Raw genomic sequence first — 132,307 nt, forward strand, 5'->3', positions numbered from 1 at the left:
TGTGTGGAAGTTTGGAGAAATACCTACAAAAGCACCTTACAAAATATTTGTACATTGCAAAAAAGAGCAATAGGGATAATAAATCACACCGGGTATTATGAGCACACTAATCATCTGCTTTTGAATTCACATTTTGCTGAAATGTATGGACATTGTTACATTCAAAACTGCACAATTTACGTTCAAAGTTAAGAAAATAAAAATTAAATTAAAGAAAATAATTGACCATGTAACATACACGCAATGTTAAATGAAAGAGATGGGGGATATCATCTAAGAGAACAACGTATGTTCACACAACCTCTTGTGCGAACTGTGGTTAAAAGCATGTGCGTTTCAGTTTGTGGGGCAACCTTATGGAATGGACTGAACAAATACATCAAACAGAGCCATAATATCATTCAGTTCAAAAATAGAATCAATACTTGATTGTTTGAGATAAATAATAAAAATAAAAAAATAAATAAAAAATGACAGGAGTGACTGTCTGCTGTTGTCAATGCATCAGCATTACTAATGTGCAGTAACTTATCACCTTTATGTTGAAAAGTCTGAACTGTCCTTTTCAGGGCTGGCAGAAGCAGTGAATAGTTTGGGGCTTCTCAGTTTCCTCAGTGTAGCAGAGTGAGGAGTCCTAGTGGGAGTAAAAGGCAAAGAGGCCAGGTCCCTAAGACAGAGGAGGCTCTATTCTGCCCTTTTTCTTTCTGAGCACAGGCCTCACCCCTGTACCCACTGTAGCATTGGCACTGGAAGTGTGTGCGGAAAAGAGCCAGCTCTGCTTGGCCAGGCACGCCTGTAACCTTCAGTCGGCCACCCTGACTGGTGATGCTGTGCGTTACAGGGCTGAGATGCAGGTACACATCATTGTCTGGTATTTTGCGCAGACAGCGGCCGTGTGATTTACACATCACCTGACTGCACTGTTCTGCTGCTGTAGACACGTTGAGAAGGTACCGGCCCAGTTGTCCCTGAAGATACTCATTCAGGGTGGAGCAGCTGGCCTGTAGGCAAAAAAAAGAAAATTATTTTAACCCCAAATCAATAAGCACAAGGCTATTCAGCATCAAATGAGCAGAGAGGGTATGACACTTACACTGCTGCTTGCATAGGAGGTGTCCCCCCAGAAAATTACACCTGCAGCTCCAAGTGCAACACTCTCACCAATGGTGGAGACCAGATCTGTCTACAAAATATTTACACAAAACAGTTTAGTGGTGTACCATACAATGAGGGGAATATTATCACATATTAAACATTCAACATTACAGTCAATATTTTAAATGGTCACTAAACTAATACACTTTTAACTAGGGGTGGGACAAAATGTTGATACAGCAATATATCATTGTCCTTTTTGGTGCGATACGAGAATCGATACACCTGCACCAAATATTGCTATTTTAATTAATAAAATAAGGCGCTCTAAATAGACTTTCCTCCTCGCTACTTCATGGCTCCTCGAGGTGGCGCTCAACACATAAATGAGGGAAACGTGAACAAAAGTTAACTAGCCGAAGAGGAAGAGGTTTTCAACGGAATGGAGGAATGGATTAAGGGGAAAATAAGAGAACCCCCTGCTACGTAATTTGAATTTACAGGCTGAAAAACTGTGCTACAGTTTTCTAACAGTTTGGACTTGCAGTGAATAAAGATAGAAAACCTGCACTTAAAAACTTTTCACAGGCATTTTGTATTCATAGTTAAACCAATATTATAATGTATCATTACAGGATTGTCCAGTGCTATACTGATTATCGCAGAATTTCTGTTTAGTGATACTATCGGTATTGTGAGCGGTGTATCGTATCATTCATTTCATTTTATTGTTTATTTTTACAGGGACAAGGCACAATTAAAAGTAATTGCACCAGAGTTAGCTAATAGGTAGTTTACATCTGCTGTCCCGTATCGTGAGGTACTCTGTGATTCCCACCCCTACTTTTAACAAAGTATAATGTTAACCTGTATTTTATCTAACCATCTCAAGGCAGTGATGTTATCTCAAGCACAGCCCAAGCAATAATGATGTTGTGTAGCATTACGGAATGTTGATTTCATTGAGTGCTACCCATAGCAATGTGTGATCTCCTGGCGACTGCATCCTCCCATCCAATGGTTAAATAATAACAGAACTTATAGATAACGTAATGAATGTATAAGCCTCCTGTACAACATAAAATGTTGCTCTAGCCAACTAACCTGAGTGAGGAGGGTCATCTTATTGATGTAAGTAGGGCGGGTATAAACAAAAACAGGCCGTGCTAATCCATCCCCAACAGATGCCAGGCGCATCGCCTCCTTTACCCTGTTTCGGACAAAGAGGCGTCCATCATTTGTAGAGCCTAGTACAGAACCTATGTATATAGATGGGAAGAACGCTGTACATTCCATCCATAACCAGTTCAGGTGATCATTGCGGTCCATCTCCACAGGAGGACAGCGGCCTGTGTAGTTCTTCAGACCACTCATGTAGTCATGGTTGTAACAATCTGGAAACAGGTAGAAGCCCCACAGTTGATTGGGCCTCAAATTCTTGGCAAGTTTCAGAGTCCCCAGCATGAATTTGCGAGCGGATAGCTCAAATTCCTGCTGTGCAACTGTTCCCACTTGTTCTGGGGTCCACTTAGGGTTCTTTTTGGCCACCATTTCACGAGATTTATTTCGATATATATCTTTAACATCCCAATTTCGGATCCACAATGGTCGCCATTCCTCCCAGTCAATTACAGCCAAACCTTTTGCCTCTGGCTCACGTATATATTTTTGCAAACCTTCAGGCATCTTTTCATAGTGCTGAGTAAGGCTGGCAAGCTGTGGAAGACCTCCATTCACTGCAGTGCCACCACGCTCATAATAGGGATACAACCCAAGGCGCTCCTTATAGAAAATTGTGAGGTTCTGCCGGACAAAGCCCTCATTGGGGGATGCCACAATGTCAAACTGGTCCAAAGATAAAGTTACGCGATGTCGCGGGGCACACTCCTGTGTTGGGGCATTCCAGGCAAGAAGAACTGGCTTCTGGGAATATAATGGCCATCTTGTCTGCTTTATATCTGCTGAACACAAGACTGTCCATGATGTCAGAGTCAGAAGCAACCAAGGCAGCTGGCCAGCTGTGGTGAAGAGAGAGTGAAATCCAGTCTCCATGGTCACTGCTAGCCTTCTCTCCTCTTTCTCTTGAGAACAAAAATAAAGAAGTTCTGTTAAATTCGGGAAAAAAAAACAATTAAACCAAAACAATTCTAAATATTCTAATGATGTCACCCATATTAAATCTGTGAAAATAGGAAATCTTTAGGTCGACTTCTGTGTAATATTTTATAGTTCTGGGTAAGTTAGTAAAAGCAACATGATGTCAAAGGTCGACTGAGTTTCAGTGAATAAACACAGTGACGTTAAAGCGTAAACAGTACCTATATCATGTATGACGTTACGTTCAACTCTAAGAAACTGCTTATTACCAAATATGGTTAATAGCAGTCACCTCCTGTTTGATTGACGATACCGTTAACATGAGTACTTTTCTTCAGGATCAGTTGGTGGCAAATAAGTTTCACGTTGGTCAGAGCGAATGTAAAGAAAAAAAAAAAACTATCGAAAACATCTACTTGTAACATTTAACTGCACAGTTAGGTTCTCTCTGACTACTTCTTCCGTACTCGAACTCAGTAAACGTAGACGGCCAAATTAGCTCAAAGTTTCATTGAAACTGACGAACGTGCTATGTTAGCAGCTAACATCTAGTTTGTTCTCCCTATCCAGTCTGACCTGATGTGATGAAGCTGAGGACTGGAGCTTATTCCACGCATGTAACCGTCAGATAAGTTACTTTTCCACCGCCCTGCCATGTGAAAGATAAAAGTCAGAGTCCGTTCAATCCATGTTGATGACTGGCTAGTCTCGCATTGCAGACCTATCTCCACAGCGATGTAATGATTGACACATCTGCCAGCTAAGCTAAAGGAAGGAGCGATGATGACGGGTAAAACATTGAGCAACAACAGTTCAGTGCATTTAGTTCCTGAGTAGGGGGTTATACATTTATGAAAGACATACTTATTCTTGTTTTGCAGTTTCTATTAAAATAGCTCGAGGTTCTACTTATAAAAGAGTATTATATAACAAGTGATTAATTATCAAAAACCTGTCTGGTATTAATTTGACTGTAAAATTACATTCCAGTGCCGCTTACACCCCTTGAATAACGATCAAAGTAGTCTGTTCTCCAAGTTGTGCTCTGAATGGCTCTTAATTGACTGCATGCATACATCCATGCTGCAGAGGCAAATTTAATTGATAAGGCAAAATATGAAACAGATTCCTCACACGTTATGTTTGATGGTTGTTGTATTTTGTTCCTGAAGCCTATTTTAGCTAAGTTCAAGTTTATTCAGTGTAAACGTTACAATCGAAATTGAATGAATGAATGAATGAATGCATGAATGGGGCATAGACACAAAGGCACTTTTCTTTTCTTTTTTATATATGGCATTTAGCAAAAGCAGGTGGAAAGATTTACAACATTTATTTAACATTTATTTGTATTTTCTGTGACCATCCATAAGTATTTCATAGAATGAATTGAACAAGCTTGACAATCATTTACAAAATATCCAGGCTACTTCCATCTTGCTCAGAATAGGCATACTTTAGTGTTACAAAATTGGTTGTCTGGATCAACGGAAGTACATTTCCAGGATACGTACTTGCCTGGGGCACGTTCAATCTTCAAACGTTGAAACAAAAAATTTAATCGTGCAAAAAAGCAGGTCTGGTTGGTTCTTTTTTGGTGAATGAATGTAAGGATTTACTAAGAATATGTTTACGGCATAATTACTAAATGGGACGTTTTGGTATGAAGTAGCCTACACACGGCGATACACAGGTAAGAGCAAATTACGTTTATGTATCCAGCAAATAAGTTCACATTACCGTGTTACTGGTTTAAAGAAATGCAAACAACCCAGAGCGTTTTTTTTCTCCTATCCTAGAAAGTATGTGTGATATAGCCAGACCTTATTTCACAGCGCTGTGGTAATAGGTCTGGAAATGCAAGACTACAACATTAGTAGGCTAATGGCAGTGCTTTGGAATTGAATCAGATTTATATTTTGCATCTGCTCTGAGAAAAGTCACTTAAAAGCTCTCAGGTTATTTTTCTATACATTTTTAGCTTGAATATGAGCTAGCTCGGAATAGCAACAAATGCAGTCCAACTGTGAAAAAAAAAATTGTTTTTATGTTGATGCAGCATAATTATCATTAATACGTTTTAAAATATGTAATTTGTGGCTGTGTCCAAACAATGTCTCTTACCAGCAACCTTTTCCTCTCTAATCTTCGGATGAAAGTAGTTCAGTCAAGCTGTTCCAGTTGTTTGGATCGGGGTGCATATAGCTCAAGCTTCTTATTGTGCTTCATCATCAAAGTCTGTGAGTTCCCCTCAACAGAGCAGACAAACACAGTTGTTGATTCTGGGTTGAAATCCACCACCAGCTGGTATTTAAACCTCCAGCAGGCTCCACCTCTGTTGAGGAGTTTCTTTTTTGCCTGCTTCTCTGACATCTTCCATTTGAGATAGATTCAAATCTATAGGCCTACTGTTTAAAGCACATTGTTCGGATGTCATTGACAGGGCACACACAGATTTTCTATTAAACTTCATAACTTTTTTTACCAGTTTGAACACCAAAGCAGCAGATAGCACAGTAAATAATGTTTACCGTGACTCCGCTGAAAGCATTTGAAACCAATTCACAGCTGAAACAGGATTTATTGCAATTATGGCTTACTCATGATCCTCGTGAAGTTTGGGCTATAGCAATAAAGGCTTTAGAATCCATTATAAAGATTTTAGCACACATTTCTGAGTTGATGTGTTAAAACATGTAACAATTTGTTCATCATTACATGCAGCTAAAAAGGGATTTCAAATCTATGTTATGTTGAGGTTTTTTTTTTAAACACAAGGTTGTTTGTCTGTTATGTTAAGTGTGTAAATAAATCATCAAATTCCTCTAAAAGTTATTACCACAGGCTAGTTCCTCAAAAGGTTCCGAATACTGGGGGAAAGTTCATGCGGTCGAAAAGTGGTTAAAATGCAAAGGTCAGCAAAAGCAAAAAGTGACTTCACCATATAGGGACTTGATGTAGATGCCAAGACTCATGCATCATGAAAACAGCAATTGAATTTTTTGTTGAACTAAATGGGGTCATTGTACCTTTGACAGTTGAATTACTTCAGAAAGATATTTTGTAAGATCTTGGTTTGCACCTAACTAATTAAGGTGCTTATATTGACAGTTTGTATTTTCACACAATTTACCTCATTGTCCCATTATTAACTTTTTCTAATACTCATTAAGACCTCATGACTAATAGACAGGTCCTCCAGAGTACATAGGGAAATCAATCACCTAAGCTATTCTTGATTTCTCTGTTTCCAAAATAAAATAAAAACGAACATACAGCTTTGTAAGGAAGTAGAATTACTCACATTTTTTTTAATGACAAGGTAAACAATAATATGGAGATACATTATATATAAAAGATAATGGTTTATGTGATTAATAGCCTAATTTCATTTCCTGTCCTAAAATGTGCTCAGACGTTTGTCAGCAAAGCCAGAGTATGGGTGATTTGCTGAGTCAAATCGGTTCTTTGAACCTCAATAATGCAATTCACCTCATGGCCTTGCATGTTATTACAGCTTTATTAAGTAAACAACAAAAATAATTGTGCAGCCATGTCTCCCCTAGACTCTGCTGGAAAAGATACTCATCCAGAGGTTAAAAAAATACAAAAAGACTTGTGTAGAGTAAAATCATTTCATGGAGGCAATAAAGTGGAGTGGGTTTTGGCACAGCCCTCTTTATCCTCTGAATAGAACAACATCACAGACAGCTTTGTAGAAAACCCTTTCCCATGGAGATTGCATTGGTTCACTTGACTCCTCTCTTACCTTCACCCAGGCTTCATTAGCAGAAACACACGCACACACTTCACCTCCCAACGGTTTGCAATTTCCTATCTAATTTCATCACAAGTGGAGGTCAGGAGCATTAAATCCACTACATGGGTGAACAGATCCTGTCAGTTCATTTTAGTATTTACCTGTGCCAAAAAGCTGAATTCTCGGTCTGTAAGTTATTTGATTACTAGCTCTTATAAGCTTGCCAAATAATTGTGAGAAAAGGACTTGGCGTAGCAAGACATATTTGACGATAATTAAGAGATTTTTTTCCTCCGGTAACTTCCTTCATCTTTTTCAACATTTCAGTGTTACTCAGCAGTGTGTGTCAAGAGTTTAATCCATTTAAAGCCATTGATTCTGTAAATATTTCCCACCATGCAGGTCTAACTTCCCAGAACTAAGTTTAGTTCTTAGGTCATGTCATTACAGGCAGTCATACAGTACATGGTGGGGGAGAATGTAACCATTGAAAAAACTCCTACGTAGTAAAGGCTTCTTGAGAAATATTTTCTGATTATTTTTTAAACTAGAATCAGCAAATTAAACACCCACCATGTAACTTTTCAGTTGTAGAATGTAAGCCTGCAGGAGTTAAGGCCATGATTATAAAATGTGTCTTTCCCCTTTTGTCTTGACAGTTTGTGAGAAAGTAAAGGCTTTTTAATAAGATGTTCAGCTATAATGCATTAAAATAAAAAACCAGACCATGACACAGTTGAGTATTTGATATTGTAATTAAAAAAAACAGTTATAATAAATTAAAAGTGAAACATAGTATGCCAAAGCAGCAAACGAAACAACAGGATCTCTTACTAGACTCACTGCTGCTGTGTACAGGTTTGGCTCTGAGGTCATTGAAGCCAGTCAATCCAACATTATAATATGACATTAATCCACTTCAGATTTTGTGGGCCACTGATTGTCAACTCCCTAGGCTATTATCGATAAGCAAATCCTGTTCTTTGCATAATAAAGCAAGTCATGTTGGTGTCAAAAAACAAGTGTGCACTCAAAACGTTCCCACTCTAGATATGATCGTGACAGAGGGAAGAACTGGTTACATTCTCCTCTAACTCCTAAAGTTCTATGAATCATACCAGAAAACAATCTGCTGCAGTAAAGTCAGGACTCTGTCTGCACACACATTCACACTTACATGCACACAAACCATGATCTGTAAACTGAGCAGGTTTTGCCAAATAGGCACCCTTCTAGATCTCCATTGGTGACCTATTCTGTGTCTAACCGCACACAAGCCAAAACAGATCACATGCAGAGGCTCAGCACACATTGCATCAGCCTGTCCACATAAGGGCATCACATATATCAAGAGATCATGTTATTTTAAAAGGTGGTTCAGGCTTCCAGCTGTAGGGGAAACCACAGGACGGAGTTGACACAGTGGCTAGTCTGAGACACTGCTCAGACATCATCAGGCTTCACAGAGGACAACTGGGAAATCTACATGGATGCAAGGGATGTCCAGCTTTATAATTCCCTGGAAGGACACAAGAGAGATTGCAATTATTTGGACTGATAATACAGAGAACTACTGATGGTAAGTAAGGGATAATTCATTTAGGGATTATAATTTCCTCACCTGAGGTGTTAGGTTTTTTTGAATCCTCTTCAGCTTGGCTTTTTTACGTCCATTTTTTGTCACAATTGCCTCTTCATAGAACTCATGGGCCAGGTCGCCATCTTCATCAAAGTACATAGAGCTGCAGCAGAGAGACCAAATTAATTATCCGTACATACATAATATGTCTGTGTGTATCCAAACCTTCAGAAGATACTAAAACTACAGGTTGTTGACAATATTACAAGAGTCATTTTATCAGTAATTCTTAATCACACAATGCATGATGACGTGAATATCAAACATTATTTTGGACCATTGTGATGCTCACCACCTTAATGTGAATGTAAAGAAAACTGGGGGGATGATAATCGATCCAAAGTCAATTGGTGACCATAGTCCAGCAATCATTCAAATATCACATCATTCATGTCCCCATAAATCGAGTTTATAATATAAATACCTTGGTGTCCACATTCAGCTTGCTCACATGTACATGTAGAAAAAGTTTTGTTCTAGGTTACAACAGAGGATGTTTTGTTGTTGTTGTTGTTGAGAAGGCTTAGATCTATGATGTAAATAGTAAACTCATGATTTGATTTTATCAAACTATTTTGGAGTGTAAATCACTATGGCAAGTATGTTATGGTAACCTGTCAGCACAGCTAAAGCCTAAGCTTGCACGTCTTACTCAAACGGCCATGAAGATCATAATGGAAAAAGAACATCACTATCTTTGGCCTTGAAAAATCTGTGCTCAGGGAGGCACAAAACATTCTGACTGACCCAACATACATTTTAAACCCAGAATTCAAGGTGTTGCCTTCAGGCCGACAGTTGCCAAAGTGCAGGCTTAACTGATACAAAAATGTATTAATCCCTCAAAATATTAAATCGCGCCAAGCTGTAGTATTATATGATATGATTTTATTGGATGACTAAGATATTGCAACTTGATTATTTGTTGAGTTTGTCGTGTGTTGCAGTGGCTTAGAGCCAAAGACAAATTTACCTGCGGGACAATAAAGTATATCTTATCTAGTTTTGCATACAGGCTACTATGTGATGCTACACAAAGAGAGTTAGTCAATTACAAAAAAGCCACTAAAGATACGCAACCAAAACAACAGCAAAAAAAATTGGTTTTAGGGGGTCAAGCCCACAAATGTGCGAGCATTTAAAAACCTATAACAAGCTGCTTAGTTCGCTTATGCCTTGGCTTCATCAGTAAACTTCTTTGGAATTTTTTACATTACAATATGTAGTTTACCTAAAAAGTGTAAAAAAAATCTTAACATTCAATCAGCTGTCTTCCTGTGGGTAAAATGCCTGGTTTTGAAAACTCAGAAGAATACGCTCAGTACAACAGCAGTGTTCAGCAGCTGAACACTATGCTTGTGTCCACTCCTGTCAAATAAAAACGAGAGGAATGAAGATAGAGTGGGCACATTATCCATCCATATTTTCCAGATTATTAGGAAATTGGCTGAAGGAATAGACATCAACTGATCTGACAAATCCTGGTTTACGGTATAATGCAACAGAGGATGGGTCAGAATTGTTGTGCAAACAACGTGAATTTATGGCTCCATTTTGCTCAGTGTCAACAACACAGGCTGAATGTGAATGTGTGGGAACGTTTTCTGTGCAAACACAGGTACGTCTCTCGATGGTCTTGACATCATGTCATAAAATATTCTCGAGTTTTGTCCAAGAACTTTAACCACATTGGCTAACTCCAACAGCCTTCTTCATACCCACGTTTCAGCTCAATAGTACACCTTTTTAGGCGAGGTTGGGCATGATGTTTGAAGCATGTAGTGGAGTGGTGGAGTTGGCACAGCCTTGTACCGTCACTGTTCCGTTGGCCCCATGTTAACCTACATACTGTATGACTAATAAAGTAAAAATAAAACTATATGCATTGCCACATCGGCAGGAACTGAGAGATGCCATCATATCAATGTGGAGCTATTTTTCTTTGAAATATTCTGGGCGCAAAGGGACCAGCACCCCAAAAAATAAACTAATAAAACTAGAGACTCCAAATTAATACAGTAAACAAAACAAAAATCTGCTTTTACTGGGAACTACGACGATTATCAATATGGCTATTTGTGTTGTAAGCCAGCAATGTGATTATTGGAACAGATCTCTGTATACGAGTCTATGAATGTTCTGAAGAAAGCACGATGAAGGCTACGTGCTGCTGAGGCTATATTTACCTTCGTCTAGTTAACACAAAAGGTGTTGCACTTGGGAAACTTCGAACTCTTGCCATTGACTGCTCGTTTCCATCTTTGGTTGGATCGTCCGTACTACCTGAGCCAGAAAAAGGCCAAAATCCTTTGGATTTGGAGCCGCTACCACCCATCTTCAGCTGCAGCACATTATTTTCTTGGGTCACAGGACTGCCAGTAGTGTTACAGTGTTACTGTACCAGATGAAATGTGACCTTCAGAATATGAAACCTTTGAAAAGTGACACATGAAAGGGAGGAGTTAAGTCATTTGAGGCCATATATCATAACACAAGCAAAACAATATAACATCCTTTTTTTTCAGCTTACGCTGGGAACCAGGTTTCTGTGGACAAGAAAAGTGATACCAGAGAAATATCATAACTCTACCTTAAATATGAAAAAGACAACAAATAGGCTACACTGCAACACCTGTGCATTTGCCCTTCTAGCCATTATTCTATAGCCAGTAATTATATATTGCTTATAGTTAACATAAGACACAAAATAGAGGACAAACAGAAGACAAAGACCAGACTGATGTCGAGTTAGGTTATAATTCGAGTCATTTGACCATATATGCCAGAATATAGCAGGCCATCTAAATGACATGTAATATATAACACACTGTATATTATAATGCAAAGCCTGTCAAGGTCGCAAACCTGACCACCCTTCTATGTCCTATCATTATCAAGTTAAAATTGTAACGTTATTTGAAAACAAGACAATCCTGAATAACGTTAGTCAGCTTTGCTTAGAGGGCTCGGGCATTAGCATAGGTTATCTGGACAGGACGGTGAACACGGCTAGCTAGCTAGCTTTGACCGACAAGACCATTAAGAAATTGGTCCTGCTTGCGTTAGTTACAGTGGATGTTATGTCTCTTTATGTCCTGGCTGCTAGCATTACCACTAGCTAAAGACAGGTTGGTTAGCACTCTGTTAACGTTACTATCATTAGCCAGGTCAACATGTTTCTATCTGGTTTAACGTTACAAAATAAGGTTTACAGCCGCTGCCAATAGCTAACGTTAGCTGTTTTGATAATTGGCGTTTGTCGCTTCCGCTTAGCTGGTTAAAAACATACCTAAAGTGGGGTTTGGTGTGTTCGCAGGTATGAAATGTTCTTTGATGAATTTGTCTTGGTGGGTTGCTAAATCTATACAAGATAACGCTAGCTGTTTGGTTTATGCCAACTAACGTTGCACGTTCTTCTTCTCCGTGTTTTTCTCTCTCTGGGTAAAGAGATTGTGGTGAGCTACTGCCACCACATGGACAGAATGTGCTAAACACAGGAGGCAAAATATACTGTAAACTCGCTGCCTGTCCTATTAACTATTATCCATAGACTTATACAGTCTCTGCTATTAATATACATTAAAAGAGAACGGTGTGGTACACTACAGCCAAAAGTATATGTATGACACCTCATACACTAGCACAAACAAGAAGTCTCCCCATTACAGTACATGCCCACTTTATGTTAACCTCATGCAGTTTGGGGCAAATGTGTTATTTTCGCCCATTCTAAAATGATGTGTATGAATATTTCTGCATACTGGGGTCTTTGAATTGCATAAATTAGGTATGACTGAGACTTGTGGATTTAGTGAGCCCAACTGTATTTAGGGCTGGGCGATATGGAGAAAATCAGATATCACGATATTCTTGACAAATACCTCGATATCAATATTGCGGCGATATTGTAGGGTTGACAATTGGTGCTATAACAAAATATCTTTACACTTAGATTTTAGATAAATAATCTTCAGTAATTTAGATATAATGACCTAGAGATTGGCATGGTTTTATTTCAGTTAGCCTAATAGCTGGTTTGATTTGCATTGAGAGATGATCTTATGGAAAGTACCCCATGCCAATCTCTAGGTATGGTGAAGGGTATGTGATGATGTGGGGCTATTTTAATTCCAAAGGCCAAGGGAACTTTATCAAGATGCATAGTATCCTGGATCCATGAATTAACTGGCCTTTAAAAATAAAAATCTGCCTGCCTCTATGGGAATTTAACATAGGGGTGTACTCACTTTTGTTGCCAGCGGTTTAGACACTAATGGCTGCGTGTTGAGTTATTTTGATGGAACTGCACATTTACACTGTTATACAAGCTGTACACTTAATACTTTACATTGTAGCAAAGTGTCATTTCTTCAGTGTTGTCCCATTAAAAGATATAATGAAATATTTACTAAAATGTGAGTGGTGTACTCACTTTTGTGAGATAGTGTACATGAGCATGGGAATGGCCATCATATACTTCCATTATAATGTTCTAAGCCCTTATAAACTTTCACAGTTTATTTTAATTAATTCATACATTTTTATTTCAGATTTATGACTAGAACAACTTGACACACACTGCTGAGCTGCATCTGAAATTATTTTTCAGGTTCCTAGTTTTCAGATGATGTACACCACTTTTATGTGGCATGTACTATTATCCTTTTATCTACCCCTGAACACCCCCTCCCTGGCTGTTACAACAACATATAAATTACTATGGTTTTGAATGACATGTTCAGCTGTAACATATGGATGAAATGTATTAGGTGTCAACATACTTTTATCCATATAGTGTAGCCTACTTCAGCTTTGGCACATTAGAATGTGGACTTCTGGTCTAACACACAGTCTATCAAACGTAGTACTTCATATAGGCTATAATTTAAACAATAACACCAAAATGACCACTATCATCACTTTATTAAATAGTTAGAATGTAAACACATTGTTTCACATTTAACTTGCTGAAAATCCAATTTACAGGTTTATTAAAGTGCCAACATTTTTCAAACAGCTTCACAGAATATAAATGAAACTAAATATGATAAATGCCCAGAAAGATTAAAAGTTATTACCACTATAAATAATCGAGTCAAGCAGCATCGTTTTTAAAAGAAAGAACTGCATCCAATTAAGTCCAAGATAATATATTCTCCCAACAATGGCTCTGCTTGCACAAAATGAACAGGGCCTACAGTAAGCCTTGTCAATGTCATTGTCTGAGCTCTTTCCTTCCCTTTTACATTGCTAATCAACAATAGTATTCAAAGTGGCAGAAGTTTCTTCATCATATTAAAATACTAAGATCAGTTGAATCGCTCAAAGACTACCAGGAGTAGTAATCCTTGCCATGGCCTGCTTCATCGTGTCTCTAGCAAGAGCGTAGCGCTTCACAATCTGCCGCACATGCTCTTCTTCCTCACGCTTCAGGATTCGCAAAAAGTTGCACAACTCAGGAAAACTAAAAGCGTCCCACTGTGGAGGAGAGCAATTTTTCACTTTAGAATCTGTATATACAGTACATTTATTTGCTTTTCAGCATATATTGACATGTTTATCATATGTATTAATTCTCAGATGGAAACTTACATTCACTTCCCCTGTCTCATTCTCTTTCAAAACCAGACTCAAGACTTTTTCACTGGGGCCAGCACACAAGCGCAGGTAGAGAGGGCACTCATCATCAGGCAGTTTACGCATGTACACTAAACAAAATAAAATTCAGCACTTTCAATTCAATACATGGTTCTGTATTGTTTTACAGTAACTGCACATTATTGAGGATTCTACCTTGACTTTGTCTCTCAGCGCGTTCAAACAGGGCAAACTTGGCCGGGTTGTCCACCACGGTGAACTTGTTAAGCAATGCCTCGATGACTTCTCGCACACGTGTTTGGGAACTAATATGCAGGTGCTTGGCAGCATCTTTGGGGAGGTAGAAAGATGTCCGCCGTTTCATCCCTCTGCCCTGCTGATCTTCCTCCTGTGTTGAGCACAGGCTCTGAGAGGGGGGGAGGGAGATTGGACGGACTAACTGAAAGTGAACCTTGATGAAACCAGTGTAGGACCCGTCTTTATTCTGCAAGGTAGACAAATACATATTGTAAGAATGGGATTGAAGTGGTCTGCAAACTATTAAATACTAACAGTGTTGTGACCAAGTCATCTTTGTTCAAGTCCCAAGTAAGTCTCGAGTCATTTGGTCCAGGTCTCAAGGAATTCTCAAGTTATTTTTTTTTTGGGGGGGGCAAGTCTAGTCACAGGTTATGTCAAATCAAGGCGAGTCCTTAGTTAAGGCAAGTCAAGTCCCAAATCAAGTCACTTTTTTATCGTCTTTATAAAGAGAAAAGACAAGGTATTAGTAGCTCATCTAATAAAATGATTGGCTAGTTTGTATAACTACTAAAATAAGTATGACAATGAATTTCAAATGTATTATATTTAAAATTCAGTGAAATTAATGTAATCAAAGCAAAACTAATTATTACTTATTTATTTCATATTCCCTCCCCATCACTTTTGAAACAGTGAAATACTGACACATCAACATTGTATCATTCTACAACTTGGTGCATCTATATTTATTTGACAGATCGAGCTCTTAAGCCGCGTAGGTATTTGGATTTCTTATTCCCACCTACTATTTAAAAAGGTGCTGTAAGTGATATAACTTTTGTTAAACTAAGTGTGTAATAGCTACATTAATCACAGTCATCACCGATAGAGTGTTTGGTAGAGATTATCAACATTTTGTTTTTTTTAAAGTTAATTTTTTTAGCTATCGCACCTAACAGCACCTTCAAATAACCATCCATAGAAATCCAACATACACAGACACACTCCACCCTTGATTTCTCGTGGCACAGACACAGCCATTAACGAGGCTGCATCAGGGTTTTTTGAGGTTAAGTGTTGCCATAGTAAGGAGTTTGACTGACAACCAGTTATCCAATCATGACAATCACATGCTTGATGGTGCTAGACAGAAACATGACAACATTAAATTATATAATTTTATATATATAACAGCTAACATTCAAACGTATGAATACACGCAAGGCATCCGAGTCATCCCGCCTCAAGTCAAGTCTTGAGTCATTTACTTACAAGTCCAAGTTGAGTCTCAAGTCATTTATTTTTTGTCAAGTCAAGTTGCAAGTCATCAAAACAGTAGTCTTGCTTTGCCAGACCCTCCTTCACAGCGCTGCGGAGGAGGGTCTGGCTAGTCCACACAGCATTCCGGGATTGGTGTACGTTCAAAAGTTGTTTTAGTCGAGCAACAGAAAACTCAGATTGGACAGACAGTCTAGCTAGCTGTCTGGATTTACCCTGCAGAGACCTGAGGAGCAGTTAACCATAGTCCTCACAAATTGACTGGAGTTTAAAATTCCAACACAAACAAAATGCAAGCTAACGGACATCTGGCTGAAAAGAGTTAAAGGAGAATTCCGGCCAATTTTAAATCCGGCGGGATTTCCAAAGTGGAACATCATGGATGTAGACTATCAAAACAGTGACTACAGTCGACTAGAGTCCAAGTCGCCAAGTCTCAAGTACACATCTCTTTTTTATTTATTTTTTTAAGATTATTTTTTTTGGGGGGTTTTCCTTTTATTTCATAGTGACAGTAGATAGACAGGAAAGGTGGGAGAGAGATGGGGGATGACACACAGCAAAGGGCCGCAGGTCGGACTCAAACCCGAGACTCTGCATAGGACTCAGCCTACATGGGGCGCACGCTCTTACTGGGTGAACTAGAGGTCACCTTTATTACAATTTAAATACAGTTCATGTACACATTTGTGCATGGATGAATGTTCAAAGAAAACAATTTTATTAGTCACTCACAACCATCATGTAGAGATTGCTGTTGATCTGTGCATTATACTCCTTAACCTTCTGTTGAATCTCACTAACAGTCAATGCCCGGTTACCCCAATCGATCTGTTCGTCCTAAAAAGAAAAGAGCAGCAAATAGGCCACATAACGTCAGCAGAAAGCTTGTCCTCACAAGTGAGCGTTGAGGATGGAGAGAAAGTGACAGAGAACAGGTGCATGGAAATAAAAGTAAAACCAAATCAAGCTTTTTGTCTGTGGTTAGAAAATAAATACGTGATTTTATATAGTTAACCAGAAAGTGAAAACAGCTTTGTGCCTTTGAATCATGCCATAGCCTCACCGCTGATCTTCTTACCTTGTGAAAGAAAGACGTATATGCAGTAAAATATGGTTCCAGCTCTGAGCTACTGTCCTCCTGACTGCAGAATGTGTCAGTACTTGCTGTGCTTCCCCAGGTCATCTCCGAGGTTCCAGTGAACTTTATTAGATTTTTGTCATTGCCAAAAGTTATATGTCAGAATTTATTTAGCTCTCCTCTGTCCTTTCTTCTGCCTCGAGAGATCTGATGCTGCTAACAGCTCTTTTGACCTCAGCATTTCCATTTGCTCCTCCCTGACAATAAAACCTCATAAAGATGTCTAAACGGCCAGCCCACCCCTACAGGAGAGCTGCTCAAATGATCCTAAATGAAAAAGTTTCACCCAACATTATTGCTGATGTGTGTGTACATATTCACATTAAAATGTAGTTTCCATATATAACTAACCATATCACAACTCCACCAATAGCTTTATTTCTTGAGAAATTCACCATTCTGCCACATATCCATGCTGTGTTTTAAAGGGGATATAATATGCAAATTTTCATGTGCATACTTGTATGTTGGGTTTCTACAAGAACATGTTTACATACTTTAATGTTTTAAAAAAACACATTATTTTTCTTCTATTGTCTGTTTGAATATAGCGTACCTGTGTTCACCCTCTGTCTGAAACGCTCCGTTTTAGTGTCTTTAAGCCATCCTCCTGAAAAAGTCTGCTCTGATTGGCTTGTGAGAAAAATATGGAGCACCTTTGCAAAGGTAGTTCTAAGCCATGGGTGGAGATACTCAGATGGGGGCCATTATATCCTAATGAGTCTGTATGAGGGCTTTAAAAATCATGATAAATCAACTTTTCTGATTTTTGCTGAATGCCCCATTTGACATGATGGTAGACTTCATATTAATATTGTCTGAGCGAGCTGAAAAACGGTGAACCAATCCTTTCTGATAACTATCTGATAACTTGTCTTGGTCCTAGATTTGTTTTGTGTGGTTCTGAAATAAAGGCAGCTGTTTTATTGTAAAGTTGTTAAGTTATTCCCTCCCCTTAGCTCTCTCCTAAATTACGTTCTCTATGGATGCATTGACAATGAGGAGGTAATAAAACCAGCGTCTTTGAGGACATATGGCACAGTGACACTCAGTGGACAGCAGCGGACAATCTGGTGGCCTCCATCTGCTTTGACCTACTCGCCTAAAACAATCCAATAAAGACAGCTTGCTATACAAATGTACTATTGATAAAATATGTGATTGTAGCTTGGTTTCTCACCACATTTGTGTCTGTCTCGAGGGAGTCGATAGAGAAATCTTCCTTGTTTGTTAACAAATTATCTGTGCTGCAGTCCAGCTGGATGAATGGTCGGCAGCGGTAGTGACAAGTGTAACTGCAGTCTGAGAAAAGAGAGAGAGAGAGAGAGAGAGAGAGAGAGAGAGAGAGAGAGAGAGAGAGAGAGAGAGAGAGAGAGAGAAAATTCTTAATTATATTTTGGCTAGCGGTCAACGTGTGTTGTGTAGAGCCCTCTTTGAATTTTGTTCAGTAATCTGTCACTGTGCTGAAAAACATTACCCCAAACACATTAACCTAGATGCATTATCTATGTTATGTAAGCAACATGCCAAAATGTTTGTATCTACAAAATAAAAATTGCCCATGTTTGAGATTTAATGGGATGTTAATTATAAGCTGTTTTCACTCTGTCAAGTTTGTTTCTAAGTGCGACAGCAGTTCATTTCTTGGTTGAACTGGGACAGAAATGTTCCAACATGAAGCTTGCCAGAGCTTCCTACAGATTAGTACAAACTCTGTGATAAAGTTTCTCATGAATAGAAAAATAACACGAGCATCCTGCATTCTGGTGATACTGGAAAGTGAAGACTACGTCACAGCTCTTTGAGCTTTGGATGGACATTACTTAGTTATTATGAGGCTACAGAGCTGATTTAGGCTTTTATCTGAGGGCATTTTAAGCCATTTCTAATAAGGCTAAAGGATTTATTTTAATACCAGTGTTCTTTACGACCTTAAGTGAGCAACCACAATGGTTCACTATGTCTATTAATCACATATGCAGGTACATGACGATTCAAGGCATCCTTGTACTGTACGTCATTGTGTCACATGCAATAACGATGAAGTGGCTGGTACTCTTTGCTTTTTAGGTCAAGGGTTGCAGAAAAATCTTCTCATCATTTAACCGTCAAACATAAAGGACAAGGCTAGTGTTATTCTACATTTTTCTTATACCCAAAATCAAATATTCGTCCCACCTTGTCTCCATACTTCCCAACCTGTCTGTGGCTCTCAGCACCAAGCCCATTTGTTCCTACTAAAGACTTAAATCTATAAAAAGAAAACCAATTTTCTAATATTTACTTTCATTTTTAAATATTACTAAATAATGTAATTGCAATGTATAGTTTTAACAAATGTTACAAACAGGAGTAAATAATGAGTTTGTTGGGGACTATTTTTAGCTGTGGATTAATACACATTTGGTGCTCTAGTGAGCATATCTGGCAGCAGGACGGTGAATGTGGGCCTGACTCAAAATAAACTACAGAGCACATGTTAATGGTATTAAAGGAACATGTCGCTCAGCACAACATTTTGGCTCATTGATGTGCTTTTAATAACAACAAAGGTCTATGGCACAAGGGGAAAATATTACCAGACTTACACTCTGAACAAATTTGCATGGACAAGTTACTTACTGGCGCAGCGTAAACTTTGCTTATAAAGACCCCAGATGAATTCTCCACACAGGTCACACCAGGTGAGATGGGTGTGACTGTACGGCTGGAAGTCATGACCCACTCCAGCCTCTTCTATCTGGCCCTGGGGTGCCTCGATGCTGACGCTGTCTCCGACCAGACGGACGACATGGAAGAGGCTTGGCTGACCCGGGTTTACAGGTGGTGGGGCTGTGCGGGCCGCAGGAGCAGCCAGCTCAATGGGATCATTTACACTGAGGTCCTTCAGCTCAATCAGCTCACATTTAGACATCCTGTCGCTGATACAGACTCTGACATGTCAATTGAGCACTTGCTGCCCATGAGCTAGTAGGCTATGGGTATACATCCAGCCCAAAGAGGAAACAGCATTATGTGCACCCTTGCATCCTTAATAAGGATGTTGTGAATGTCGGGCTTTGATCAAATGTACAGTATTTGGAGCGAGGAAAGCACTAGGTCAGGTCAGGGGAGGCCACTAAGTCCTTAGGAGCTGCAAGACAGTTTAAAAGCATACACAAGTACAATACAATTAATACATGTATGGATCAGTTTCACATAAATAATCTTAAACATCTGAATCAGTTTCAATTCAGGCAATAACATTCATAAAATCAACATCCATGCTTACAGACGTGCTTTACAAATGGAAAAACAAGAGATTAACCTTTGTTATCTGATGCCAGGATTGCTATGATTATTATAAAATGTGGGACAAGATGACATGGTATAATCCTCTGCAATCCTGGACTCATACTGTTTTTCTGTGCGTGACACTGAAACAAAACTGCATAAAAGTGGGCCAGTACCATTTCAATTATTAATTCCAGAAAGAACAAAACAACCTTAAATCCATTGTTTCATAAATAACTGGCAACACAATGGAACACAGTGGTTTTAAGTTTTCAAACAAATATAATGTCACGTACGCATGTACGACAGCAACAGGTGCTGAGTGCGTGACAAACAGTGGTGGAATGTTTACTCATATACTGTACAAATTTAAGGTACTTGTACTTTACTTGAGTATTTCTATTTTACGCTACTTTATACTTCTTCTTCACTGTGTTTCTAGGAAAAAAATGTCCTACATTTCCTCCACTGTTTATTATACAGCTATGGTGATTATTTTATAGAATATGCAGCATTGTTTGTACATTAAACTTAGGGGATGTCCTGTGTTGTGCTGTATTGAATGGAAAATTATAAATACAATTGTATACAAACAAGGGACTTTTTTTAAAAGAAAGAAAACAAGCATTTGATTAATATACAGAGATTTTATATCCAACCTTGCTATTATCATTGGATCGTTAACTTAACAACAGGTTTATTCCCTGTGTTGCAAGGTAAAACTTTCACAACAGAGTCCAGGTATACTATAGCCTCCCTTGCATTTGCATTGCAACAACGGATACCAGCTACCCGACAGGGACACCCATTCTTGTGTGCATACTTGCCACACGAGCAGGGATCTGGCAAACCTTCAGGTTATTGAGATTACAATCCAGGTACTGATAAACTGCTCTTTCTTACAAAACCATAAGCATCTGCATTTAAGATCGAGGTGGCGTCTGTAAATGGTGCTTGGACCCAAAGCTCCTGTTGATAATAGGCTCTTTGTATATGTTTTCTTGCATTAGTTGAGGTGCAAGCGGTCCTCTCAAAGTCCATCTTAAGGGCATTACTATCGAACGCAGCAATGCGCAGGTCGTCAAATGTCTCCATGTCCGTTGATGTTTGAGACATTTGACCAAGAATGTTTCCTCCATTTGTATTGCACTCTCTGTTAGCTGTGGACAGTTAAAATTGAGAATCAGAGAAGAGTTGTCTGGTTTGCTGACAGTGTTCAGAGCTGCAAGTATGGTTGATATTTTGCTGGTTGTATTGCACCCAGTCAGCACATGTAGTGCTGGGAGACACTGTGTGAGCTCGTCTCACAGCGCTATGCAGATATCAGCCAGAGCTCTTGGAGGATGGATAAGTTGTTCTCTCACTCTCTCCAGATCTTTTGGAATTTTGTAAAATAAGGTTTCAAATATGAGTAATTGGTATGTACTAACTTATCTGTTCTTTGTGAGGAATAACTTCATGACATGAAGACACTGTAATTTCATCAACTTGTCTGAGACTATGTGATCACAAGTTGTGATGTACTGGTGATAACATTTTCCCCATTTTGCAAAAAAAAAAACACTAGCAGCTAGCAGTTAGCTAGCTACAATACATACCAAATTAAATATAAAACTGATACAAATTAATTATAATTATTTAAATACACAAAATTACAACTCATATGATAATGACACGTAATAGTGTACTGTACATTCCAACACAAAGAATAAAGAGTAGATTTCCTTACTTTTCTTGATCTCACATGTCATCTTGCTTGACAGCCATGTGCTCTACTATGGCTGCCAAGAAAACTTTTGTTGAAAAAAAAAAGTTGGAGGTAATGACAGCAATATTTAGAACAGGTAGGAAATGTAAGCTTTTAAAGTTTAGGTTAATAAATAACTGGCAATTCCTGTATGTTGCTAGTTGTATGGCTGTTTTTTAGCCATTTTCTTTACATCAATGCTTACACTCTTTTGTAACCTTATAATCATGGTCATTGTGAACATTGTTATCACCTCAGAAAATCTGTAACTTCAAGGGTTTATATGTACGCATATTTAATGAGATATTGCCTCATTTGCATATTTTATTTTATTTTTTAGACAAAGTGTAATACAAAAAGTATTTATCTTAATATGAAGATAATCTGGTAGAAATGTCTATAAAGGGAAGGAAAAAGTCCCATTCACCTGTAACCGGTGTGATAATAGTGTCACCTGTTGTGGTAATTTTCAGGACTTTCGTCCCGGGTAGAGATTTTTGGCACACATCCCACGTTGTTCAATGGGGTCACATTAGTCTATAACAGTTGAGATATTCTCCGCTAAATGAAGTGCATACATATCTTACCCAGGACCTCTACTAATTGTGGTATTGCTACTTTTACTTAAGTAAAGCATCTGATTACTTATTCCACCCCTTGTGACAGATATAGCACATAGCAAACACTACTTTTCTGAGCTGTACAACTGAGTACACATTCTTCTGGCGTATCACCAGGAAGAATAATAAAATGTTCACAGATGCATTAGAAACTTTAAACGTTTCATTCGTTTCCCTGTGGAGCTGCATTGTGACTTGAATATGAACAACCCGGCGCTCAATCTGCCAAGTGGGTCACCACACGGCACAATTATCCACACAGGGCAACACATTGTACCAGGGATCATTCATGCATATTCTGCTGGTTTTCTCTTAAATTACGTACGTGTGAAACTGAGCAAACGTGGCTTAAACTATAAAGTTTAGACTCTACTTTATTTGTCATTTGTTGCAAAGTGCAGCTCAGCCTGTAACGGGACAACCCGGTTAAATCCTGTCTGAAACGGGGCGACAAACTCAGTTGACACACCAGAATAAATGTCCGGATTTGCTGACAGAAAAACCGTTAAAGAAAAGACCTTACCTCGTGTAATTCATCATCACCAATTCTCGTACAGGGGATTTGGAGAGTGAACGCAGTTAGTTGTTTGTATTAACACCGAACCGTCCGTCGTCCGTCGCACGCACTTTAGTTTGCGCATGCACATTGTGAGTGTGGGATTACCGTCTAATCTGGTATGTGTATTAAACCATCCTGAGGGAGGCACCACAGGAGGAACATCCTCTGTGGTCTCACAGTAGGAAGTAGCCTATAGCTTTGTACTATGTACGTACAACGATGGACGGGTCAATAAAAAGTAGGCTATAGCCCAGCCTACGCTATAATAAACATGGAGTCCATTGTAGTTTTCTAATAAATCACACTTTATGAAGTATTTTTTAATGGTTAATAAATTATGTTCTAATGCTTTGAAGATCACTAATAAACCATTAATTAATGTATAACTTCAGACTTTAGGGTCTATTACACTGTATTTGTTTATGCATTACCAATATTATTGTGTTTTTACCATAGACTGTATGGTTTTTACCAAATACAAAAGGATAAGCACCATGAAATGGGGGATTTTTCCCAACCTGGCAACCATTGCTCTTATAACTAATTTATAAAGTAGGCTATTAGTAAATGATTTATGAACCATTGATAAAGACATTAGTTACAATTTATAAGCCCTTTATAAAGGATATTTTAGTATTAAAGAGTGAGTTGAATGTTTGGATAAATTGCGCTTCAAAGCTCTTTAGGATTTAAATAAACAAATTCACAATTTAATTAACAAAATCACAGTCTGCAAAAATATTTGAATTTTCTTTAAAAAAAAAAAGGGATTTAAATTAGTCACTATAATGTGCTTTAATTTCCAAATGAATGACACTAATGATCAATCTGAAAAAGAGGGAGTCACTTTTCTCAAATGATGGATATTTCCATTTGGAATGAATGGACTGTTTAATGTTTAAGGGCCATTTGGAATTCACTCAATGCAGGAAAAAGCCCCCAGGCTTAAACATGGGGGCAGATAAAGAAGGGCCTATGTTGGAAAGCCATGGTTGAGAGTGCCACTCTCTTATTTTCTTCATTCAGTCTTTGTAGAGAGAGGAAAGCAAGATCCCATTGTGACACAGAGGGAACATTAAGAGGTGTGAGTAAATCTGAACAGTGCACTTTCTCTACTACTACTGCTACTAATACTGGTAATTCTAATACAATGCACTTGTACTTTATTTTATAAAATGAAGTCAATGTGCCCTGCACCAGTTTTGGTGTTAGCCAAAACACCGTTAAAGCCTTTTTGAAAACAAAAACATATTTAAACGTGTTGGAAAGTAACTAAGCACATCAACTGAGTACTCAAGTACATTTTGTTGCTAATAATTATGTACTTTTACTTCAGTGAAATTTAGAATGCAAGATACTTGTAATGGAGCATTTTTATACTGTGGTATTGTTGCTGTACATAAACACAGTAAACTTTGTCAATCTATAATTAGACTTCATTTTTATATGTTTAAGCATGAAGAGACCATTTGGCACTGTGTTTGGTGGGCATAATGTGTCTATAAAATGTGTGTGTGAAAGACAGACAGAGGAAAAACAAAGAGGGGGGATGTCCTGAATGAGCATGTTGTTGTTTTCTTGCTCTGTATGCCCAGTGTGTGGAGGCCCTGCGGAGTCACAAGCAAATGAGAGAGTAATTGGAGCACAATAACCTATGAAAAGCTGACTAGTGTCCACTATACTCCTGGATGTGGAATGGGTGATATAAATCCGAGACATCCCATCCTTAGCCATACGGATCAACTAACAACACCAAACTGAAATAATTTACCCTCACTAATAGGCTAGGCTTACTTGGCTATCCGTTGACTGCACGGTTTTGTGATTTTTCGAGTAGCAAAACTATTTAAATGATATTCTAAAGAATGGGTAAGCAACAACTGTAAATGCAACTTTGCTCCGGGGCTGATGCATACAGAACAAAAAGTGTGTTTTCCTTAAATACATAATCATTCAAGGAGACATCCACGTCAGCCAGGAGCAGGTTCGTTAAATTAACCAGAATAAACAAAGATAATTTCCGGGAATTCAAATTTCAGAATAAAAGCGTGACCTAGTTCGGAAAGAGCTAACTATTTGTATTCAAAGAGATATGGACTCACTGCTACAACTCTTTTCCACCTACAACAAATCTGAATAATATTAGTTGGGCTGATTGAGGGATGGTAAAATCACTATCTAGATGGTTTGGGTTCACATTTGGAATCTGAAAGTGCCACCTCATTGTTGGGCCATTAATCTATTTCTGTTTCACATTCAAATATGAGAGCCAGTCACAACTCTGAGCAGATGCTGCTCAGTGCAGTGAGACTTCCAAAGCTCCTTGTTAAAAGTCTGTTTGGTTATGATTTATTTCTTATTAAGTGGCAATGAAAGGTCTGTGTGGAGTCTGCACACCCCTGCACCCCTGCAAACCCATACGTGTTTTCATTTATTCTGGCTACTTAGACTTCTGTTCAGGTTGAAGATTGATGGAGTTATGATAGAATAACTTGAGGTACTAAATTTCGTAATACGAATGATAAAGGTGTTACCTGCCCAACAAGTGCAAAACTATTTGAGGGTCAGACTGATGTAAATCAAGCACAGCTAGAATGCGGCCACACAGTCCTCAGATGAGGTTTAATCACACAAAATATATCACAAAACACTATGTGGGTGGGCAATGGGTGTGTGAGGTCTTTAATCTGTAGAGTACACAAGGACGAATAAACCTGCTATTGGGCAACAAGGCCAGTTTACCCCTATTTGTGTAATTTAGTCAAACACAAAAGATTTAGGAATGTGCTGTGTGTAAATGCTGACACAGAAAGACAAAGGTAATAATGAAAAATTGGCTTTAAGGCTCTTATCATGCCTTTTAATAATTACTTAAATGGGGGCATATTCCCAGACAAATTTGCCGTTACTGTTATCAAATGAAGACAAATGAACTGACATACAATGGGGCAGTTGCCAGCTTTGCCTGATTGTTAATCCAGTTTTGACCGTGCATACATTTACACGTAAAAGGGGGGTTCAATGAAAAAACTGGGGATAATATGACCATAAAAACACACATGCAGTGTGGTGGTGTTTTGAGGTTTTTGTAGTTTATTGAGATGATGGATTGGCAAGACAACGCTTTATTCTGAGAATAACTCACCGGAAGTTGTATTTATTTCTGGCTGGCGAAGATCATGGATGAGAGGAGAAACGTAAAGTTACCGCTATTTGACAGTTTCTAACCTGACTATTCTGTTATTAAAAGTCCCGTATTCTCTATGCTTTTAATCCACAAGACTTCAGCACGAGGAGGTAACGATTACTTTGTTACTTTCACCATCACTTCCGCTTCTCTTTGGCGGAAACTGCCAGTTCACTTTAGGTGACAAGTTGTGGTGTGGGTCGGTAGCAAGTGAGCTGCCGAAGGCCACTTAAATTGTCTTTAACATGGTTCACAACAAAGAGACTGAAAGTGAGCCTCGTCTCTACGGTTTTACCAGAACAGCTTCCGCAGTGCTGACCCACTTTATCTGCATCGTCTTCACTGTGTTCATCGCAGTTCTGTCTCGACCGGGTACCAGTGAGTGCTGTTATTCAATCATCTTCATGATGGTAGTAGCTAAGTTACTTGATAGCATACCATTTGTTAATTTGATTTTATCTGTTTGTTTTATTTTAGGTTGGTTTTCCTGGCATCCCTTCTTTATGACACTAGCTGTAAGTTAAAAGCTTTCATAATGAATATTTTCAGGTGTAAACACATTCATTACACAGAAATAAGTTCATTCAAACATTTAAATTCTCATTTTTAGAGCTGAAACATTCAGTTAATCAGTTGGTATATCAATAGAAACATATAGCAACCGTTTTGTTACCTGTGAATAGTTTAAGGCATTTATAAGAAAAATGCTAACAATTCACTAGTCCTTCTCAAACGTGCAATTTGGATTTGTCAACTTGGGTTTTGGGAAATTGTATATTTTACAGACCAAAAGATGAATTAACAATGAAAGTACTCGTGTGTAGCAGACCCATTTAACTGTTTTTCCTTTCCCACTAGTTCTCCTTCTTCATGACAGAAGCCATACTCCTCTTCTCCCCGTATGGCTCACCCATCAAAAGGTTTCCACACAAGACAAAAGGTCGTGTTCACTGGATCCTGCAGTGCCTCAGTGTGTCCTGTGCAGTCCTGGGTTTGACAGCCATCTCTTACAACAAACACCTGAATGGTAAACCCCACTTCACCTCGTGGCACGGTCTGCTGGGCCTGCTCACAGTGTGTGTGGTGGGGCTGCAGTCTTTGGCAGCTGTGCCTCTCATCTACCACTCTCTGGCCAAAGGCTGGTCCCTGGCCAAACTCAAACGGTACCATGCAGCGTCTGGACTCGTCACATACCTGCTGGGCAGTGCCAGCCTACTCCTCGGCCTGAGCTCTGCTTGGTTCACTGCAGCAGTCGGGGAATACACCTGGTACCTGTTGGCACTCTGTTCTGCTCTCAATGCCCTCGTCATAATGAACCAAGTCAGCAGTGCGTATATGGCTAAAAAACGGTTGCAGTACTGACGGGAGACACAGTATTGACACTTTAACACCACTCACTGAGTACTTATGCCATGTTTGATTTGCCTCTAAAGGTCTTGTCATATCATTAAGCACATGTGCCAAATGTGAATAATGTCACACTTTTTTCTTGCCTTTTTACATGGTATACACAGTACCATTGAGTACACTGAGGTCATGTCTTCTGTATTTCTTTTCCAGGAATTTGGGTTGGCTTGACAATTCCACACATATTCCACACATTGGGCTTTAAAGGAATACGCCACCGTTTGTTGAAATAGGGCTGATCACAATCTACCCTGGCTGTAGATAGGTGGGCCAACGCATTTTTTTGTCTCAGTGCAAGTAATTAGGTTGTTTTTTTTGTCTGCTCACATGCTTGCACCGGACTAAAACAATGCATACACAAAAAATGCGTTGGCCCACCTATCTATAGCTAGGGGAGACCGTGATAAGCCTTATTTCAACAAACGGTGGCATATCCCTTTAAGTTGTGATCAAATACTTCCAAAACCAATAACATTCTTATCAGCCTCTGCTCTTCTTTGTGTTTACTGCTAATTAACAAATGCTGGCATGCTTAACTAAACTTGTGACCATGGTGAACATTATACCTGCTAAAATTCAGTATGTAAGCATGCTAGCATTAGCATTTTACAAAGCATCTCTGTGCAGCCTCACAGAGCTGCTAGCATGGCTGTAGACTCTTATGTTTTTGACCAAATGGCTTGAAATATGATTTTAGTCACAGAAATTCAATTACCGGTAATAATAAGAATAAGAAATAAAGTGGTTGAATATTGTCTACTGGCATTGCAAACCATGCAGTGTGAAGGTTTTGACAGATTTCAGACCATCATATTGGAAGATCAGATACAATTTGCAGAATATTAGTTAAATATAAAAAATAGTTTTCTAGATGGTTTGAAAGTTTTTTATTCATGACCTCGGTATTTCTAGAATCCTGCCATTGGTCCTGAATATACGATATGTTGAATTATTGTATCTCAGGTCTCTTATCCTGCCTTTGATTACTTTTGTAGCAACATGTTTGAATACAACACAAAAAATCATACTAAAGATATGTTGTGAATTAAAAGCGTTTGTAAATGATTCACACTGCAATAGAAGAGTGTTTTATTGTTAAAATAACTGATAACACGGTCATATTTTGCTTCGATCTAGGCTGCATGTACGAAATTCTTACTGGATCAGCCGTCAATGGGTCAAAGTGAACAAAAGGTTAAAAAAATGTAACTGCAAAAAAAGAATGTATTTCCATCAAATACATTTCAGACACTTACATTAAAAGAAGGGAAACAACTGCCAGGCCAGTGAACACCAATAAGAAGTTATAAAAAAAACATTTAAAATAAATGACATATTTGCATGAAACACAAAAATGCACATAACTGACAAGAAATGGCAGACAGGTTTTGTTTTACAAACTGATGATTCACAAGATTCAAATGCAAAATGTTTCCAACGGACTGAGAATAAAGACAATTCAGTTCACAAGCAGATAGGATCCTTTTTCAAAGAGCCAGCTCCACCTTCAAATCTGAAACCAACCAGCCCAAGTTCCCCGGACATGCTGAAGAAAACTGGAGACATCCTTGATGATAGAAACATAGCATCCAGAACAACAACAAGGGAAGGAGCCAGTAAGTAGCAAAAAGTGCACAGTACTCTTGACTGTGGGAGCAAAAGATCTTCAGAAGAAAACAAACCTACCCATAAAAATTGTCTCAGGTTATCCAGTGTTACAGTCTACATACCTTGAGGTGTCCTCACAACACAGAAACACAAGGCTACAGAGAACAGCAAAGGCCTAAACTCCCTAAAGCACTGCAGACCTACACCGACTGACGCTACTGACAGAAGCTACTTACACTGCACAGCTTTTAAAGACGCACCTCTGTGAAAAGCTACCACATGTTGGCACTGTCAGTTTGGTAAGGCCACCACCGGTCCACAGTCATGTTCAATATCCGTTTTGATGGTTGGTGGCTTCATTGACTTCAGGTTTGAAACACTCAGGCCGCGTGAATGCAATGTTTTCTACAGTTTAGGTAATATTTGTTCTCAGTGAGTAATTAGAGTCAAAACTACATGTAGGGTGTAGCCTGACTGATGGTGGGGGACACTTCAGTAAAAACTGCAACAAAAGAGGTGGATGATTTAGCAACATTAAACCTTAAAAGCTTTGTGCTCCTTTTAGCTTTCAGACTTGGTGCTTTTCACAATGCTGAATCAGCCCAATGCTTGTGTTAATGAGTTTGACACTGACTGTCTAAATGCTCAGTAGTTCCAACAGATTTGTAAAAAGGGATGTACTAAGATAAATGCTAAGACTCAAGACCCCTTTGTGTTATTTAAGGCTAAAAATGAAAGAACACAGTCCGAATCCATGTCCCAGCCCCTGTTTTACCAAAGGCTAACAATAAAGTACATTCATTTTAGTTTTATGGGGGAGGGGGGGAGGTAAATTATAAAGTTGAACGTACATTTGTTTCCCCAGCATCAATGCAAAAGCGTGTTTATCATGATAGTCACTGTAATAATAAACCATCTTTCTACAACCAAAATCTACACACTGCACAGTATTGACTTGCAATATAAACAATGATAATGACTGCTATTTACAAAGTATCAACATGTTCAGTTATAGTATCACACATAATATCCATTCAACAGGGGATGCTACAATGCCTATCAAATTGCTAAAGACTAAAATATGCTCTGAAAGCCTAAGATTCTGTTATTAAAGGTAAGCCTCGAAGGATTTTCTCTAAATATATTGTCAGGTGGATTTTAACAACGTTCTGTAGTCGCTGTGAGTTATTTATTGTACTATGTAGCTTACCAGTATTGTTTACTATAAACAGTGCTGAAATAAAATTAGTATATTTGTGTTCAGCAGGTGAGTATTGCGGAAATGTCAAATTTTGGTTTGCACCAGACTGTTTCACAGCAATATATCATGAGACAATCCAACATGAAGCAGTTTTTCCTCACATTATGCCATCTGCGTTCAGGGAGAGAAAAAAAACAACAACTAACAGCACGGTGAGGCCTTGTTTTAAAGTGTAGCAGGAGATGCTGTGGTTAAAAAGTCTCCAAAAATGTCAGCTGGTCCCCGAACAACAATGGTCTGTTCCCACTACTCAGATGCTCCAGCTGAACAAGTAGAAGATATTCAGCATAACGATTTGTTACTCTGACTGTGTACAGTCATTAAGGTAATAGTTGATTCTCTCAGTTGCAGGTGAGAGTCTGAGTCTGTGTGTGTGTGTGTGTGTGTGTGTGTGTGTGTGTGTGTGTGTGTGTGTGTGTGTGTGTGTGTGTGTGTGTGTGTGTGTGTGTGTGTGTGTAGTTTAATGAGAACATTAGGAATGGGAATGCAGTTAATTTGCAATTTCACTGGTAAATATGTGAATGATATAAACGGTTTTAATGGCTAGTCTAACAGCAAGGCCGAAACACATTTAATTTATCACAATTTTTTCCAACTTCACAGTATGTGTTCAGGATTAAAATTGATTTAAAACAAAAAAGACCAGTCACTTCATCATTGTAGAATTTCCCTTTTTTCTCTTTAACTCCCATGCATTCTGATGCGCTCACACAATCAGAATATAAAAATGCATCTGGCCTTCAATTATCCATTCATAGGTTAGGATAGATACTGTAACAGAATCAATTTTGTTGATTTAGTAAAGGTGTAATCATTCCCGTCCCTAATGCAAATTATGTGTGAAACTGCCTCTCCAGGACTTCTTGAGTCTCTACTGTCCCGTCACCTCTATTACATCATCATCAGAACTACTGCCGCCGTTCTCCGTACTCGGATGTAGGTCCGGCTGGGTCAGAGCTGCCCCCAACAGACTGGAAGTGGGATTGTTGAAATGGGAGAGGAAACTGGATGCAGTAGAGCTGGAGTTAGGCGTGGGGAATCCCCCTGAGCCAGAGAGGAGAGAGGTGGGGAACATCCTCGGCTCAGAGAGCAGCGACGGACTGTAGTTGAGAGGGAAGCCTGACGAAAGCAGGCCAGCCATGTTGGGATTCATCAAGTACGAAGGCAGGGAACCCGACGCCAGGGAGGAAGAAGTTGCTGCCGAGGGTGTAGATGACATGGGGATGGTGGTAGAAGCAGAGGAGAAAACAGTGGACAGAGAGGACGAGGAGGGGGTGGGAAGGTGTCCTGTGGCAGACTGTCTCAGTAGGTCCGAGCCTGCAGAGGGGAACATGGTCTGTAGGTCAGCCAGTGTTTGTCCTGGTGTCTGAAGGAATGACGATCCACCACCACCATCCATCAGAAGTGGATGACTTATGTGACCTAGGTTCCCCAGTAGGGAGGTCGTGTTCAGACCCACAGGGGGAAAACTGAGCCCACTGGAGCCCATTGACAGTCCAGGGAAACGTGTTGCAGCAGAAGTGCGTTTTCCTCCTATTTGTGTGTTGCCATGGCTTTCAGTACTCCTGCGCTTGCTGCCTCGCATCTCTAAAGCTGAGCTCAAGAGGTCTTCACCGTGTGGCCTACTGAGGTCAGCAGTCTGATTGTTTCGCGAACTGCCTTCATCCCCTGCTGGTACAGCCAACATTTCTGACGGTGACGGCAATTCATTCCCCATGCCCGCGGTGACATCACTTGTGGATGCAGCGTAGCGGCTGAACTCTCTGAGAATCTCAGAGTTTAAGGGAGAGGAGGGCCGCTGCTCCCCGTTGGGGGAGCCCTGCTGTTGATCCACAGGCGATGAACAGCCATTACTGAGTGGGTGGATCAGGGAACCCTGGGTGTCTGTGGAGGAGAGAGCAAGATGAGTAGAAAGACACACAGACACACAGACACAAAGACAGAGACAGACACACACACACACACACACACACACACACACACACACACTCTTCCGGAACTAAATCCCCCGAAAAATCAATTTTCAATCTTTTTGGAGAGAGAAATGCAGTCATAAAATGTCAGGAGACATGTAAAGTGTCTCTGCCTCTGAATAATCTATTCTTGAAAGATCAATCCTGGAAATAAGATGGTGTAGCCAAATATGTACAAATAACATTAAAAAACAAATAATCAAATCCCTGCACAAATGATTAACAGTGATTCCTCATTGTTTCCTCCTTTAAGTCCAGAGTAAGGGTCAAGCCCCCAAATACCTCCAACTTGATCATGTCTTTCATCAGACCCCCACACCTCCTAAAAGGCCCACATCTTTAAAACGCCACATCTCCAGTTTGTAAGGCAGGCTTTCCGTTATAGTCTCAACCAAAACTGAGATGACCCTTATGACATCATCCGCATTATTTTCTCAGACTTCTGAAAGTTTCCTGCAGAGCCACAGAAGACAGTATAAACTGTTGTCACGGGTTGTATAGTACTCATGAAAAACATGATTCATGTGTAAAAGAACACCGGCCAACGTTGTACGAGTTGTTTGGATGGCTGGAATGCAAAAACTATGCAGCAGGAACCAAGAACAATAAAGATGATGTTTGTACCTCTTGCAGCAGCAGAGCCCCCGACTGCCGGCCTACTGATCTTTCCAGAACGAATAGCAAAAATCCTTCCATCATTTGTCCTAATGTAGGTACCTGTGGTGGAGAAAACATCAAGTGATTGAGGCAGTGACTTAAAATGCTTTGTAGGCAGACAGCAATTATTGCATTGTTGCAACTACCTTTTGATCCTCTGATAACATGGATGCTCTCCCCTGCACTAATTCGAGCTTGAACATCTGTTGTGCTGTTGGCTCCTGGGATTACAATATCTGCAGAACCGGACAAAATGGCGGATGTTATGGTCTGCTCATTACATTTCAAAGACATCGTTCATTTTTCTTCTCTTTGAAAGATTAAATGGTCAATTCAAAATGTAACATTTCAGGGCCGGTGTGGTACTTTCAATGATTTAAGCATTCACAAATATTACACATTACCGGTTGTGGTGACGATCCTCTGTACATAAACTCCAGCTTTCTGCAGGAAGTTGACAGGCAGGCTGCCGGCAGAGCTGGAGCCAGCCATGCCCATGCCGACCTGGCGAGGCATCATGGGGATTGGGGTTGACTGGATGGGCCTGACACTTGCCACAGGCTTGTCATCTGGTCGTGCCATGGGACGCCTGAAAATTTGAGGGCTGAACTCATGAGATGATCACACACATATACACACCTAACAGGTGTGTCTAGTATGATGGGAAATGTATTTAAAAAAGAAGAGAAATCCATGGAGAGCTACAACGTCAAACAAACCAACATTTTTATTTTTGGACCTGTGCTTTTGCCAGTAGGTAGACGGTCATTTCCAGATTTTAAGGGGATTTTGTCCAAAGTGGATGAAATTGCACATTTTGGTGGAGAACAGTGTAAATTGTAGCGCATTGCATAACAGAATATCAGGAAAACACTGCTGGTTAGTTTGTGGTTCTAGCTGTTGAGTTGCTCAGGAAAAGGGCTAAGTGTTTACAGTCAAACGAACCATTAGCATCTGTTCGCCACCACGCAAACAATTACATGAGATAGCTAAAGGGAATGCGAGCCCAAACATGCAGTCTGAAACCCACCAGCCACGTTGGTTAAATGCTGGTATGTTTGTGAGCATCTGATCACTTGTTGGGTAGTAGGGGGCATATGATGGGCGAGAGTAGGGCACCGAGGCTCGTTTCTCATCCTCATAGCTCTTCTTGGCGGCTCTCTTCTCTGCTTTGGTCAGCTTCGACTCCTTCCGGTCCACCAGCAGAGACTCGTGATGAAAAGGTTGCTAAGGAGCCAAATGGAAAGAGGGACATTTAATTACAGATCAACCGTCAGATCGGACATGCAAGAGGCGGGTCGATCTTATTTATTTCCCCACAGACAGACTTCAGCCCTTTTCAGATAGGATTTTAGTTCTAGTAGGTAAGCTGGTGAAATGTAATGCTTACTAGAATTTCTGTGTGTACTCATTCTTGTGTTTCTTTCGGTAAGTACTGAGGCATTCAGAAGTTTGCCTTTCTGCAGCCCAAGACCACTGGCCAACCTGGCCATAAAGTGAACAAATACTAAAAACACACCAGAGCATCAAAACAGTCTCAGTAATACTCACCAGAAAGCAAATACTTGTGCCACTGTTAGAGTTAAGTTTTCAAGTAGCTAAATTCAAAAATTCAAAACCACAAAAACTGCCTTATTTGCATCTAGTCTAGGCTTGTTTCAAGTAACGCCTATCATGCAACTATACCTTGGTGATGAGGTGTGGATAAAGCTGACAAGCTGTATACATCACTATTTCAAATTCCCCCTGGGATTCCAGAGAGATTTTATCAGGTTCCTCTTCCACAAAATGCAGCAGCGACTCCACTTCCTTACGAGTGAAGTTCAACACTGGGTTCAGGTCATCAACCACACGGTCTTTAAACAAACACACAGGCACAACATTGTAAGACTGGTATTATTCAGATAGATGTTAATTACTGCCCACATTAGATCTGGTTAAGTATGTGCTAACATTACTAGGATAAGGGATTAATAACAGTCCCCTGACACAATATCAATATTTATTCAAGAATTACTAGTGAAACCAAGAACTAAAGTAAAGTACCAACTTTAACGGATATTGACTGCACTTTGACACGTAACTACCGATAGCTGGAACTTTATGAGACAGACCCCCTAGTACTGATTGGATAATAAAAAAGGGATTGTACAAATGCAATAAAAATGCAATGTCTAACAAACATTTGGTTCAAATGTACCAATCTCTTACCAGACATGCCCTGTTTGGAGACTTGTCTGTCATAGATCTTCTTCTCCAAGGTGAAATCACAGACAAGGCGGTAAATGTAGCAGGGTTTCCTCTGACCATAGCGGTACACCCTACACACCGCCTGAGCATCGTGACATGGGTTCCAGGAGGCATCAAACACAACGACACGGTTGGCCCCTATCAGATTTACCCCCAAGCAGCCCGCTCTAAAAAGGAACACAGCAAATTATTCTGCCAGTGTTCCCAGGAAGTGTGACAATTATTAGAAAATAGAGAGCAGAGCCACCTACCTTGTTGAAAGGAGAAAGACCCACGTTTTGCTGTTTTCTGGGTCATTAAACTGATTTATAAGTCGCTCTCTTTCTGAGGCAGAAGTACTCCCATCCAGTCCTGTAGAGAGACATACATCATCTGTCAACACTGAAGCACTGAAGCACCTGAACGCAATTTACCTCACAGTGTATCATGGTAATATTTTTCATTGAATACTTAAGACAAGATAAAGCTGGGATATTTTTAATCATGGATATTTCTATTAGTTATTCTTGAAAAAGTATTTTTTCATCTTGGCAGAGCAGTATAAAGACTGGAGGAATCTTTAACTATCCATGGGGGATATATGTACATTATATATAAAAAACAATTTCAAACATCTTTGTCAAATTGCAAATAGATTGCTCTTCAACTTGTTTCAAGAGCACAGTGTAAAGACAAATTATTAAATTGAGGAACTTGAGAAATTGCAGCCAGTGATACGGAAACAATAATCACAACTTTGAGGCTTCAGTGGCGGTGACCACACTTTCTGCAGAGTTGCTGGGTTGGAAGAGAGAGAAGAGCGAGAACAGATTAGATGACTCACTGTAGTAATTGAGGTTGCGAACCCAGTTTTGGCTCTGGGCGTCAGAGGAGGCGATGCCTTTCGGCATGGCTCTCTTCGATAAGAAGTCCTCAATGACCGTCAGGGTGGACAAACTTTGACTAGTGGGTACAGAGCAGAAACAGATAATAAGGGGTAAGAAAAGTAAGTGCACTATGGTATGAAATAATTCAATGTTATCATAAAATAAAACTGAGTTTAAGTGACTGCAGTTTTGTGGGGACTGGTATACTCAAAGTTAAGAGTTACAATTAATCTGTCAAAATGTTGTTGTTTTTTAATAGTCACAGACAGTACTGCTATACGCACATGAATGGCTACAAGCAACAATGAATTTTGTTTCATTAAAAGGTCATCATTTTTGTTAAATGTGAAATTCCTGCTTACAAGAGAAACTTGAAAGAGAAGCAGAAAACCCTCATAAGATGTAGCAGGATTATAATATTAATTTCCTACAGTTTGTAAAAAGCTCTGAAAGCTCCAAATAAGTCTGAGTAATTAGCAGAAATGCAAAGTCTGTCTACCTCTTTTCTAATCCGCTTACCGGTGGTTTTGTGTTTAACGCAATGTGCGTTGGACTTACCTAAAGACCAAAATCTTGTCTCTTCTTCCTACACTGTCATCAATCAAATGAAAGAGCAGAATCATCTTGGCAGAGTTCTCCAGAACTCCTGTGCTGTAGTTTGACATTATGCCTTTTGCCTGAAAGATAGAATGTGGAATAAAAAAAAAAAACTGTTGATTTAAAAGGCAGCGAGACTACAGGCCTGGAGGAACGAATCAACAAACCCCTATACAGACATGACAACAAAGATCCTATTTTAACGATCTAAGCGCACGGCATGAAACGGCTGGCACAGGTGGGTTTAGGGCGTGTACAAATCCACTTTTGCTAGTTTAACGGTCTGTGCACCAGATGCATGTTTCAAAAGGGTTGTACTTAGTGTCTAAAGGCTGAGTTATACTTCTGCGTAAAATCTACGTCGTCGTTACGCACGTAGGTACGTGAAGACACAAACCTATGCCGGACCCTACGCCGTAGCCTGACGTGCACTTCTCGAAAAATGTAACTACACATCAAAGCAACGCACGAAGTGAAAGCACGCGAGCAGAGCATATCATTATACAATTTCACATTGTAATATTTGTATTTTTAATTGTTTGCACGTTTGTGTGCTGCTGCATCCCTGTGTGTGTGTAAAAAGCCTAGTGTGCGCGCGCTGTGCACAAGCTTAGGGCACATTTTACTAATGTGCTGTTAAAATAATGAAATGCTGCACTATTGACTTTAGACCAGGTTTTTGTTGGTCAATGACGCGATCACTTTCCGCTGCCTCAAGATAGCAATACGCCAAGAATGCACCTGAACCCCACTCCCTGTAAGACCAGCACACCCATGGGCGTCAGGCTTTGCTTTGCGCTGTGCTGGGTGCAAGATAGGGCCCTACATGTTGGTTAGTGGACATATTAGCACTAAACAAAGAAGTATATTTCAATATTTTAAACTTTACTCATTTGGTGCTTGAGGTCTGAAACAAAACAAGTAGACTATTTTAGCTGTATTTGTTATGTACAGTATATAAACAGCTTTACAATATATGGACTGTCATGACATACCCATTCATATGTGATAACTTGATTGGCTCTTTCCTGAGAGTGATTGAGTGGTGGCAGGGTGTTGTTGCCTTTGCTGTTGCTCGAGTCGGCCACTTTGGCTTTGAGGCCAGAACCTGGTGCAGGGCAGCGAGGGTTACTAGTTGAAGTGATGTCATCGAGGTCCAGGTCCTGCTCGTTTGCCTGATTCTCCTTCTGCAGGGCTTCATAGAGGACATCTGGGTGATTCCAGATCTGGAGGGATCCAGGAAAAAAAGAAAAAAGGGGGCTTACCTGATCAAGAATTAACCTGATTCCTCAGTAATGCGTCTCTGGAAAACAGGTTGGGCTGGCCCTGCAGTGCAAGAGGTTTCTACCAAACAGCAAGAAAAACAGTCTCACCTTGCAGCAGACACAGAAGGCTTTGAGTGGGTTTAGACCCAGCCAGCCACTGTTCCCCGCTTCTCGAAAGCGTTTCATGAACTCGGTATACAGCGCCCTCTGAATGGGAGAGAGTCGCACCAAGATCACATGCTCCTCCTTGGAGGGGAGCTGGTCTCGCAGCACATCATGACCTCGTCTGTAACCCCGAAAAGCACCACAAAGAACACTGACAGGTAAGCATCATCCAGGCTACTAGGCTTTTGCTTCATGATGTCAAATTTCTAAACCCAGCACGGACAGAAAGTTTACCTCTGGACGAACCCCTCCAGCAGGCTGTGCAGTACATGGCTGCGGTAGCGCATCAAGCGGACATCTTGAGGTGTGCTGTCCACGCACTGCCCGTTCAGAATGGGCCGCTCAAACATGTTGCTGAACTCCTGACGTGTGCCTAAAAAGTCAGGCCTAACAAAGTCCACCATGCACCAGTATTCAATTAGGTTGTTCTGCAACGGGTAACCAGTCAGGACTACTCTGCGCCGGGAGCGGATGTTCTTCAGAGCCTGTGATGTGCTGGCATGGTAGTTTTTAATACGATGACCCTCGTCACATATCACCACATCTGGGCCAGGCCGCGCTATGGCCCTTTCAATACCTGAAAAGAGAAAGTAATGAAAGTAATTTACATTTCATGTAAATTAAATTAGTAATAATTGTTTTTGTGGCCTTTATTTAGGACATGAAAGGGGAGAGAGAGGGGGAATGACATGCAGCAATTCCAACCTACGTCGAGGACTGAGCCTTTGTATACAGGCGCGCGCTCTACCAGGCGAGCTACCCAGGGCGCCTCATTTGAGTTTTTAATGGCACACAGACAACTTTGTTTAGGCCACTGCTCCCTTAAACTGATGACTTTTGCTGACCTTTCATGAGTTCCTGCTGTCTATCTTCTTCGTCCAGGTCAATGATGATTGGTCCGGCGGGCTTCTTTGATTTCCTCTTCTTGCCCATCACAAAGCTTTTCTTCATGGACAGCAGGCGGTACATCTCATAGCCCATCAGCAACACCCCCCCATCTCTGGACCAGTGCTCCACAACTTTGGCCCTGGCCAGCGTCGTCCTGCAGGTCACACAGTCAACGTGATTTAACGGCTCAAATGTTTGACAATGAAGGCTTAAACCTGGCACACAACATGACATGTCACATACTTGTGCTCATCGTTGAGAATGTGAACTTTGAATGTGCGGCCGGTGACGACTGCAGGGTCAGTGTCAGGGGAAAGGGATTCTTGTGGTGGGAGCCAGAGGTTAAACTCTGTCAGCCAGTTCTGAAGTGTGTTCACCTTTTCGCAAAGGAAACAAAGATTTCGGAGGTTAATTGAATCAAAATAAGATATAGTAACTTCAGGGAACGTGAATGTGTACTCTACATCATTTCTTTTAACATAATATACACTTTGATTACTCACAGGAACAATGGCCAGCACAGTGTGAGCCTCAGTATTCTTCAGTAGGATGTCAGTGAAGGAAATGACCTGCAGCGTCTTGCCCAACCCCATGCTGTGAGCGAGGATGCAGCCAAAGCCACTGCTGGTCTTATACCGCTCCAGAGACTCAATGAGGTTATCATAGAGGAACCGGATTCCCCCGATCTTCGACATGATGAGACAAATGTTTGAGAGAAAATAAGCTGGACTGTGGGTTTCTGCTACTGAGCATTTCATGTTTTGAAAGTTCGAGAGAGAGGGGAGATGGCGGGCATACCTGGTGAGGTTTGACTGCCTTGGCCAGCTGTGGAGCGAGGTAAATGTCTTTCTCCTCTGCAGGGTGACCGATATTAACCAGCACTCGACCCTGGGCATCAGGCAGATTCATGGCGTCGTTGATGTGTGCCCCGCTGCTCTCCTCTGAGGCGGCGGTGCCATCAGCATCCTCATCGGCAGACTCGCTGCTTATCTGCAGGGCGTCCTCGTCCCCAGAACTAAGCTCAATTATATCTGCGTCATCATAGGAGAAGTGAACACTGTGTGAGAGCTTGCCAATTTATACATAGTCTGGAATATCTCGTTGGGAGAGCATCATAGTTAGAAGTATCATATATCTTACCATCTCTAATGGCAAGTGAAGGCAGCGTGGGGTCCACCTTTTCATCTTCATCCCCACTGCTGTCCAGACAGATCACATCCTGCTTGCTCAGGAGAGCAGGGACCAAGTGAGATACTTCTAAAATTGAAGCAGTGTCGACTTTTGGAGAGATGGGAAGGTATTGGAAAATAAGATGGAAAGTACACAAAAGAAATGTCAAACTTTAAGTATGACTGGAAGGTGCGGCTTCACTGATAGAGGCGGACAGTCACCTAGCTGAGAGTCTGGGACAGTCGAGGCTGGTGTAGGGAAGTCCTTCCTCTGCTGCTCCAGACGCTTCCGCCTGTCCATCTCCTCCTGTTGAGCAGCTTTGGTCCCCGCCTCCAGTTGATCCTCTTTCAGCAGCTTTCTGTTAGCATAAGGAAAAAGTTCAGTTTACACAAGACCGGAAAAATATTATGTAATATACCAGAGGAGTGATATCAAGATAAATGTACCTGATATTCTTCCTCATGTGTGCAGGCTTAGATGGCTTGGAGCCTTTTGAAGACTTAGAAGATTTGGTTAATTTAGAGGTTTTATGTTTCTTTGTTTTGCTGGAAGGTGGCTTGCTCTGGCTTGAGTTTTCCGGGCTGATTGGAGGCTGAGAGCGAGAAGGAGGTCTGGAGGACGGGCGGGACGCGGGCTCAGACGGAGGCTCTGAGGACGGCTCTCCAGAGGTAGCTGAAGTGGAGTCCCTGCCATCCTGAGCTGTTTCTGTCCTGCCCTGGGCACTAACAGGCCGTTCTTGAGAGAGAGAATAGACTATTTCAGCTGATGTCTTCAAAGACTAGTTAACAAGCACACATTTATTGTCTGTCTTTAGCATCGTCTGTGAATGCATTCAAGTAATTCATGCACAAGAGAAGTTCATTTGTCACTCACCAACACTATCATCTTCTTCATCGTCTCCATCATTTTCATCCTCATCTTCCTCCACGTCCTCATTGTCCTCCTCTTCCTCGTTTTCCGAATACTCCTCTTCACTGTTAAGGCTGGGCTCCAGGTCACTTTCTGAAATTGCCTCTTCAGACATGGCGTCTTGCAAGGCTCTCAAACTATTACCTATAGACCTTCATCAGGAGCTCTAAAATAATAAAAGACATCACATTTTAACATTACAAAAGATAAACATAGTTATCTGACAATGACATTTTACGACCAAAATATTTGGTACTTTTAATTGATGAAATAGTTGCACTGTTAATCACCTATGCCTGTCCATCTATTCATGGATTAACAATAATTATTTAGCCACTAGACTATGTTTGATTTAGGAAAAAAAAAGTTACAAAACACACACACACCTGACTGGGACCGGAAACACTGAATCCTTTAAAATATTCATGAGATGATGGAAGGCTACCTGATTGATGCTGCTAATATATAAACAAAAATAATGGTCAACATCAACAACAACTTAGTGTTTTGTAACTCAATTTATGCCCCTGAGGGATTGGGACTCCAAATATGCCCATGAGTCCTTGTTAATTTTGTCCAGAATAAACAGAAAAGCAAATACTGGTAATACTGCAAACATCATAGAAAATCCATCTATGGGTTTAAAATAATTTGGTGAGATGACAGCTGCAAACCTTATGTCTGACAGCAAAAATACTTTAAAAAGTCGGGTGTACATATTATATGGAAGTTAGTCCTCTAGGCTATTATCATAAGGTTCCTACAGTCCTCACACAGTATGTTTACATTAGTATATCAAACACTTAATGTCTGGCATCTGAGTCAATGTGCTTCTTATTTTTATTTATTTATTTATCTGGGAGGTCATACATAGTTCAAGATTCAAAAGACTGAAAATGTTTAAATTAGATGTGACGTGACACATGATTTCACCCAAAGGCTTTTGAATCGAGGGTGGAGGCAGCTAGCAAAGTAACGTTAGCACGAAGCTACCTATGCATCTTATCTATTATGTTGTTATTGTTGTTAATTAACGTTAACATCAAACAGCTGTGGTTAGTTGGCTTAATGGGCTACCTAACTGAAAGCATATAAATACTATTGTTTCTCAGACTGAGACAGCAGACCAATATTCTAATTACACAACAATAAACGCAAATTCAAACGCTAAAACCACGTAATTGTTGAACTGTTCATTGTCCATTAGTGGCAGAAAAACAGGGTAGCTGGATGAAACTTGGGCTGGAAGAAAAATAGCTTTATTTGCCGAATCGACTGTTTTGTCGGCTGTCGCAGCAAGATAACAATCGTATATTGTTCAGGTGTAACGTTGACGTAGCTAATGCTAACCTGAATTACAAACAGGCTAACACTGTCGGTAAGGTAAGACGCGCCAGTTGAACTCAAACATCGGGTCGTTGTTGGATCTTACCGTGCATGCGGCTTCGCTGTAATCTTCAAGAAACCTCGCTGTGCATACAACGACCAATAAATGAATTCGCACAGTACTGTGTAAATGAACGGATAAACGTTGCTAATTTCTAATTTTTCCAGTGTTACCATAAACACCGTCCCCGTAGAGGTAGCTCCAACTAAAGTTCCGGTGTTGTGAAAAGCCAAGCTAAAACAAACAAACAGGTTAACTCTTAATGTTCGCAACACTTCATGCCCGAATTACTAGGCCTTTAAACGTAACAACTGGAGCATTTTAAATATTATATACACATTACATGACTAGTACTGTACATACATTGTACATTAGTACCCCATACTAGCAGCCTAAAATCTCGTATTTTATCTGCTTTTGTATTTTTAACTATTTTAACTGCTATTTAATGTTTAATTTCTTATACTGCACTGTAACTTTTATTCTCGTATTTAATCGTTTTTATGTAAAGCACTTTGAATTGCCCTGTTGCTGAAATGACTACAGGAAGTTGCAGAGAGGACTGTGTTTTTTGCGGCCACCCGTCGTTTCTTGATGACGTAGTTCGTAGGCGGTTAATTCTGTCTATTGTGTTTATCTTGAGCTCTCCACAGTTTTCTCGTGAATGGATACACCATTATCGTTTAAGATTATTACCCCTCTTTCGGACATGGACTGGAACACATCTTAAATTTTAGTCAGCTGTGCACACATTTGAAAATGAATAAAGGATGGCTGGAGCTCGAGAGTGATCCAGGTGAGAAACTCAGCTAACAAATGTTAGCTTCCACATGAAACCAAATGGACAGTTAGCCTCCTAAGCAGATTGACTTATTAGGCTTTGAAACTTAAATCAATGCGAGATTAAAACACTGTTGAATAGAATATTTATTTGTATTGTGTTATGCAAGTTGATGGAAATCAAATGCGAAATATGAGGAGCAGTAATGTTATTAGCAAAAATAATACACTGGTCTTTCATTTCTTTTCTGGTGTATTCTATGTAATTGAACCCTAAATAAAATGTTTAATAATTTCAGGACTCTTCACTTTGCTGGTTGAAGATTTTGGTGAGTAGCTCATATACAGTAGCTAAATCTCTTAGAGTGTACAATGTAAATAACCAACATATACAACTCCGAGTTGGAGTCCTGGGGCTAATATAGCTAATTAAAATGTTTCTTTGTGTATGTTCTGTAGGTATCAAAGGTGTCCAAGTAGAGGAAATTTATGATCTTCAAAGCAAGTGTCAAAGGTATGTAACCTTTAACCAATCAGATTTATTCAAGTCTTTTTGGTGTACAATAATTGCAAGTATATCCAGAATGAAACTACCTGGCAGATAAGTCAGGTAGTGACGTCCAAGCTCATGTCTGAATACAAACAATGTTCCTTTGCTTACATGGACCGTAGCAACAACATGTAAAAAGCGTTTGGCATCATTTTATTTTTTAGTCCTGTCTATGGCTTCATCTTCCTGTTCAAGTGGATTGAGGAACGTCGATCCAGGAGGAAAGTTAACACTTTGGTGGATGAGACCTCTGTCATTGACGAGGAAATTGTAAATGATATGTTCTTTGCTCATCAGGTAAGTGTTTATGCGATGATAGATGTTGGCAGTGATTGTAGTTATTGGTGGGATGTTAAGTATATTGACTAGTGAGCAACTGATCTGTGTTTGAAGTCATAACACCCATAGCAGATTTCTTAATATGTTGTCAGTATTCGTGCTTTCCGTAATTTAAATACAATGCTCCTGAGCAAATTTCATTCATAGTCAAAATGTTAATCTGGAGTAAAAATCCATTTTGCCTCACATTAGATAGCAATTGCTTTCGTTTTAAGTTGTTACGTATTCATTCAAGTGGCAAACACAGTGACAAATGGCATTCATAACTTGACCTGAAAAATTGGCCTGAACGTCATTTTGACTATTAGCCAAAATTATTCATTTTACAAATTGTATGAAATTGTGAATAGCCAGTAAATTGTGGTACTTCTAAACAGCAAATGTTTAGTGTTTTCACATTATATAATATATATTGTAAAATGTATACATGTATGCAATTATACCTCAAATTAAATGAAATATAACAACTGAAAATGCTCTGTTGATGAACTGCTATTACTATTTATGTTGATATTATTAAACTATTACTACTTTAAAATGAAATGTCCTTATCTCAACAGACTGTCCTGTTAAAAGTAAGCTCAAATAAAACATATATGAAAGCACAGATTATGATATTCCATAATAATGCAAGGACATATAGTCCTGTAATATACTAACATTTATGAAACTTAAAAAATTCCAAGCTGGATCCAACCAACCAAAGTAGAGTGCATAAGACATTTAGCTTATTCTAGCACTTCAAAATTATAGCCTGTGTATTCACATCTTGCAATAATGCCCAAAGAAACATAGTTAATAAAATGCATATTCTATCTTTGACTTGACTGGTGTTTATGCTGTCATTTTGAATCTAGCTGATACCAAATTCATGTGCCACCCACGCTTTGTTGAGTGTGCTTCTGAACTGCAGTGGCGTTGAGCTTGGCACAACCCTTAGTCGCATGAAGGCTTTCACCAAAGGCTTTAGTCCAGAGGTAAGATGTTTCTCACACTCACTCATTTATCTCTGTTATTTTAGTGTACCGTATTTTCCGCACTATAAGGCGCACTTAAAAGCCTTTAATTTTCTCGAAAAACGACAGTGCGCCTTATAATCCTATATATCCTATCAAATATATAAGAGCAGACAATGGTCAAGTTAACAACAAAAATGGCTCCAAGACCTTGTCAAGCACATTCAACTAGTTTTTGTTTTTGTAGTTTAAGGTGCACTATGAGTTCCTGCATGGTCACTTCTGTTGACGTTTCAAGTAAATTTCAAACAAAACAGAGCAAGCTCGCCCCTCCCCCCATGTTTCCATAACTGTCATGACTGACTGACTGACTGTCACTAACCCCCAACCCCCTCCCCCAACCATCTCTTGGTGATTGGCTGGAGTGGTTCGTTGTGTTTTGGTGCACAGCCTGTGCCTCTAGTGTTTGTTTGACGTTTACGACCCCTGTGTTGTCTTCCGAGACCGGGCTTTTCCACAGTGTATTCAGGGGACAGTGTGCTAGCGGATCAAGGAGAGATGCCTACGATTTTAGACTAAAATGAAATCACGCTAAAAAAATGCAGGAACTCATAGTGCACCTTTTTAAATATAATTTCAAATCACACTCTTGCTCTCTCCTTCCTCCTCTCCCACTTTCATGTTTAACTTTTGAGTTTTTATATATTTTTCAGAGTAAAGGTTACGCAATAGGAAATGCCCCAGAGCTTGCCAGAGCACATAATAGCCATGCCAGGTAGGTTACAGTCTGTGATTCCTTTTTAATTGATCAGGTTTCTCTGATTTTGTGAAGGAAATCCTCTTTGATTGGTCTACCATACTTTTAGAGATGTCAGGCTTTGAGCAATCATCAGTTTGTTAAGCTCTCTTTCCGTGTTTCTATGGAGACCGGAGCCAAGGCATCTGCCGGAGAAACAGAATGGGATCAGTGCAGTGCGGACCATGGAGGCCTTCCACTTTGTTAGCTATGTGCCCATCAAAGACCGCCTGTTTGAGCTCGATGGACTCAAGGCTTACCCCATTGACCACGGTATGAGTACACACTGACAGAGCAATAGATCAAATAAAGGAGTCCTGTTCTTGTCACACTGTCGCATTTTGGCTGCCATGGAACCACTGAAAGTTGTCTTAAAGGGTATGCATATGTTGAGAATAGGTTTGTCTGCATCAGTGATGCTGACAGAATTTTCTAGAATAATTATTATTCTGATTTCTTCTCCTTTTTAGAGTTTACTTTTGTTTGTTTCATTATTATTTTCAGCTGCTTTTATTCCAGTGTATAGTCTGAAATCAGGCCTCATTCATCATGGGATGAAACCTTGTTATTGCACATTTGCTATTATTGCATTTAGTGTTGTTTTATTACCCACTTCTATTTTGGAAATTGCTGCCTAAATAAATCATAATATTGCACTCTATTTCAGGGCCCTGGGGAGAGGAGGAGGAATGGACCGATAAAGCTCGGCGGGTTATCATGGAGAGGATTGGACTGGCCACTGCTGGGTGAGTCTTGAGCCAGTTAGCTTAAGCTGTGGTGGTTCACCTTCTACACACACCCTCACAGCTTCATTCTCATGCTGCTGCTCTGCTCTTTTTCAGTGAACCATACCATGACATTCGCTTCAACTTGATGGCAGTGGTGCCTGACCGCAGGATGAAATACGAGTCCAAACTGGAAATTCTAAAGAGGAATCGACAGACTGTTCTGGAGGGTCTACAGAAGGTTAGGAACTGCTAAAAGTTTCATCACAGGCCGAAACAGAATAAAAATAGATTACTTGTTATAACCTCTGCTGCAGCATGTCCGAGGTGACACTTGTTTTAGTGACCTAATTAGAGATGGCCCGATAACATTTTTTGCTTCCCGATACCGATTCCGATACCTGAACTTGTGTATCGGCTGATACCGAGTACCAATCCGATACCAGTGTGTATTTTATGTTTTAACAATTGTATACTACTATGGATGTGATATTATTTCTATCTTTGTTGTCGGTCTGGCTCAGGTTAAACTCTTTGTGAAACATGAACAAACACAAACAATGAATGCCACAGAACTTTCTTTTATTATCCAGTTATATATATATATATATATATATATATATATATATATATATATATATATATATATATATATATATATATATACCAGCGTTTTATGCTGTATTGGAGGAACATCTCTAGTCCTAATGTGGCATTCCCAAGAAGTGTGTATTATGTATACATTTCCTATGGGAAGGAAATGCGATGGAGACGAAATTTAGCAGAGCAGGATCTCCTTAGTCATGTCCACTGACATTGGTGAGTATGTTGTAGAATACCTTTTTGTGTGTTTGTCCTGTCTTCAGATGATCCGGCTCAGTCAGCCCGAGCATGTCCATGACAAGAAGCAGCAGGAGTCTTCCTCCCCTGATGATAGCACCACTGCGATCAAGAAAGAGGCAGATGTGGAGCCAGTTACAACCCAGGGCGCTAATCCAGGTACTTAGGTTGAGTTTATTTCCCCGGTCCATGTTAAAATACATCTTGTGAATTGTATATGGGCTCACCATAAACATTCAACTGAAATGCACTCTCATTTTGGATTCAGCAGATGAGTCAGGAGTTCAGTCTAAGGATGCCCCTAGCCCCTCAGGAAACTCTAAGGTCATGGGCAAACCCCCAGTCTCCACAGGAGGAGGACCACAGGAAGTCACCAGTCCCAACCACATTGTTCAACGGCTGCCTGCTTTCCTGGACAACCACAACTATGCCAAGTCTCCAATGCAGGTAGAAGGAGAAGTAAAGTGTATAGGTCCTGTTTCAGAAAGGTCTTTTGGTTATATCCAGTTTGTGTGTCCTGTGCTTTCTTCTCGCATTTTGGCCTCTAAAGATCTTAGTTAGAAGCGTTGGTTGTATTGTGTGATTAGGGTTGTTCTGGCTGCAAGTAATGATTATTTTTATTATCAGTTATTGCTGCTCCATAAGATGTCAGATAGGGGAAATAGGGGGAAATACTCATCACAACTTCCCATAGCTTTTGTTCTTAAAGTACATAGTTTATCATCCTATACAGCAAAGAAAGTCAGCAAAACTTCACATTTGAGAAGAAACAAAAGTTTTTACTTATACGATTAATCCGTCGGCAATAAGTTTTCAGTTTATTCGCTAATTGACTAAATCAGCTTGTGTTCAGGACGTTGGCGGTGTTAAAACCATTTTTTGACATATCTTTTACAAAATACATTATTCAAATATTTTTTTGAATTTAGTTTTCACAATACAAATCAACAAACAAACCACACACACCAACATCAACCCCAGAACTTTTACCAAATACAGAATACTTACTAAATACCAGGCTTTATAATTCTATAGTGTATAATTACAAGGTAACGGTTAGATTAAAGGGTGTTTTTGTATATAATTGTGACAGTTTTCCAGTATTTATTTTGGATGATGCTAATTTTCTTTCCATTGAAATAAATCTGTCAATTTTTATAGGCAAGGCAGCTTTATTTGTTTAGCACATTTCAGCAACAGGGCAATTCAAATTGCTTTACATAAAAATGATTAAAATACAAGAATAAAAGTTACAGTGCAGTACAAGAAATGAAACATTAAAGAGCAGTTAAAAACAGTTAAAAATATAAAAGCAGATAAAATACGAGATTTTAGGCTACTAGTATGGGACAATGTATAAGCCGTTGCTCTATACACGTAATCCACCTGCAATCCTTGCCATTCCCAGAAATGGGCCGGGTCCACCGGTCTTACTTTTTAATTTCTCTTTATATGCTTATATTGATTTTCATACAGTTTCAACAATGCAACTTAATAGAAATTAATGATTATTTAAAGAAAGGCAACATCAAAAAGAAAAGTCTTCAGCTTTGATTTAAAAGAACTGAGAGTTAAAGCGGACCTGCTGTTTTCTGGGAGTTTGTTCCAGATATGTGGAGCATAAAAACTAAACGATGTATAGCCCAAAATCCATACAGCATATGACGCCATATATCCATTTGCTAGAACAGAGTCGGGTGTTGCATTGAGAGTTATATGAAAACATTACTATTCGACTCAGCGGGCAACTAGGACAGATCATACATTGCTTTCTGTCGGTCTCAGATCCTTGACTTAGGGACCGTTCACTGTGCGTGTTATTTCTCTCGGTTATGTCATTGTACATTTTTCTTCCTCTCTGGCTTGCTGAGTCTCAATCACTCCCTCTTGCTCATAAGATGTGTAGAATGCTTCTTTACTAAGGATCTGATTAACAGGAAGAAGAGGATCTTGCTGCTGGAGTTAGTCGCTCTCGAGCGGCAGGGCCTCCCCAACCCCCATACTCCGACGATGAAGATGACTATGAGGATGATGAGGAGGAAGTAACTGCTTCCGCAGGCACATCCAACAGGTTAGCATCGTAATCTGTACATACTGTATGTATATTTTCTTTATCTGTTAGTGGGTATGACCTGACTGAAGAAAGCTAAAGCTCTTTAATGCTTTTAGATTTTGGTCTTGTGTTTCAAATCACTGTCTTTTAGGTTTAGACGGAAGCCAAGTCTGCGATCGCGACCAGGACGTGTCGGGGCTGGAATGGAGAGCCAGATTGCCCTCACTGTATTGGCTGAGAAACTGAAGAAGGAGGCCCAAAGGAAAGATGCCCTAAATACACCCCTTTCTGTACGCACAGAAGGGCGCACAGGAGGCATTTGCATTACATCTGCTTCACAGCCTTCCCCCACACCCAGCAACGAAAGCACTGACACAGCCTCTGAGATTGGCAGTGCCTTCAACTCCCCGCTGCGCTCACCCGCACGCTCCCAGGCTGCCACACGCCCATCCAGTCCAGTTGCATCCCATCTGTCTCGTGTGCTGTTCGGAGAAGATGAAATGCTGAGGCTAGACTCCAGACATAACCGCGCTGTAAGAGAACTGGGTCCCTCTGTCAGCGCAGCTTTGTTACACCTGCAGGAGGATGGAGTCATCTATGCTCTCGCTCCATCTGGTGAGTACAAGAGGTCGTTACTGTCGTCCATGTTATTTACAAAGGTGGTTTAAAAGCCTCTGCTGAAGTAAGCATTCAAGTCTATCACTTGATATTTACAGTGCAGTCAGAGCATATTAATAGTCGTAGACAATGGAAGTAAACAGTTTGGAGGGACCTTAATGAGAACAACATATACTACTTTTAATAAGGGATTGTCTCAGTTTAGCTAATTTTGATAGATTGTTACTTTGTCTGTACGGTAGATTTGGCTGCTGATGGCACAAAGCGGCCTTGCACTCCAGAAAAGATGAAAGAAAAAGGGAAAGCCGACCCCCCATCAGTAGAGAAGGAACGAGTAAAAGAGGGAAAGGAGGGACCGTCTGTGGAGGTGAAAGAAGAGGAGAGCAAAGATGGAGGAGAGGGGAGCAAGGAAAAGCCCAACACTCTGGAAACTGCTGCAGACAACAAGCCCCCTGGGGATAAGTACTCTCCCAAGGTAAGTCCAAGAATTTCCTTGTGTTGTAATGCACAAAGTATGTACATTGCTATTCTTATCTGCCTGCCAAGATATATATATATATGTATGTATGTATGTGTGTATATGTGTGTGTGTGTGTGTGTGTGTGTGTGTGTGTGTGTGTGTGTGTGTGTGTGTGTGTGTGTGTGTGTGTGTATGTATGTATGTTACACTGCCAATTAGGTAGCTGTTTCTAAAGGTGTATAAATTTAATAAACAAACAAAGAGCGGTTCATCTTATTCTGTCTCTTGCAGGAGCTGCTCGCACTACTTAAGTGTGTGGAGGCCGACATTGCCAATTATGAGGTGTACCTAAAGGAGGAAGTAGAAAAGAGAAAGAAATACAAAGTAGGTTTTGTTTACCACCAACAACCCAATTACCCAATATATTTAATTTGTTTTTATTGGCTTGCTAATCACAATATTTTGTTTTCATTTGACCAGATTGATGATCAGAGGAGGACCCATAATTACGATGAGTTCATCTGCACCTTTATATCAATGCTGGCCCAAGAAGGTAAATCTCATTATCTTGAGGATTACTTTTTTTTTCTGTCTCTCTCGCTGTTTTTGCCCCCTTTTTGGCACTAGTTTTGTGCATCGTCCAAACAATGAGTTTTACTAGTCCCTGTGGAAAAACTCACACAGATTGGTCTTTTTTTACATGTCAAGACACATAATAGACCAATTAACAGGACCAATATACCCATTTTTTTATTTAAGGTTCTCAGTGTTAACAGTTAAAATACATACAGGGCCACACTTTTCCTCTTAACCAGATGTACACACAAAGATACAACAGGTATGACGTTACTACACATGTACATAAAAAGAAGAAAGAAAAGACTAAAACTAAATAATAAAAATTCCCACCAGACTTATGCTAAAACCTAATTGAATGCTAAAAATCTGCTTTTTTGTTGGTATTTTTATGATTTCTTTGCTCCTTCATTCATACTGACTGGGTGTCTTCCTCAGGCATGTTGGCCAGCCTTGTGGAGCAAAACATTTCCGTGCGTCGTCGGCAGGGAGTGAGTATTGGCCGCTTGCACAAACAGAGGAAGCCTGATCGCAGGAAACGCTCCCGGCCATACAAAGCCAAACGCCAGTAATTACAAACAATCATAACTTCTGTAAGAAACTCGCACCTGTGAGCACCGAGCAATCACCACAGAGAAAATGAAAATTGATGCAGTCCTGAAACTCTTATAAAAGCAGTCTAGTGTTGTATTTTAGCCAGAGCCTCCTCTCCTTCATGAAATTGATCATGTGTTTGGTCAGTTCTTTTATCATTTATGTATATAAGTACTACCTTTTTAGCCTCAATGCACATTTTTTTTCATTCTCGTGCCACTGCTATTGACGGTTTGTAAATGTGAAAAAAGGCATGTGCCCAATGGTGCATCTCAAAGCTTTTACATCTGGCAAAGTATTCATTCTTATTAAAAGATCTACTCTACAGTCTTATGGTCAGTATAGTTTAGTATGTCACTAAATATACGATTTGGTAAGTAAGTCGATATTTCCTCAACTGTATCCCTTATTCGTGTTTTTATGGTGCCAATGAAGTATTGAATGTTTTCACAAAAAAGGCCATGTGTTATATTCATCCATAGCATTTCAGTTCTCTTCACTGTTCACTATATAACATAAAAATAATCTTTTTAATCACGTTCTTCGGGGACAATTTTTAAACTCAAGAAGAAAGTCATGATACATCTAGTTTTTTTTTCTTTTAATCTAAGGGTCTCTAGCTGTGTATGAATATCTCTTGTGGTCCTGCAAATGAAAAACAAGCTCTTGTGTTATTTTTGTACCTGAAATGGATCTGAAAGTCAGTGAATATTATGTCTGATGTGTGCACTTGTGTGTTTTTGTACATATGTATCTGTTAATTGGCTCACTTGTACACTGAGTTCCATTGTTCTTTGTGCTTGTCAATTCATACTATAATAAAGTCAATGAAAATAGCTTGCTATAATCCAGATTTCTTTCTTTCTTCTTTATTTTTTTAAGGTTATATGACTACAGTGGTTGATTCAGGATTACAGCATTGTATATAAATATCCTGGGCGGTCCTCTTCCTTTAAACTTGGGTCCTCTGCACAGTATCTTAGCTGTTCCTAGGACTACTGAACAGAGATCTCAGATGTTCCTGGAATTTGCTGGAGTCACTGTCCCATTTTGGGGGTTACAGCCCCAAGTGCTCCGATTACTACTGGAACCACTGTTGCCTTCACTTTCCACATCTTCTGTAGCTCCTCTCTAACCCCTCGGTATTTTTCAAGCTTCTCATGTTCCTTCTTGATGTTACTGTTACTTGGGATTGCTACCACTATCGCAACTGCCTTCTTCTGCCGTTTGTCAACCACCACAATGTCTGGATGGTTAGCCATCACCATTTTATCGGTCTGGATCTGGAAGTCCCACAGGATCTTAGCTCTGTCATTCTCTGCCACCTTTGGAGGTGCCTCCCACTTTGACCTTGGGACTTCCGGCCTATACTCGGAACAGATGTTTCCGTACGCTATGCCAGCCACTTGGTTATGGTATTCCATGTACACTGTACCTGCCTGCATTTTACACCCCGCTGTTATGTGCTAGACTAGTCTCAGGGGCATCTTTACACAGCCTACACCTGGGGTCTTGTCTGGTATGGTAGACCCCAGCCTCTATTGATCTCGTAGTCTGTGGCTGGTCTGAAAGATAGCGCATATATATTGTGTGTGTGTGTGTGTGTGTGTGTGTGTGTGTGTGTGTGTTAGGTTTATAAGATCAGAGTAAGTGTTATTGTAGTGACAGTTGGTGTACACTAGGGAGAGCAATCCTTCAGGGACAAGTGGGACCATCTCAGAATCATCTCCTTTACTATGCTGTAAAGAGAGCCAATCACAATAAAATGAACTTTGGACTTTCTGCAGAGGGATTGTGTTGTGGCACCATGACTCTGATCTAGCCCACATATGTATTTAGATGAATATGTAGAATTCTAAGTATAATTAAACTGGTATTTTGCATCTGCCAGAACTACTCAGTTTTCATCTACAACAGTTTTGTGTTATATTTAATTTGTAGTAAATTACTCTAGAGCTACTATCGATTACTTTTGCTAAATGAAATAACATTCATTTGACATTATCCAAATTAGTGAACATTCTTTTGTAATATATAACCACCAATCTCAACATCACTTTTTGATTCTATCTTGCCAGGAATTTGGGCAATTTATTTTATTTTATTTTATTTTACATCTAAACACTGTTTACCACATGTTTGAGCACTGGTGTGATCATCTTGTAATAATGCCACTGGCTCTCTGGCAGAGTCAAGTACACATAGCCTATGTGGGAGTGGGAGCTAAAAAAAAAAGCCACACATCTTTGAGTTAAAAAAACAACAACATCCAGTATGGTTTTATTTAACTTAAAGGTAGTATTATGTCACCACTGGTTTCCTGTAATTTGGTTTAGAGACACATATCTTTAGATTTAAGAATATTAGGTCTGCAACTTGCAGTTATTTTCATTATGAATTCATACATTTTCACTTTTCTCAATTAGTTAATTAATCATTTGGTTTATGTCAGAAAATATTTTTTTTTAAATGGCGTCAATTTCCAGAATTTCCCAAAGTCCTATAGCTACTAATTATGAGTCCAAACCCCCAAGTATTAAATTTAATATCGCAAAAGACAAAAAAAAACATTTAAATTTCAGAAGCTGGAACCAATGGTGTACTGGCCTTTTTGCTTGAATAACTTAATTGATTATTAAAATAGTTTCTGATTAATTTATTTAATATAAAAAATATAGACAAATTTTAGACAAAAAGGATTGTCACATTTCGAACATGCAGCCAATAATGTGTAATCATTGTGTATGTTTCTGGTCATTTAGGTTAAAAAAAAAACAAGTGGTCAATGAGATAAAGACGTGAATTGAATCAGGTAGGTCCCAGTGGTCTCCAGTCATGTGCCATAGGGCTTAGAGGTATTTGCGTGGTGACCGTGGATATAGTAGGTGGTGACTTGAGATAACCGAGCGTCGTGACCGAGCACGTATGAGCCATTCAAGTTCCCACCCATTGCGTCAGCGCGCTCCCTCACCATCTCCGTCAGCGCGCGTGCTCCGTGCGGGATGCTGAATTGTAGGTGATGATGGCGGAAGGGGAGCAGCGCTGAGTTTCATCTGAGTTTTTACAGTCGCTTTAGAACCATCTACAACATCGTTTCTCTCCGTCGAGACCTTTCCCGAGGCGATGGGGAATGAGGCCAGTATGGAAGGGGAGGGACAGGCGGGACAGCCCGGCCCCGCCGTCCCTGCAGCAGGGGCTCCGGCTTCCATTTCAGCACCACCGGACTCTGGACAGCTCATCAAGCCGAGCAATGGAGCGCCAGCCGGAGGAAGTGGGGCTGGACCCCGGCCGGGGATTAACAGGTAGCCGCGATAGCTAGGACGCTTCTCCGCCAAACTATGGAGAGAAATCTGGGAGGCTACACGGCAGCGTGGCGTGTACGTTACATCTGTACGATGTGGAGCGTAGATAGGCTATAGGATCAACCGAGATAGACTTGAATAGGTGCTTAATTATTTATTTCAATATCCTTGTCAACACAATTCACCACCACCCCTTTTGATACCCATTTCTGCTTTTTACTAGCACCACCCTATTACTCAACGCCAATTTGGCTCGAAGTCAAATTTTATATGCAACGCTTTCGATGTAGAATCAATAATAAATCATTTTAAACGTTTCAATAGGAATTTTCACGGTGTCTGTCCTCAGGCATCAGTAGCTAGTATTATGAATGAATGATCGACATTTTTCTCCTCGTAGTGAGGCAGTGCCAAGTAAATATGAATACTTCGGAATGGGTCTTTATAGCTCCAGGAAATACATTAATTAGAAATGCAAATGATGCACAGTGCACTGGATCTCACGTTAAATGGCTTACTCGTTTCCATTACAGGTTGATTACCTGAACATGCCTCGACATGAAATCCAGTACATACAAAGTCATTCTGAGAAATCACCTTCCTGCTGGTGAGGAGGCGTCTGTATCCTGATGACAGCGTTGTGTAGGGTGACAATGCTACCATCAGACAGCGTCGCTGTGAGCACAGGACTGTAATGCATATGCCATATAGCTGCCTCACTCCTCAGATCTCCAACCAAATCAATATGCAGCTAGTGGAAATTGTTTTTCACCACTACAGCAAAAGGAAGAGTGGTATTGCATCTCTCCATAATAAATCCAGACACTGAGCCCAGACATATATGACAGCTTTACATGACAATATTTCCATTATTTTGACAGTTATATATTGAAACTCGTTGTCCTATAACAAGCCAACATAATCAGATAAAATATTAGCCTTTTCCAAAATCCAGCTGAGATCCTCAGCGTATAATCACAAGTAGTAGTGGCCTGTAGGTCTGTATTTTCTGTGTGGGTGTGTGGGAAGGATAACCCTTCCAACAAGATCTGATATTGCCTTAATTACACAGTTCAACAGTTGTAGACCTGAATACGCACATGCAGAGGCACAGCTGCGCCTTGGATTTGCCACACCTGCTTACAGTCTCTGTGTACTTGCCATTTTAGCCTGCCATCCAAGAAGCGGTATATATTTCTTCATGCTACATACCTTCCTTCAAGGCTAAAATGCAGGCTGATTATTTGGAAAATCTATCTTGCCTGATTTGTGTCATTACACAAAGTGATCGTAAGGCATTATGTGGATGTGTTCTGCATCTATAACTAGAAAATGATATACCTTTATTAATGTTTTAGTGCTCCCTATGTTTCTATTTGGAGAAAAAAAACACCCACTCTTCATCCTGTATATTCACTGCGGTTCAGATTTAAAGGCTCATAGCTCCCATGTAACCTCATGATTTTTTCAGATCTTGATTTGCCTCTTGTATCCACCTGATGGGGAGTGCTGAGAGACTGAGCGTGCTAAGAGACAGACATTGTGAGAGAGAGAATAGCCTACATCACATGGCTGATTAAAATGTTTTTCTTAAGATCAGTACCCCCACATTCAGTCTGAATGTGTGAGTCTTTCCTTAAAATACTCTTCCACAAAGAACTTATGAGAGTGTAAGAAACAATGAGACGGTGGCTCTGTTGAGACTTTAGATAGAAGACTTTCATCTTAATTAAAATGAGTTGCTGCTTTTTATGAATTATATTCTATTATAGTCTGTTAATATAATTGGGGAACTTGTTTGCTATATACCGTATAACCATATTCAGAAATGGGTTCCATATAGGCATTTTTTTTCTCCATATGATATTTTATTCATCGCAATCAAAGAGCTAAATCTGAAGCTATGGGAGTCACCCTACCCTTCGTCTCCACAAAGCACTACAATGGTTGTTTTCTGCTCTAATCATAACAGCTTTGACTAAGTGCACAGTCATCCTGACTTTATGCCCATAACTGACAAGCATTCAGAATTGTAAGAAATACTCCATGCTCCAGGTATTTCATATGTTTACAACAATATGCTCAATGTGCTGCTGCTGTATTATCGTGTCACTTTTTCCCTTGCAAGCTGTACTTGCTCCATCGTGTAATAGCACATGTGATAAAGGGCTAAGAGCTACTTGATTCAGTCTTTTCAAACATGTAGATCATTAAGCAACTTAAATCATCATAAATCACAAGTCCATTACAAACCTGAACAAAGCTATAGTTCATAAAACCCATGAACATGATTGAGTCACTCATGTTCTAAGACAGAGTGTGCAAACAGTATGCCCTCATAATTAATTTACCTTCAGCAATGAAAGCACTGTTCACTGTGCAGCCTGCACATACCAAATGGTTATCACAACTAAAACAAATAATGCAAAAGCATTTCTTATTATTTATGACATTATGACAGCCATATGATACAGAAAATAAATGGCTACCTATGAGTCATTGGCAGTGTAGCATTGTTTCCAGATGTCCAACAAAGTTGACATTATTATTATTATTATTATTCGAGATACTGTATCAGGAGTGTCAAACTCAATTTCACTAAGGGCCACACTGGAAAATGAGAATCACATCAAGAGCCAGACATGTAGTTTATTGCTTTTATTAAATCAAAAAAGTAAAATATTTTTGTATAGATCTCATATAGCCTTCTCACTTACAGTTTGATCCACATAAAGCCCTAAAAAAGTCAGCAAAAAAGTTAGCCATCATAGAATCTAGCAAATCAAGCAAAACAATGATTACATTTTTAAAAGTAGGCTACCACACAGCCGACTCACAACAACGAGTCTCAAAGTCGGCAAATCTTCCAAATTCAGCTTTGAGTGTCGCATAATTGCATTTTGACAAACAATTTCCCGTCTTTTTGGTTTGGTGCACAACTAGGCGGGCCAGCATTTATTGTGAACCTAAATTGATACGCTGACCGGATCAAAATTTGCGAGTGGCCGGGTTCGTCCCACAGGCTTTGAGTTTGACACGTGTTGTGGATGGTCCATCTCAAATATACTGAGACTAACTATGGCTGAAGCTGAAGTCTGCTCAACTTCACAATGCCACTCACACTTTTGACAGAACGAACACTGTGGTTGGTGCTGTTAGAGGCAAACACTTTGGTGCACGTAGCCCCATTTTGTACCTCTCATTACATTAGAGACACAGAGCTTAGCATCTATTTTTCTGAAAAATATACACAGACAATCTTTGAAAAACCCAGATGGTTGTTTAACAACGTTTGCCACTGTTCTGAATGTATTTTCCAGAATCCTCATAGACTCTTTTAACCATGTGGATGAAACAAATATGTTATTTGTTGCACGATTAACAAGATCGTTAACCCGTTTCTCAAGTGGTGACTCCGTCAAGCAAAATATTGATGCGTTATTCTGTATGAAAATTTTAAATATTGGAAGGAAACATTAATATAGCAATATAGCTCATAATAATTGTTTTGGTTCATGTTGTACAAATTGAGCAATTCACTCTGGCTTCCATCTCTATCATGATGAGGAAAAAGTTGCAACTTGGGAAAAAGATGCAATTGTGCAGTAGACTGGATATATATTTATCTAGATGGTTTAGAGAATCTTTGAAGTTTCTGGAAACACCTTCAAGATAGTGGCAAGGGTTGTTAAACGACCTTCTGTGTTTTCCAAAGAACACACACACGGTATATATTTTTTTAGTGTAATCAAATGCTTAGCTCCGGGACTTGAATGTATTGTCAATACATGAGAGACACAAACTGGGGCTATGGTGCAGCCTGCCACTCATCTGAATAACTCAAACAATCACCATCAAACAAAACACATAGCTGTAACACACACTGTGTGTGCTGTCTTTGTTTAAGGGCCACTTGTCATGATTTTGATGTATTCTGCTTCATGTGAAAAGCCTTTTCTCGTGTGACGCACTGCAGGTGGGAGAGTTAAAGTTTCAGCACTACAGCTCCTGCATTCACATTTGACCAACATGATGAGGACCATATTGTCTCTCCAGTAATCTCTCGTCCATGTCTCGGCTGCTCATCAATTATTTTTTGAGGGTTTGCCAAACTTGTCTGACACTAAATGATGAAACGGCTGCAAATAATGGAAATAGAAGGTGCTGTGGCCTTTAACACTGCTATCCAACTCTGTTAGGGATTGGGATTATTCGTTTAGTGAATATTGTAACAGGCTTTGTCACTTGGCTACTTAAAAAAATAATTGCATTCATTTTGTGTCTTTAAAGGTCCAATGTGTAGGAATTTCTCCCATGTAGCATTTAGATCATATATTGCAATCAACTCTCTCGCACCAGGCAGTTCAAAGTACGTATTACAGCTACGGTAGCCTTCACGCTTTTTTCTGATGACGCGGGTCTCTTGCTCTTTTCAATATCATTTTTCTTTTTCTGGGGGAAGAAGAAGACTCCTGTTCCTGAAATTTGGATTTTGAATACGTGTGGTCCTCCATGTTTCCTTCTTCAAACTTGCCGGGGCAGGGAAGCTACGATACCCATTAGCAGCATTAGCAGCACCTGTGAGTTTATCATGTGACAGCGAAAACGCGAAAGGCGGAGCAGTATGTCCTGTATGTCCCACCAGCTAACGTATTTCAAGATGGCGCATGAATCTGGAGCGTCCCAGTTCATGCAAATGCAAACGTAAAATTTCATGCCAAAAGGAATACTTGGAATTGATGGTGGTGGTAAATATTCATGAAAAAGGACAAGTTTGTGAACGGGCAACACAGATTTTGATAATGAACAACTAAACACGTTACACACTGGCCCTTTAAAAAGGATGTATTTGTCACATAATTTTTGACAGAAATCACTTGAATGTGTGTAAAGTCCTCTTTGTCCCACTTGGCAATAGGAATATATCTAATAGAATAGAGCTGATAAAAAAAACACTTTAACACATTAAACCTCTTGTCTAACAAGCAAGGTGACCTGCAACCACAGCAAAATTAAAACTACGCTGCAGAATAATTATAAAGTTGAAAATATTTCCCTCTGTTGAGGTAAAAAAAAAATCATTACCTTTTTCCATTTTACTTTGGAATTTTCCTACAAAACATCAATGGTCACTGACATTCCTAAAAACTTGTGAAAACAACAGTGCTAGTCCTGGGTCAATGAGCATTTCACGCAGATGTATGCTCCACTTCATGCCTTTAACGTGCATTTGGCTATCACAAACAAATGATGCATTCAAACATGTTCAAGTCTGATGCATCCACTTCCTCTTTGGTTTGACCTTTAAATATTACTGAATGGACGGCAGGAAATAGGTTTCACTAAGAAGCTTTAGGTAACCAGTTTCATTTCCAATGGACAGAGGAATAAATCAATACGAAACATAAAGAATTCCATTATAGGGATACTGACACAGTAGGCTAAAATTAAGTACCCGTCTAATTTTCTCTTGTTCCAAGGGACACACCGTATATGTCAGTGTGAGGCAATGTTTTCAAAGGATAATATATTTGTACATATTTTATTTGTAAAATGACCAGATGTTAATCCAACCATTTCAATGTAATGCAATGGGTCACTACTTGAACCATCCAGTACTTTAATTTATGCCCTCATAATTGGTCAATTAGTCAATTATACCGTGGTATTGGTGCGAGAGAAATGGGCGTACCTGGCTGCTGAGATGTTACTGAACTTACCTTAGAATTTTCCTTATTCTGTATTCAAATTCAAATAGATTCGAACATTACATTTAAATGTATTGTGCCAGGAACCGGAGACTTATTTTACCCAAAATGTTGAACTATTCCTTTAAGTGACACTGAGATGTTGTTTCACAGGGAGCTCATATTACAAAGGATTGGCAGCTTACAAACCCTTCACTCTCCACTTTGTGATAAAGCAAGCAAGTTGTACTGCTTTAGACACACAAGTTGTTCTCAGTGGACTCCCATTTGTTGATGGATGAGAATATTTAAAGATTTTTTTTTTAAAAGGTGTCTTCCAGTTTAAACTCTTTTAACCATTTGAGTCTCATTAAGCCATGCCTGAGGCTTTGCATAAATGACAAGATTGGTGTCTTTGCCATTCAAGTGATGATTATTATGTGAAACTATCTTCTATCTTGTGAGGACAGAGGGGAGATTTATACTTCTGTTGTCCACTCTGTGTATGTCAGTGGTCAATAGCTTTAACAATATCCCCAAAAGTCCAGTTTAGCCTTAGAGTGACAATGTTAGAGTGCAGCAGTTTAATTCATCGGCTGGGACTCATAATTGCTAACATGCTCTCTTTTAATTCCTTTATTCATCACTTTATTTCCAACATTCTCTCACTGTGGATGCAGAGCTGCTGCTCAAACTGTCTTTGAAGATGATAAGCATAACAAAACAAGGTCTAAGTTGTTATGACAGTGGAAATCCTCCATTTCTATTTAACTATTGGCACTAATGCCTGAGGGCTGGAATGAGCAAGAAAAAAAGTTTACAATGCTGTTGTCTGATACACCAACTTTGTTCCACCCTAAACACATCACTGAGGCCAGTACAGAACAGCTTCAAAGAGTGAAAACAAGCCACATGCAGCACTTCACAGAAACTGATATACGCAATATAAAATATTCAACATATGCCTGTCTGTTGGCCAAGATTTTGAGTCTGATATTAGGGCTGGGAAATATATCGATATTATATCGAGACTAGATATCGTCTTAGATTTTGCATATCGTAATATTGTGATATGGCATAAGTGTTGTCTTTTCCTGGTTTTAAAGGCTGCATTACAGTAAAGTGATGTACTTTTCTGAACTTACCAGACTGTTCTAGCTGTTTTGTTATTTGCCTTTTCCCCACTTAGACATTATGTCCACATTACTGATGATTATTTTTCTAAAATCTAAGTGTGAAGATATTTTGTTAAAGCACCAATAGCCAACCCTAGAATATCGCCGCAATATCAATATCGAGGTATTTGGTCAAGAATAATGTGATATCTGATTTTCTCCCTATTGCCCAGCCCTATCTGATATTACATTATGAACAACAATAAAACTATTTTAATGACATGTGGACCTAGTGCAACTCACAGCTGAAGGCATCAAAAATATACCACTGAAGAAGCAGTACTGCTCCTTTTTGAAATTAAGTAGAAATCACCAGTATAAAACCTAGTAAATGATGTCAGTATGTGTGTGTGTGTGTGTGTGTGTGTGTGTGTGTGTGTGTGTTTGTGTGTGTTTGTCTGTTTATGTGTGTGTGCGTGTGTGAAGAGAACTTTTCCGAACCGTTTTAAAGATGTGAATGTAGTATACAGAAATGTGTGTTATCAATTATAATCCAAATCCACTTTGTGTTCTTTTTATCATCTCTACCAGACCACCTCCATCAGACCTGGGACCTAAAGCAGGAGTTGAGAGTGGTCATGGGACAGGGGACAGGTTGGCCTCCCACGACACCCATCAGCAAAAAGGAGAGCAGGGCCAGGGCCATGTGGCCAGGAAGAGTCTGCATGTGGATGTGGGTAGCAACAGGACAGGAAGGTCCCCTTCTGTGTCCCCGGACCGAGGCAGTGTCCCCACATCCCCTTACTCTGTGCCACAAATTGCACCCATGCCGAGCAGCAAACTGTGCCCCGTCTGTAAAACCACCGACCTGACGGGCACTGGGGACGACAAGCCGAACTTCAACACCTGCACACAGTGTTGCTCCATGGTGTGCAGCCAGTGTGGCTTCAACCCCAACCCTCACCTCACAGAGGTAAGCAGTACATTCTTTATAGGGACATTTTTCTATTTTTTCTTTCTATAGTAGTTTACTCAACAACTGACCTAATACATAAATATGGTATACATGGTATGTAAGGGAAGACACCAATGTCACTCTGCCCTGAATTACAAACACAGTCAGCATCTGCCATGGTGCATTCAAATGGAAAACAAAAACATTTGAAACACGTCCACAAAATGGTAAAAAAAAAAAAGCTGTTGTACAATTGACTGCACAAACAGATTCTGAATGAATTCAGGCATATGGTATTATAAACAGCCTGAATGCTAAATTGAAGAGAAGGAGTGGGGTGGCTGTGTGACGTTGACTTACCAAGCACATGGTTTACCGAATGAAACACATATTAAAATTTTAATATTTTACAAACCTGTCCACAGACAACCAGAATATTCTTCAAAGTCCTTGTAATTGTGATCAAGCTGACAGATCCTGCTTTAAATAGAAATTAGGTGTCTCTTTGCCTTCAGGCTTTATTTAATGTAAAATTATTTCCCCAATGTGGAGCTCCTGGTGGAGCTACATATATAAACGTATATCAGTCATATATGAATATTGACTGTCTGGCATATCAACCAGATCGCTGTTTAATTCTTATAGTTTTTCATTTGCTTCCTCCCAACAGCTCTACCCATTCATAGCATCCATAGCGGGTGGTGGTGAGGGAGGTGGTATGTGAAAACTGACGTCAGTGCATACCTTTAAAATTGTTGATCGAAGTGGGTGATTCAGGTGCTTCATTGTGGTTGAATTTGTCCTGGGGTAATTATTTCTCATTGACATTTGTGAGTATTGTCGTTGATGGCTATTGTTGTCAAGTTGGCTGTAACTGGCTAGCAGACTGGATTGCACCAACTGAAACTGAACGAGGATGTGAATTAGTTGCACTCTGATTGAGAGCGGTGAACTTCCTCGCTCTAGCCATTGTTTGCCTCGAATGATGAAGTGTTTAATGATCTGGTGGGCTCATGATCTTACATCCCCAGAGACCTGGTTATCACACAACTATGTGCCTAGTAACATATTGGTCACTTCCTATTAGCTGTAATGAATTGTAGGCCCTTATCTTCAGCAAGTGCTACATTCTTTTCTAGTTGATGTTCATAGTAAATGCACACAACAATTGAACAAAGCTCTATCCATCCTTTCTGACAGGCACTAGTGAGCATCCAAATCATGCCCAAAGCCTCTTCCAAACAAAGCTTTTTTTAACACCGCTGAACACATCTCCCCATCATTCACAATCATTCAGATGCATCTAAACAGTCATCACTGTTAACAGGTAGCTGAGGAAGCTTATTGCCTTCATCCTAAAATAAATCACTTGCCTAAATTGAATTAGTCTATGCTTTGCTGTTACTGTGAGTCAAGTGTGGCTGTGTCATCTGTCACAAAGTTTCACATCAACTCCAGTGAGTCATGTTGCACATTGTAGCCAAGATGCAATGTCAGTTAAGCTGGCCTACATAAATACTCGAATTCAGGGAGTAAATGTTTCATGTTTTAACTGTAGATGCGTTGGCATGTAAATGTATTGACTAATGTGTGTGTGTGCAAGCTTGAATACATGCTTGCATAAGTGTATAGGAAGGGAGACTGCAAAAGTTGGAAAGAGGAAGTCGTGGGAGATGGAAGGACTAGAAAAAAATGCGTGGACCAAAGTAGAGACAGACAGTAAAGAATAGATCATTACAGGGAGTGAAGGAGAGCATGGCAGTAAAGAGAACCGCGGAGGTGGATGTTATGGGTATTTTTCAGCTTAGCCTTGGTTAGCTTGTCAGATGCTGACAGGGAGAGAGACTCTGAGGGAAAACGCTCAGCCTCTGGAGACCTGAAGATTTACCCCCTTAACCTACTTACCATGGATTGGGCCTTTGCCTCACTGCAGCAGATCTAACACAGTGAAATTGACGATGGGCCTGATGTTGCCGATCAAGGTGATGATAACGCTGAAGATGACGATGACTGGAATTACAATTACAGTGATGGCGAGGACAGACCTGGACAAAAGGATAGCCATGCTAAGGAAGTTGAAATGAAGCGTTCCTCCTGCAGTAGCAGATATTGTTATACCTGTGATGAAATGGAGATAGACTTTGAGGATTTTCAAGGATAATACTTTTTTCCATTGTTCTGTGTTTTGATGACAATAATCACCTGTGGCATTTTTTATTACATATCTGTACAATCTATACAATATCTCATTTAATGCCGTTTCAGGATAGTCTCTTCATTACAACACAGGCTCAGGGTTCATGTTGTTTCTGTTTACAAATAGTTTAGACACTGATTGAACTGTCCCGGATTATAGGGATAATATGAACAAAATCTGCTATTGAAGAGGATTTCCCATCAAATTACAGAAAGATGGCACTGCTGATTAAAGTGTTGATAACCGAGGGCGATTCCATATTTGGAAAGATTATGCTTATTCACCACAAAGTCCCAAATGGTATCTCCAGCCCAGCATCAAAAATATAAATTAGAGCAGTTTTTTAAAAAACATTTAGAAAGAAGTTGCCTTATCAGTTGAATTTCTCATGAAGACAATCCCTGCTCATGCAGGATTGTTTGAGGAATGGTAACAATTGTTAAACAAACTGGTGATGGGAATGCAATTTAGAGAGATGTAAACAGCGAGCAACAAATGGGTGTTATATGCCATAGGCTGTTACAGAGACAACGCGGTTTATTTTGATATTTTTGCTGAGAATGTGCAAGCAGTCATACACGTGAGCTTGTAAGGAACAGGTGCACATGACGTAGACAACAGCAAAATAAAAATGATGGTGGTATATGGAGGTGTGAAGATTAAAAACACTGTGATGAAAGAGTTAAGGAGAGAGGTAGACAGCGTGAGAGAAACAAGACAATTATAAACAGACTGAGAGACAGAGAATAAAACTAGAGAGAACAAGAGTTCAGAGAGCTAGTGAAAGTACCACAGACACCCCCCGCCACTGACAGTGTTCTCCCACCATCATACAGGCAAACATCTGCTTTATAATTGGTCCAATTTCTATTTATACCTAGATCCTACCCTCCTTCTGTCTACGGTGGCCCGGTCCTGAGAAGCCACAGCTTAAAGAAAGAGAAAGAGAGAGAGCTGTGTGAAAGAGCTGTGTGGTAGCAGGGGGAGACAGAACTGGAGAGAAAAGCATCATCATATATTAACCATAATAGTCTGGGTGCTCATACTAATGCAATCCAACACTACATTGATTCAGCCCCAACGCCGCAATTTGGGGCACTTTTGTGTGCAGTTTGGTGTGTTTCTATGATGAAGGCATCAGCATTGCCAAATCACTCTGAAGATGGAGATGAGGATTTTTTTGTCATGAAATGATGACTTTTTAATACTTGTGTTTAAAGAGTGCCTTGGAACAGATTCTTTTATTTTAACCAACAATCCCAAACGTTTTAACAAATGCTCCCACACAAAAGACTCTGCAGAGGCACTCCAAAATTTTTACATCCAAGCTAATATTTCATTAGTATGGATACTTTTATCCAGAAGCATATTTATATTTTATAATTTAAAGTTGCATTAATCAATCATTTTAAATTACCAATGGATTACATGACTTGCATGCAGTGTTGTCACAGTTACTTTGTAAAATAAATCTGATTACTGATTGCTGATTACTCCTTTAAAAAGTAACTGTTACTTTACAGATTACTTGATTTTAAAAGTAACTAAGTTATATTACAAGTTACTTTATTAGTTAGAAGAGACCGCTGGCCATCACTTTCATCCTCAGCTGAGAGGATTTCTGACAGATCTAAAAAAGTGACATCATCATCATCTGTGGGGGTGGACTCTCCCTCCTCCGTCTCATCATCGAACTCTGTGACAGGCTGATAAACTTTAAATGCCTTGACAAAGTTGCATCCATTATCAGTCACTGTTGCAACTACTTTGTTGAGTAGCCCATATGAAGAGTAAATGTTTTTGATTTCCGCTCCAATAACATACATGTGTCTACCGCAAATTCTCCTACATGCCAATGCAGCCTTGTTGCGCTCTAATGTGGATCTACTGATCCAGTGGAGCGTTACTCCCATATAACTTCTGTTGCTAGCAGTCCAAATACTGTATCCATGGTAGTTGACACAAAGTCAACCTCATTCAGTGCAGCCTTCAAATTTCTCTCCATCACTGCATGCTCCTTCTCCATGTAAGAAGAAAAAGCTGTTCTGTGAGGCAGCTCGGCATTGACAGTAGTAGGGATCTTGTTTATTATGGCACGAAATGAGGGCGAGTCAACCGTGTTTAAGGGCAGCATTTCCTCTACAACATACTGCCTGACCAACTTCTTCAACTCTCTCCAACTTACTGGTTTTGCACCTAAGTCCAGCTTTTGTTGTTTGGGTGGTGGGTGACCTCCTGCTCTCTGCTTCGCACCACCTGGTGGGACTTGCTCTGGAAGTTTGACTGTGCAGTGCTGCGACTCCAAATGGTTCTTCAAATTTGACATAGTGTTTTTGTAGCTAGATAGCACTTTGTCGCCACCAGCACAGCAATAACAATGAACCTTAATATTGCCATCTTTAGCTGACACAGACTCAAAATAGTGACTGTATTTCCAGCTAGAAAATGTGCATCTCTCTCCTCCCTCCATTGTTGTTTACGTTTGTGTCGCTGCGTGGTATGTATTACACGTTTGAACTGGGGTTTTGCTCTTAGTGACGGATCCACAGATAAGTATCCCCCTCAGCTCTACGGAGCATTTTAGCATCTTTCAGCTCATGGTTTTGGTTTAATGGCCCACAACTTTTATGTTATGGTTCAGTCCCCTCGTTTCCAGTTGCAACAGGTAGCTGTTTTCAGCGAAATATCTCAGATAACCCACTGTACTGTACCTGCCTAGCAACAAACGGGAAACAGACTATGTTAAAGACAAGCTGGTGAACATAGTGGATCATTTAGCGGCTAAAGAGCCTGATATTTCATGTTGATGGAGACCAAGGAAAAGTTAAAAGCAGAGTGAATGTTGGACTTACATATGACAGGTGGCCAGAAACATGAATCCAAATCAATGCTAATGTTGCTAATGTTGATGTTAATAGGCAACAGTTAAAGGTTGTCCTTCACGGGTAAATTGTACAATTTGAGTGTAGTCCATAAATATAAAATAAAACATAAAAACATTGCAAAAGAAGGTATTTAGCTGTGACTAGCAGCCACTCTGTTGGCCAGTCAGTCAAATGTTTCAGCCCCCTCCTCCCTGCACATGTACAGCTGTGGGATACAAGCGTACAGTAACATAGATAGAGACAGGGGTGCTTTAGCTGATTTAGACTATAGTGTTGCCCAGGTTCTAATCCCAAGGCCCGATTTTCCAAAAGCTACTACAGTAACACCAACCTGGGAGAACAAGCTATCCATAGTGTCATAAGTAAACATTCTGTTAGTTTTTCAAGGTGTTCTTGAAGGCAACTTTGTAGGTTGTGAGTGTCTCAGGTACATTATTGATTTAAAATGTTTAAACTGTTCAAGAGTTTACTGCTTGTCTCAAAGTGAGAGCTTGAGTTGTTTTATAGTGTGCATACTGTTTATATAGGTAAGTGACCACATTTATTTATTATCCATGGTCAAATATTTCTTAGAGAAAGTCGACAAATAATAAGTGAAAAATTAATATAAACTACAATGATGCGGTCATATCATTGAAGAATAAGTCCATTATACCTCAAGGGAGCCAGAGCCTGGTTTCTAATCCCTTCGAATTAATTTAAATATTTAGCATCAGACATCTCTAATCCCCCTCTAACTTTGCATCATGTGGCACAAGAGATTCAATGACATTCAGATCTGGCAAAGTGGAAGACAATAATGGTTGCTATATGGATCTCTCACTAGTATTGTCTAGAGCTTCTCGTGTTGCAGTTAAATGTTAGCCAAGGACGGCATGGTTGATATACAGTATGTGATGAATGTAGAGAATCAGGATGTGATTTCTTGAGATTTTACCCTAACATAAAGCCACAAAAATACAATTCTAGTTCAGGTCCTTGAGGGAGAAGGTTTTGGGGGGAATTTTCAGTTTCTTTGGTGTCGAGGTGTCTGTCTGTCTTCTGCCTTGTGTGTGCTGGAAGATGTTGAGAAAATTAATGAGTGAAAAAATATATTCTGAATGATTTAATCATTTTGTTTTTGGGACTGGTAATCATCAGAGGTTTTGCTGAAAAAGTATTTGGGAGGAAAAAGTGAGCTGTAGTTTTATTCTTGGTTTCCCACCATCAAGACGGTAGTAGTCAGCCTGCTTGTTTGTCATTTGCTGAGTTAATAGCAACTGAGGCTGTGCGTTTTTAGAAAGAATTAAAGCTTTTTCCCTAATTAAACACATCATGCATTATTTACAGTATATATTCAAATAATTATTATATCATTAATATACAGTATCTCACAAAAGTGAGTACACCCCTCACATTTTAGTAAATATTTCATTATATCTTTTAATGGGACAACACTGAAGAAATGACACTTTGCTACAATGTAAAGTATTAAGTTTACAGCTTGTATAACAGTGTAAATGTGCAGTCCCCTCAAAATAACTCAACACACAGCCATTAATGTCTAAACCGCTGGCAACAAAAGTGAGTACACCCCTATGTTAAATTCCCTTAGAGGCAGTTATTTCATGGATCCAGGATACTATGCATCCTGATAAAGTTCCCTTGGCCTTTGGAATTAAAATAGTCCCACATCATCACATTCACCCTTCACCATACCTAGAGATTGGCATGGGATACTTTCCATAAAATCATCTCTCAATGCAAATCAAACCAGCTATTAGGCTAACCGACATAAAACCATGCCAATCTCTCTCTCTCTCTCTCTCTCTCTCTCTCTCTCTCTCTCTCTCTCTCTCTCTCTCTCTCTCAAATATATTACATTAAAGATTAAAGAGTTTAGATGAAATGGTTTGATCATCTAAACTCTGACAGCATGCTGAAAAGTCTGACTTCTTAGCAGACATTACAACATGTGTTTTTAAAATAATTTGTTCCTAAAGTTTTGAGATACCTCTAATGCTATTTACTGTAAATCACTGCACATGTACAGTAAGTTCTATTTACTAAATGTCAGTGTTTCGTTGACAGTGTTTCACACTGTAATTGCTGACTGACTGGGACTTTAAGTGGACAAACAGTATGAACTGGGTCAGGAATCCAGCTGAGACACTACATGCTGAATTTTAAATATACCAAAATATTTTGCAATGAGAACTGCCAGAGACTAAATCTGGGGCACTGGTTTGATTATTACCCTCTAAATTGCTGCATTTAAAGTCTCAGCTTGCTATAGTCAGTCGAGCTGTGCTCTTCAGCAAGTTATCATAGGAACCATCACCTCTTGTCAATCTGTTTGAATTTAGATGGTGCACCTGTGTTTCATTAGTCTATTTTCCGAAGCTTGCTACTGTATTACAATAACACAGGATAAACACATTGAAAGCTCACTTCTTGCAACATGGTGACTGAGTCCTTATTTTTTATGCAACTCCAAAGTTAACCAAACTGTATATGGCACACATTATTTGTGTAACAGCACAGCAGCATTACTATTACATCTTGTGACATATATTCAAGTGATTTGTTTGTGTCTTTTTATTCTGCCAGTGCTTCAGGTTGGGAACTAGTTTTTTGCAGTAGGCATCTAAAGTCTATATATAGAATTATTTATTCTTTTGAGTCTGACATGTTTATTTCTTAACTCTCAGTTTTAAGCTTCCTACTGTCTTTAAAATTCTACCAACAATTGGTAGTACAAAACAACATATTATTTTGTTTTTGTTGTTACCTCTGCTGAACCTTTTGGTTCAGTTTGTTGGTTTGTTGGTTTGTTGGTTTGTTTTACATAAAAACTACTGCCCTGATTCTCATGACACTTAGTGGAATGGTGTAGCATGGGCCAAAGAAGAACCCATTCCATTTTGAAGCGGATCCGAATCACGGTTCGGATCCAAAAATAATTTTTCACCTTCAATTACATTTCGATTTCGAATTCGTCTAGAGAAAAGGCTGAGTGGCTAGTAACTTTGGAAAACCACTAGCCACAGTGGCTGGTGAGTTAAAAGGTTAATGTCAAGCCATGTAGCAGCATATTTTTGCAGAGATACACTATAGTATTTGTTTGCATTACACTGCACAGGTGTTCATTAAATTGTGTCCATCTGCTTTACTTCATATCAACAAATAATGTTATACACTACCACCAGTAGGCAATTTGATAATTTTTAACAGGGGGGACGGTTCGTTTTGTTCACCCGTGACTAGTGAACGGCCCCATGAATGACTCTTTTGGAAGCCCTGCCCCCCTTAGCTCTATACTTTAGAGAAGATTATACGTCCAAGACAAAACTGACAGAAGGGTGGGACTCAGAGAAAAAGTCGTGTTACAAATCTGTCTGCTACTTCAGCACCATGGACAGCGCCATGGATTTATCAATACACAGTTAGACTACTGATATTTCAGAGCCAATGGTCGAGGGCCATAGATTCTAACTTGCACAAACCTCAGTCAGATGAAAGATCAGCAGATTAACAAGGGTTATGAATTTTGGACATTTTACTAACAAGGGGGATGGCAGCCCCCCTCATCCCCCCTCAAATCACTGACCGACTACTACTCTCCACTACTTTCCAGCATCCTCAGTAACACCGTGGCTCCCCGCTGTGCCTGACACTGCGCCAGCGCACCTTGTGAAGACATTCAAGAAACAGCATTATTAGAAATGTGGTTTTCCCACAATCACTTATTATTTATACTGACCTTCTTTTTATGAATGCCATTTCTTGCTTGGCAATGTGTAGGGTGAGCAGAGGCAGAAAGAGGCAAATTGACAGGGAGAGAGAGAGAGATGGGGGGAGAGAAAGAGAGAGGCATTGGGAGGAATTTCAATGTTGTTTGGCCCAATTTGCAAGGAATTGATAAACTGCAGCATCCCAAGCATCCTGATCCCCAAACTGCAGTTCTCAGCTGCTGTACATACTGCATGGTAATACCGCATTTTGATCTCTGAGACAGAGCTTCCTCCTGTGTCTGCGTTCTTGTTCTGTTGAAGTTTGATTCTGTATCAGAGTGTGTTCTTTATCCAGTTTTCCTGGGGGATGATGGAGTGCATGATGTCTCACTCCTGTCAACAGCTGAAAACTTGAGAACAAGAAGTGGGTAACTCTGTGCACCTGTGTGATGTATGCAGTGTTACATCTTCTAACGTGTGTGTGTGTGTGTGTGTGTGTGTGTGTGCAGAAAAGATCCCTTCTACCTCTCTCCTCAGCTGTCATTGTTTTCTTCTACTCCTCACAATTGTAACTAATAGGATCATTATTCGTACAATATGTAATACAATACAATATTATATTACAAGATTAAACCATCATCGCCGCAGAAAATGTATGTGTTCACGGACAAGTTAATATATTAAAGTTTCATTCATGATGCGTTTTGTACGGTTTATTTATGTCATTCTAGTGAAACAGCTGCAGTGTTTATTACATAATTACTAAGTTTCTATTTGTGGTGGTAGCTGACCAGGAAGTGAGCAAGCAAGTCAACATTGGCCTAAAACCACAATGTGATAATATATGTCACATGGCTCCTCTCCTCTCGGATTTTTTCAGCAACGGAGGGAAAGCATTAGCAAACTTAGTGAATTTAATCGTGGGTTAGCCCAGTGCTGGTGACCGTGGTCAAAACAATCATACTAGACATAACTTTATGAGTGTGTTGTTGCAACCTTATAACGTTACCATACGTTTTAGCCACCAAGCATTAGCATGAGCCGCTTGTCAACGTACACTAGCACATGTAGGAGGCTGGATCAGTATTGAAATATCATATCAATAATTAAGGTCTCTGCTGTATTACTGTGCTGCCAAGTGGCATGTAATTAATGAAAAAAAACTATACTTAGTGAGTGCAATTCTTTGACAAAGGTTATATGATGCCATTTTACAGGCGACCAAACATCACGGTCTGTGTCATTAAATTAAAATGGCAGATTTTCCTGTGTTTGAACACTGTTGGAAACACTAAGGATAATGTAAGTAAACAACTAAAAATATAAAACATAGTCATTTTAAACATTTAAATGCAGAAATATTACATTTTCTATCTTTAAAGCCACAATTTGTGATCCATGTTAAAACAACAGTTTTACCCCACCATCAAAAATCAAAATATTGGATTGGAATCTACTATGAGTTTAATTTTTTGACATGTCTTTTATTGTTATACACAGTGACTCTAGACTACATTAAGTCTTATTATTATTATTATTATTGATGTTTTCTGATGCTGTTATTACGCCTATAAACAGATGAGTTAACTCGCTGATATTTTGAATTATTTAGTGAAAAAAGACAAAAAATGCAGATTTTCTATCTATAACTCAAACTCGGTAAATGTCCCTAAAATGTATGTGGTTGAAAAATTACAGATTGGATAGGCCTTTAAGTACAAGTAGCAATATCACAGTTTTTTTATTTTATTTTTATTTTACCCAAGTAAATATATACAAGTATCAGCAATAAAATGCTCTTAAATATGCAACAGGCCTTTTCACAGCAGACAGTTTGACTTGTCAAAGTAGGAAAAACGCAGGTGTTACCAATAACATTAACGCTTAGCTCTGTTCTACTCAAATGTCCCAGTAAGCCATGAAAGTGTGACAGTGAGCCACTATGCACAATACCAGAACCCTGAAACTGAAGCAGCTAAATGGAATTCAGCCATCATTAATCTTGTTATTTAAACCTGTGCTTTTCCTACTTTGACATGTCAACATGTCTTTTGTTGAAGAGATCTATAAGCATGTAACATTTTAGTTGCTCTATTCTTTGGGTTGTATAAACTCTAGCCATGCATCAGATTTAATGAACTCATAGCTGATATATGAGTCGATTATTTGATCGACAGAAAATGAATCAGTAACTGTTTTGATAATCATTTAATTATTTCAACATTTACTAAGCAGAAATGCCAAAAGTGATCGTTAACTGAATATCTTTACATTTTTGTTGTTTTACACCTGAAGACGTCAGGTAGGAAATTGTGATTGCGATTGATTGTGTTTTTTTCCTGACATTTTATAAACCAAACAATGAATCAATTAAGAAAATAATCTCCAAATTCATCAATAATTAAAAATAATCGTTAGTTAGAGCCACAGTTGCTGATAAAGATTATCAGATGTTACCCAAATCAGAATAAAATTCAACATGTAAATATGTGTGTGTCTGTGTGTGTTGCCAAAGATGCTTTGTTCTCATTATTTGAGCCATATCCAAGTCTCTGTAGGCCCTTGCTGCTAAAAGGTTCTATTTCTGGCAGCAAGTCGTTGATCTTCATGAAACCACGTTGCTCAAGCATCCTGTTGGCAGACGCTGAGTTCTCGCAGAACAGTGAGCTACGGTCCTGGCTTATGACCTCTGACGTGTATCATACTATTGTACACACACACACACACACACACACACACACACACACACACACACACACACACACACACACACACACACACACACATACACACAAGCATATGCAAGCATGAAATTAGATCCATGTTTGAAAGCAAGGCTGAATGAGAGCCATCAAAAATGTATACTTGAGATGGAGATCGAGATGGAGAAAGAGAGTTTGAGGGAGTGATGTGATTCGAGAGATGCAGATAAGAAGGAGAAATAAAGATGGGTGAAGGAGAACAAGATGGAGGGTTACAACAGAGAGCTGATAGAGAAGGAGGGCAGGAGACAGAGTGTGCAGGGTGCTTGTTTTTTGCCGATTCAGATTTCATAAAGATCCACATGATTGCCTCATAACAAGGGGGACTCAGAGAGGAATGAGATGGAGAGATGAGGCGGAGGCAAGCAGAGACACGAGGAAATTGATAAATAGCTGCCCTTGTTTTTTCCCCAATGGGCTTAATATGATTATTCTAACTATACTTTGGTGAAAAAAAATCAAGGACAATAATAAGGATGGAAAGAGGAGTTCCCACTTGTGAGCCTCTGATTGGATAAAGAGTCCAGTGTTGGATGGTGTAGTGTTGCTCCAGTGTTGGCTTATTTCACTGTCCACATTACTCTGACTGTCCCTGGGGTTCACCTTTGCTCCCGGCTTCTCAGCTTTCCTGATCGACAGTGAAAACCATGGCCTCATCACTCTTTATACTGAGGATTGGCAGGGAGCCAGAGACATGGCTAAGATGCTGCTGAGCCTGTGACTTACTCTGTCTGTACTGACTTACTGAATGACTGACCAACTGACTGAATGACTGACTGACTGACTTAGAGAAATTCTGAAAAGCAGGTGGAGAGGTTACTAAACATTTTAAAGCAGTGAACAATGCAATTTTTAATAAAAAGCTGCAGGACAGATCAGGCTGGGACAGGTCCTGGGCCATATCGGGGAGAGCGACTGCCCCTGGAGGGAGCTTTGCTTGTTGCTGGCCTGGGCCAGCTGGACCAGTCTGTTTGTTAGGACCAGGCGCTGGATGGGCCTGTGCTGGAGGCTGTGTCTCAGGATGCGTCTGGGGTGCAGCATAAGGTTTATGTTCTGGTTTTCCTGCATGAAAAGGAGACTGGCAGTTAAAAGGTTACTGTACTTCTGACTAGATACCCATGTTGTCTGACGTATGCTCTGTTACACCTGTAGCCACACCTAATGGTAATGTCAGGGCACACCAAGAACACTTTCTATGTCATTTCATCAAGGACGTTTACACTGGAGGCCAGCAAAATTAGTCTGGTTCCAGATCTCATCTCATTCATTGCCCACTTCTTGATTTTCCTTGAAATTCAATTGGCGAATATTTATCAATTAACAATGGAGTGAAACAAAGTGGCAGTTCAGTCTGATTATCATGCTACGGCAAATGTAGGTGTTATCAGCTCTGAGTTTCTTGTTTAACTAAAGTCAAAGCACAGCAGTGAGTCAGTGTTTAGGATTATGTGGAGCAATACTACACTTATAGATTCAGTGACTCATACCACTGTAGTTAAACTGTGAAGTTACAACTACTGGGCTAGCGTGTATGAAATGTCTTAACAGATAATATATGGAACAACACTCTAGGCAGTCACTATCCTTTTGCAATTAAAACAATAAAGAAGTAAAACAACAATTACAAGTTATTACTTGAGTACAATTCAGGATATAATTAACATACAATTACAAATACTAGAGGCAAACATATTTAGAAGACCTTTAAATATTAAATTATTATTGTCCACTGGAAATGAGTCGTCTTTTCATATAGTATTTTAGTATACAGTCAGTGTAAAGTTGTGTGCTGTTGATGTGTTGTTTGTGAGTTTGTTTGTGAATCAATCTATCGTGACCAGAGGCTTGCAGAGACATTTGATTCCACAGCAGAAGTGATGAGATCTTCCCCTTTATTTTCAGTCCTCTGAAGTACTAAAGACTCTCAGCTGAAGCCGAAACAAAATCTTTATGAAACCACATTTACAGACTAAAAGGGAGTTTTTACCCAAAGGTATAAAGACAAATAAGCCAGCAGCCAGGCCTCCCACCTCGCTCTTTGTGCCCCAGACCTCCAACCCAGCCCCAACCCTCACACAACCTTTCTCTGACTGCATTTATAATACATTAAGGCATTATGTAATAACCACGAATCCAAGACAGCTACAATAGTGTGGCAGCTGTCAAAGCACCAGGATGCCAATTACCACATAGGGCCATGTGCCATCACCAGGGCCTCTTTTTGACTTTCACCGTCTTATGTGACTGTATGGAGCAGGAGATAGGAGAAGCAAAGGCATAAAAGAAATGACAACAGCAGGAGGAACAAGAAGAGAATGGTGTGAGAATTTTAATGAGAAAGGGAACATGTTGTGTAATGAGTAGGAATGTAGAAGAAAGCAAAAAGGGAAGAGCCACACCGAAAATATGCGAGGAAGTGTACTAAATCAGGGGCAGCTATGATTTATTGAAGATGTCCAGAATTCATTCTGTCACATTTATTTTCTACGCATTTGTTTATGGGTGAATGATGTTTACCAATAAATGTCCATGCAACAGCACAGAGACGCTTAAATCCCTCCTCAATGAGATATTTTACATCATTCACAATTATTCTTTCATTTAGTAATTTTCCATAGACAATGTTTCCTACTCAGAGCAGGCTGGAGGCTATTTCAGCATGCATTGGATGAGGGGAAGGGATGGCAGCCAGTCCATCACACAAACAGACCAACACACTCATGTTCAGATTCACACCCATAGGCAATTTAGAGTTTTTAGTTCATGTTACTTGAATCTCTTTTGGCAGTCGAAAGAAAGTAGAGCATCCACTAGCAACCCATGGGAATGCAGGGAGAAGATGCAAACAACCAAGTTACTGAATCTTTTTTTAAAGATATCTTGACTTATTTCAATAATTCACACACTTTTGATCATCTACAATAGCCCTCTCAGTTAAACTTTTTTTTAATCAAAGGAATAGTTTGACACTTTGGGAAATGTTTGCTTTTTTTTAATTGAATTTAGATTAGAAGATGATACCATTCTTGTGTCTGCACAGTAAATATGAAGCTACCATCAGCAGGCAGTTAGCTTAGCATGTGGTACAGACAGAAAACAGGGGGAAATAGTAAGCCTGGCTCTGTCTAAAGGTAAACAAATCTGCCTACCAGTGCCTCTAAAGTTTACTGATTAACACATATTTTGTTTGTTTAATCAGTACAAAGGGTAGAGACATGAGAGTGTCTTCTTATCCAACACTTTGCATGAAAACAAATAAACATATGTCCCAATATGTCGAACTGTTTCTTTAATGCCATTTATATAGTGAAAGATAAAGACTAGATGCTCTAGCTTGTCGTCATTGTTTCCTTTTTTCTTTTTTTCTTTCACAGGTTCAGGAGTGGCTGTGTCTGAACTGTCAGATGCAGAGAGCGTTGGGGATGGACATGACCACACCACGCTCCAAGAGTCAGCAACAGATACACTCTCCTTCTCATGCAGCCAAACCAGAACCTAAACCTGATGCTTCGACTCAGCCTGCACCCCAGACACAGCCCCCTCCTCAGACGCAGCCTCCAGCTCAGGCCCATCCTCCAGCTCAGGCCCAGCCTCCAGCTCAGGCCCAGCCTCCAGCACAGGCCCATCCTGCGCCTGGCACTACCAAACAGACTGGTCCAGCTGGCCCAGGTCAGCAACAAATAAAGCTCCCTCCAGGGGCAGTCGCTCTCCCCGGCATGGCAAAGGCCCCGTCTCAGCCGGATCTGTCCCGCAACTCTCCCGCCCACCAACCACATCAACCCCGCCAGGACCAGACTCGCAGTGCAGGGAGCTCCCCTTCACGGCAGCCCCCACCTCCAGAGCAAACTTTTGGGAAGTTGTTTGGCTTTGGTGCTTCTCTTCTTAACCAAGCCAGTACTCTTATATCTGAGACTACTCAACCCCAACAACAGCCCCCCAAAACGGCCCCCAAACCAGGAGGACCTCCTGGTCCTGGGCCTGGGGTGAGTAAACCCTCAGGACAAGCCCCTGCTCAGCAGCAACAACAGCACGCTCCGCCAGACTCCTCTAAACCCAAAGCTTGTTGTCCTCTCTGCAAGACAAACCTCAACATCGGCAACGTAGCAGAACAACCCAACTACAACACCTGCACACAGTGCCATCACCAAGTGTGCAACATGTGTGGATTCAATCCCACTCCACACCTAGTCGAGGTAAGACTGATTTGATCTGTTTGGCTTTCAGCTGTGTGTAACTTAGTGTCTGCAGACCATGGATTTGCTAAATGTAATGATTTATTGACATGTTTTTGTGAAAAATGCTGTGTCATAGTGCAGTTGAATGGGTTGTGTTGTTATCCATTTGTGGCCGCCTGGTCTTGGAGTGAATAGCTACAATTTACAAAGGGTTCTTGTGCGCATCTATCAAGTATTTGGCTTCAGGTGCTGTCAATTGTCTCTGTTAGCTCTGTCTCTGAGGTTCTTTATGATCCCCCTTTTGTATGTCTGTGCTGGTTCCTATTGTCTATTACTATTTTTTAGAATGGTCCATTGTTATTTACTCTCATTCTTTAACAGAGGGATCAACAAAGTATTTCAAAAAATTTCATGCAAAGAAGGGTTGATTTTGGGATTTTCAAGCTGCAGGTTCTGTATGCAGCTTGTACACACAGTGCTTTATGTAAGCCAGCTTCCTCTCTTTTCTCCTGCCTTTCTCTCTCTCTGTGTTTCTCAGTCAGGACCTGCTCTGTTCTGCTCTGTCAGGGCCTTTCATGTAGTTACCAGAGTGAAGTCCAGGCTGTGACTCACCTCATCAGTGTGCACTCTACCCCGGAGCTGCACAGAAATATATGACCCATCTACAGAAAACGGAGCATTATCAAGTTCAATTTAATGGATAATCTCAGTTTTGATTAATCACATCTCGGGGTCAGCTGAGGGTATATTCCTACCTGAAGTACCCCCTGGTCTTCTGTCATGGTAGGAATCCAGTTGGTAAGAGCAGAGACTTGTAGACTTCCAGAGCCAGGCAATAACAGAGTTTAATTATGCAAATCAAGTCCAATTGAATGATAGCAATAATAACAGGCTTTCGGCAGAACGCTGGCTTTTTATGGGCGAGCCTTGTCTTCCCAGGCATCTGGTTGTCACAGGCACTAGCACAGGCCATTCATAGATCGCTATGGAAACAGAGAGATAATTTGTTTGTCAGGCGTCCCTTTCATGCTTGGCTGCTAAGATGCTGAGAGTCTACAAAAACTTACAGACTGCTGTTGCTCTGTGTTCATGAGAGACTCTGTTATTACTTATGTGTGTTTTTGTTGGTGCTCAGCTGGCTGCAGCCTCAATCCAGCATAAGGTGCATTCTTTCCAAACCTGTAAACCGTTTTAGTTGTCATTCAATTCCATGTGAGCTGGCAGGTTGGTCACTGCAGAGTGGGTGAGAACCATTTGGACATGGTGTGAGGCTTTGTACTTTGAATCTAGTTTTCTCAGCTTGATTTCCACAGCCTGTTTGCCACATTCTTCCTCCTCGTCCTCTCCTAATCTCTCCAAACTTTTCTGTTTCTCAGTTTCTCAGCTTTTTCTGTCTTTTCTTGCCTGTTGCAGGCATACTTTTTAATCTGTGCTCAGTGGCTGAACAACTGGGTAGTGACAACAGTTTACCAATTACAGTACTAGAAATGTATGTAAGGGAAAGGCTAGCGATATTCAATATTTTTTGTTATTATCACAGGGTTTCCATGGGGTCCGTGTTCTAGGTCTTAAGTCATTTTAAACAGGTCTATGTCCATGCAACGCTACCTCTAATGCTCCGGTTTTTTTTTTTATTCCATGATGGTGTTGTAGTTCTTTCTTGTACTAGTCCAAATATAATTTTGCTGTATTAAGACTACACATGAGACCAACATGCAACTTATTTTGCAGCCAATCAGCTTTTGTGTTATTGGCGCGAGTCTCTTTCGGATTGTACCACAGACATAAAACTGATTTTATTCTTCAGCTTTGGGGAAGTGCAAGTAACTGAAAAAAACTGAATTTAGGGCTTAGTTGATGTTGTGATAAAGGTATTAAATTTAATTAATAATGGTCTAAAATAGGTCTTAAAAAGTCTAGTAAATTTGACTTGGGGAAACCTGCAAAAACTTTGTATCAACAAATATCATGAAAAGACCAAAACTAATAGTCTGTCTTCTCCGTTTTGTACTTTTAAATATGTGGCATTAGTTAAGTACACAAGTTTCTTAACAAATGTTATTTTAACCCAAACCACAATTTTTTCTGAAATCTAACCAAGTAGTTTTGTTGCCTAAACAGGTTCCGCACTGACAAAATAATACTAGTAAATACTGCACTGTGGAAAAGGTAAAAAACACAAAAACAAACAATAAAAAAAAAAAAAGTGAAAACAAATCTCTACAAATTGACCTAAATTAATTCTAATTAAACTCTGAAATACTGCGTATTAAGCACCTTTACCATGTCACACCTAAAGCATGACTTGTAATAGACGTCCTGTAATGACATTTTCTGTAACAGTTCTTAGTGAGGATTTTTAAAAACGCTTGTGGAAATCAGAAAAATTTTAATATTCATAAAAATACATGTTCTGTCACCCCATGAATGACACACTGTGTAATTCATTCAGAGCAAATTAGGCTGAGATGTATCATATAAACATTTTTTTGCCCCTTTTTAATCTGTGACGAGACGATGGATGCCAGCGTCTGTGCGAGAACAAGTGGAAGAACAGAGGAGGAAAGAAAGGAAAGAGGTGATAGATTGAGAAGGAGGAGGAGGAAGAGGAGGAGGAGGAGGAGGAGGAGGAGGAGGAGGAGGAGGAGGAGGAGGAGGAGGAAGAGAGCGAGAATCAGAGATAATGAGTGAGAGGAAGTGGTTGTTGCTTTGCATAATATTTCACATCAATTAGTGCTGAAAGTCATGTGTGGCTCTGAGTAAATAAGATGTCCTTGTTTTGGGACTGTTTCCTCCCCCATTATGCTTCTCAAGGAGATTAAAACCAACCTTGTGTCATTGCTGTCTCCCCAGAGTATGGTTGCAAATAGAACATGAAATGTTTTCACTGGAGTGTCTGCTGCTCAATCTGATTTACAGTACGCTGCATGTCAATCCTCATCCCTGAATCGCTCGTCTCTCCTTCCACTAGCACAGGCCACTCCAGCCCACAGAGGCATATACAGCCAGGCCTTAGCTTTTACTTAACAGTAAATAAAGTTGGAGGTGTGTTTCATACATACATTATGTTTCAATTCCCAGCAGTGCCACTATGAAATTATTTTTCCCATATGCCTAACATTTCGTTCCCACGGTTGGGCAGGTGTACTGATCTGACTCAGTGTGTCTATTATTATGATATAGAATTGTGGCCTCTGTTTATAGCGCGACAGAGGCCCTGAGTGGATCGCTACTTAAAGGACTGAATTTTTCACAGAACTGTAGAAAATGTCTAGAGAAACAGAAAACATAGTTCATTAATAATTCAGTGAGGGAGAACATAATAAATAGTTCATGCAGTGTGGAGCAGGGAGAGTGCTGTGTTTGATTCCTCATGTCACATAAGGGCAGTGTCAGAAATGCAAACTTGCAGGTGCATGTTAGTTTTACTGCAGGCGTTTGTTTGTATGCTGCTGAATATCAGGAGCAGGCTGTCTGGTTGGTGTTAGAATCCAATATGATTTATTAGATAATCAAATGATGTACTTAAACTCGCAAAAAGTCTACTTACCCTTTCAGAACATATATTTGGTCCCTCATATCAAACATTACATATTAACTCTGCTGGCAACTCAGAGCAGTTTTATTCCAACATTTACACTTGCGTCTTCAGTCTAAATACACTATTGAACTTCTAGCTTCTTCTGTCTATCCTGTCTCTCATCCTTGGTCACAAGGATTTGGTCTGCCAGAAACAAGTTCTTTAAGTAACGTGTTTGCAAGCAAAATATTTATCTACAAATGACTAATTATTTTACGTTGTATCTGCTACTTACCTGCTCATTATGTCACCTTTACCAGCATGCATTTATTGTATGTGAGGTAGCCATAGTCATGACACACATGGGCACTCTTACATTCTCATTCTGTAATTTTCTTAATTGTGACAAAGCAATTACATTCAGAGACTGCAAAGAGAGACCTTAACAGTCTGTAACACCGTCCGCTGTAACTATATATTGGCTCAGTTTTATGTGCCTAGTACACAGGATGCTGTAAACTGTGTTTAGCACATGATCTAATGTTGATAATGAGAAATAGCAGAGATATTGTGTAGCACACAACTTACCCTTTTAAAACTATGTGTACTTTTTTAAACATTTCTTTGCACAAATTGAGCATAATGTTGATTAATTTGAAGAATTGCTCATATCCAGTAGCTACTGAGAGCTATACACAGATTAAATCCATGTCTTGAATTAATGATAGAAATTCTATTTTTCCATTCAGGACTATAATTTGCTTGAGACTGCAGTGCCCCTGAAGACACACTTGGTGTACAGTGAACTTATGTAAAACATGTATTTTTTTGCAAATGTGTCAAAGCTCTCACACAGAGCCACAGTATAGATGAACTTGTCATTTCCATTCTCAAACATGCTGGAAGGGTTTTCTGAAGGTTGGCACCAGCCTTTGTCTCCCTCAGGAGTCCCATCCAAAGCCAGATGGCTGCCGGCATCATACATCCAAGCCTGCCATGCTCAGCCTGGCTGCTCCCAAAGTGATGATTGTACACCATCACAGATTCAAACACCCACCCGGCCTCAATCAGGCTTTTAATACTTTCATATTCTTTGTGCTGCATGCACTATACAGTATGTGCTTGTAGAGAGCCAGAGCACATAAATTACTTGTACAATAATTCAGATTCACACGCCGACATGTATCATGCCGCACATGCCAGAATGCATGTATTCACGCCCACTGAAACTCAATACTGGGAACTAACACATTACACACAGTGGGTCTTGAGTAATATTATAACAAAGAATGCAATATTTGTCAGTTCACTGGGAAACAATAATTGTGAATACAGACACTAAAATGGTTTTATTTGTAGTTCAAAGACTACCAAGAACAACAGCCTTATATTAGATAAATAACTGATAACAACTGCGTTTGTAAATAAAATAATATGATTACCCATAACTACATATTATTGTGATTTTAGTTATTTTAACGATTCATATATTGAATTATGCCACTGACTCCTATTTTAAAATGCTAATGGTACCATCTTGTACTGTGCTCTGCAACCACCCACATACACACACGCATACAATATGGACCCCCACACAAATCATTGTACTGTACGTCACCCTCCTATTCTCTTATTTCAAATGTATTAAATGGAGGATCTGTGTGATCCTGACTCACCTCACTGTAAAACTGCCAGTATGCCAAAAGCAGAAATATTTCATTGCTGGTTTGTACCTTATTTTATTTCAACTCTTTCTCAAATGTTTTGTCCCACTCTTACATAATACAGATTTATGTACTTGGCACAGGTAAAAATGTGGTTGTCTGGTTCTCTTGTCTCTCTTGTTTCAGTTGTAGTCTGGATGTTTCTTTATGGAATCAGATTTGTGACAAAATAATCAAACAAAACTTCTTAAATGCCAAACAAAAAGAAGAATTTGAGAGAAAAAAAGTACTCAAAGTAAAACTTCTAACTTGTAAACAAATTATTTGTGTAATCGTGTAAACTAGAGCTCTTCAACAGGGGTTCCGTGACCCCTTGGGGGTCCTCAGGGTTACTGCAGGGGGGCTGCCAAATAATCTTTAAAGCCTCTGAACACCCAAACAGGTGTTTTCAGTTATCTGGCTGATTAGACTCTTTTAAGGTTTTCAAATTCTTTCTACCAATAAGGATGACAAAGGTGTCATTTGTCCCACCTAAACAGGTGCAACAACACTAACAGTGGACTCAAGGAAGACTTTTTTGCTTCAGTGAGTTTTATTCTCTTTAGTATTTATTTCTGTTTGATATTTCCCAAGTTTTGATTATATTAACACAAATTTGATTCAATAGACCAACACATGCTGTCCTCTTCCTCAGTTTGCATTGCTCTACCTCGTGCCTACATGCCCAGTTGGAGACTGCTTGCTGTTGACACATTGATTGAACTGGCAATTACTTCTGGTTGAATCGCTTGCAGTTGACATTGCAACACGGGTACTCACTCTTGATTCAGTCGACGCTCTGTTGATTTAGCAGCAACAGCAGCGTGAGCATTTTAAAACCCCTGCACATAATAAGACAAAGTATTTATAAGAGGTGATACAGACACACACAAAAACAGAGACAGGGAGATGTGTGTGTGTGTGTGTGTGTGTGTGTGTGTGTGTGTGTGTGTGTGTGTGTGGGGGGGGTCTTGTATAAGGAGCTAATAGTTGAGTTTGTAATCCGTGTTGAGGCAGTGTAGTGATCCCCTTGAGTACAATGCTTAACCCCAACACACCATTGTAAAGATCCACCCACACAAATAAGTGCCATCTGAGAATAGTAAGCCTTGTTGGATGATTAAACTGAGACATTGCCATTTTGACTTTGTCTGATAAATTAGCGTTACAGAGACTGAAATGGTGAAACAAAGGTTTTACACCTAAATCCTGTATTTCTAAAGAGGCGGTACATGTTTGACAAATTTCAGTGTGTGACTGTGCTGCGGTAGACGAGAAGACAAGAAGATGATGTGATGCACAGCAATGACTGCTTACTGTTGAGATTATGTGGCACCCAGCACAGATGGCTCGCTGGTTTGGAAGCTTAAATGCCACTCACTCTCATCTCTGGGACCTTTGTGTTTGGCAACAGGCTCTTGGCTCAGTCTGAGCTAGAGTCGCATACACTTTGTTTAAACTTCTGTATATCACAGACATGCTGAAGGATCCAGAACAATGCTCTCACAACTGCTTGTACATTAAAGTTTCATTATTTGTGTACTGTATTTCCTGATTCTAAACCTGAGACTGACAGGAAATCTAGGAAAATCTACAATGACAAGCACCTTTTGACACTGGGATTGCATTGCATGTGCCTTATTCTGCTAATCTTCTATGCACCACGAGTGTTCATTTTTCATGAGATGTCTTTGAGGTCAACCCCGACCTGTTCCAAGCCCAGCCTCCACCGGCAGCAATATCAGCTCTTATGATGAATGACTATCTAGGAGCACAGTGACCAAATTGAACTCAAATGCCCTTCCTCTCCTACCTTGTGCATGAATGTGCTTTGAAGCCTACAAGGGACCTCAGCATTGGCTTAATCACCTCTTCAGAACTCATCATCTTCAACGCCTGGTGGCTATGCTAACAAGCTTTAGCGATGCTCCAGGGGCCCCTGGCAGTGCTGTGTCTATCCTTGTTGTCAGAGCCACAGAGGTGGGCCGGAGCAGTCCTTCTACCCCTGCTACTGGGCCCTCCTGTCTCAACACATCACTTCACCCGCTTCATCGGTGCTTCCTCTCTTCCCCGCAGCACCTCAGGCATGCAACTACTCCCTAATGCTGGCATTAGGAAAGAAGGAGGGGGTTAGCTGAGTGTGCGCTATGCTTAGAGGCAAATACTAAAAGGCTGGTGAGATTATGGAATGGAGACGTGTAGTTGTATATCAGGGGAAAGAAAAAACACAGACAGACGGAGGGAGAGCTATAATGAAAGGGAGCAGGAGATTGAGAGACAAAATGAAAGAGATAAAGCTCACTGATCACTCAGATATTACATTTAACCCATTGCTAATCTTCTCAGTGCTGCAGCTGTCGGACAGCAGTGGAGATGACCAGATCAGTTGTGAGGGTCTAGGCTGCTGCTCTGAGCAGGGGCCTGACAACAATATTAACAATGGCAAAAACAGCATTAAGATCGTTACACTCAGCAGAGAGAAGTTCCTCCTACTGCCTCCATTAGTGAAGGCACTGGGGCTCCACTGCCAGTGCAGTCTACTGATGGGGGCGTTACACAACAACTAACGGAAGGGTAATGGTTCTTAAAGGTCCAATATGTAATATATTTACTGTAATAAATCCAAAAATGACCCCAATGCGTCATCAGATATTAAGGAAACATGCTAAGTTGAAATATTAGGTTTTCTGACAACAATGCTAATGCCAGTATTTTCTCCTTTTGAAATTTCCGTCGCATGACGGAATGTCTGTTTGTGTTTGGGCCTGTGTGTTGGCCAGATATACCTGTAAAAACGTAAACCCAGCGCGCTACAGCTGTAACGTTACTACAGCCATGAAAGCAACAAACACAGAAACGGGATCAACGGAGATAGATTCTACCCAACCTAAAAAAAAAACGGCATGTTTCAAACAGTTGAGTGACCACAGACGTAACAAACCCCGGGCAAATATTGGAGATATACTTGAAAAATGGAGACAGCTTAGAGCCCAAAAGGACGCCGAGTTGGCTAATTTCCTCCTGAACAGGTAAGCATTAGCTTCAGGCTAATTTATCACGGCTACAAGGGACGGGCATTTTATGTCATTTCAACATTTGTGTACTCACATTGAATTATATAGCTAGAGTACCCGATTCGGTTACTCACGAAAACATTTGAGACACAGATAGTGAAGTGATCCCAACTGGTCCAGGCTAATGCTAACCCTGCTAACTGCTGACGTTACCAGAGGACCAGGCAAGCGGGCCATGGCTGTTTTCAATGTGTAGCTTGTTCAGTGGCCGTAGCCGACAATGGTGAATTATTTTAAGCCAAGAGAGGGGGGCTGTAAATCGGAAAGAGAGGGCCGTGAGTTTACACTAGTGTGTTTAGCGATTGTTGCCGTAATTCTAAGCCAATAAAGTGTGTTCAGTCGGGTGGAGAGGATGGGAGGGTAGTGTTATTTTTAGCAGTTCATACCCTAATTCTAAGCCGAGAAAGTGTGTCTGTCCGTCGGGTGGAGAGGACGGCGAGGTTGTGGTGTTCTTGGCGGTTCCTACCGTAATTCTAAGCCGAAAAAGTGTGTCTTTAAGTTGGGTACAGAGCTCCGCGTGAGCATGGGATTTTATGACCGTCAATATAGCCAGCATCTAACGTTAGCTACTCGGCTGTGCTGTGAAGTAATGTCTGGCTATGTGAGACAAGCGACTAGTAACATTGTTGTGGATGCTGCGGTCTCAGCCTGGCAACCTCCTTGAACTTGAACTCTGGGGAGGAGGGGGCAGGGGAGACGACTCTCTCCAGTATTTTGAATTTGTACTGCAGTAACTATTTTAAACACTAGCTGTCAGTATTACATATTGCACCTTTAATGGGTTCACTTGGTCACTGTCGTTTTCTTATAAATACCTCACTTCACCAACCAACACATACAGGGTTATTTTGTGTAAAATAGTTTTTTTTTACTGCAAAACTGGATTAGGGATCCCTCTGCTTTAAACCAGTTAATGTGCAATAAGATGCAGTAAAGATGTCTGATCAATCCACTGCACTTAATGCACCTTGAACTTTGCTGTCTCTCCTGAGAGCCACTCACAACTCACCACACAGTGTGCCACCTTTTTTATCTTTCCACTAACTACTAAACGACACCAGTAGCCTACAAAGAAGTGAAATGAGATTAATTTGCCATGGACATGTCATCTTCTTAAATGGTTTAAGTAGTCCCCATACAATACATTTATTAGTTAATGTATTCCTGTATTATCAGTAGTAAGCCATTTGTTAGACAAGTTGCTAGCTTGAGACATCAATGAATGATTTTCAGACAAAGTATGAGACAAACCTAAAGTGACAACCAGTTTATCCTTAAATTAATTATTTCTTCAGGAAATTTTGTTTTTGCAGTTTCTGCACTTTAAAGGCCCTGATGACCTATTTATATCAATCAGCGTCTTACTATGTGCAATGAGGATCTACATGATCACAGGTTGTTATGCCAAAGTTACAATAGTTTTTTTTTTTTTCTGTGCTCTTCTCCATGATTTGAAAGTGGGCAGGACTGAGTTAGAAAACTATGATGTCACACATTCCTAAACACCAATTAGGATTTAGCTGTGGCTTTGATTGCCTTGCATTTAATTTTAGGGGCTTTTAAAAATACTTGTCAATATCCTTTTAATCTAGGTCATACATCTGTGTCTCATTAGGTATATGTTTTAGTGTGTATCTTTGTTTCATAAGTGTTCATAAAGACTTGCCTTTACCATTTTCTTTCCATAAGTTAAATTGCTACATAGGTTTTACATGAATTCTTACTGGGTTCTTGTGTAGGACCAGTCCTGTGACTGCTGTCATCTTTAATTGACATTTCGTATAGTGGATTATGTCACTCCATTTTAGGAATTCACTACTTACTTCTCCCATACAGTATGCACAAGTTCCACGCTCACTCAAAGGATGCTGATGCCCATGCTGCCCTACAGAATTGCTAAGTTAAAACATATATGTGCATCTGTAATGCACAACCTGTCTGAAAGACTAGTGTAGCATTAGTAGACGTATATTTTTGCTGGACTCATTCCAGTAAAGTTATCACCTGACTAGACGCTGGTGATAGGTTACAGCTATCTAAAAGATAAATGTGGGATACACAAATTGTATTTGCTTGGCTGATAGCTGTAGATTTGCCTGGCATGAATATAAGAATCTCATCTAAAATGAAACAGGGCCGAGGAGACAGCCTGATTAACTTGTCCTGGGGACAGACATATGCGATAAGACACATGACTTGTTTGGGCTCGGCTGCCAACCACAGTGTGAAATAGGTTTGTTTGGCTGCAGCTTGATTAACATTTTGGAAACTAGATGTATGTTTAGAAGTTTGACTGTTGTTTTTGCCACTGACTTTATTCTGCTTTTGCCTCTGAGTTTTGCAAAATGCACATCTGAATGTTGAATCTTCCTGTGTGTCCACAGGAGTGAGCAAATCACCCATGGCATCACCCATCCACTGTATGGATGGGAAATAGGTAGGTAGGTAGAAAGGTAAAACGAAGACACATCACTAACTTCTTATTGTACTAACTGCATTAGACAGTTTGACCACAGAGAGAGGTGCATTCACTGAACTAGGCTGAGCTGCATTCTGCCGCTATAGGTGTTTTTTAAGCAAGATTGAAGAGGGATCAACACTGCAATTCATCTTGTATATTCTCAGAGCAAATTAGCAGAGCTTTGCTAAAAGGCTTTCCGAAAACCAAAAAACAAAATAAGGAAATAGTCAAATACCATCCTTTGCCTTCAGAACAGCTTCGTCCTTTGAATGCTGTCTTACAAGTCCTAAAGTGTGTGAAGTGGGATATTGGATTGTTCTTGTCCTCTAGGAAAGATTTTACTTCTTTGAGGGATGAAGGAGGTGGATCCACAGAATCTCTCTTAAAGATTCAGCTATATTTAGAAATGGTGGAGGCAATGGATTAGGGTTATTATATTCCATGTTTAATAGCTTAGGGCCTCATATATGATGGTGATTTGGCAATAGTCATTTTTATGGATTTAAACAACTCTTGGGTTGTTTTAAGGTGTCATTCAGGTTGTTGTCGGAAATCGCATGCTATGCACTACATCCTCAATATGTTTACTATTGTTCAGCATATTTTTGTGTGAAGAAACAGTAGTATGTATCTTTTTTGGACGCACTGAGCTGTAATAAACACATCATAACCTCCTTTCTGGCTGGAAATGCATTCAAACGTGGTTAACCTATTCAACCTCAGCTCTACCGGCATCGCCAGATTATGCTTAAGTGCGCAACGATTTTATATTAATGAGCGTCCGTTACATTCAAGCCATTGCCAAATGAGTTGATACAAAGCTAGTTAAGCCTATCAGCTTCACAAAACTATCTCTGTATTTCTCTATATGGTTATGTTTACAAAATAGTGTGGTCCGGGGACTTTCGCGCGCAGAAGCTTGAGTGATGCGTTTTATGTCACAGCTGAGAAAGACAACAGCAGCGTTCAGCTTTGGAGACATTACCTCTTCTGAAGAGTCTATCATGTTTTTTTAATCCCCCGTGTTAGCAACTGCATGGTCTACACATGATTTACAAAAACATGACGTATAATTATTGTGTGCTCTCTAGCGCCACATAGTGGACAGAGGAAGTGTTACTAAATTTGCAATACGTCATTTCCAGTACCATGCACTCCACCCAGGAAATAATGTCTAACTCGTGCACGCAGTGTCAGATGGTTATGAAATCCACAGCTGCATCAACTGGTGTCCGGCAAGTACCCCCGACATGCTGGGAGGGCCTGTGTATCGCTGCTTGCAGCTTTAATCGCATTTCTGTTTAGTTTAGATTTTCATATGTCATAGTCATATGTCTTGCTGTTATGCTGTAGTAGTATAGTGTTGTTATTGCTGCTAAAACACTCTTGATAAAAAAGGTTAAATAAAAAAATTTCAATTGTACATATTCTGTATGATTCTTGCAGGTTTTTTTCCTATGGAGATGGCTGCTGATACTGTAACACACTGTGTTTTAAAGGTATCCTGTAGCTTCCTTTAAATGCACACCTGCCCAGATATAGCAGAAAGGGTAGAAAGCAGAAAACATCATCCACCAGTCTGTCTGTGTCAGACTCACTTCAAAAAGAAGATGTGTCTTTAAAAACAGGCTTTCAGACAAAATGATCTTGTGGGATCATTTGGATGTCTTGGTGCTTTTCACAGTGTCTTATTTATGAATTGAGAGCCCCCTACAGAGGCAGGACAGTCTCACCGATGTGATCGGCCCCTGTGTGCCTGGGCACCTGTTGCCCCCCCCCGTTGAAACAAATACAAACAGACAGAATAAGTAAATAAAGAGCAGAAAACATGACCTGACAGCAAAGACACACATCCTTAATGGCAGATGACACACTGTTGTCCTGCAGCAACACAGTTTGCTGGAGAAATAAGTTCTTTCACATGTAGACCTAGCCCAGAAATCTAGACGCACCCTAGTGGCAGCAAATTTATTTTGCAGCCAGGGGGGTCTAGGCACTCTCCGTTGGCTTGGGAGCTGGAAAAACCAAATTCTGGTCAAGCGAATCACATCGTGTATAGAGTCGGTGGGCGGGGCTTATGGCTGCTGCTGCTGGGAACAGCGGTCTTCTGGAAGACTTGGAGTTAAGCTTTTCTTTGAGAAAAGAACAAAGAATGGCACAGAAGTCATTCATAAAAAAGGAAGATGTGTTCGGAGTTTTGCTGACCGGATACAGAAAAAGTTTAATCTATCAACTAGCTTTGCTATCCTTCTTTGTTGCTCTGCCTGGTTGTAGCGCTATCCTATTGCGTGCAGAGGGAATTTGAAAGACAACCATTTATCCCGCCCCTCAGATTGAGCCCTGTCAATGGTGAGTTCCCAGACCAGACAACATCTTGATGTGGGTCTGGCTTGTCAGGCTAATGTAGACCGCCACTGTTTTGGCTTTGACATACATTTTGGTAATATGCTTGTGTGTGCACATTAGTCGCGTAATAATCAAGTAAGGGGATAGGGTTAGCTTTAAAGCTCTGCTTGTCTAATCATTTTCCTATGCAAAAAATGACATTAATTAGTTTATCCATGTCTCTCTTTTTACAGCATCACACTACAGATTAATTTTGTTCGGCTTGTCAGTTGGTCAATCGATCTACCACTTTTGTCCAGACTGATATCTCAACAACTATTTGATGGATTGCCATGATATTTTGTACAGACATTTACGGTTCCCAGAGGATGGAGTGTAATGATTTTGGTGATCCCTCAACTTTTCATCAGCCATCAAGTCAAATTTTCAATTTGTCCAGTTCTTAGCTAATGACATTCCAGTCAGCTGAGCTGTACTTTGTGTTTAGTGTTAATTAGAAAATGTTGGCCATGCTATATGCTAAAAGAAGATGGTGAACATAGTAAACATTATACATGCTAAAAATAAGCATGGTAAAATTGTAATTGTGAGTATGTCAGCATGCTGACATTAGGATTTCCCTCAAAGCACCACTTTGCCAAAGGACAGTGTGAGGCTGTAGACTATTTTGAATGTTATTCCAATGTGTAAGACATTTAACCTTTTTCAGATTAGTTTTTTTTTAAATATAAAATGTGCAAAGAGATAGATTAAAGCAGGACACAGTCAGGGGCAGTTCCGCTTGATTCAAGGTGAGATTCTTCATGCTTTGAATGTGACCTTGCTCAGACAGATTTTATATTATTCTAATAAAAATAATCTGCAGCAAATAAGTACATGCAGGTTAGCCTATTGAACATGCCACCTACCTCTCTGAGGTAGAAGAAGGAGTAGGACAGTGTAGTATGGAGATGCTCTGAATATGGACTGGTAAAACACATTGACAATATGTTGTATATATTTATTTTGAATGCACTGTGTGGAACTTTATATGTGTGACTGTGCCTGTTGAGTCCTGCTTGCTCAGTGGATGATCCTTCATTTCCTCTCTAATCCAGAGGCCTGGCCACATGTCCCCATTGAAGGAGTCCCGGGGGATTAACCTATATACCTGCTGACTCTTACTGACCTGTCACAGCCGTGGTGTGGTGTGGCACAGCCTGGCACACTGCTGTGACATGTGTTCACTCACGCTTTGCACTGCGCACTTGGTAGTTTTAAACCACTGTTCATTCAGACTGTGCATAATAGAAATGGATACGGTGGTTTAAAAGCTCTGATAGGGCTTTAATAGAGTAACCTGCTCTGCTGATCTTTGATTCTGCAACTAGATTGACTACAGTGAGTATGGTTATTTGAAGTGAATTTTATTTTGATTGAATGTAACATTTGACTGCTACTGTTGCATTTTCATTTACATTTGTTGATGTCCGTACTTAACATGCAGTGTGTTTAGGTGTTCCTATGCTCCATTACTGGTAATAAATGTGTGTGTGTCTTTGGATCTGGGCAACAAACTGCGTGACATATATCCCCATTCACCTGAAACTCACCCCATTCACACCTGCTTGGCAGCGCGCCCCTGCGCACGTGGTAGTTAATAATTCACACTGACCCTCTGCTCCCCTGACCTTCACTTGTTACAAGTTAATTATGACCTCCTCTGTTGTATGCCTCATTAGTCTCTGTGAGACACAGAACTTGAATTGTTATCATGATGATAGTTGTTACATAGTTGTCATCTTTAAGGCCGGCGCTTTTGTTGTGCACTGTCAAAACAAGATTACATTAAGGTTATGACGTGGCTGTTTTGATGGTTAAAAAAAATGGATGCTACTGTTGAATTATTTTGGGATAATTTATGATAGAAGGAGTGTTGAAAACGTTTGACATTCAGAAGTAAAACTTTGGTGAAGACGATTACACATGATGCATGACAAATGTTTTATATTGCCATGCATTGCTACCATGCTTCCATTTGCTCTTTTTCCTTACAGAAAGTTTTATAGCTCTCTTTCTAACATTGCCTTAGTTTTCTTTTACATTTGTGATCTCTATTGTGGCATGAAAACGACATAGTGGGAATTGATCTTTATATCCTTCCTGGTAATGAGCACCTAAAATGTTATATCTCTGTGAGGTTTGTGACTGCGTTTAATGATAACTGACATTTCTTGCTCACAGCTTGTGGTCTGATTTCTGGCAGAGACACCATGCAGGGGCAGACTCTTGCTGTGAGATGACTGACAGTGAGAGGTGAAATTACTGAGGTTGTGCATGCTACACACAGTCTGCTCGCACATGTGTTCGTACACTTTGCTGATCAGCATACCGAAATATGTGTGTATGTTTATATGTCAGAGGTGGGTCAGGGTGGTGTGACTGTCACCACCAATAGTGCATGGAATAAGAGCTAAGATGTTATTAAAAAGGTTGGTGGTAAATATGCAGCCCATTCAAGTGCAATATTTAGCAGGATGCTTGAATCAGACTCTGTAAGTGCCCTGTTTGTTTTTCTGTTCTGCGCGTTCATGTTGTGTGGGTGTGTATGCTCCCACGGGGCTCCATATCTCTCTATGAAATGTTGCTCTCTCTGGCTCCCTCCATGGGTAAGAAGTATTAAAGCTCTCCATCATATTCTTGCCTCACCAGCAGTTAGACTCTGTAGGTCTGTTATCTGTGCACATTTCTGGCAAGCGTTACTTTTGTGCATTTTGGCCTTTATATCATGGTTACAACTAAACAAAGAGACATTCTGGGATTTATGACCAGGATTGTGAGTTGAGCTGTTGAACAATGTGACCTTCAATTTTAGCCGTTTGGAGAAAAGGCCAGGTATTTTAAGGCAGATCACAGAGTCCACTTGGGGCATTCTTAGTAGTTTTTTCTCCCTGAAGAAAAAGCTTTTCAGTTGTCACCTCTTGTCATATAGACAAACTCCCGCTATCAAAAGAGAGACTGCATAGCTGCATTTCAGCTAGAAAGTGGAATCACTGGTCCACTGGGATGGAGTATGCAAAATAAAGCAATCACTACTTCAGTATTACTTAAAAGAAAGCAATCAGGACAAATGAGGTACATAAAAACAAACATTTAATTACCTGAAACAATACATGCACGATGTACTGTCTCAAATTGTTGTTTTTCAAAATTGATTTACCAAGAGGCAGTTCTAACATGTTGTCGCAACAAATACATGACATTTCTCTACAGTATGTGACAGTACCTAGTTTTATACAGTCTATGGATAGTACGCAGACTGACAAAGTTAGCAACTAGCTGGTAAACACAGCGGAGCATTTAGCAACTAAAGAGCCACATATTTCCCTCAGGAGTTGGTGGAAAGCAAACCGGTGCTAAAAAGAGAGGGACTTACATTTGCCAGATGGTCATAAAACCCCTGCCTCCAAATGAATAGAAGATTGCCATATCATCTTTTGTTTTTGGCTGCTTGCAAATGGCCAAAAGAATAACAGTTATTTTGGTTTTAAGTTTAATGCACAGTATCCTGTTGAATATGTTTTTATACTTGTGAGCTCTTGTGAGGAGTCTTGCACTTGTGGAAGTGTGTAATTGATTGATTAGCATGTAAACTACAGACAATAAACAAAAATGGCAGTTTGAAGTCCTCTTTTGAGCTCTGGAGGACCATTCTGCAGGGGTTTGCAATTTACTTTTACCTCCTCTGTGCAAGTTTGTCTGAAGTAAGTTGACTTCTTTTTGTGCTTATTGTTTTTTTTACAACTTCAAAAACTGCTACATTGAGAGCTTGATCCTATTACATTTGATCAATTTTTGCTTTTATTGGATCATTCCAAATTGAGAGAGACAGTAAACAGTTCGATTTTAATTCAGGATGGTACACTCCTTAATCAAATTAAGCTCCATCTGAGCGCTTAAATTTGTCATTCACATACCTGCTTTCAGCTTAGCTTGTCATTAGGGGTTCGCAGTCTGGATAATTAATATACTTTCCTTTCTGCATTACATAAATTGGTGAATTTATACTCATATACACTTGCTTAGACAGACGCATGTGCAGTCGCGCGCGCACACACACACACACACACACACACACACACACACACACACACACACACACACACACACACACACACACACACACACACACACATTAAAGCTAGGTTTATGTTCGCCGTGGTGTTCCCGGCACTAGGCCATAAAATGAGGACACCGTTTCCAGTGCAAAGGCTCTGCAAGTTGTCACTGCGCATGGTTGTGCACCTCTGAATTTTTTAACCTTGGCGCGCGTTTCAACATGGTCAGCTGGGAAGAAGACTGGCCGAGCAGGTTCGCCTGTAAAAACATCTGTATGATTCTTCATGTACAGACTACAGGGAGACACATGGCCTTAAATATGTGTAAGAGAGAGACAAACACACATGAGTAATCGGGCTGTAATGTCTCAGCAAGGTCTTCTGAGAGTGGGATCAATCTATGAGAACAGGATCAATCTCTCTGACCTTTTCCTTGTGGTAACCTACAGTGTTCAATCTCTCATTAATTTGACAGTGAAAGGGCAGCTTTTCCAGCTGTGAGCTGACAGGAACATCACTACACTGCCAGTGTTCACACTATTCAACTTTCACTCACTAACTGCTCTCTCAACTACACTCTTGGTACCTTGTCAACTGAAATAAAAAAACAAAATGTATTTGCTATTGTGTCAAACACACTAAACACTGTTGCTTCAACTGAGCTACTATTCAATGTTTGTGGATTTCATGCACTTACTGTAAGATGATTTTCTGGGTGCATCCTGTAATATTTACTGCAGATACTCAATGTGATTTTTATAGTATTTATTACTTATTGTTTTATGATGTTCATGTGGTTACTGATGACTGTACAACAAATTAACCCTATGTGATTACAATGATGACCATAAACATTGAGACGTACAACTGTGAAAAAAGACAGTTGTTGGTGGAGCTCCACAATCCTCATAAGCTAAAGGTATATATTTCTAAATGTTCAGTTTTAAAGGGTGAGCTGAACACACTGCAGCTAAAGAAAACACATGCAAATAGACAACCCAGAAAGAAAACATCTGTGGGACTATTACTGTAACAATATAATTTGCAAACTGAAAGGTGTCCTTGAGTGCTATGAAAGGCACCCATAAATAACATGCATTATTATTATTAATAATAATAATAAATGTGTGTGGAGAATTGTGAAACTGTATCTCAATCTGTATGTGTGTACTCAGATTTGTGAATGTGAAAATGTACAAATCTCAGTTCACATTTGAAGATTACTTTTCACATTTCCAGCATAACAGATACAAATACCAAATACAGAATTGTGCTGCAAATACTCACAACGCAACAGTATACAGAAAAACACAAGCAAAAGAGAAAACGTTTTCTGTGGACACTAAAAATCACCCTGTGCACGCACATTTCTGCAATAGTATCTCAATCATACAATCAGAATGTTTAAACTGACATACACTTAATATGTCAGCTCACTTTTCAACACCATTTATGGGTAGTCAACTTCAGTGCATTTCTGTATTTGGTTGTGTTAGCAGTGCGTTTTATTATGCTATATATGTGTTGTCGAATTGGTGAAGATGTTTTCTTAATTTGCACGTGTTTTGTCAAATTGCCGTACATTGAACTCTCAGGGGCACCATAGATTTATTCAGGTTTCATAGGTTTATTCTCTCTGCGGCTCTCTTGTGCCAGGTCCCAAAAGGTTCAAGTCAAATGAGAAATGTTTAATTCAATATATTTTGATTAGAGATGCTATAGCTGCACCGGTACTGTAGAGACTATTATAAGTATACAGTGTTCAAAAATCATGTGTTCTGTTGAAATGTCTTCAAACTGGATGCTGAAAACCACCTCTGTTGACTCATTACATGTTGCAGTGGATAAATGCAGACCAAATGCTTCAGATGTACTTGATGTATTACAGTCAGTGTCTAGTCTTGTCAGCCTCATCTGAGTTACAGTTCAGAGCCAAGGTTAAGTACACTCTCTACTGAGCACACAAGTCCGCCTCCTGCCATTTAATGAGGTGACCAGTCCACTAACAAGATGATCTCAGTTACAAACTGAGCCTCACAGTGCTGTGAAGGAAGGGTCTGGCTAGTCCACATACCATTCTGGGATGGGAGAGAAACGTGCTCTGGTTTATTGGCATGTCTTTAAACTAGGGCTGTCAAACTATTAATCTTTTTTAATTGCGATTAATCGCTAAATTTCTATAGTTAATTAATCACATGTTTTATCACATGATTACAATTTTATTATTTTGCATTTCAGAACTGTTTTATGTACATATTAACAATGGAAAGCAATTCTTACCATTGTATCTTGATTGGGAATAAAATGAATGCAAAGAAAGTTACTTTAGGAACTTGACTTTAAGATTTGTATTTGTTTATTATTTATTTACTGTAAACAAAAGAAGAAAAAAGGAAAAAAAAAGAAGGGTACTAAACAACAGTCAGCAACTTGTTTATTGTTAAGGCCATGGTCAAAATTAAAGATTTAATAATAATGTAATAACCATAACAATAACTTATTTCACCAGTAAATTGCTGTTGAACGACAAAAACAACCACCAGATGGGAAAAGAGTATTTTACAATTATTGTGAATGCACCAAGAGGCTACCTGTTTTAAGTGAATGCACCGTCGGCAGCTGCTGCGCTGCAGAGCAGACTGTTACGTCCCGGTGTTGGAATCCTCTACAGTGAAATACAATAACACTTTACACTGTTTAACGTTAGCTGTCAGCATTTTAACCGTGTTTAATCCAGCTGCTAGTTAACGTTACCTGCTGTCAGGTGTAGTGTAAAGTCAGGGCCAAATTAGGCACAAAAATTGTGTTACTACTGTTTAGGTCGACACGTTTCGGTACCCAACCCTACTTACCAAAGTCAATATAGTGTGCAGTAACTTCTAAATAATTTTGATTACTCACTGACGTCCAGTGATTACCGGTTGATGAGACAGCGTTTGCACTTTGGTTTCAACAACAGGTCGGCGAGTAGCACTCTCCAAAATAGTGCTTAGTAGCATCAAACTGAGTCACGTTAACTGTACTACTATGCTTAGCTTGTAGGTGGTAGCTCAAGCTTGATGTGCTTCGGTGATATTTTAATTTGGCTTTGGACTTGTTTCGGAAAATAAAAAGCGCCATTCAGAATTGTGTTACTGCTGCATTTCTCCATAATGCCTGCAGCCAGCAGCAGGAGGATGTGTTACGAGGAAGTATGGCAGCTTGATGATAAGTAAAGGTGCGGCAAAGGGTCAAAATAGTAGCCTGTTAGGCACGACGTGAAGCCGAGTGAAATGAAAATAAATTAATAAATGGCGGCATGCGATTAAAAAAAATTAACGCGTTATGCTCGGCCCTTAATCGCAACGCGACAGCCCTACTTTAAACCAATCACAATTGTCGTGGGCGGTGCTATGCGCTGCATTGAGCTCTGGTGCCGCTGCAAAATAGCCTCGGGAAAGAGCTTGTTTTGGTAGAACGTGTACATTCAAAAGTTGTTTTAGTCGTGCAACAGAAAACTCAGATTGGCCAGATAGTCTAGCCAGCTGTCTCGATTTACCCTGCAGAGATCTGAGGAGCAGTTAACCATAGTCCTCATATATGGACCGGAGTTTACAATTCCAACACAAAGAAAGCCTTAGGTAACGGAAATCCGGCCAAAAAGAAGGATGTACGGCGGAATTTCCGGTTGCAACGGGGCAATCCCGGAAGTGGAAAGTTGTGGATATAGACTACACCCACACCGAATCCCCCAAAACACAAAAAGAAGTCAACAACCGTGTTTCAAAACTAATTATTTTCTGCTTGAAGAAAACATTTCATTAACTGTTTCTGTGGTAGTTTAAGCTGTATTTCAATCTCTATGTATTGAGCTGTTAAAGTGTTGTTGTTCAGAGGGCAGTTAAAAAGTAGAAGGGGATTGCCTGAGTGAATTGGTTGCTCTGTTTTCAGGGTGTATTAAAGGCCTGTTCCTGAAGCGCAGAAGCTCAGTCTTTTATACGGACCTGATTTTCTCCACACAGTGTGGGCAGAGGTGGGAAGCACAGCCCACATTGTTCACTGCTGTACAAGCTAAAGCACTCTACATGAATAATTTGCTACTCCTAGCTCTGGTTTGGCATTGCTCCTCTCTCCCTTTCACCCACGCAGTGATGTTATGCTGATTCAGGAGCAAAGAGGGGAGTTTGGCAGTGCCAACATGGCAGGAAGAAAGCTTCTCAGTGGAGGAATGTTCATTATAGTATCTAATTAAGGTTCAATTGTGCTTTGTGAACATGCTAAAAAATAAATAGTTAAAGCAGATTTGATGTGGTCTTGAGGAATTTGGAAGTGAGAGGACTTCAGAGGCTGGAAGTTTTTATCATATAATTATGTGAGCATGCAAGTGCGTACAGAGCACACACACACATAGCATGTCCTCACCGTTATTATTGTTGCGTCGCTTCAGTGGTTCTCTGTCGGTCCCATTGTGCACTAGCTGTCCATAAACACGCAGACACTTGGCTCTTACATTTCTACACAATATATTTTCGTTTTTTTACATGTGAAACAGGCACAGATGGCTAGTTCTGAGAGTACTGCACCTGTTTATATATAGCTTCTCAGTAGAGCACTTGAGAGAGATGAAAACAAAGCCTGTCTGTCTGTTTGGCATGCCAATAGCTCCATCCTTGCTTCGTGGTCTCAGTTGAGACAACAGATTCCTGTAGGATTTGGGCACGTTAAGAAAGGTTTCATCTTGGATGGAAAAAGAGCATCAGTAAAAATACAGTATTACACATACATATGTAGATTCAAATGTAGCTGTCATATCAGTCTTAATATGTTACATTACATTTGGTTTTGGCAGTTATTGCATTTAGGAAGTTAAAAGTCTCATAGTAAGACTTAAGGTGACTGTGGTTTTTACTTCTTGAAAGTGTTTTTTTTTAACAGGCCAAGCGTGTGCCAGGCTCTTATTTTATCACCTTTTATGCTGAAAAATATTGTAATGTAACTGCCCACACTATTCCTTAGTTTGCTGCGGTGTTGTCCTTACTTAACTGCATATTTTCACAGTATTCATGATACAAATGGCATCATTTCGAAATGAGGGAACTGCATAATATAACGCTCATGTTGAATAAGTGTCTAATTGAGTTATTATCAACAGAACATCAGTTGAAGTTTACTGGTATTAAAGCTGAAATAATCAAAAATTTTAGAGACAGGTTGAGTGTCACTACAGTAGGCAGCTGGTTAGGGTATACCCACTGTCTGCAAGCTACTTGTCCAGCACCACACAGCAGCTGGTAAAAATATCTTAACATCTAACAAGCTAAACTCCCAAGAGCCACAACAATTAGTCGATTAATCATTTTTGAATAACAGAAAATTAATCAGAAACTATTTTGATAATTAATTAATTTTTCAAGCAAAAATTACAAACATTTGATGGTCCCAGCTTTTCAAATATGACTATTGGCTCATTTTCCTTCTCCTATTTTCTGGTATTTTCTTTGGGTTTTGGACTGTTGGTCGGACAAAATAGGACATTTGGAAATTGTGATGGACAGTTTTTTTATGTTTTGACTAAAACAAGTAATCAATTACAGTAATTAAGAAAATAATTGGCTGATTGGCTGTAGTTACAGTAGCTCACAAGTTACTAGAGACCTTTGACATTTGTCAGGGAATTAATCGATTGAAATAAAAGTAATCGGCAACAATTTTGATAATTGAATAATAATTTAAGCATTTTCTTAGATTTCTTTGAATGTAAACTGGAAATCTTTGGGTTTTGGACGGTCAAACAAAACAAGACATTTAAAGACATTAGCTGGACTCAAGGAACTTGTGATGGACATTTGTTACTATTTTTCTGACATTTATAGGCCAAACAATTAATTTATTAATCAAGAAAGTTATTGGTAGATTAATCGATCAGTTGCAGCCCCATTTTAAATATCTATGTATGCACTGGGAAATTGTCTTCAGTGATTCTCCAAAGAGAACATTTTCCTGTCCTTGCCTCATATAAATAGCAATTTACTTTACTATGATTGATAGTTATCTTCTGATTCAATAAATATACAGAAATCATCATCACATATAGTAATAAATACTACATCGTTCGTAACCATCATCTTCACCACCACCACCATCTGTCATTAGTCCACTACCACTTTCTCCTTCCTCCTGTTTTTTTTTTCTCCATCCTCCTCCTTTTTCATCCTCTTATTACATTTTAGCTGTAGCTTTACCTCCTACCACCCACATCAGCAAATGGTTAACCATTACTTGTAGATTCTTTCGCCTTCACAAATCAGTTTAACTGGAAAAAAAGTTAGAAGTAGAAGTGGCCTGTAATGGTTTGTATCCACCTTTCATCATGGCCAGTGAGCCTGAAACCAGAGGACACAAAGGGGCTCTGGGAAGATCAAAAATTCAATCTCTCACTCAGACCTGATCAGTTCATCTACACTGATTTAGTATAAAGCAAAAAAGAATGTAGACTGTGTCCTATACCTAGACTTTATCAGTGGAGGCTTGTCTGTCAAACGCAGGTCTCTGGGGTCTCTAGATTAAGATCTCTATCTGTCTGTTAGGATGTTCTCTGCTGAGTAACATTTTTTGTCACTCTCTGTCTGTCTCTCTTTGCTTGCTTGTAATGTAGGCTTTTCTCATTTATTTATATAATTCAGGCTGGTAACTCTTCTTTAAGCCTCCCTCCATGTCAGACATTTGACAGAAGTGACAGAATCTCAATAACTTCCATGAGCACTGATTACATTTGATAGTTGCAATGTGAGTAAAATGTATTTTGTTAAAAAAAAAAACTTTTATTCGCAACCTTCTCTGTCATCTTGACTGTCTCCACCGCAGTAAAGATGCCCTCTGATAAGTCATTGAACACCTGCATTGTTTTTATTTATTAGCTGTTTCTGGGCATGATTCTCTATTTATGCATATGACACCAATACAAGTAATGATTTATTGGGCAGACGTAATCAGCAATAGAGGTGTTTATGAGGTTATTTGTTTTGTTGTATGAGTCTGTGACACAAGAACGCTTTCTCTTCAGGCCTCAGGCACAAATGATTATCATAGAAACGGAAGGCTGCATTACAAACATGGTGCGGCCACCTCTCTTTTCAGCTTTCATAAACTGTGTCATAACCATTTCTTTCCATCGAGCAGTTTCATCGATCTGCTGCATTGGCCTGCAATTGAATCTGTTTATGTTAATATCCTGTCTTTGATGGGTTTTGTTCTAGATTTTTTTGCCGTGTCAGAATCTATAACTACCTTCACACATAGGGCTCAGTGAGGATGACGGTGAAGGACGAATCCTACTCTTGCAGATTAAAGGTTTGCTGCGGCTCCATAAAAGGTCTAATGACAGTTGCACCCCTCCAATCTAATAACAGATGTGTTCATTTGTATTCACACAGTTCTCTTCCTCTGTGTACCCTGTTTGACAGTGCTTAATGTTGTCAAATGATTAAGTCTTCACCAAGAGATAAAAGGCCTTGTTTGGACAGGCTTTCAAATATTCAGTTTTTCAGACTTGCTATACTGAGTCCTTGGCACTAAATGACCGTTATTACAGCAACAACTTTCTGAATATTTTTTTTTAACCGACGCATATTTCTGTACCCACCAATCATCATACATAATAATCAGATAATGTGATGACACATTGTCAATACCAAATTAACACCAATGTTGGGCATACTTTGTGCATGTAGTCAGATTGCTGCCCATTTAAATAGTTTCCCTTTTTGTTTGCTTATTGTTGGCACAAGGTGGAATCCAGGTGACATTTAAGAGTTTGTTTTGCTGAATAATGTACATGAATAATAGAGTTTGTTGCAAGACTGCATGTCCTTTGATTATTCTATTTCAAAATGTTTTAATTGCTGTTCTCTTTGTGCTTGTTTTTCAGAAGAAAGAATGGTTGTGCTTGAACTGCCAGACGCAGAGGGCTCTGTCAGGAAGCTTGGGAGATATTCCAGCTCCTGTTTCACAGCCCTTAGGATCCCCCCGGCCACCCACTACAGCCAATCAACAACCACCTCAGCAGAAAGGGCCAAATCAACTTTTAGGGCCTAGGCCCACAGGTCATCAACAACAACAGAAACCACTGGGTCCCCAAGTAAGTGGCCCTGTCTCTCCTGTGAAACATGCTGGGCCTGCCCCTCATACCAAGGGGCCCAGCCAAGCTTCCCCTCAAACCAAGGGTTCTGTCCAACATATTTCTCAACCTAAGGGTTCAGCTCAGCCTCCATTCAAAACTAAGGGTCCAACACAGCTCTCAGCTCAGAGTAAGGGACCTCAAATTAAAGGTCTTAATCAATCACATGCTCAGAGTAAGGGCCCTGTTCAGTCTGCTAATCAAATAAAGGGCCAGAGCCAGGCCAAAGGGCAGACTCAGACAAAGGGATCTGCTCAGCCCTCTGCTCAGATGAAGGACCCTTCTCATCCTTCTGGTGCCAAGGTCACCCCTGGTAAAGCCACACCCAACCATGCCAAGGCCTCTCCCACCCCATCAAAAACACTACCTACTCAGTCTAAACCCACAGGTAACAACCAGGTCCGCAAACAGCCGCAGAGCCAGGAGAAGACCAAAGTCACATCCAAATCTCTAAAAGAAGACAGCAAGGCCTCACCAAAGAAGGCATTGTCAGAGACTGTCACTTCACCAAAAGACATGAAGATTGCTGAAGATACACACAAGTCAAAACACCATGAAGTGAGCTACCTGCAACTTCTTCGCCTTCACTTGTTACTCTTGATTCACCATTTTTATTTTTTACTCCTTTCAAGTAATTGTAACCATTTCTCAGAATCATCATCATATCATAATCCTTTTAATTATTCATTCCACATTACTGTTGTCGCTGTCATCATATCATTATTTTTTATCTTTTTTTTATTCTTAATAATAGTAATTATAATTTATGTAGTTAACATGTTTATCTATTATTTTATCGCTCTTCTTTTCTTTTCTACCTTTCATTCTACCATCACCATTCAAACTAAAGTTAGTTAGTAGTAGTTATCATTGACTTGTAGTATTATCACATACCGTACATTTGTTTTTCATCATATCACACTCTTTATTGAAACAATTTCCTATCAATACAACTTTCTTTATCAAAATATCCTTATCATCATAATTATCATTTTTATAATCATCATCATCATCATCCTCACCTCCATCTTCATCCTAATCATCAGCATCACCCCATCACCAGAATCTTCATCCTTATCAGTCATTATCATCATCATCATCATCTTCATCATTGTCTCAGTGATCATTATCTTCAGCCGGTTCCCCCATTCCTCCGCCTGGTTTTGTACACTTTAATTTTATTTGTATCAAACGCAAGCTTTTTGTTTACTGTGACACTTTGTGATGATATTTTAAGCATTCTAAGCATGTTCGTTATTCTTCAACGGTCCGAAGAATGCAAAGGAGAATGCGTCAAAGGTGGCAATCAAGCATGTAAACAAATGACATTTGTCTGTAGATGTTTGTATGTTTAACTGTCTGTTATATTCACTGTCAGTGTCAGTGTATTTATCCATCTGTGTGTACATAACTTTGAAAGGCAAACTCAACCCAAATCAATAGAATATGATCAATAGCTATAATAATCTACAAAACAAGATTATATTCACAAACAAGTCAAAATAAAAGCTTTGATCAGAATTCAGTGCTTCTTTATATAAAACAAATGTTGAAATTAAGTTACTCTTGTTTCAGGGTAACAAATGTATGAGTGAGATACGCTTGACTTCTAAACCAAAACATAATAGTAAATATTTGGGTTGATTTTAGCCTAAAATTTTACTATATCTGGTTGTTTGATTTAAAAGGTTTGTTCATTCCAATGTAATTGTTCCCTAATAAGTAATAGAGACCATTTTTATTGTATTAAGTCAAGTGCATTCATTTTACTACATATAATGAAAAAATGCTCATGAAATTGTGACAGCTGATTAGTTTGATGAAATAATGGGACACAAGGTGTGCTCTGAGGCCTGTAATAGACCATGCAATGAGTTAATTTAGGGGAAAAAATGTCTTATGTTTGCTTCTGACCTTTTTCCTTCTCTTTTTTTTCAGGATTACATCAAATCAAGTACACAGAGTCTAAGTGACACTGGATACTCCTCAGATGGGATCTCCAGCTCTCATGGGGAGATTACAGGACAGATCCAGGAAGAAGGAATCAAACTCAGTGAAAGAGGTGCTTCCATGCCCTCAGAAATCACCAAGCTGGAGAGCTCCATGAAGCCTTTACTAGAGTCGGCATCAGACCAGAAGCACAGGCCACATTCACTGTCTGTAGGACAGGGCCGAGACTACAATCCTGATGATGATGCAGCAAGGGAGGAATCAGAGGATGAACTCAGTTGTAAACTTCGCCATGATTATGTGGAGGACAGCAGTGAAAGTGGTCTCTCACCATTGCCAGTAAGACAGAAGAAGTCACATAAAGAAGTAACAGATGAGGAATATATGAGGAGGCAAATTATGGAGATGAGTGCGGATGAAGAGGAGATGGAGGAACATGGAAACCAGAAGACTAAAAGGGGACATAAAACAAGTGGGGATTTGAGCAAAGAGAGACGGCGACTCTCTCATCATTCTAATAGTTTTGAGGATGACACCAAGGCATCAGAGGCTAATGAAGAGGAAGATGTTGTAATGGCTGGAGGCCTTCGGCGTTTTAAGACCATTGAGTTGAATAACACCAACAGCTACAACCGAGACATGGAGCTAAGTACTGAGCATGACCTACGAGAACCAGAGCTAGAGATGGAGAGTCTGACTGGTTCGCCTGAGGAGCGGTCCAAGGGAGAATATTCATCCACCTTACCTGCCACCACTCCCAGCTACACCTCTGGAACATCCCCCACATCTGTGTCATCCATGGAGGATGACAGTGATAGCAGCCCTAGTCGTAGGGCAAGACTAGAGGAGGCAAAGCAGCAGAGGAAGGCTCGACATCGGTCCCATGGTCCACTTCTTCCCACTATCGAGGACTCATCTGAGGAGGATGAGCTCAGAGAGGAGGAAGAACTACTTAGAGAACAGGAGCAGATGAGAGATCTAGAGCAACAGAGGATCCGCAGTACTGCTCGAAAAACAAAGAGGGATAAAGAAGAGCTACGGGCACAGAGACGCCGGGAGAGATCCAAAACTCCCCCCAGTAATCTCTCTCCTATTGAGGATGCATCGCCTACAGAAGAGCTGAGGCAGGCTGCAGAGATGGAGGAGCTTCACAGATCATCATGTTCTGAATACTCACCATCTATGGACTCCGAGGCAGAGGGCTTTGAGATGATTGGTGGAAAGCTTTACAAATCAGGAAATGAATATAACCTTCCAACCTTCACGTCACTCTACTCCCCGACAGAAAAGACATCAGCAACGTCACCATCTGATAAAACACTAAAGAGTGCAGAGGAGGTCTATGAGGAGATGATGAAGAAAGCACAGCTCATGCAGAGGCAAGGACATACAATTAATCAGCAGAAAGGTGCCTCTCAGCCTGACAGTAAACATCATCTTGAAGCAGGAACTGTCCTAACCCCCGGCTCAAGCCCAACGCAGGTTACTGCACCTATGTCCTTCTCCACAACAGGGAGTGATCCAAGAATTCCAGGAATTCATGCAGCACAGCATCTATCAAAAGAAACACAAAACAGGATAATGACACAGAGTGCCAAAATTGAAGGTGTTGTTGGAGTTGCCACAACCAAAGCCCAAGTCAGTCAGACTGCCACAACTCGGCAGGCAGGTAGCACAGTGCCTGTTGGCAACAGAGCATCCTCCCAGAAGCCAACACAGGCATCACCTGACCCTGGAGCATCCTCCCTAACCTCCAAAGTCTTCTCCCTTTTCAAAGGTCCCAGCCCCTCTGCCTCCCCCAATGCTTCCCCAGTACAAAGCCCAACACATACGCCATCCATGAGACCCACTGGTGGTAGTGGCAGGCAGCTACCATCTTTGCCTGGTGGTCCTACATCAGCTGCAGCATCCCATGGAGCTCAGGCACCTCAAAGGGCAATTTTGCCACGTCTTACACGACAGCAATCCTCCCAAGATTCACCAGTTATGGTGATAACACTAGGCTCTGATACAACTAGTCCTGCCAAGCCAATTACTGTAAATTCTTCCACTTCCCCTTTGTCATCACCAACACAGGTCAGTTGTAAAACATTGTATAGCTCCCAGCCCCCTTCGACTAGTTCCCCAACATCACCACAAATGCATTTATCACAACAGTCTCCTAAACGTTCCTTACAGATGGCTCAAAATTTTGAAAAAGTAAATGTTGGTATTAGTACTGTGACCACAACTGCACATAGTCGTGGATCTATGGAAAACATATCTCTATGTAAAATGTCAAATATTCCAGGCTCTTCAATGGTTGTGGGTCATAGTCAAACACATCCAAACACTAATGTGGTGGATCTGAGAGCCCCAATGAGGCCGGCTCCAATTATAATGACAGACCAGGGAATGGACTTAACATCCCTTGCCACTGATACAAGGAGATACTCTTTAGGAGCAGAGCACCCATCTGGTCGACACACAGCAGTGCAACCTCTTATTATGAACCTAAATTCACAAGAGCAACCGCACATATCTGTATCAACACCGACCACAGTTAGTGTCACAGTTGCATGTTCTATGTTCATGTCCCAACCCAAGCAACAAGTTGTGTATGGAGATCCTTTGCAAAACCGTGTGGATTTGGGACAGGGTGTTGGATCTGCTGTGTGTTTAACCCAGAGCAAGCCACCAATTACTGACCCATCTATTCCCAAAATTGATGCCTGCCTGGAGAACCTGGGTATACAACAGCAACAACTGCAGTTACAGCAACAGAAGCTCCTGCAGCAGCAACAGCTTCTTGAGCAGCAGCTCCAGCAGCATCATCAGCAATCCTCTTTTGCTCGTTACAATTTAGCTAATCAGGTCCAGCCACTGCTGATGAAAAAAGATCTTGTAGTGAGCCAGACAAGCAGTGCCCAGCCTGCAGTGACTGCAAGTGCCATTCCTAGAGCAGCCCCACTGGCTTCACCATCAGTGTCTGGGGCCCCTGCTTCCAATGTTCCCCATGAAGTCTATAGTGGAGTTGCCTTAGAGCTAAAAAAACAAGCCAACAGTAATGAACTTGTCCACAGGTAAGCCTCATGTTATGATGGTGCAATTAGATGAAAGTAACACATCACAGGGGGGCACAGTTACTCAACTCGTTACGAGAGAGGAACCTCCTCTCCCTCCTCAGGTTTTGGATCTCACTGGACAGATCAAACCAGAAAACCAAGTGGCTTGTTGTGATGTTGTTTATAAATTGCCCTTTGCTGGTTCCTGTTCAGGGTCATTCAGTCAGAAGCCTACAACAGTATCTTCAGATAAAAAACCCATCACTGAAACCTCTCAAGCAGCCCACCCTACCCATCCACCACATTACAATGTCTGCCAACAACAACAACATCATAATCAACAACATCATCAACAACAGCAACAGCAGCAGCAGCAATATCAACAACAACAACAACAACAACAACAACAACAACACCATCAGCCTCAAGGAGTGACAGAGGAACATAAACCATATCAACAACCTACAGTCCCCTCAGGAAGAATTCAGCCCTCCATGTCTGATACTAATCTACCCTCCATGACTGATGCTGGTCACTATCAGAGTAATGCTCTGGCAGTAGATCTAAGCAGCATGAATCAGGCTTATGATGGTGGATACCTTGGAATTGGAGCACAGTATGGTTCTTACACAGACTTGCGTCACCAAGGAGATGTTGCAGGCCCTTCATTACCCCTTCGCCGATATGGCTCCATGTCAAATATCAATTCTGACTATGCCTACACTTCACGTGACGTAACAGGACCACAGGACTCCAATCTGGCTCAGTACAGTGCAACCACTGCCAGGGAGATCAGTCGTATGTGTGCAGCTCTTAACTCTGTGGACCAGTTTGGGAGCCGTTATGGAAATAACCCTGAACTGGTACCATATGGGGCTGGAAGGGGTGGTCCCTTAGCTAGGCTAAACCTCCAGCAAAGCTTAGCATCAATAAGAGCAAATCTACTGTATGGCCCAGATGGAAGACCAACAGCAAATGGCCAAACCCTAACAAACCTAATAAATGCTAGACAAGCAAGTATACGGGCTTTGTACCCTGCTGCTATGCGAGGAGGTGATGGCATGATATATTCCACCATCAACACTCCCATAGCCTCCACCTTGCCAATTACCACCCAGCCTTCCTCTGTCCTTCGCCCCATACCTAGAGGAATTTACAGACCTTACCCTACAGGTGTAACTGCTGTACCATTGGCTAGCCTTACCAGGTTGCCTCAAGTGACTCCCAGAATGCCTCTGTCCACGCAGGGACCATATTCCTACCCTACTCCAAACCAGTATCCTACTTCAGCTACACCATCAGGAAATGTGCCTGATGCAAGCAGCTCACACCAGGAAACTCCTATGTACCTTGGAAAGCCTTTAACAACAGTTGCTGCTCAAACAGCTGCAACCATTGCACCCACCCAACCTGCAGCACATTTAGGAGCACAAAATGTACCAGCAACTGGTATACAAACCACGTCAGATCAACAGATAGACCGCGCTCAACTTACTTCACAGAGTGTTACGCCCCCTTCTCAAGCTCAAGGTCATCTTCCAACTGTTCAGCCATTGCAGGCTCAAATGCAGCCACACCATTTACCTACTCAAACTGAACCTTTATCTTTGACTCAAATCCAACCTCAAGTTCAACCCCTCAGTCAACCTCAACCATTAGTTTTGCAACAGGGTCAACCACAAGCGACACCCCACTGCACTGCTCTAGCACCGAGTTCCAATCTTTCTCCTCCCATGGAACCCCAGAAATCTAAGGAAGATGACAGACTGAGTCAGCAGCAAGAGCATGTGTTGCAGCTAGAGCGAGAGCGTGTTGAACTGGAAAAATTAAGGCAGTTGCGCCTACATGAGGAGCTTGAAAGAGATCGTATGGAGCTTCAGCGGCACAGAGAAAAAGAACAACTAATTGTTCAGCGTGAGATTCAAGAGCTGCAGACAATCAAACAGCAAGTCCTACACCAACAGCAGGCAGAGCGGGAGACACAGCTCATTATGCAAAGAGAACAACTGGCCCAACAGAGAATGCAGCTTGAACAAATTCAGTCTCTGCAGCACCAGCTTCAGCAGCAGTTGGAGGAGCAGAAAAGGCAAAAGACGGCAGCAGTGGAGGCAGCGGCTGCTACTGCAGCAGCGGAGGCAGCAGCAGCGGCATCAGCAGTGGCGGCAGCAGCAGCAGCAGCGACATCTGCCCAGGGTGCTATACAAGGGGTAGTTGTTGGAGGAGGGCCCCCTCAAGGGTTCATTATTTGTGACCAGAGTGGTAGAGTTATTCAACAAGATGGACAGACTGTTAAATTTTGGCAGGATGGACAAGTAGTCCAAGCTGTGGTGGCTGCTCGACCTATTCATAGTTCTGCCTCTGAAATGTCATTGAGAAGCAGTGACAAACAGGCTGATTCCAAGATTATGAAAAAGCAGAATTCCATGCCTCGGCTGAGGGATGGCTCAGAGGAGGACGCTGTGAAGAGGATTACAGACAGCTGTGTGCAAACAGATGATGAAGATGGAGAGGACAGATTCATGAACAGGCGCAGGAGAACAAGGCGTATTGCGGACTGCAGTGTGCAGACCGATGAGGAGGACCAGGGAGATTGGGACCAGCAGCCAGTGAGGCGCAGGCGATCACGTGTATCAAAGCACTCTGAGTCCAGTGGTGAGGCTAAACCAGAAGGGTCATCTAAAGTGGCTTCTGCAAGTATAGCTATTCAGACCACAAATGATTCATCATGCCAAACAGAGCCTGACCAACTTAGCAGGATTTCACCTGCTATCCACATTACCATGGCAGAGACCTCAAAGGTTGATCTATTACATTACATAGCAGCCCCTGAAAGGACCCACAAAGGAGAGAGTCTGGCCTGCCAGACAGAACCAGAGTCTCAGTCTCAGGGTGTGGTCGTACCCCAGCTGAGTGTCCCTACAACTATTAGTCCATACTCCACAAGTCTGCATATAGTAGGTGCAAACACAACTGAACCAACCTCTCCTCGACTCCAAGGAGTTGCTAAGTTTGAGAGGAGAAAACCAGACCCCTTGGAAATTGGCTATCAACAAAATGAGTCTCCTTCTCGCCAGCCCCCCAAATCTCCCCAGGTGCTATACTCCCCTGTATCTCCATTGTCTCCTCATCGCATGCTGGAGACAACATTTGCCTCCCAGGAGAAACTTAACAAGGCCCACGTTACACCCCAGCAGAAGGCTTTTACTGCAGAATCACCCCAGCGCCACCAGACCCTACCAAGACCCATAAAAAGTGTGCAGCGCTCTATGTCGGATCCCAAGCCTCTCAGCCCCACATCAGATGACCCTGCCAAGAACAGGTTCTCTCCATATCATCAGCAAGCTATGTCCAACAGTCAGGTAAACGAAACCATCACTTTTCTTTGAACACAATTTCATTTATCAGTTATCCAAATATATGTCTTTAGAAATGCAGCACACCCAAAAAATCAGAGTAGTTTCTTTAAATAAAGCTACAGGTTACCATTATGCATGGTATCATAACATTGTCATATAGAATGCAATCAAACTAATGTTTCATGATTATTGCATACCAGTGCCAAACCCAGCAAATATATGTTGTGGCCAATTTGCATTTAGAGAAACATTAAATTAGGGTAGAATTTGTCAATTAATTGGCTAAATAAAAAAAAGTGTGTATGCAGAATATGCTGTGTGTGGACATAGATGATCACACAGGATCTGGCATCAAGAAGGTGACAGAATGTTCTCATGAGAGCAGCTGGCCATGCCAGAAAAGCTTTTCCCATCATCCTTTTCTGCTGTTTCTCTTCCCTTATCTTCCCTTTTTACTCTTTTGGTCTGTTTTCCTCTCTCTCTCTCTCTCTCTCTCTCTCTCTCTCTCTCTCTCTCTCTCTCTCTCTCTCTCTCTCTCTTTCTCTCTCTCTCTTTCTGTGTCATATCTTCTATATCTGGCAACCCCTTAAGAATTGCCAGGGGGACATACAATGTGGAGAAATACTGGTGGTGCTTTGCTGTCTTCCTGATTGTTAGCAGCTGGTCAAAGTAAATTAGCATTGCTCTGCACTTAGACCAAAATTAGTTTGAGAAGCAAACATAGAAATCAGATTTCAGGCATTTTACACATTTGAATTAATCTTTAGTGTTAGTGTTTTATACACGGTTCTCTTGTGGATACTTGAAAATTGCCATGGATCTACCCAACACAACTATTTTGTAAGTATTAGACTAGCACAGATGTCTTTTTTAAGTTGTGTTTTTATTTGTAGTTTATGTTTGATTGCTGTTACCTGCATGCCATACATAAATATTTGAAGCAATCTCAAAAAAGGCCAGATATGTGGATATTCGATCAAAGGAGCAGAGGGTAAATTAACATATTTCTCAAAATACATTTATATGAAATCAAATGACTCAAAACACAATTGCTTTAACATACTGACGTCTCCTGTCGATTTGAAAAAAAAACTTTTACGTATTCATGATGTTTACATTTACTAAGCTACTAAACACACATGTATTTGTTTAGTATATTATTTTGATTAAGAATTATTCTGACATTTGTGGATCCTTTTTCTTAAGTAAAAGTACTAATACCACACTATAAAAATACTCTGTTACAAGTAAAAATCATGCATTGAAAATGTTACTTAAGTAAAAGTATCAGGAAAATGTACTAAACATCCTCACATTTTAGAAACTGGAAATGATCAAAACAGTTCTGTCAATCAACTAAGTGTTTAATCGGCTAATCATTTCAGCTGTACTTGTAGGTCTTTATATTGTTGGGTAGTTTAATTTATGATAAAACATCATATTTAATAAACTAAACGTTTTGTGTGCAAAAATCTTCATTTAACTAAAGCTGTCAGATTAATGTAAAGGATTAAGAAGTATAATATTTCCCTCTGAAATGTTGTAGAGTAGAAGTAGAAAGGGACATGAAAAGAAAAGACTCAAGTAAAGTACAAGTACCTCAAATTTGTGTACAGTACAATACTTGAGTAAATGTACTTAGTTACATCCAAGCACTGCATTTAAAGACAATTTAATTAATTGCAGTAACACTATTATAAATGTTACTGGTTTAGTATAACAAGTAACATGGTTAAATTGTGCTTTGAAATATTAATATGTAATAGAGGTGCTTTGTGTTGACTACACTGACTGCCAATACTTTGGCTTCAGTGAAACAACATTTTAATCTATATAATGAAATCAAACTCTGTTAATTGAACTACTGATATAGATAATGCCCCTGTAGTACATAGGTTAATTAACCAAGTAGTCTGACAACATATCAGGCTGGATAGCTCTTCACTTAGGTCTAGGGATGAAGAAATGTGTAGACCCTCTGTGAGTACCCAGTGTACAGTAATGAGTCTAATTAACATAAACTCATTCTGTTTATAGCTCAGTGTTTGTTGATGTGTCTCTGCCTCTCCAAGCAGATGGCCTCCCTGCAGCAGCAGCAGAACTCTCTGATGAGGAAAATAAAGAGGACTCTCCCCAGCCCCCCTCCAGAGGAGACTTCGCTCCCTATTGTTACTCCAGCACAAATGTACAGCTCTCCTGGCATGGCCCAGAGGGTCCTACCCAGACCTGCCCAGGGAGTCACCAAGGCTGGCCTACTGAGTGAACTGAAAGCTGTGGAACAAGAGTCGTCAAAGCTCCGTAAGCAGCAGGCTGAACTGGAGGAAGAAGAGAAAGAGATTGACGCCAAGCTGCGTTACTTGGAGCTAGGCATCACCCAGCGTAAGGAGACCATGGTGAAGGACAGGGAGAGGAGAGAGCTGGCTTACCTGAGATGTATGGGTGATGCTCGCGACTACATGTCTGACAGTGAGCTCAATAATCTCAGGCTGGTAGCTGCAACAGGAACCTTTGATGCTAATGGTCTGTTGACAAGGCCCAGCACTGCACCATTGAGCCAATTTACAAATGATCTTAATGTAACCTCCCAGTATCCCTCAACCTCATCCTATATGTCTTATCCATACCCTCAAAGTCAACCATCAACACAGCAGCCAGGGTCTGCTTACCAACAGATAGGTTTCCAACCTCCTCAGTACCCTTCATCCTCTGCACCCCAGCCGGGAACATTCCAGCCCCATCCCCCACCAGGCCCTGGCTACCAGAACCAGGGAACCTATTCCAATCGCATGTATGCCCAGTCCTCCTACCAGACAGACATTGGCATGCAGCAGCATGGTCACCAGGGCTTCCATCCACCTGGTCAGCCTATGCCAAGCCAGAGCCTTCCTTACCCTAGCCCCTATCAACCTGGTCTCTCCTATCAGCCCCAGGCAGAGATCCTTACAGTCCATCAAAGACCACGGCAAACCTCTTTGGCTGACCTTGAGCAAAAACTCCCTACCAACTATGAAGTCATCAGCAACCCAGCAGTGTCAGTGGCCACATCAGCTCCAGATACCAACTTTGGCTCAGTCTACAGCAATACGTATGGGCAGTACCACCCCCCAGAGCCTGGGTTGACTCATTCTGTGGAAAGCCCCACCTCTGCTTATGCTTCAGATGGACTCTACACTTCTAACCTGGAGCAGAATATTCCTAGGAACTATGTCATGATTGATGATATCAGTGAGTTGACAAAAGACAACACTAGCCAAGCTACTGATGCTCTAAGCCATCCTGTGGGAGGGCGGTATCGCAGTGAGAATGGCCCTGCACGTGGAAGTGCCTATGGTAGGCCTGAAGATGAGCCTGTGGATGCTTATGGCAGACCTACAGGAACAACAGGGTACCAGAGTGCAGTGGACAGTCGCACCAGCACCACAGGAAGTGGAGGCTCATCCTATTACTATGATGATTATAAACACCCATCACGGAGCAGCTCCAGTAGCCACAAACTTGCACCCAAGAATCTCGCCCCTGCAGTAGTCTCCTCTAAACGTAGTAAGCACAGGAAGCAGGGAATGGAGCAGAAGATTTCTAAATTCTCCCCTATTGAGGAAGCACGGGATGTAGAGTCTGACCTTGCCTCTTACACAATGACCACATCAACAGGAGGCAGCTGTACAGTTGTGTCCAGATCCAAGAAGCTTCAGGATGATGTCACCTACGGAATGAAGAAGAATGCATATGACCAGCAGAAATATTATGGCACCAGTCGTGAGGGTCTTGAGGAGGAGGACCGCATGTACAGCTCTGGTAGGTCCAGGTCTACTGGATATGGTATGGACAAGATTTCCTCCAGAGATGCCACAGGCCACAGAAGTAAATCCTACGAGAGGGATGCCATGGAGCGGTCTCAGAGAAGCAGCCGCAGTGGAAGGCCTCCCATGCGCAGCCAGAATTCAGAAGAGGAGAGTCCACTCAGTCCTGTTGGGAAGCCTGTAGGCATGGGAAGAAGCTCTGGCATACCAGACGCCCATGATGCGAGGAATCAGTATGGCTCCAGCCATTCATTGCCAGATGTGCAGGACCATCACAAGAAGGACCTGCCCAGAAGTCATGTATATAAACCAGATGACCCTTACCTTGTAGATGACATGCACTGTGCTGTGTCTGACAGTGAAGGTAACTGGTGCTGAATAATTTGTGCTGCCTGAGTGCTGGAAAGGGACTGCATGCCAAGTGTGGAATTTTGAGAAGAGTGATTACTTTGTTTGTCTTGTCTTTTTTTGCAATGTTCCCTGTGATGAATTAAGCCAACAATGCCTGTTTTATATTTCTGTTTTGCACGCATCATTTTTAAGTCTGAGGTGACATACATGTTTTCTTTTCTGTTGGATTCCTCAAAAATGTGCATGGCTCTGGGATGTGGAGTATGTTTTCCCAGTTATTTTTGCATGGCTTCAATCTGCATGCTACTCCTCACCACATAAAACACTTGACTGATAATGTTTGTTTTGGTTTTAAAAGCCTATCATTTGGGCCAAGAGGAGACTGATTGGTTTGAGAAGCCACGGGAGGCTCGATCTGATCGCTCAAGACATCATGGAGGTGGAGGTCACTCATCCACAGGCAGGCGTAGTAAACAGACCTACCATGATTATGACGAACCTCCAGAGGAATACTGCCCCCAGGATGAGTACAACCAACCGCGCCACTCCTCCACAGCAACACGGGATCACCGTCACCATGGCAGCAGCTCTGGCAGACACAGCTCTTCTCGCCACACCTCAGAGGATCCCAGATCGTCCCGTTCCTCCAGGACACACCCCAAAGACCCATCTGTCCGTTCTGATGGCAGAGGCTCCTCGTCTACACAAAGAAGGGGTGGTCTAGACTCCCGTTCTACCCAGGGAAGCCCCCGGAACTCAGGCGACTTCTCTCGAGACTCAGCCTCAGGTCATCACCAAGGCACTGGGGGACGGAGCCAGAGACCCCAAGGACCCACAACGTCCAGAAGGCAGGAGCCCTCTGCAGCAGGGTGTAAACCACAGCAGCAGCAGCTCTCTCAGGGCCATGCTGGGCACCAGCCCTCTCAGGGCCATGATGGGCAGCAGCCCTCTCAGGGCCATGCTGGCCAGCAGCCCTCTCAGGGCCATGCTGGGCAGCAGCCCTCTCAGGGCCATGCTGGGCAGCAGCCCTCTCAGGGCCATGCTGGGCAGCAGCCCTCTCAGGGCCATGCTGGCCAGCATCCCTCTCAGGGCCATGCTGGGCAGCAGCGGTCAGGTGGTCAGGGCCAGTCTGGTAGACATTCAGGCTCTGAACCACTTGATGGTAACCAGCAGGCCCAGCAGCAACAGCAACAGCAGCAGCAACCATCCCTGCAGCACAGCCAGACCCCTCAGAGCAGCCAGCCAACAACAACCACTGTAGGAGCTGGACCAGCACAGCAGCAGCCCAAATCTGGCCAAGCCCCACCACAGGGACGCCAACCAGGAGTAGGGTCTGCAGCAGGGCAGCCAGCCCTCACAGCGGTGAGTAGACCTAAGCCAGATTTGACTTATTGTAACATACATGACGTGTTTGTAATTTGTTTTTAAGGATGTGCTACTTGAAAACCATGTATTGTGTAGTATTTTCTTATTCAAATATTGCTAAGAGGCTAGTTATGATGACAGATAATTTTTCTAGCCATAAAATGCAATTGTTGTGGTGTCCCCTTCAAAAATATTTGAAATGTCACAAACAGAAGCAAGGGTTGTTTTGAATTACACTGCGATAAAGACAAAGTTATAGAATATAACTAACAATAATTACATTTTAGATTAACTATATGAGATTATATTTCAAATGGGATTACATTTAAAATATAGCCTGAAATAATATATAGTAGCAATTTAAACTTTGCCCTGAACTTAATATTTGTCTCTTTTCTGTTCGACAGACAAAAATGGATGCTACACCTGCAGCAGCAGCAACAACAGGAATTAAACCTACAACAGGAGCCACAACAACACCTCAGCCTACCAAAATAGCTACACCTCCTCTTACAGGCATTGGTAAGTCTCAGTTCCACCATTACTATAAACCACACATTGACCACAGGCAAACAACAGAATATGTGATGGTTATGTTGTTTGCTGTTTGCAGGCTCCAAGGCCCCCCCTGTTGGGATCGGTAGCAAACCTGTAGGTATAGGCAGCGCCGCACCAGGACAGGCACCTGCTGAAGGGGATAATGTTCTCACTAAAATCCTGCAAGGAGGGGCAGCAGAGCAGGCGGGAAAACTGGGAGATGGTACAGCCATGAATAAATAAATGTTTAAGAAACTGAATTATGGTCTGGCAAATGTTAAATCCACCGTGTTAGCGTTTATTTTAAAATAAAACAGCAAATATTAAGATACTGGAATTCCTTGAATGACTATGTCACTGTTGGGTCAGGTTGTTTTCTGATATTTGCCACCTCTTTGTCATTCTTGCAGCTCTGTCTGGCCTTGGAAAGAAGTTCACTTCATTTTGGTGAACTAAAAGAGGAGGGTAAGTGAACTGAAGTTACTGACTTTTGCAACTCAGAACGTTGAACTTAGATGCATGGAATGATTTTAGAATGGGAGGCAACAGCTAGGGACCTGCTTATCCACAGAAATTATACATTTCTTATTTGTCGTAAATTATGGATGTTTGGGAAATTATAATGTATGTGCTTATGCTTTATTTCATTATTTTTAATCAACTGTACTTTTTTCAGGATATGCAGAGTTGAAATGAGATGGATTGGAAACTTTGTACTTGAAAAACCTATGAAACTGCATTACATACAATTCACATTACAGAGGAAATAGAGGAAGAGAGATCCTGAGTGCATCAGTGAGTATCCCATTAAATCTTCTTATCGTTGAGAAATGAAACTTTTTTTATGTCTTTATGATAACTATTTTGTCACCTGCTGTGAAGTCAAGTGAAAACAATGTAATTGTAGAAACACATTTAAAGATGTAATAATGTGTGTATTCACTTTTGTGACACTTGCATTGTGTAAAACAAAAGCAGTAACACAGGAACTTGGTAAATGGTTGATTGCTGGTGATATTTTTATTTTACCTAGTTTTAGTTTCATTAAGTACACAGAGACTTTAAACTGTGAAAACATTAAATGCTGTCACACTTTGATTAATTGATTAAGTTTTGGATATTTACATAGATTAGCATAGTCCGTGCCTGCATAGTGAGAAGACTCAAGTGAAGTGATGACTGATTAAATGCTGTGATTGTATATTCTGACTGATCTCCTGTACCTTCCCCTTACCCCAAATTACTGGACAGAGCTTGAATCAAAGGATGCCTTGTCAGCATTGAATTCCCTAGACATGGCCACACGATTGAAGTGAATTAAATAAGGGTGATTGCTTCGTCAGCACGGTGTTACAAAACATGAGCAGAGAGCTGAAGAGGCCTGAAAGTAAGTGGATGCCTTGATAGAACTACAGTCCCAGAATGATGATTGTGGAGATGTCTGATGCCTCATTGGACCAATGGTAAGTAACTAAAAGCCATTCACATACATCTGTGTGTGTACGTGTGTATGCTTATGTAAGTGTTTATGTTGCTGGATTATGGGCTGATAGAATTTTTAGTTTTGTCTGCTTGTTTCCATTTTATTTCATTGGTTTCCTCATTGCCGTGTCAGGTCACGTTATTAAAGTCACAGTCCGCTTGAACTTTCTGCTGCAGATGTAAAAGGCAAAAGCCAAGAACAAGGGAGGTCAGCACTACCTTCTGACTCTACACACTCCCAATAATCTGGGCCAAGCACACCGGGCTATAATTAGCCTGAGAAGGCAATCTGTGGCTTTGCTTTAATGTCACACACGCAAAGACACACAGAGACAAGAGCACATGCAGACACACAGAATCATGACTCATGGTAAGCGTCGCTCATTACATGGTAGAATGAGTTAACAAACTAATTCTGCTCAATGGAGCAGAACTACAGAAGCGTAAATAAAACAGATTTCAATGCACTTTATTCAGCGTCTGTCAAAACACATTTGCGTGAAGGTCTATCATTCAGCTGCTATGCTGTCTATGTTAAAAATTGGATAAATATCAGTAGGCGTGTCTAGTCATTTCTGTGCCTGTGGCCAGTCTCAGGATTCAGTGGGGTAATGTGAAGATAAACCCAACTCAGTGCTTCTTTAAGCAGCAGGCCAGCCTGCTCAGCCCTGTGGATTACTGCCAATACCAGCAGCGCTGTGATTGGCTGAAGTATCATGGGAAGTAAAGGAAAGTAGGCTGACAGAGCTGTAACAAACATTGCAGAAGGTTTTGCAAACTATGCAGAATTTTAGAGACCCAGATCATATTAAAATACAATTTATTAGATTTTCTTCATTAAATTGTTTAATCATTTTTATTAACTGGTATATACTGCTAACATTCACATGGTCTTTATTTCAGGAGGACAACAACGGTCAATAATGAGGATGTGGAGAAGCGGGGGAGAGAGTCACACTTACCCTCCTCCTCCTAGAATGCCTTCTGGGATCTGTGTGAGTCCCGCTAACTGAGGCATCTGGATATCATAGGACAAATTCAACGTGTTTGGCCATGCATGTCCCTTTTTTCAAACAGCCCAACAAAGGAAGCCTCTCAGCGTCCTCTATTGGAATTTTAATGGAACACCACTCATGTCTGGGGAATACAAATCTGGCAAGGATATTTTATTCTACATTGATGTCTTCACAGCCTTTTCATGCAAAACACAGTGGAAAAAAAGAAGAAGACAGATTTTCATAGGTTTTTCTTGTATCAAAGATACTGATCTTATGCCCACAATGGTGTCACATACCTGGAGTAGACGAGGTGTATCATGACAATGACAACCAACCTGATGACTCCAATACAATCCTTGAATGCTTGGTTTCTCTAATCTCTACAGTACATTCCAGTAAAGGGAATTTTACCCTTTCTTTGAATGTGTTTTTATTTCTCCTCTTTTAGTTTTAATGTCTACAGAATGCATTGTGTAAATGTGGACATGCGAATGCACACACAAAATTATTTAAAAAACTGAAAAAAAGAAGCCCATATGAATACTTTATCACCACCTTTGAGATGCCACTAGTCATCAGCTGTAGTTTTTTAGGGAAGGGAAGTACTACCAGTGTGCCCACAAGTGTGAGATTCACACAGATGAGAGGACCAAATGAAAGAGTGGCCACGGCTTGATTAGCCATCACAAAGCCATTGTTATAGTCAGCCCAACGCTCTGGGGCTGACTATAAAAAGGATAAAGCCCCAGAGAGGACTTTATCCTTTTTATTGATTTATCTCATCTTTTAGTTTCTTTTCATTTTTGCCTGATATTCACTGAATGGAAGAGCCTTATTCAGTACATGATTTCACTTGTATACCTCATATGTTTTAAAATGTCCATGTCATAATGCATTCTTTTTACACAACTGTATACTATTGTATGTACATAAAACAAATCAGAGATCTAATTATGTAAATTTTTCATTTGTGTATTTATGGAATCACTTTCCAGTGATTTTTGTTCTGTGTTTTTCTTTGGTAAAACTTTATATTTTTCACTTTTTATTTGTTTGAATCTGTTTTCTTGCATCAAATAATTTGCTTGTTGTTTTTAAAAGCAATAGCATGCAGAAAATGGTATATAGCACAATCGTATAAATGTTGTTTAAATTAGTGATGGGAAATATCAAACACTTCTGTCGATAAATAGCCGTAATACAATTTGTCAGAGGGTTTACACAGTACCGTGTTCAGACGTGCATGTTATGTGCAGATGCATAAGAGCATGCAGACAGGTACGAACACACTCACACAGACACTCTATCTCTCTGCAACCACACACACACACACACACACACACACACATGCACAGGCACACACGTTTTACACATCACACACTTTAAATCATAGTTACATTTCAGAGCCAACAAAGTTAATTGTGTTCTCCACAGAATAGACCTGTTAACCTCCTGCAAATTAATGAGCTCACCAATTCACCAACAAGATAATCTCACTAACAAGTTGGGCCTACTGCCTCTAATTGTGCAAAGACACACACACAGACACACACACACATATACAGATATAGGAGAGGATGAAAGCAATTATCAATTCAAATGTTCTATGCAATGACTCATTTTGAACCTGGAAGTGATTCTGCCTAAACAGGTTGTTATCATCATTGTATTCACAAGAAAACAACAAAATTATGAATTAAAATAGTAAAAAAAAAGAAAATGACAATGTCACTCATCATGAAAATGTTTTTACTTAGCAACTTGTCTGTATGAATTTGAATATTGAATAGAATTGATTTTATTTTCGTGGCATGTTTTGACCCCTCACTCCCAACACGGGGGACTCGTTGCCAAAGGGTAAACTGTGTATACTGTAGGTTTTGAATGCCCACCATCATGTTGCTTTGAAGCATGGGTTTGCTTGGCTTTGTCTGGCTGTTTGTAAGCCCTCATTCAGTTTTTGTGCATTTTGGCTGACCTGGGCTCCTCAGTGTTTGGCTTGCAGTGACTGTCCGTGCTGCTATAAACCTGTGATACAGATGGTCAGCACTTCTCATTAATACTTGTCAGTGTACATATTGGGTGTCAGTATAACCTGTGGGGTGAATGGAATGCTTCTATTGGATATTTCATTGTTGATTAAACCACTCAGCAGCCAAGCCATTGGAAAAGTGCATGATTAGATCTTATATTCTTGGAAGTTGTACCTGAAAAAAAGGGTAAGGCATGATTCACCAAGGTTTGCCTAATGAACCTTGACTTTCACAGGCCAATGTAGAGAATATTGATGAGTGAAATGTTCAGCCAGTCATTCACAAATCAGGGCATGTCATTTTGAAAGCACAAGCCTGACTGGTAGCACTTGCTCCTGGATTAAACGCAGAAATATGGAGGTTGCGTAACAGTGCCTCCAACTGAACAGTGTAAGATCTATATAAAAGCGATGTGGAGATGCTATCTGGTCGATGTGAGGTGCACGAGACAAAACAGCCTAAAGTGCAGCCATCTGATTGACAGAAAGGCAGACAGACACACATTCTTACTGTAAATATGAATTAATTCTTCTGTACAGCTTATGAGTTTTGAGTACGGCTGTCATGTGCATCCCAATGCCGTATTTGCTGCCAACTTTTGTGTATAAAAAGAAAATTTATTACCACAATAATGAGGATGATGATGATGAAACTAATGATGATGATTATTATTATTATTATTATTATTATTATTGCATAAGCATAGTGTATGTGGCTGACTTGTATTGACTGTTTACAACAGTGGAACAAAACTCGTATTCAGAAACATATCCGGTCTGTGTATAGTTTCTATACATATTGTGTGTGTAAAACAAGAAGAAAGAACCTCCTCAGCAATTGCAGAGTAGAATGCCTTTGTCAGACTATCAGGAGGTCTTCGATTTGATGGATATGATCTGCAAGGTGATGAGGGTAAGGGAAAAAAATTTAAATAAAAAATCTGGAAAATGTCATTCACTGTTGTAAGTGCAATGGGCAAAACGTCAGTCGTGTATCCATTGTGAAACCTTGTGTTCTATTCAGTGTATTCCTGTAAACAGATAGAGTAAATTTTGGTGCATCATGTCAAGTAATGTGATTAATGAAAATATTGACCCTGCAATTTCCAAACAGAGAGAAGAATAAAAAGAAAAGGAATATATTGTGGTCCATGTGTCAGTTGTGTGTGTGTGTGTGTGTGTGTGTGTGTGTGTGTGTGTGTGTGTGTGTGTGTGTGTGCTGCAGACAGAGTAGAGACCAAGAGTAGCAACGCCAATGTTCAGAAAAGACCAGGCTTTACTTGAGAAAGGAGAAGTGTTTGCCAATGCATGGGAAGAGATGGAGGTGTGAGAAGGTGTGACTGAGTCTGCATATTTGCATCAGGAAAAGAGAGAATTGGAATAGTTTGTATTGTTGTTAACATCTACTGTATCTATCCATATATCACACTTTATGTATTACCCTTATAGAGAATATTATATATAATATAGTTATATATAATTGTCTCACACCTTTACTGTGTAATAATGTAAATATATTATTGATTCATCTACTGAATATTTAGTCGATTAGTTGATTGTACATTCAGCTCTAATGTCATTTACAAATACAGCTGGAACTGGAATTGCTGAAGAGGACAGTGTATACAGGTTTTTAGTGCCTCAAGTCATACTGTAAGATATTATGAAGTGGTAAGTCAGTGACAACTGGACTCTTCTAACAGCATCTGAAACCCCTTTTCCAACAACCGTTTCACGGCTGTGGCTGTGTCTCACAATTTTTGTAACTTTTCAAAACAATTACCCAATTTATGAATTTGCCAGGTGTGGAGAGTCTGAAAGTACACATTGTTTGAACTTTCTATATTCATTCTTCATACAACCAGATGCAAAACTATGAATGCCTGTAAAAGAGTCCAATCAAAATTGATGCAGCGGAACCCGAGATTTCATCTTTTTATTCCTTGTAAAAAACCTACATTACCCACTATGCAACTTGACTGCCAACACTTTGGTCAGAAAATCTGGGAGTGTTATGCTAGTTGCGGCTAATGTAGCCTCGAGCCGCTAGCCTCAAGCAGAGATGAGGAGCGTGCTACAAGGGTTTGGTAACCTCACTTCTTTCTAACTCCACTCCTCCATATTTATTCTATTTTCAAACTTGTAGTCGTCAGACCAACCAACGCTGACTCAAGTGACATCACTTGAGGTATTTTATCAGAATTTGTGCAACTTTTCACATAGGCAGCGGTACTCCCCAAGACCTGAGAACTGGCTTTATGTGTAAAATCAGTGGCGTTTCCCTTTAAGGGGATACTATCAGAAAGTGTGCGTCACTATCCCCATTTGTAAAATTCATCGTGGCTCTCAGATCCTTATGGCACTAAGGTTTTCACCCATCCACATTCGAGGGTAACCATTTTATAACAGGTATTTTTGTCGTTTTATGTACCACTTCGTTTTAAAGTACTGAGACCTTTATACTTTATACATTCACACCTTAATGTCACATGAGGATTGTTGAGGTCACATGAGGGTCTATCATATGTCACATAAATTGAGGAGTTTAAAGCTATAGTACTTACATTAATGAACGTCCGTTACATTCAAGCCATTGCCAAATGAGTTGATACAAAGCTAATTAAGCCTATCAGCTCCACAAAACTCTCTCTGTATTTCTCAGTATGGCTATATTTACAAAATGGTGCCATCCGGCGACTTTCGCGAGCAGAAGCTCAAGTTATGCGTTTTACGTCACAGCTGTGAAAGGGCAACAGCAGCGTTCAGCTTTGACGACAAAGAGGACATAAAGATTATTATCTCTTCTGAAGAGCCTATCATGTTTTTGAAATCCTCTGTGGTCACCAGAGGCTTGCGTCATGTGGATGCACCAACAGTGTTGTTGTCATTACTTAGAATTGGTCATGGGGACACAGAAACAATGCACTATAGCTTAAAATTAAATTGTTCAAGTTGATATTGCTGTATTTAGATTTGTTCGATTGACAGTGATGGCCTCCGTCACTCCTCTTTTGACCCATCTAAGATGTGTGTTGTATGTCTTTTAGGCAATTTACTAAGTCTGGATTTGAATAAAAGGCATGTACCATGTGCTTTTTCAGTGGTTGTTTCACCATGTATCTGTGTATTCCTTATGTCAATGTGGTACATATATTGTTTCTTAGATTAAGGACACATTGACTTACCACTTTTTCATGGAGAGAAATTACATTCACACTAACACTGCAGTGCAGCTAAAGTATCAACTTATCAGCAGCTGTTGAGTCATGTTCTTGTATTGTGCTTGAATGTGTGGCAGAGAGCGGAGCGCTACTCTGCTGTAACAAATTGAATGGGCCATCAGGTTACTATGAAACCACAATCCATTCTGCAGCTCCCCTTTCCTTCAGAGTAAAGCCTTTCTAGTGACATCTGAAGATCTTGGCTGCCCTCATCTGGTTAGGTACAGAATTGGAATAAGTTCTACATTTACTCAACAAAAAAACATAACTGTAGTTACAGTTATTAAAAGTAGAAAACTCTGACTTGAGACTGACTTGCAGAGCAAATCTCAAATTTGTTGGAAGTTCGTCAGGGTTTTCCCTATATAAGTTATATATATATAAGTTGAAGAATGTAAATGCAAAATAGGTTGACATTGAATTTAAGTGCTATACGTCCTTGATGCTAATCCTGAATTTGAAGTGGTCAATTATAATTGCATGGACTACATATTTAAAGACTACACTAAAATGTGAAAATATTACAGTAAACTGAATTTTTACCCAATTCTGCGGCTAAAAGAAGGTCACTGGTTTCTTTAATGAGGCTATATCTGTACTGTGATCTGATATGATTCATGAAATCTTGACAGATCATCAAAGCTATGATATGAGCAGAATCTTGAAGAGGAAAACATATTTGTTGGGATTTAAACGATCTAGATTCTCAAGTTTTTTACAAGTGAGGTTGACCTGCAAGAAACGAAATGGAAAGTGTCAGTTTGGAGAAAGCAATTGACCCCGCTGTACCATACCATAACCAATTGCTACCGCTAGCAATTTTCAAAGGAAGTGTAGACTTCATACAAGATATATTTTTTGATAAAGATGATCATGACATAGGTGCACAAAGGGTAAAACACCACTAACATTTCTGTATTAACTTATACGACCCATCAATGAAAGTGTTGTGAAGGCGTAAGTGCTCAATCTTTGTCCTTACAAGGATTTATTGCTGGGCCCAGCAGCCAACTCTACAGCAATGGTGTCTAACCTTTTTTTCGTCAGGTCACTCTAATGGAGCATATTTAACATAATAATGATATATAAAACTGCTGAGTGACCCTCCTCATACACTGTTGGAGGTCACTTACTCTATATTACTTAATAGAAACTTTTCTGTTTACATTTTTTCTTTTGCAGCAGTGGTCTTATGAGCTGAGCCAGCTCTGTCCCATCTCTCACTACAGATCAGGTGGATGCTTGTATAAATATAAGTTAATCAATAATAATGGTTTTGTCATTATTATCCTGAATTCCAGGTCACTTGAACTACACGTCCTCTTATTAAGGGCATACATTTAAGTCATTAAACTATCATTGGAAGGCTTACATTCATCCATTTCCTGAAAGCCATGACGGGAGCCTCAGCCTCTGAGAATTAACCAGTCATTTCCATCAGCGATGACCTTACAGGACCATTTTATTACTCAACCTCAAGTGATGGGAAGTGTGAGGCATACAGGTAGATGGAGACTGGAAGCAGAGCGTGACTCTGCAGATTAATTATTAATTATTGGTCATTGCTACAGCCCAATGTGCTTGTACATTAGTGTAATTGAGCTTATTTCTTAGAATGAGGCTGAGAGAACTGGCTGCTCAGGGTTTCCTCCCTCGCCTGTCACTCAGCATAATCAATACATATACAATACAATACAGCTCTTAAAAATGAAACTTTTCCAGGCATTAATGCCTTTTAAGGGTTTGCTTGTGGACCATTGCTGTCTCACCTAAAAAAAGGTTAATAATCTGAACTCTGTCATGTTTCAAAAAAAGAGGAATAACCCCATTCACTGATTTTGGATTTCAAACAGGTTTTAACTTTACTGTTATTTATAATTATCCTTGTGAGCTCAATTACAAGCTGGTTGGCTACTTTACCCTTGATGTAAGCTGATATAAAGGTAGGATAAACCTGTACACCTGCTGAGTAATTTAGAAATTAATATAATTCTGGATTAATGCATGGTATATTGCTGTTGTTATTTATTATCATTGTTATACAATGTAAGGTTTGTGGCTGGATATACAGTTTGAAATGGCTCTGTGCCCAGCCAGAGTATAACCTGATAAACTGTGTGGGAAATGTAAAATAGCACATTATGTCAAACTGTGAAATTGTGTAATTTTCTGGTTTTGCATTGTAGTTGTTATCCCACCATGTTTTCATAAGTTATTAGATTTATGTCTGCACTCTTGTGGACTGTTATATGTGCAGCACTGAAAACTCAAAGTCCTCCAAAACTTAAAAAAGGTTATTTATCTATAGGTCTGGACACGGGTATACCAAGGCGACATAACCCTCAAACTTCCTGACAGTCTAAACTAAAATATCTTGACAAGGCAATAAAGACAACATGTTTTACATTCATTGTTCCCAGAGGATGATGGAGGGAATGGGCTCTACAGTGTGCCTGAGGAGGACCAGTGTTTGGGTACTCTTTTTATTGCGGTTTTATTTTATTGGTTTTATTTACTGAGGTTTTGGATGTGCTCTAATCTCTAATCTACTCTAACCTATAACAAAGTTTTTACATTCATGGTACCCAGAGGACAAAAGCAAGCAGTGGTGGAAGAAGTATTCAGATCCTTTACTTAAAGTTGTAGTCCGTAAGATGGAGTTCTTTGTAGCAGCAGCTTTGGCGGTAAAATGAAATTGCATGCGGGCCTCTGGGACTCCCAGAGTTCCTTTCGAAAACGAACAGTGTTGACTGTATGTCGTTGGTAGATTGCAGCTCTCAGCACCTGCGCGACGCCTTCTCATGCTCCAGTCCACACTGATAGCAGTTTAGTCTAGAAGCTAATTTGCCATTTTACACACACCTGTGACTGTCTCATTAAGGAACCACCTCGTGACGCATCCTGGTGCTACACCCAAACCTCTACCAACCCTTTGAAGGCTAGCTCATGTTTTTCTGCTGGGGAATTTCCTTTGACACTGAGCTCCTCTCTCCTCTCTCTTTCCATCTGGGTGCATTCATGTCCCAGTAATGCTTGTTACTAACTTAGCTCTGGGGAGCTTATTCCCCTGGAGTTCTATGTTTTCTCGCCTCATAATTTTCCTTGGATTGGGGGTGGCACCTAAATCATGTTTGCAGCTGCTGCCATGGCCCTGCTCGACACCATGCTACGCCCTGCACTGCTACTACTATTATTTCTAGGCATTGTTCTATTATCTTTATTGGTACTATAGTTATTGTTCATCATACCAACTGCTCTAAGTATTATGAATCATATTTCTCCATATCTGTATCTGTATCAATGTCTCTGTGTCCCAACTGGCAGCGGCAGATGACCGGCCACCAAGAGTCAGCATCTGTCCAGGGTTTCTGCCTATAAAAGGAAGTTTTTCCTCACCAACGTCTTACCAAATGCTTGCTCTTGGAGGGGATTGTTGGGTCTTTGTAAATTATAGAATGTGGTCTAGACCTACTCTATCTGTAAAGTGTCTGAGATAACCCCTGTTGTGATTTGACACTATAAATAAAATTGAATTGAATTGAAACTCCAGTACATTTTCAAACATTTTCATACAATTACATGGCACATCACTTGTCTTCTTCATTGTCTGTTAATATATTAATTAATTATAAATCAATATTGCTTAAGAGATTGAGGGGCTGAGAGGCTGATGGGTGACTGCTAGGCTCGCATTGCCAGACCTTCCTCCACACCGCTGCGGAGGAGGGTCTGGCTGGTCCACACGCCCAAATTGAGGGACATCCGGTGGGATTTTACTTATCACATTAAACATTGGATTTTTAAATAGTGAATTGTATACTTTCAGATGTTTTTATTTGTGTACACCATAATTTGTACCAACCACCACTCACATTCTGCCCATAGTGGGATCTCATATTGGAAATAAGTAAGAAATAGGTTTATAAGTAGAACATAGAGGAAAGAGGTAGTCAATCAACTGGAGCACAAATGGCTTCTTACTGTACCCATGCCTACCCCTTTCATGTTCATATAACCTCATATGTGTGCATGAGAGAGAAAGATAGAGGGAGACTGATATACTGTGTGTTTGTCTCTGTGTTTGTGTTTAGGACACAGAAATGCTGATGCCTCTCCTTTGGGCCCTGTCAAGCACACTTAGCGTCAGTGTTTACAATGCAAAATGGGAGAAAGACCCTGTAATTCCAGGAGGCCTGAAGGCAGTCAAGAACAGGAGGAAGACAGGTGCCAGGGGGGCATTGTTTAAGTTTTGGGGCTGTCTGTTCAAACACTTCTGAAGGACGTACACACCTCATGGAGAAGTTACTGTCTGATGTCATGAGTTTAGATTGATTCATACTGCAACAGAAGTTCCTCTGTTAGAGCTGCTCACTGGATCTGTGGTTTACCCTCAGGCAAATCTGATTTATAATGTTGGCAGTCTGAATACTGACACAAGCCAGTTTATTGTGTTATAGGAGACATCCCAATACCTCACTGCTTTACTGGTTGTATCATTCTTCCAACTATTGATTTAAAACCACTATTCTCTATTGCTTACACAACAAACCAGATGGAATAGTTTGGCATTTTGGAAAATATGCTTATTTGCTTTCTTGCTGAGAGTTAGATGAGAAGATTAATACCACTCTCATGTCTGTACTGTGAATATGAAACAACCAGCTGGATTGTCCTCAAAGTGAGGTTGCCAGGCAATCAGCCAAGCTCCAGGAAGTTACAGCGCAGGGCCAAGAAGTAGTCTGTCACATAAACGCCCTTAAAACCTCAATTATTATTGTATGGATTTAACAAATGAGATATAACATGATAACAGTTTAGTGGTGCTGATTAGGGATGGGCATTTGATTACATTTTCTTAGTCAATCATTAACAATCGACTATCGATTAATCATTAATATTTTTATATTAAAATTAATTATTTATATATTAAAAATGCAATGAAAATACAAAAATGCAGCGTGTTTTTCCTTGATGAGATCTTAATTACAAGAAGAACAACTTGTGGCAGTTAAACTGGAGGTTATATATATAGATATAGATTATAGATATATGCGCTGTGGTGCTCTGAAGCAGCAGAACCTGCAGCTGTGAGCCAGCGTTCTTAAACAGAGACCCTCGTTTGTTCCAAAATAATAAATAAAAAGAATCATGTTAAATAATAACTTAACCAAAAACATAATAACACTTAGATCTGACAGGTTTTGTCAAAATGTAACTCAAAACTATCCAAGGCACGGACAAAGCCTAATAACAAAATAACCAGTAGGCTAACTCAGATACAACTTCTGCACAAGTATGTTAATATGATCTGGGGTCAGACGCGACGGCTACCAGGTGACTGTCAGTCCAGCTGCCGAAAACACCCGCATTGCCAGGATGCACTAGCCTCGTGAGACCATCCTGATCTCGCAAGCTCCAGTTTTCCACTCGCAGATCAGTCTGGCATCTTGAGATAGAGAAAATTTGGAGCCGTTCGCCAAACGACCAACCAATCAGTGTTGGTTTTGAGGCGGGTTTAGGTGTGACGCAACAGGAAGCGACTGTTACGGTACAGATCCACTTTTGCGATACGACTTGACGGGTCGTGTCGGCACGTCATACAGCCATGGTTGATGCTTCACGCCCCTGACCAGCAGCTGATTGGACGAATGCGTGACGTGGGTGTGGCTACTCAAGAATTTCAACAGAGTGTCATGGCGGCTCGTTGAGAATACGATCTCGTATTTTACAAAAATAGTTCACCAAAATGTGTTTCTGAAAACATTTTAAGCGAGAAATAGGCCATGCAGTTGCTGAATCTGTCTTCATTTCAGATCGACAAAGGTTAGTTTGAAAGATTTTCGTCTACTTCTACTGGATAGTCGCGTCGCGTTCAACGGATTCATTTGCATAAAGCTGGACATCGGCCAGCTTTTTGACGCGCAGCATTTTTTCCAATGTAGCCGCCTTCCCAGAATGCTTTGCAGGAGCGTTGAAGTCGCTTGACGTCACCCATAGGAATAGAATGGAGCGCGGTGCGACAGAAGCGTCGCACGGACAAGTGGATCTGTACCGTTAGTCTAAACAACATGGCAGCTTCCACGGATGAGATGAGCGTAGC

At 40.4% G+C, this 132,307-nt stretch overlaps 7 protein-coding genes and 1 long non-coding RNA gene across 16 annotated transcripts in view; 4 read left to right on the forward strand and 4 right to left on the reverse strand.

The window, feature by feature from the left end:
* The window catches only part of hyal2b (hyaluronidase 2b), a 5,937-nt gene extending 480 nt beyond the window's left edge, over window positions 1-5,457 (reverse strand). Inside the window, exons 1-4 of one of the 4 annotated variants that reach the window (XM_028576105.1) lie at window positions 5,317-5,457; window positions 2,200-3,176; window positions 1,094-1,183; window positions 1-1,001 (exon numbers count right to left, since the gene is read on the reverse strand). The exon at window positions 1-1,001 is cut by the window's left edge and continues 480 nt beyond it. In XM_028576105.1, the coding sequence (XP_028431906.1) occupies window positions 612-1,001; window positions 1,094-1,183; window positions 2,200-3,147 (1,428 nt within the window). In that variant the 5' untranslated portion in view covers window positions 3,148-3,176; window positions 5,317-5,457 and the 3' untranslated portion in view covers window positions 1-611. The other 3 variants (XM_028576104.1, XM_028576107.1, XM_028576106.1) reach the window with 3 other exon arrangements.
* Window positions 5,458-7,688: 2,231 nt separating this feature from the next.
* Window positions 7,689-12,061, reverse strand: tusc2b (tumor suppressor 2, mitochondrial calcium regulator b). The gene is made up of 4 exons (XM_028575662.1): window positions 11,881-12,061; window positions 10,778-11,023; window positions 8,574-8,694; window positions 7,689-8,471 (listed from the first exon to the last, which is right to left on the reverse strand). The coding sequence occupies exons 2-4, from the start codon at window positions 10,924-10,926 to the stop codon at window positions 8,406-8,408; spliced, it is 336 nt and encodes a 111-aa protein (XP_028431463.1). The 5' UTR covers window positions 10,927-11,023; window positions 11,881-12,061; the 3' UTR covers window positions 7,689-8,405.
* A 1,446-nt stretch (window positions 12,062-13,507) lies between these two features.
* rassf1 (Ras association domain family member 1) lies at window positions 13,508-26,431 on the reverse strand. 3 transcript variants are annotated; one of them, XM_028575658.1, is made up of 7 exons: window positions 26,193-26,431; window positions 19,471-19,981; window positions 18,029-18,150; window positions 16,443-16,547; window positions 14,385-14,673; window positions 14,184-14,299; window positions 13,508-14,069 (listed from the first exon to the last, which is right to left on the reverse strand). In XM_028575658.1, exons 2-7 carry the CDS (start codon window positions 19,760-19,762, stop codon window positions 13,914-13,916), a joined length of 1,080 nt encoding a protein of 359 aa, XP_028431459.1. In that variant the 5' UTR covers window positions 19,763-19,981; window positions 26,193-26,431; the 3' UTR covers window positions 13,508-13,913. The 3 variants fall into 3 exon arrangements, with proteins under 3 accessions (XP_028431459.1, XP_028431458.1, XP_028431460.1); XM_028575657.1 differs by lacking the exon at window positions 26,193-26,431 and adding an exon at window positions 23,012-23,197; XM_028575659.1 differs by lacking the exons at window positions 18,029-18,150; window positions 19,471-19,981; window positions 26,193-26,431 and adding an exon at window positions 16,774-17,973.
* cyb561d2 (cytochrome b561 family, member D2) lies at window positions 26,124-27,766 on the forward strand. The gene is made up of 3 exons (XM_028575661.1): window positions 26,124-26,612; window positions 26,712-26,749; window positions 27,093-27,766. The coding sequence occupies exons 1-3, from the start codon at window positions 26,480-26,482 to the stop codon at window positions 27,594-27,596; spliced, it is 675 nt and encodes a 224-aa protein (XP_028431462.1). The 5' UTR covers window positions 26,124-26,479; the 3' UTR covers window positions 27,597-27,766.
* Window positions 27,767-28,706: 940 nt separating this feature from the next.
* On the reverse strand, window positions 28,707-42,863 carry rad54l2 (RAD54 like 2). 3 transcript variants are annotated; one of them, XM_028574859.1, is made up of 23 exons: window positions 42,683-42,863; window positions 41,637-41,705; window positions 41,215-41,416; window positions 40,788-41,076; window positions 40,563-40,699; window positions 40,312-40,449; window positions 39,970-40,202; window positions 39,675-39,857; window positions 39,415-39,548; window positions 39,129-39,325; window positions 38,518-38,860; window positions 38,227-38,404; window positions 37,849-38,079; window positions 36,815-36,933; window positions 36,214-36,332; window positions 35,642-35,741; window positions 35,352-35,557; window positions 34,827-34,996; window positions 34,171-34,367; window positions 33,545-33,729; window positions 33,287-33,376; window positions 33,108-33,200; window positions 28,707-32,394 (listed from the first exon to the last, which is right to left on the reverse strand). In XM_028574859.1, exons 3-23 carry the CDS (start codon window positions 41,363-41,365, stop codon window positions 31,382-31,384), a joined length of 4,506 nt encoding a protein of 1,501 aa, XP_028430660.1. In that variant the 5' UTR covers window positions 41,366-41,416; window positions 41,637-41,705; window positions 42,683-42,863; the 3' UTR covers window positions 28,707-31,381. The 3 variants fall into 3 exon arrangements, with proteins under 3 accessions (XP_028430660.1, XP_028430659.1, XP_028430658.1); XM_028574858.1 differs by having other exon boundaries at window positions 41,637-41,708; XM_028574857.1 differs by lacking the exon at window positions 41,637-41,705.
* A 238-nt stretch (window positions 42,864-43,101) lies between these two features.
* bap1 (BRCA1 associated deubiquitinase 1) lies at window positions 43,102-52,771 on the forward strand. Of its 2 annotated transcripts, none has more exons than XM_028574860.1 (17): window positions 43,102-43,433; window positions 43,717-43,746; window positions 43,877-43,931; window positions 44,132-44,264; window positions 45,164-45,283; window positions 45,976-46,037; window positions 46,189-46,331; window positions 46,726-46,804; window positions 46,901-47,024; window positions 47,650-47,782; window positions 47,892-48,070; window positions 49,561-49,694; window positions 49,828-50,291; window positions 50,537-50,769; window positions 51,046-51,138; window positions 51,235-51,307; window positions 51,769-52,771. In XM_028574860.1, exons 1-17 carry the CDS (start codon window positions 43,397-43,399, stop codon window positions 51,900-51,902), a joined length of 2,226 nt encoding a protein of 741 aa, XP_028430661.1. In that variant the 5' UTR covers window positions 43,102-43,396; the 3' UTR covers window positions 51,903-52,771. The 2 variants fall into 2 exon arrangements, with proteins under 2 accessions (XP_028430661.1, XP_028430662.1); XM_028574861.1 differs by having other exon boundaries at window positions 47,895-48,070.
* Window positions 52,772-55,047: 2,276 nt separating this feature from the next.
* Window positions 55,048-118,717, forward strand: bsnb (bassoon (presynaptic cytomatrix protein) b). Its single transcript, XM_028575047.1, has 13 exons — window positions 55,048-55,226; window positions 62,620-63,001; window positions 77,915-78,733; window positions 103,823-104,629; window positions 106,010-108,696; window positions 108,808-108,943; window positions 109,608-109,928; window positions 110,736-111,272; window positions 111,369-112,424; window positions 114,497-116,585; window positions 116,931-117,934; window positions 118,345-118,459; window positions 118,551-118,717. Exons 1-13 carry the CDS (start codon window positions 55,048-55,050, stop codon window positions 118,715-118,717), a joined length of 10,299 nt encoding a protein of 3,432 aa, XP_028430848.1.
* Window positions 118,718-118,884: 167 nt separating this feature from the next.
* LOC114554478 (uncharacterized) lies at window positions 118,885-121,629 on the forward strand. The gene is made up of 4 exons (XR_003692420.1): window positions 118,885-118,939; window positions 119,151-119,269; window positions 119,726-119,937; window positions 120,860-121,629. It is a non-coding gene; the product is annotated as an uncharacterized LOC114554478 (long non-coding RNA).
* Window positions 121,630-132,307: the final 10,678 nt, after the last annotated feature.

Source organism: Perca flavescens, chromosome 4, assembly GCF_004354835.1.
Source record: "Perca flavescens isolate YP-PL-M2 chromosome 4, PFLA_1.0, whole genome shotgun sequence".
NCBI lineage: Eukaryota > Metazoa > Chordata > Actinopteri > Perciformes > Percidae > Perca > Perca flavescens.

Bases quoted from the DNA above. Each gene is read 5' to 3' on its own strand.
- tusc2b (XM_028575662.1), bottom strand. From the start codon at position 10,926: ATGGGTGGTAGCGGCTCCAAATCCAAAGGATTTTGGCCTTTTTCTGGC. The intron at 8,695-10,777 runs GTAAATATAGCC...TCTCTGCTGCAG, and splicing joins TTTGTGTTAACTAGACGAAG to CTCTATGTACTTTGATGAAG. The intron at 8,472-8,573 runs GTGAGGAAATTA...GTGTCCTTCCAG, and splicing joins AAAAAAACCTAACACCTCAG to GGAATTATAAAGCTGGACAT.
- rassf1 (XM_028575658.1), bottom strand. From the start codon at position 19,762: ATGTCTAAATGTGAGCTGATTGAGCTGAAGGACCTCAGTGTAAATGAT. The intron at 14,674-16,442 runs GTGAGTGACTAA...TCTACCTTGCAG, and splicing joins GCAATCTCTACATGATGGTT to AATAAAGACGGGTCCTACAC. The intron at 14,300-14,384 runs GTAGAATCCTCA...TATTTTGTTTAG, and splicing joins CGCTGAGAGACAAAGTCAAG to TGTACATGCGTAAACTGCCT.
- cyb561d2 (XM_028575661.1), top strand. From the start codon at position 26,480: ATGGTTCACAACAAAGAGACTGAAAGTGAGCCTCGTCTCTACGGTTTT. The intron at 26,613-26,711 runs GTGAGTGCTGTT...GTTTTATTTTAG, and splicing joins TCTGTCTCGACCGGGTACCA to GTTGGTTTTCCTGGCATCCC. The intron at 26,750-27,092 runs GTAAGTTAAAAG...CTTTCCCACTAG, and splicing joins CCTTCTTTATGACACTAGCT to TTCTCCTTCTTCATGACAGA.
- rad54l2 (XM_028574857.1), bottom strand. From the start codon at position 41,365: ATGTCTGAAGAGGCAATTTCAGAAAGTGACCTGGAGCCCAGCCTTAAC. The intron at 39,326-39,414 runs GTATGTGACATG...TGTGACCTGCAG, and splicing joins ATTCTCAACGATGAGCACAA to GACGACGCTGGCCAGGGCCA. The intron at 38,080-38,226 runs GTGAGACTGTTT...GGATCCCTCCAG, and splicing joins CCTTCTGTGTCTGCTGCAAG to ATCTGGAATCACCCAGATGT.
- bap1 (XM_028574860.1), top strand. From the start codon at position 43,397: ATGAATAAAGGATGGCTGGAGCTCGAGAGTGATCCAG. The intron at 46,038-46,188 runs GTAGGTTACAGT...GTTTCTATGGAG, and splicing joins GCACATAATAGCCATGCCAG to ACCGGAGCCAAGGCATCTGC. The intron at 46,805-46,900 runs GTGAGTCTTGAG...GCTCTTTTTCAG, and splicing joins ATTGGACTGGCCACTGCTGG to TGAACCATACCATGACATTC.
- bsnb (XM_028575047.1), top strand. From the start codon at position 55,048: ATGGGGAATGAGGCCAGTATGGAAGGGGAGGGACAGGCGGGACAGCCC. The intron at 55,227-62,619 runs GTAGCCGCGATA...CATCTCTACCAG, and splicing joins CCCCGGCCGGGGATTAACAG to ACCACCTCCATCAGACCTGG. The intron at 116,586-116,930 runs GTAACTGGTGCT...TGGTTTTAAAAG, and splicing joins TGCTGTGTCTGACAGTGAAG to CCTATCATTTGGGCCAAGAG.